Source organism: Enoplosus armatus, chromosome 19, assembly GCF_043641665.1.
Source record: "Enoplosus armatus isolate fEnoArm2 chromosome 19, fEnoArm2.hap1, whole genome shotgun sequence".
NCBI lineage: Eukaryota > Metazoa > Chordata > Actinopteri > Centrarchiformes > Enoplosidae > Enoplosus > Enoplosus armatus.
In genome coordinates this window covers 14099208-14243386 of record NC_092198.1, presented here as the reverse complement: position 1 = coordinate 14243386, position 144179 = coordinate 14099208, and the positions used below count along the sequence as shown (strand labels likewise).

General features: G+C 41.6%; 10 protein-coding genes across 10 annotated transcripts in view; 7 read left to right on the top strand and 3 right to left on the bottom strand.

The window, feature by feature from the left end:
- Window positions 1–336, top strand: part of LOC139302539 (melanocortin-2 receptor accessory protein 2A-like) — a 1872-nt gene extending 1536 nt beyond the window's left edge. Inside the window, exon 3 of the mRNA XM_070926247.1 lies at window positions 1–336. This exon is cut by the window's left edge and continues 142 nt beyond it. Coding sequence (XP_070782348.1) covers window positions 1–336 — 336 coding nt within the window.
- Window positions 337–8227: 7891 nt separating this feature from the next.
- LOC139301965 (beta/gamma crystallin domain-containing protein 1-like) lies at window positions 8228–29969 on the top strand. The gene is made up of 22 exons (XM_070925499.1): window positions 8228–8277; window positions 8562–9973; window positions 10493–13988; window positions 14254–14409; window positions 15634–15672; window positions 16435–16553; window positions 17518–17674; window positions 17927–18066; window positions 19584–19710; window positions 20190–20225; window positions 20978–21129; window positions 21337–21460; window positions 22099–22244; window positions 23520–23646; window positions 24509–24538; window positions 24667–24779; window positions 25322–25454; window positions 26503–26642; window positions 27554–27677; window positions 28125–28283; window positions 28740–28902; window positions 29277–29969. Exons 1-22 carry the CDS (start codon window positions 8230–8232, stop codon window positions 29363–29365), a joined length of 7230 nt encoding a protein of 2409 aa, XP_070781600.1. The 5' UTR covers window positions 8228–8229; the 3' UTR covers window positions 29366–29969.
- On the bottom strand, window positions 29844–37782 carry LOC139301966 (reticulon-4-interacting protein 1 homolog, mitochondrial-like). Its single transcript, XM_070925500.1, has 9 exons — window positions 37251–37782; window positions 37003–37154; window positions 35860–35928; window positions 35292–35416; window positions 34744–34792; window positions 34485–34621; window positions 33700–33883; window positions 31807–31902; window positions 29844–30754 (listed from the first exon to the last, which is right to left on the bottom strand). The coding sequence occupies exons 1-9, from the start codon at window positions 37546–37548 to the stop codon at window positions 30542–30544; spliced, it is 1323 nt and encodes a 440-aa protein (XP_070781601.1). The 5' UTR covers window positions 37549–37782; the 3' UTR covers window positions 29844–30541.
- Window positions 37783–60205: 22423 nt separating this feature from the next.
- LOC139302124 (sine oculis-binding protein homolog) lies at window positions 60206–72890 on the top strand. The gene is made up of 7 exons (XM_070925718.1): window positions 60206–60299; window positions 62920–63049; window positions 63359–63553; window positions 64480–64631; window positions 65940–66035; window positions 66253–68193; window positions 70447–72890. Exons 1-6 carry the CDS (start codon window positions 60207–60209, stop codon window positions 68182–68184), a joined length of 2598 nt encoding a protein of 865 aa, XP_070781819.1. The 5' UTR covers window position 60206; the 3' UTR covers window positions 68185–68193; window positions 70447–72890.
- A 1283-nt stretch (window positions 72891–74173) lies between these two features.
- LOC139301894 (rho-associated protein kinase 2-like) lies at window positions 74174–101511 on the top strand. The gene is made up of 32 exons (XM_070925388.1): window positions 74174–74562; window positions 79085–79166; window positions 79872–79972; window positions 80644–80781; window positions 81620–81880; window positions 82647–82791; window positions 82978–83116; window positions 84852–84943; window positions 87500–87659; window positions 88957–89053; window positions 89152–89231; window positions 89519–89567; window positions 89662–89797; window positions 90027–90118; window positions 90335–90581; window positions 91861–91967; window positions 92101–92260; window positions 92504–92664; window positions 93130–93314; window positions 93537–93606; window positions 93777–93880; window positions 94499–94685; window positions 95229–95322; window positions 95616–95710; window positions 96002–96190; window positions 97070–97238; window positions 98379–98446; window positions 98563–98651; window positions 98846–98924; window positions 99057–99324; window positions 99891–100170; window positions 101402–101511. Exons 1-32 carry the CDS (start codon window positions 74467–74469, stop codon window positions 101478–101480), a joined length of 4299 nt encoding a protein of 1432 aa, XP_070781489.1. The 5' UTR covers window positions 74174–74466; the 3' UTR covers window positions 101481–101511.
- A 5415-nt stretch (window positions 101512–106926) lies between these two features.
- On the top strand, window positions 106927–107985 carry LOC139302563 (leucine-rich alpha-2-glycoprotein-like). Its single transcript, XM_070926268.1, has one exon. It carries the CDS (start codon window positions 106927–106929, stop codon window positions 107923–107925), a length of 999 nt encoding a protein of 332 aa, XP_070782369.1. The 3' UTR covers window positions 107926–107985.
- Window positions 107986–109096: 1111 nt separating this feature from the next.
- LOC139302696 (leucine-rich alpha-2-glycoprotein-like) lies at window positions 109097–110113 on the top strand. Its single transcript, XM_070926401.1, has one exon. It carries the CDS (start codon window positions 109097–109099, stop codon window positions 110111–110113), a length of 1017 nt encoding a protein of 338 aa, XP_070782502.1.
- Window positions 110114–123610: 13497 nt separating this feature from the next.
- Window positions 123611–125110, bottom strand: LOC139302688 (voltage-gated potassium channel regulatory subunit KCNF1-like). The gene has a single exon (XM_070926394.1). The coding sequence runs from the start codon at window positions 125108–125110 to the stop codon at window positions 123611–123613; it is 1500 nt and encodes a 499-aa protein (XP_070782495.1).
- A 2479-nt stretch (window positions 125111–127589) lies between these two features.
- pdia6 (protein disulfide isomerase family A, member 6) lies at window positions 127590–134221 on the top strand. The gene is made up of 13 exons (XM_070925625.1): window positions 127590–127656; window positions 127989–128130; window positions 128982–129039; window positions 129539–129665; window positions 129886–129992; window positions 130106–130242; window positions 130752–130866; window positions 131759–131899; window positions 132319–132403; window positions 132699–132771; window positions 132853–133011; window positions 133105–133201; window positions 133525–134221. Exons 1-13 carry the CDS (start codon window positions 127638–127640, stop codon window positions 133594–133596), a joined length of 1332 nt encoding a protein of 443 aa, XP_070781726.1. The 5' UTR covers window positions 127590–127637; the 3' UTR covers window positions 133597–134221.
- A 571-nt stretch (window positions 134222–134792) lies between these two features.
- Window positions 134793–138086, bottom strand: hpcal1 (hippocalcin-like 1). Its single transcript, XM_070925484.1, has 3 exons — window positions 137709–138086; window positions 136553–136658; window positions 134793–134890 (listed from the first exon to the last, which is right to left on the bottom strand). Exons 1-3 carry the CDS (start codon window positions 138084–138086, stop codon window positions 134793–134795), a joined length of 582 nt encoding a protein of 193 aa, XP_070781585.1.
- Between the last annotated feature and the right edge of the window lie 6093 nt (window positions 138087–144179).

The window sequence follows — 144179 nt, the reverse complement described above, 5'->3', positions numbered from 1 at the left end:
GAGGATCAGGGGAAGCAAAAACCAGAAGACAGGAGAGTTGGAAAGCACACCGGAGCCCGAGCCCAGCAGGGGACCTGCAACCGGCCCAGAGGCATCATCTCCTCGGGGATGGACGAGATGGAAGAGGACGTTGAGGAAGCTGGAGGACACCAACCTCTCAAGGGACTAATAGAGGAGAGTAAGACAGAAAGAGAGTGTGCCTTCTTTTCCCACTTCAACATCCCTAACTTTGTGAACTTGGAGCACAGTTCAACACTTGGAGAGGATGATCTGCTCTATGAGCCGTCCGTCATACTGGAGCGCCAGTCTCACGATGCTCACTGTGACATCCACTAAGTCTGTTTCTACAACAAGATCACAGGCGGGGACATAGTGGCATCGCGATATTATTTGCTTTCCTATCACAGGGCCATTTGTGACCAGACAGGGTTAAACACACTCACCTGCCACACACCTACCTTTTTGTTCTATAAAGGGTCTCTGCTTGTGAGAGTTTTTCAGCCTTTTCAACAAGCATACATTCGGATCAACAAGCAAGAGAGCACAAAAGATGGCCCACAATTCCATATTAAGTGCAACTCACAGTTAGCATTTCTTCAAATGGTACATTTTTACTTGGAGTACTAGGCTCCTCTGAATTGGTTGCGGTTGTACTGTACCTGAACTAGATGGCTTTCCACACAGTAAAATGAGAAAGGCAGTGGAGTCACGAGGGAGAGATGCTTTGTACAATTCATTCTGCTATTATTGCTATCTTGTTGTCTTGTGCAATCCTAGACAATGGCCATTATCTTTCCAACAGGACACAAATGCCAGTTGGTCTACCAACACGATTAAAAGCATGGAATCAAATTTCTTTTCTTCTCAAATGAAATGCCCCTTATTTGAAAAGGTGAAGTGTACTTTAACCGTGTGATTAGTAGCACAAAATCAAACACGTCATTGTTTGTTGTTCTTTTACAGGGTAGGTAACCCGAGATCAATGACAATGTGACAAAATACTTTTTGTAGACAGAGTTCTCTTAGATTAGAAATAATTTTGATTGTCCAAATAAAGCCTAAATGGGTTAGGAATTCAGCTCAACACTGGTGTGGTGTGGCATTTCTTAACATTACACAAGGACTGCAGAACAAGATCACAGTCGGATTTACGATTTCAGCAAGCTTTGTCAAAGGCAATGACAACAAACAAGGACTCCAAGCTGCTCTAATCAATATTTTATTTAACAAAGGATCAAACCACTGTTGCTCGAAGTGACAAATCCACAGAGAATTATAACCCAACTCTTAAGTTCCCGTCAGTTTTATGACGCGTTTTAGCGTCTTTTAGCTTTGGTTTTATGCTCCGTAAATTGACTGGTTTTGTTCACTCTCACCGCTCTCATCAACACCATTTCCAACTGCAACAGGTGGCTGTTTCCAGTGAGAAATCTCTGATAAACTTGCTGCCCATCACCGGCTGGTGAACAGAGTGGAGCATTTAGCAACTAAAGAGCCACATATTCCCCTCAGGAGTTGGCGGAGCTGAAAGGAGAGCGTATGTTGGACTTACATTTGCCATGTGGCCAGACACAACTCCACATAAATACTAATGTTGCTCTGTGTCTGCTGGAGGTGTAAATAAACAGCTCACAACTGCTCAGCGACACTTTCATCATATCAGCTTTAAGGTGATAATACTTCAATGTCAAAAGCCTGTTGCGCTGCCCCCAAGTAGCCAAAAACAATTAGTGTAGGTTTAATGAGTCTTCTCATGTTTTAAGTAAAAGGATCAAATTAGAGTTAAGTTTGGAATTCCCTTAAAATATCTTCAGTGTTTGGGGAGACCACACAGAAGAGCTTAGCCGTAAGACAACACTTGTGCTGAGCAGCGCTGCAGTCCTGCCTGTGTCTTTATTCATGTAGAAATATCCTTTGCAGTCTTTGAGCCACATCAGGTGATGATTATGCAAAGGAACATTGCCAGCTATTATTGTCAGTTATCAGCTAAAGCCAGAGCTACGTATATTTAGCTGATGGAAGGATGTGCTGGAAATGCCAGAGATTCAATCAATATTAACGCGACACTGACTCCCCCAAATCAGTCTTTCAGATTTTGACAAAGAACCCATTAATCCAGATGCGCCGGGGAAAATAAATGTTCAAACACTCAGCTCTCTATCCTCTGCTGACATACCTCATGTTCGTTAAAGGGCAGGCAGTTGGGACCGGGCAGAACAAATGGGATTAGTTCCCTAAAACCATTTGCAGGGAAGACTTTTGCAATTAAGTCTGTGTTGGTTGTTTTCTGCACCAAGCTCACCAGCAGGGAAATTAAATTAATTGTTTTAGTGAATTATCACATTTTTATATGAGCAGCAATTAGTTATTTTCTAACCAATGAAATATTACGGCAGCTGTCACGGGGAGTAGTGTTAGAGATCCGTTATAAGACTCACATGGTATTAATGAAGCCATCCAAACTTTCCTGTACTCATTTTTCTTTCTTTCCTCTTATTAAGTGCAGAACACCATGCAGCACAGAGTGTCGTTGATCATTAAACTGTCACTTTACCAGCTCAATGGAGAAGGTAATGCCTAGAAGTGCTGTTCAGTCTCACTCCTGACACCAGTGAAGGATTAAAAAAACAGCTTCTGAGAGTCTGGGTGCAGTTAGCTCTAAATTAGGGGCAGCAGAGTTCAGACAGTCAGGAGTTGTGTGGGAAGTCAGTAGTGAATCTCTGAGGTTATGTAATGTAAACATTAACTAATGCTAAGTCATCATCAAGTAGACTTTCGGACTAAAACATAGCAAGTGGGATGTTTAAGTGCCTGCTGGATTCCTCTTCTGTTGGGCATGTTACTCTCAAACAAGCCGAAAGACACGTGTGACCTGAGAGGAGACCTGTGGCACTGCTGAAAGGCTACGTTAACAGTTGTTTTCACCACGTGACGTGTCATTCCCTCGTTTCTGGCAAAACTTCAAAATAAAATCCTTTACACATCACTGGAGGTGGTTGCTGTGGTAATGCTGGACTAAGTGGCTTGGCGATGAAGCGGCAATGAGTCACACTCGTGTTTTTCTCCTGAATGAGGGGGTGTTCAGTCAAACTGTGTCCACTGTGCAATCCCAAAGACAACAAAGCTGACAGGCCATTTGTATGGGAAACCAATCGAGAAAACTACATCTCCATCTGTCCAACCTGTTTTGCCTTTCGTATAAAACACGCAGGAATGACTCCACATGCCTCAACAGTAAAGCTCTAAACTATCTTTTCCAGTTCTACTTTTGACTGTGGGTGCTGGCCTTCAAGGGTGTAGACAGCATCAACAACCAGTGGGTGGGGCAATGGAGTTATACCAATTCCATGCAGCAAGTCTGCCATTTGCTCTTTCTCCTAAATGCCCCATGGCGGTCTCTGTAGGCATTGTGGTTGACAGTCGGTGGGTCACAATGACACTTCAGTAAGCGAGCCTCAATAGGGGAGCGACTGAAGAGTGAGAGGCGGAAGAGGCAGGAGGGAAAACATTGGCACTTTGTAGACTCAGAAAATTCTCTGGGACCTGGTGGGTGTTAGTGTTACACTGTCAGTCAAATGGTAATTACATATTCGCTTGCAAGGAAACAAGTCGCACAGCCTATTTTAGGGCATTCAAGAGCATGTTGCCATAACATGAGCAAGAGCAATGATATACAATATCTACAAGACAATACACCCTGTTTTATGGACAAGCAAGAAGCAATGCAGTGAAGATGAATTCCTCCACGGATTATCTTCCTGAAGTGTCACTAAACTCTGATCCTGCATGAGCTGTTAATTATACTCAAATATCAGCTATATGACTAACTTAATACACTTAAAAAAAAATTCAGGCCTACTTTCAGGCAAACTAAGTTATTACCTAAACTACCAAGATGACTGCTGGTTGTGTGTTGTCTGAGATTTAGAGCATACTTCTTCTCTGGTACCTCACCAGTGGTGGTGAAAGGTCCGAGTTAGCAAATGTATAACATAAATACACTCTGTGTGGTGCAGCCAATGACTCACTGCACAAACCCACATATAGAGGTCTCTTTATCTCTCTTTCCCTTTCTGCATTGTAGCCGAATGTTTAGTAGCATGCAGCAGATGGATTTGGGCCATTTATTCCAACAAAAAGATTTAAAAGTCTTGAACATACTCACCAGACTAGTTCTTTGTTTTCTATGGTAAATATCCAGCATCTATGAGGTATCTGTGTCTCGTTACAAGAAGGAGCAATCATAGCGTTAGAGCATTTTCTCATACTATAGCCACCCTATACACAATTCATTCTAAATTGACAAACCCTTACATCACAGTTACAATCCTTTGGTTCTTATAGAAGAAAAATCACCAGATGTTTTGGAGACATGGGTTTAATCTTTAAAAAAGAAAGAGCCTTCCTACGGCACAATGAAGCCTAAAATGTATTCTTATTCTAACTTCTGAGGATTGTTACTAGGCCCAAGCAGCCTGCCGATTCAGCAAGGAAAATCTGTCTGGATGCAGAGAATGAGTAACCTCTTTCTCTCTCTCTCCCTCATCAACACCAAAGCAGCTGTTTACACACACCTCCAGCGGAGCTGCGCAGCATAACAAAAGGAGACCGCTCGCAGTGAGCAGCTGCCAGGTGAGCATGTCTGTAGCTGTATGAATGTGACACAGGGCAGAGCTGAAAAACTGTTCTTGGCCTATGCTCCAAAAACCATGCCTCAAAAATTTCTCATTACGCTGCATATTATAATTGGAGTCAACAGAAGCTGTTCAGTAAAGCCGAATGTGTGACTCATTCCCCACACATTGGCACTGTCAGTGTATTAACAAGCTCTAAAGCTAATCCTCACAACGCAGGTCAATTCTCAGAGTCAACAGAGGAGAAGAGACATTGAATTTAGCTTTTTTTCTCAGTGTTTTTTTTTTCTTTTTTTAATGTCTGTATTTTTTCTTAAGTAGCTTGTTTAATTTGCACCAAACCAGTAAAACTAGACTTCCACTCCTCTGAGTGATAATTGTGATAAGTGGCTTCATTTGAATATGTTGCCTCCAAACATTGGCACAGTGGAGCACACCAACTGCTATATGGGGAAATGCTTAAAATCTAGCAATGTTCTTTCTCTTATGGAAGTCTGGAAAGCTATCGCTGGGGATACAATCCTGTGAATAACAAACTTTTAGTTTTTCCCCCTTCTGTTTTGCTATGAGAAAATAAGGGTAACGTGTAAATGTTTCATAAGGTGGAGAATGAGACAGGTTTCAGCTTCAGTGGCGCATTAATAAGTCATGGGAAGGATACAGAGAAAGAGACGGAGAGAATGCATTTGCATGTGTCTGTGAATGTGATGCATGTCAGTTGGTATGTTCAGAGTACACACTGTTTGTGTGTGTGAATAAAAGGTTTTGGGGTGTTAAGAACAGCCTTTATCATTGGTTTTAAAGGTGGGATCTGGGGGTAGAGAGAGATCATACAGGGGGAAATGAGGATAAAATATCACCTGTTGGAGAATGCATGAGACCCATTAGATACAAAACCGCCTGTGACAAAAACCTCTATGCAGGGCCTTTCATTATAGAGAAAGAGAGTCTGCAGACTATACAACACTGAACTCTATGTGGATCTCCACACACTACAAGCCAAAAGCCACAGTCTGCACCTGTAGTCTCTTTGTTAGAGACCCAAGCAAAGTTGCATAATCAACCGCCATAGCTGCCTGCTGTGTCACGGTGCTCAAAGCCTCGGGGTGTGTTACCTGGCCCGGGCAGATTCCACCTACACCTCATTACCAAGGGGAGAAAAAAAAACACAACTAAAGCAACATTCACAATGACATCTATCTGGCGTACAACAAGAGTTAGCCGAGATATTTTCTCATTTTAGAGCGCACTAAATATTAATAAGGCAGTGCGGGAGCAGACTCTCCTGGTCTGCATGAGGAGGGACAGGTTACCTCACAGAGGCGACGGCGCACTGAAAGGCTTCTTTCTCATGAGTGACTGCTGCCTTTGACCGGTTTCTTCCCGAGAGGCAGCCGAGAAGGCCGGAGAAACGCCGTTATCATGGTAAGATCTCGCTCTCTGTCTCTGGTGACGCGCTTGCAAAGAAATGAACCGGGGCTTGTGGGTTTTTTCGGTCGATACTGTGACCTTCAGGGCCAGTTTGTTTTGGTTGTATGGGGCTACAGTTTGTGCAGAAACCTGTTGGACCTTCATGAGGACGGCGCGGATTGTCAGAACCCTTTTTACTGTTTTATTTCACATGTAAACATGACCTCCAAACCTCAAGAATAAGTAGGCGTGTTAAAAACACGAATATCCCGTAACGATATAGGCTGAACATGACCGTTAAATGTCTAAAATAATACCCAACAAGAACAATATGACTTTTTAAAACCAATAATTAGACCTGCCAGGGCCACTCCCACACCTACAGGCAGATGTGTGTCGACGTCAAAAAGTGGGGGGAAAAAACCCACAGTAATTAAAATGTTGTCATGTCATGATCTTGACTCCTAGTTCCTTTTATTTGATTAAAAAGAAAAAGTCCAAACAATGACTGTGTACTTAGACGAAAGTAGTTAAAGGGTTAAATTCCTCGACTAAGCAGCATGGAAAGACTGACTTCAGCTGCCCGCCAAGTCAAACAAGGGCACGCAGATTTGCAAAACCAGAAAGTGAATTCAACAGGCTTTGAAACCCACACAGTCAGTGCGTCATTTCCCCTGGAAAAGTTTGTTTGGACACGGCGCCTTCGCTGCCTTCACTTGCTAAAAATGAATGTAGGAATTTTGAGCTCGACACACATCATCGACTTGGACGAGGTGGTTCAGCAAATATAGGATAGGATGTAACCCTAAACCAGAGCTGTTGCATTTAAGTTCAAAGTGTAACGTTCAAATGCAGCCTGATTGATAAATATAGGACTATTTTGTCTATTTTGTACCACTTTGGAGAGAATTTCTCTTTAAAACATGACTTCCAAATTTCCAAAGCCTATTTGGTCTGTGCTCTCTGTTGTAATCTCAAATTTGCCCGACGTCTAGCAAGTGTCTTACATATTTGACAGCCAAGTGATACTTTGATACTTGAGGTGCCGAGCTGCGATGTGTCAACATTTGGGTATCCCTACACATCATTGTTTAGCATTTTATGAGAATTCTTGCATAATCCCATTTCCTCTATTTTATTATATTAAATTAATTAAATGTATGAATTAAATGGAGCAGGTAATGTCAAACACATACTTGTTCTTTATTCTCCTGCTGTGGTGGAGCGCTGTTAACAAATACAGTACACTTCAGTAATATGCATATAGAGACAATGGGACACATGAATAGATACAGTATGTACTGACCATGAAGCATTTATTATTCCAAAAACTGTGAAATACAAACCATGATATGATAGTGAATGGGCAACAGACATATTACTCCCTCTCATTCCAATTTTAAATGTTTTACACAGGAATTAAGTAATAACAACAGTAATAACAAAACATACATCAACATACATACCAGCCCAGTTTCAAAATCAGTCACATTTAAATGATGACAAATAGGCTAAAGGTATGGATGTGATTCTGATGTGACTAGCTGGGAGTTGTCGTGCCTTAAGGGTATTGACGTAGATAAAGTTTTTAAATGTTTGTTTTTCAACTGAGAAAGTAAAATATTAACAATCATCACTCATAGCAGCCAGTCATACCGTTAAAAAAAGTTTAGTTGGCTGACCACTTGTTGACTAGCCAGGCTGCATGGTGACAGAAGTTTACGAGAAGCACTTGAAGGCATCATTTTACAACCGGGCTGCGTGCGCTCTGCTGGAGGGGCAGATCTTCATCAGCGTTCATATCTCCGATGCCAGTCTGCCGAACTCGTGCAGTTGTGGATGCTTTACTGGATGCAAGGAGGACTAAACAAACACAACATGTTCCTCGGCTGGACATGCAGCTTACTGCAGATCCTCTGATGGTTACACTGGCAGCGGTTTCTATTTTGGAGTGGGGCGAAAAGTTTTCTTCTATGTCTAATTAAGGGTGAGTTGATCTTGAAATTACTGCCAAAATGAATAACTCGAAGTTAGAGAGTTGAGGATGGATCTATCACTTTGCTAAGGCAGAGAATCTTTTTTTTATGAACATTTTCTGCTCTTTCACACTGCTATTGTTTATCCTGGTGGAATGATTTTGTTTTTGTTTTATGCTCTTTAGGAGTTTTTGTTCTAAACCAAAATCATGTTCACAACCTACATAAAGAATCTGAATGATATGGTATTTTCTACGGTAAGCTTACAGGTTATAAGCACTCATGCATGTCTTTGCTATGCTGAGAGATGCATGGCCATACTAAAAAATGTCTATGAACAAACAACCCCTACTTATAATTTACTTTAGATCCCAAGCCTGCACTCCCGTCCTTTGTTCAATGGCAATTTAGCATATCTGCACTACCACGTGTCAGTTTCTCTAAGGTTTGCGCATATTCATTTGAAATATGCATGTTTATTAACTGCCACTGCACATGTAAACAGACGTTTATGTTATGAGTTATTTCTGCTTTGCTTTAGTCTGAGAGCCCTGAGGAGCAGCCGAGTACCGGGGTCTTGGGTCGTATCGGGAGCTGGTTCTCTCCATGGAGGGGAAAGGGTCCGAAGAGTCCTGCTGAAAATGCCTCCCCTACTAGCGATCAGGCTTTTAAGTCAGAGGGAGAAGAGGGGAGTGAGGAGTCTGTGAGACCCCAGGCAAGGGAACAACAGTGGGAGGAGGAGAGGGAACAGAGCTTCTTCTCCAGAGACATTTTCCCCTGTGAAAAGGAGGACGCCACGCAGTCTGCCCACAGAGACGGCTCCGTTGTGAGCAGCACTGAGACAGCAGAAGGAGGTCCAAGAGAGGAGGAGTTTGTGGAGAGCAGGAAAAAGAGAATAGGGCAGGGCAAGGAGAGGGAGGAGAGCAGCAACGGCACTTCAGCGGGCGGGAATCCTGAGAAGAATGCCAGTCATCTGACACATCTCTCTTCCTCTTCTGAGCAGGGAGTGGTATGGGACTCTGACCAGGCCCACACCCAGCCTCAGGCCCAGAGACAGGCACAGGCCCAGACAAGCAAGAGACTCCATGTGTACCTGGAGGAGACCAGCGTGATTCAATGCGGCCAAGACACCTGTTCTGGACAGGAAGTTGTCCGCACCAAAGTCACGAAAAGCCTACAACTCCTCCCCAAGGCAAAGTCATCACCAAGTTTTGATTCACCAAAGAGCTCAAGTTCAACAAGTGCAGAGAACAAAGAGACAAATGTGACGCCCGCTGTGGGGACGCAGAGTTATTACAGTGCCCTAGTGGGAGTGTCACTGAAATCACTCAAAGACTTACAGTTAGAGCCTGAAACTGATCAAGAACAAACAGAAACAGACAGCATGGGGCGTAAAAACACAGCCAGAAGGAGATTCAGGAAGAATTCTCAGGGAGATGGAGGGAACAGCCCCCAGGAAAAAACACCTCCCAATACCCAACCTGTCCCAGAGGGATTCCCTACACCAGATAACTCAGTGACCTGTCCTCAGGGCAAAAGTCCAAAGACTCACATGGGAGAGTCATCTGTAAACTCCTCCTCCACGCACAACCCCACCTCTCAGGCCTCACCTGAAGGAGGGGACAGTAAGACTTCCTGCCCAGATACAGTCAAGCAGTTAGACAGCTTCCAAGATTCAAACTCAGTCATTGCAGCCACTCTGACATGTGTTGTTGATGGGGACGCAGACATGGAGGGCGATGACAGACTTTACAAAGTAGAAAGAAAGACAGAGACACCAGAGTCCAAACGCAGGAGTATTAAGGTTTCTCGAAGTGAGGTGAAGCTTTTTACAAAAAATGTGCCTTTGAATCCTAAGAATAGTCCAGCAGGAGACAACCAGGATTTTAAGACAGCATCAAAGAATACCAAAGATGAAGCAAAGGATACGCCCAAAACAGAGACTGATGCAAGGTAAGTCTTCCCCTAAATGTGGTTAAATATAGACAGAGAACGGTTTGTGATTTTTTATGAAGATTGAAACAATGGCTCATCACATTTCCATAAACTGTAGTACATATAGCAAAGTCTTCCAATCATCCATTCCACTTAAAATACCCTGTTTGTTAGGAATAAATGTTTAATTTTACAACTAGTGTACCCCCAACACTATCAGACAGTTTAACCTATCTGAAAAGCTTTTGTCTAACATGACATTGCTATCATAGCAGGGAATGTACATTAACTGCTGTGGGTGGATTATCACAGGTGTATCCACAGTGAGACAATGGTGTGAGTCATAACACAGAGTACTGCCCTGTGCTTCAAGATTGGCACTGTAAAGTACAGATTAGATTAAAATGTAGGTCACATTTGTCAACATGGTGAATATTAAGGCAGTCGAGCTTGATACATGAGTCAAAATCAACTTTAAATTTTGCAAAATGTGAAATGTATGTTTGAATTCAAACCTTCATGTGTTACCATACACAGACTACACAACCTGAAGAAAATAGATGAGGAGCCCAAGCCAGTCGTCGGCCGGATTGCAGATAAAATCAACCTCTTTGAACGCCCTGCATGGGGGCCCACCAAGCAGACCATCCAAACCCCGAGGAGTGCTGATGTCTCTCCAGTCAGGAAAGCCACGGAGAGGCTGAAAGAAAATGTTGTGTTTTCAGACCAGAGGTCAAGATCAGCTGGACGTTACGGCTCAGCCAGGTCCAGCTCTGTGTCCCCCGTCAGGGAGAAGCCGATGACAATCAAGGAACGCGCAAGGAACTTCACAGAGGCATCTAAAACAGAGGAGAGGCCAGCGCTGCATCCAAAGCCAGCCATGGCAGGAATGTCTCAAAAAGTCACCATGTCTGTGGCTGTTGCTGCATCAAAGTCACCAGAACTGGACAATCAGGGTAAACTGGATACAAAAGAGAAGACACAGGCAAAAGCAATGTCAGAGATTATGTTAAAACCAGATGGACGGGATACCACTGCTGTAGGGGGAAAGATTTCCATTCCTAAAGAACAACCAACAGACTTCAAAACAAAGGACACAGTGGCAGTGAAAACAGCAGATCAAGGTACGAGACCTAACAGTGTTGAAACAGATGTTCCAGCTAAAGGGCCAGGTGATTCTGCAGAACTGACCAATAACCTTAATCCACAGTCCAAAGGCCCTAGCAGAACAGGCTCCCGCTCAAAAAGAAGAAAAAGTAGGGAACCAGCCAGTCCCATCAGCCCAAACAGTGAAAAAAAACTGGAATGCTCTACAAGTAAACCAGAGGTCACCGCTATAAAACAAGAACAGGTGGATGATACAGAGGAGACTGCCTCTGCTTCCAAACAACTCACACAGAAAATCTCATTACCATCTGATAAAGCCCAAGGACCATCTTTGTTTGATGCCAAAGAGAACACATTTAAAAAGGAATCGAAGGTATTAGACAAACAGAAGAAACAGTTAGATTCTTCATTTAAAAAGGAGAATATTGACAAATCAGTCAAAAGACAGGAGGGATTGTCTGAACCACCTGTCAGCAAAGATGAACCTGATACTGCTGTTTGTAGCAGTGGGACAAAGACGCCCATTGACAAGGACCCCGTTATTTTACCCCAAAAGGAGGAAAAGGCAGGGGGACACAGCCTTGTATTCACACAGGGGAGGGAAAAGGCCTCAAAGGACAGCAGCAAAACTTCAGCCTCCTCCTCCTCACCTGCGGTTGAACAACCTATTAAGAAGACTCCTTCGAAGGAGCAAGAGCCACCTGTTGAGCATCCCAATTTAGATACAGAATTGTCAATGCAATCTACACCAAAAAGTAAAGGAAAAGTAGGGCAAACACAGCAACCCCAAAACAAGGACACAGAAGTAATAAATCAGGCTGAGAAATTAGAAAAGGTGGAGAGTGAAAAAAATAATCGAACTGCAAAGAAAGACAAAGAAAAACCACTGCAGCTCCTGCGTTCAGATAAAAATACCTCAAAGGCCAGGGTTTCAGACAGTGGACAAGGCATCTTAGGGACAGAGCGGAGTGTTGTTAAGGATGATGAACGAAAACACGCTGAAAAAAAAGAAAAGACACAGCTGGATAAAGACATAACAAAACCAGAAACCAACCAAGCAGAACCAGCCTCTGAATCCTCAGGAAAGAAGAGTGCATCATCAGACCTCCCTGCTCAAACACAACATGTCGGACAGAAGACGACTACACATCCACAAAAAGCTGCCATTCGTGCCAGTGTCACCCAGACTAATGAGGCTGTGAGTGGGACCGAGAGTGAAAAAGGGCCTTCGGAGGGAGAGACGACAACAAATGTGCCTCCTGAGCTGCAAACAAAGTCTACAGAAAGCCCTGCAACAGAAACAGAGCCAGTGGTGATTGCTGCAGAACCACAGCCTAATTCTGTATCTGTGGAAAAAATTGACAATTCACCAGATGACTCATGTGCACATGGAGCAAATGATGCAGAGTTCTCCAGCTCAAAGCCTTTTACCAAAGCAACTACAGCAGTTGAGAAAGCGACTGTAAAAGCTGCAAATGACACTCCAGCACTGATAACTGCACAGGCAGAGAGAGAATCATCTGTTAAAGAGCCCACTCCGATTTCTGTCTCTAAATCTGTGAGCAGCGAGGGAGCAGGCAAGGATGAGGGGGAAAAAAGTTCAGCTGTCAAATCAGTGCCCTCAGAAGTCAAAATCTCAGGAGGTACCATGAAACTCACTCCTAGACGCCCAGAGTGTGAGGGATCAAAAAATACAGAGAGCACAAGTGATATCACTTCACTCAAGGTTGCAGGAAAAAAAGCACAGCGGCCGTCTGATAGCGCTGCTTCTAGCTCCACAGTTAATGTGGCAGAGATGACAGCTGAGAAGACATTCCTTTCAATGAATGAACTTTCACCTGTTGCTAATGGTGATATCTCCCCACATCCACAACTCTGCACAGTCAAAAAGGAACCGGTCCAAAACAAGCCAAGTCAAACTCCAAAAGCACCCACGTCCCCAGAGGCTAATAAGATGACCCCAGACTCAATCCAGCCTTCATTCATGAAGAAGCTCCATTTTCCACGGGGACTAAGCAAAGACGATTCTGCAACACGGCAAGATGCCCCCTCGAGCTGGCTGGATGTGGACCTGCCCAAACGGAAACTTAAAGTCCTGGTGCCCAAACTGAGCTCTGCTGGAAGTGAGAGCAATCTTCTGGACACTGATGGTGATCTAGATGATGATGATTTCGTTGAGAAAATCAAGAAACTTTGCGCCCCATTCTCCCTCCCACCACGTAAACACAACCTACTGCGGCCACCTCAGCCGCCGTTTGTCATGCCTGCCATCAAGGAGGACCGCCTTGAGAAGACGTTTGAGGAGTTTAAGTTTGGCTTGAGGAAGAAGAACAAGTTCACCGTAGACACAACCCCGAGCCTCTTAGCCAAGCTCCAGAACAAGGAGGCAAAACCTGGCCTAAAGCCTGCCAGGGCTAGTTTGGCAGACAGGAGCTTGCTGCTCAGTTGCCTGGACACTCACTCTCGCCTCTGGGACAAAGATGTCAAAGATGAGGAGGAAGTCAAGGATGAGAAAGATGAGCAGATCAAGGTGAAGTCTCGCTTGGCGGGGAGCTGTGTCCTCAGCAGCCTCACCTCCTCCAGCTTCAGGGGGAAGAGGAATGGAGTTCAAACACAGGCAGAAGGCACCAACTCTGGGGAAGTGTCACCTAGCGAGGGCCCCCAGCTAAGCCCTCCACCTTTAACCCAGCCACCCCCGCCAAGCCCGACTGCTACAGCTCCACTCAAAGACACTCTGGCCAAGCAGAGCCATGCCCCAAGCAACAGAGAGGAAGCCCAGGCTGCGGAGGCTGTGGTCAGTGACTCAGGTCCTCCACTTCCCTCCTTTAACGACATCAAGCTGCCGGACTATTTAGAGAAGTACCTCCCCCGAGAACCAGCGAAACCAGTGCAGAGCATGCAAGGACAGGAGCAAGTCAGAACAGAGGTTAGTTTTTCTGTATGTTATTTTCACCATCTGAAAATGATGTGAATGTTAAAGATGCTGTCCTCATAACAGAGCTTTCACAGACAAAATACCTCCTGCAAGCGCAGACAAGTTGAAGTTATGGACCAATAACATCAACAGTCAGAGTTTATTGCAATGGAAGGAAATGCTCATAGAGCAACAAACATCACTGCGGTACATTTTAGTAGAGAAGCATAAGAAACCACTTTTATACTTACCTGATGGTTTTCTGTTTATGCATCAGGTTATTGGAAAAATGGCCACTCCAGCCGACCTGCCTGTGAAACCAGGTCCAATGCTTCCTGATGCTGTGCCTCCATGTTTTCCTGCGATTCCTCCAACCACACACCCTGAGCTTAAGCAGCCTCCGGCTCAGCCACAGGGGATACTTAGTAATAGTGTAAGTGTGTGGCATACACACTATTAAAGGATATCTAATAGTTTAGTATCACAAGTTAAAGCTGGGCATCTCTTTGAAGTACACATGTATGAGCTTAGGCTGCTTGCTGCACTGGCGGTTGTGCTTGAATCTATTTATATCTTTCACTTCCTTTAGAGCTGCACTGCATACAGTTTTTATGGAAATATTCACCTTTTTTTACGGCTATTTGCATTCTAGTATCAGGTATCATCATTAGTAGAGAAGCGTAGTGACTATTTTGCTGATGCTTTACTATACATGTCCCTGATTTCCTTATCATTTCCAAATAGTTTCCAAGAAACTTTCTGGGAAGGAATGTTATTTGGTACTAATTATTGGTGTAAAAAAAAAAGAAAAGCTCCATTTAAACCCAAGATTATATTTATTCTGGAGCTATTTTTGTTCTCTCCATATATGTTGAATTGTATGTTTGTCTGTAGACACATTTCTGTTCAGTTCAGTTGCAAACACAAGCTGTTAGAATATTTTAATGGAAGTTTACAGATTGAACACACACCTCGATTTCCTTATTATTAATAGGAAATAATATAGCTCTTTCCAGGAAAAAGTCTTGGAAATTATGAGTAATTACTCTGACATTATGGGCCTGTAAAATAAAGTGTTACCATTTATAGATTTAACAATTAATCTGCCATTTAATTCCAATCAATTTAAGTGTTCAGTCAGTAAAGTGTCAGAAAATTGTGAAAAGTTACAGTTGGCATATTTAAATTGCTTGTTTTGTCTGACCAACAATCCTAAACCCCAAGTTATTTATTTTACTATCAAGGAATACAAGGAAAACAAGCAAATATTCACATTTGTGAAGAAAGAGCAAGTGAACTTTTACTTAAATCATTAATCCAAAATTGTTGAAACTGACTTGATGCTACAAGCTTTCTAGTTGCTGTGGTTGGCTTTTTTCCGTTCTTTTTTCCTGCCATCTGTGGCTGCCAAACTGCAAGCATGCTGTATTAAGGAACACTTGCACACTGCCAGTGTGGTGCTTGAATAGAAATTCAAAACAGTGTTGTCTCCACGGACACACTGTGTCCCTGAAAGTAAACTAAAAGGTCAGGACATTGGAACAGGCACAGAGCTGCTGCACCAACAAATGACGATTAGCTTCTCTTGCAATTTATAGATGTTTGCCAGGCTCCACTGTCTTTGTCGCGATTATAATTCTGTGTTTTTGCATTCCAGATAAGAATTGCCAAGGGATTTCACAAGCGCCCTGGAAAGGTACAGTAGGCACAACTATTCGTAGATAGAAACAAGATGCAGAAAGGAATCTAGACAGACAACTCTCTGTTCTGTGAAAACATCTGCTTTTCATATGGTGTTCTTGGGGGTAAACAAAGTATTTTAAAAAAAACTAATGCAAATGCTCAGCTGGATGTGATTACAATCATGGAGTTCAGGGCTGCCAACGGAGTGCAGAACTTGTGGTTCTTCATTATTGTACAACCTCAATAGTAGTTAGAGAGATATTCCCCTAGTGCAGTTTCTTGCCTCAACATTGTTTGAATTCAGTCTCCCTTCGGCTTTAGCTGTGCTGGGGATCCACTGTGACGACTGGCATTAACACTGCATGAAAAGATTTTGGATTTTAGGGTAGATTTTATGAGAGACTTTAGAATAAAACCAAGACAGTGTTATTGACAAGAGCCTCCAGAGCAGCCAGTTCATGTTGTTCCTTATTCACAAAGTTCAATATTCTGTTGGCCTATAAACTAAAAATGTCACTTTTATGTTAAAGTGGTGCATTACATTAACAGCACGCCCTGGTGGTTCAAGTAATTGTGTGTCTGTGCAAGCTTTTTGGTGTAGATAAACATAAATACATTTTTACTGTAAGCACAAAAGAGAAATGAAAGAGTGACATGCTTTAAGGTCCTTCTCAGCACTCAGTGAATCATGATGTAATGTGATGGAGTAAGCATGTAATGCATTTTGCCATTGATTATTTCTCTTCATGACACTGCCCTTCATGTCTCCACACAGATGGTGTTGTTTGAGAAAGCTCAGTTCTGTGGCCAGCCGTATGAGATTCACAGAGATGTAGCAGATGCTACTGCTCTGCAGTTCTCTCCTCTCATATCTGTGAAGGTCGTTAGAGGATGGTAAGTAGCAATAACTGGAACTTCCAGACGATGGAAGTGAAATGGAAGTGTAGTTCTAATTAGTGTCAAGTGGTTTTGGGGTGCCAGTGTTGCCTGTAAGGCTCCTGGATTAATTTAATGAAATATCAGCATTGAGAGTTCCATCCTTAATAAGTGCAATTATAAACCCATGTTCACAATTTTAAACAAAGTGTCTGTTTATATTCAGTGTGACTCACCAAAACAAATTATGTGCATCCTTGAGGCCTGGCAAACAGGTTGAATGCATTTCTTTCCCCACAAAACATTTGTAAAGCTATTCTTATTTTTATTTTGAAACCTGCGTTGTTCACGCCCTTGTTTACTTGCTAGCAGTCTTCTTCTTCCCTGCATTGCTGAAACAATGCTGCGCTTCTTGACGCGTTACCGCCACCCTTAGATCAGTGGAATAGTCTGAAACCATTGGCAGGACTGTGTATTGTATAATTGAGTGCATGCACGTGTGTCCTTGTGTGCAGCAACAAACTAAACAGGGACTTATTAATTAAAAATTAGTTCCATCGTGCTACGAGTGGTCAAAAACTCCATAGGGCACTCTCAACATCCAAGCTAGATCTCTACGTGGCTCTCCCAAAAAATAGCAAGAGGGATAGTTACAGCATTTCTTGCATGTTGATGTGTGTGAATAACCACTGTGTCCTTATAATTATGTGGCTGTTAGTTTATGACCTACACTGTCTTGCGTGAATAATATTTAAAGGAACTGTTCAACATTTTGGGAAATACGCTCATTTGCTTTCTTGTGAAGAGACTGATACCACTCAAAACTGGTGTCAATCTTCTCTTCCATCTCTTCACAAGAAAGCAAATATGTGTATTGCTTAAAACACACTTTTTATACCACATACATTTATCCGGGCCCTTATTGTTTTGTTTCCAACATCTGTTTCTGCCACGTGATTGCATATTTTTGTTTCCACTACAGCTGGGTACTCTACGAGAAGCCTGACTTTCAGGGACGCACCATCGCCTTGGAGGAGGGGGGCATTGAATTGACAAATGTGTGGGCAGAGCCTGGGCTGGAGACAGAGCCACATGACAACCCACCAATGCGGATTGGCTCTATTCGACTTGCTGTCTGGGTGAGTGCACTAGATAAATACGTCCACCTCATTTGGCCTTCAGTATTTCAGTATTCACATCATCGTCACCTCACATGGCCCTCTGAAATGTAGTTAATATGTGATATTGATGCTCAGTCCAGACTCGTTAAGAACAGAATAAGTGTGAAATCGACTTTGTTCAGATCTTACTTGCTTACATTGCAAAGGAATGATTTAAGGACTAGTATAGGCCCCTGCTGATAATTGCTGTTTGTTTCCCCTTCTCTGTAGGATTACAGCCTCCCCCGTATTGATCTGTTTACTGAACCGGAGGGCCTCGGCAGGGTAACACCTTACCACGATGACACAATAGAGACGGGCTCGTTTGGCGTCCCACTGAGCACCGCTTCCATCCAAGTGCACTCTGGGGTGTAAGTAAGGCTGCCTCAGCAAAACCAATCATTCAGATCTTTGCGATTGACCTCTGGTAAAGCGTGCGTGACAGTAATGAACAGGCTGACAAAATCCAATCATTAGCAAGACACATTGTCTGCTTATTGTGATTGATCAGAGTGGTAGAGAGGTAGTTATCTGCAGATTTGATTTGATTTGTAATACAATACATTTAGGTGCTAAAGAACAAAGATGTAGTGTCATTGCTTTTTAGCAGCAAAGCATAAAGTGCAGGTAATGAGACAATCCCAGTTTTCTGCAATTATGTTTTTACCGCTAATGACTGGCAGACCCACCAGAGGAGTAGACTTTGGAAATCTTCCCTGCTGTGCTCAACGGAGAGCTGTCTATTTTAATGGGATGTTCTCAGTGTTTGGCTTTGACAAATAGCTGAGAGATAATAATCATTACGACTTTCCTCAGTGTTTGTCTTTGGTTTGACTCGCGTCGTTTGACTCGTTTGCCTGTTCAGGAATGTCTGTCCTGCTGTTGCATGTTGGAAAAGAGACAGTGGGTGTGGGGGGGCACTTGGAAAGCCGAGTGGAGAGGTGGAGACAAGACGGAGAGTGAGAAACAGACAAAGGTGCAGAGAGAATTTGGCAAAGGGGAGAATGTGTTTTTTCCACGTTAGAGGTGTGGGCATTCAGGACATTTTGTGCCCAGCCCATGTGGAAGTTAATGAAAGCAGACCTTTTTCCCCACAGCTATTTTTGTAGGTTTGCCTTGGCACCTAGAGACCTAACATTTTAGAGATTGTTTCAACATTTCTCAACATCTTGACAAAACAAGTTGCTGTGTGTGAAGCCAGCTCATCTCTTACAAATACCTGTGCTTCAGCAGCTCCTCCCCACAGTGTTTGCTCTGCAACAAGTGGGGCAACTGTTCAGCAGATGTACTTTTGTGTTTAACAAATTTGCTGTAACATGAACCGAGCTCAGTTGAATTCACTGACCAAACTGACTCATCGGCTCCTGTTATTATATATCTTTCAGCGCCATAAGGTTGGCATCACTTCTGGTATCACTTCCTCAGCACTGATACATAGTGGCTCAAAATGCCAGAGGTAGTGGCATAGTTCCCACAAAGGCTGCCCACGCTGAATGAATTGCAAAGGAAAATGCTTTGAACTGAAGCATGCCATTCCCAACATATTTTATTCTAAAACAAATAGCTTTTGTTCTCAGCTTGACTCATGTCATGTGAAGAAGATATAAAATACCCAATGGAAACATTGACTTGACCTAACAATACTTAATGTACTGAGCAAACTTACCAATCATACCTGTAGCTGCTGATTTCTATGTGGGAAAACAAATATAAGGGAGTTTGTTCTTTTTTATGCCTTACCACTGTTTCATAAAAACAAGAAGCTATGCAAGGTCATGACTCACAATTATTTTAAAACCACCAAGAGGCATAGTTAGGCAGAATGTGGAAGGACCTTTTGGCTTACTGATTTATTAACATGCAATGTGGGTGTCTCTGCTTCCTTCAGGTGGCTGGTGTTCAGTGACCCGGGGTTCCAGGGCATGATAGCTGTACTGGAGACAGGAGTGTACCCTTTTCCAGAGACCTGGGGCTTCCCGTCACCCTTTGTTGGATCTCTCAGACCACTTAAAATGGTACGTATTTCTGCGGACGATAGCTCATGAATGTTGCTATTTTTAGCCACGCTAGCAACGGGATTCTATGGCAATGTCGGTTGGCCCACCTCTTTGTTGTTGTTTGGATGGACTTCCATGAAATTTTGTACAAACATTGAATATGATGCAATTAGCTTTCATGAACACGCTTTTCCTGGTAAGATTTTAAAACTCACTATTGTGACTTTGTAATAACAGTTTCCTTTATGTGAACATATTCTGTCTGGCACATAGTCAGTAAATGTGAGAATTAGCAGTAATTAGTTATCCACAAGGACAGAAATTCTGGTCGGTATGTTCTGTGTATTCTATTAATTTTCTTTGCTCCCCGTCGCAGCAGAATTGTCATAATTTCTGCGAAAATAGAACAATTTGTGAAATTGCTGACTGTCTCGCTTTTTACACAGACATTTAATTAGAGAAGAAAATGGTTATTGATGACGATGTCTCTCTTCCAGGGTGGTTTCAAAGTGGAGAATCCCAATGAAGTCAAGGTAGGATTGACTCAAATGTTGTATGTGCTTAATGTTAATATAAGCATTGCAATTTTAAAGCTGCAAATTATAAAGTAAACAAATAATGAACTGTGATTATTGTATTAAGGGAAAACATGTTTTATAAAAGGACTGCTGGCATTGGCCCATTTCTCTGATTAGTGTTGCGTTTATCTTATTTCAAGCCTAAAATAGATGCAGTGTCAAGGAATTTCCAATGTAACCACAGTGTGTCACAGCAGGCATTTTCAGATCTCAGAATGAAACATAAAGAGCCTTTTTAGACTCAACTTGTAGTGTCATTCAACTGTCATTCAAGGTGAAAATCACTTGCACATATTCATAATATTGTGCTCGCAAATGTTTAACAGACAAAGTATCCAAGGTTGTCTATCCACATGTTTTTCACTTGTGGCTATGCTGAACCACAGTAAGATATTCCTCAAGAAATAAAACTTCACTCAAACGTACTGTATATATTTGATTCCATTTGGAAAGAAGTGTTATCTTTTTATTAAAACACAGACTTACATTTATTATTTATCCTGGATTATATTGGATCAAGTGTCAACAAGTGTCTTTCTATGAATAAAATAACTTTATTAAGTGTATTTGAACAAAAATACAGAATGAACAAAGACAAAAAAAACCTAAGGTAGTGCCAAGTACAGCACTGAATTTAATAGCAATTTATCTACTCAACCAATGTGAATGATGAGTCAAGTTTGATGTAAGCCCTTCCTCTGTTATAGGCTGTGGTGTACGAGAAGCCGGGCTTTGAGGGATCCTGTTTGGAAATCGACAGTGACGTTTTCAGCTTTTGTGAAAGTGATGCTACAGATGGAGCAAACCTTGATTCAAAGAAACTGAAGTCTGTGGGTTCTTTAAAGATCGTTGGAGGATTGTGAGTCTTTATTCGTCTATTACATAGTGCATTGCAATTCACTGTGCTTGCACAGGATCACGTTAGGTGGTAATCTTGGCTGGGAGCACTGTTTATTCAGGACTAACTTTGCTGCCAGATAGTAATTTTGAGGTTATGTAATGCAGTCACAAATGCAGTAAAAATACAGCTCTAACCAGCAACATCACTGCTCTTCTTTCCTTCCAGATGGGTGGGCTACAGCCAGCCTGGGTTTGAGGGCCAGCAGCACATCCTGGAGGAAGGAGAGTACCTGGACTGCAGCGACTGGGGAGGCTCAGAGCAGCTCCTCTCACTGCAACCTATACTGGCTGTGAGTACCATACTGGACCAAAGTTAGCTTATGATACACCAGTATTTTACGAAAAGCAGCTGTGGTGTAATGTTTCAATTATGATTCGACCACCATGGGTTTGTGAAGGTCAGAATTAGTCTTGTGGAAAAAATGGAAAGGATTCTGTGTGTCTCCCAAATAAGTTTATTCATGTCATGTAATAGCATTGAGACCAAGGGAGACCAAAACATGCTACTATTGACAGTGTATAGAGTTTGCAAGCAGGGAGACTCAAGTTTCTCAAAGTTTTTATTGGAGAATTGAAGCACAAAATCGGCGTTGAACAAAAAAATGTGCAAAGACAGCAAAGTTTTGTTTTTATGAAGCTGCAGTAAGGAAGGAACTTAGTAGCAGTGAGCACTGCACTATTTCATAAACCAATCAATATCAGCTTAATATTTTGGGCAAACTGATTCCCTAGTCAAACCACAATACTGTGTTATGGCATCATATTTTCCGGCTTCCAAAGGGGGCATGACAACAAAAGGTTGAGAACCACTGCTTTAGAGCGTGTCGACTTTTTTTTCTAAATGCTCAGATGCTCGTATATTCGTAGGTGATGTAGCTTGGTGTGATTCTCATCAGATGTTCATCACATGGTTTTATTCCTGCTGCAGGATTTCATGTCCCCACACCTCAAAATGTTCAGCAACAGAGATTTCGATGAGCTGGGAGTCAACATTGACCTCACGGTGCCTGTTATTAACATGGATGGCACGGGCTACGGCACGAAGACGCAGTCTATTGATGTCATCGGTGGCGTGTAAGTGACAAGTATTATACTCACCACTGTGAAGCGTCACTGCGGTCTGAGCAGTCATGAGAAGTTAAAGGTCAGATCGTTCACAGGATTAATATTGGTCAATTAGATCAAATCTGTTTCTGTTTATTGGTAAGGTATGTTTCTAATGAAGTGTGCTTGATTCCCAACCTGTCCAACAACTACTTACAGATGCCAACTTACATGCATACTGTCGCTTAAGATGCATCCCCACGCTTCAACCTGATAATTACTTTAGGCCACAGCGCCAGTGAAGTCATGTGCGGTTTATTGTTGTTCAGCTCAGGTGCGTAGCGGTAACACTGCCGCACCCATGCTGACAGGTCGAGACAGATTACCTAGGCCACTGATGTTTCGTCTGCCACACCTCACTTCCTGTCAGTGTAAGTTGAGCTAAGAGCATGAGACCACACCCTTTTTCAGTGGGAATAAATGTGAAATTAGTGCAGGGCGTGGAGGAGGAGTTCCTAGACGCCTGAACACAGTTAACAAGGAATACCATTTATATTTTGATGGTGTTTTCTTCACCATGTTTTCTTCTTGTCTCATCATCACACACTGTACGAAAAGTACAAGGTTCAAGTAGTAGATGTGTGCAAATCAGAAATATGAGAATTATTATTCCAATCAGAGTAATGAAATGCAAAACATGCTGATTTTGCTACCCAAGGGAGAGACTAACAAAATGATGAATAATGTGGAGTGGAACATTTCGTCCTTCTTTAGGAAGCAGGACTCTCACAACATCGAAGGGTTATTCTTGCTGTGCTGCTAGCCTGTTATTAGATTGCACAGCCTCGCCCATGTTGTGCTGCCGTCCCTCTGAGCCTCTGATTGGCTCAGTGGGTTGTGTTAGCATTACTGAGAGAGACTTGTTTGTTGTCTAGCACGTTGGGATGCACACTGGCCCACAAATGCAAACACAGTCTTGAGAGCAGAAACACACTCTTGCACAGCGACCCACGATATGCCACATTAACCAAGAGAGCGCATACAGTACATACCTGCTGAGATACTATCACGGAGGAAACTATTATCCTCTTGGACTTTGACCAAGAATTGCTGACTTACATGATAAATGACAACAAACACTGACTGAGTCGCATGTGGTTTTCTTTGTTAGCAAATGTGGGGACATTAAAGACTGTGTTTCTCTACTAATTAAGATCAAATGAAAACAGAGAAAACACAATTCTGAAATGTCAGTGCACAATTAAAGGGAGATTATGCTCCTCCTCCCTCTGTTTTCTCTCTCAGCTGGGTTGTGTTTGAGGAGCCGGGCTTTTGTGGTGAGTCCTACATCCTGGGGAAAGGCCTGTATGGAAGCCCAGAAGACTGGGGGGCGCTACAGCCCAGAGTTGCCTCAGCAATGCCTGTCGTGCTGGTAAGAGCAGTGACTCAAACAAAGTTATGAAATCTGAAATTTTGCTTTGGTGGAACACATGCCCAGTTATTAGACAGACTGTCCTTAACTGTGATATTTCATGTTCATGTTCGCTTGAGCTGCACAATTAGTTTCAGATAATCACGTTATTTGTAATTTTAGCATTCTAGGATTAATGATTAACTGTGCACTTTTGCAACATTGAAGGGCTTGCTGTATTCTCACTTCCCCTGGTAGTCCCAGTTTGGCTAACCAAGTGCTGTCATTGCATGTGACCAGTCACAACACTCATGCTTGTGACCAAATCCAAATTTAAGATGCAGAGCAGGAATCTCCGGAGGGGCAGACTAACCTTAGAACACAGTAGATTATCTTTGGGAGAATGAGACATAGGCAAAGCAAGACCAAATTGGTCCATGCAGTGTAAGAGAGAAAAATACTTGACATGAGACTGAATGTGAAAACATCTTAGATCACGAAGGTGAGTCATCATGAAGCTAATTGAATTTCAAACCTGATGATGACAAACAGAAATAGATTTCATGCAGAGTCTACTGTAGTGTTGCAGCTACACCCCAAAGCCTTTGGGAAGCCTTTCCCTCTGAAGTTGAGAGGCAAAATTCAGTAAAATAATATCTTCTCTTAAAACCAAGACCAATAATATAGGTAATGATTTGGCTTCAATTATAAAGCAAAGAAATAATGATTATATTTGTTATTGTCTTACCCACCTATGCACATTAACCACTGCTGTGACATTTACATGTAACATGGAAATATGCAAATGAACCCATTTCTAATTGCTTTCTGTTGTGGCTCAGTGCTTGTAAATGAGTCTCATTAATCTGTTGTCTCCTTTCAGGATGATTTTGAGAATGCAGCCAAGTTTAAGGTAGGCAATTGAAATGGATGAAAGAACGCATCTAATCTTGCTGAGATAGTGTCCCTCTTATCTGATGTAGTGTGTGAGGCTCTCAGAGTGGATGACTCAGTCTTATTCTCTCGCTGCGTGTGCCTCAGGTGCAGCTTTTCTCTGATCCAGGTTTTCAAGGCTCTGTCTTGGCTCTGGAGCACAGTGTGGCCTCCCTACAGGACGGCTTCTCTGTGGCCTCCTGCAAGGTTCTGGCCGGCAGGTGAGTAATAGTGCGCACTATGGACAGAATCTCACGCCGTGGTTATTATGATAGAAGTTGCATCACAGGCATTTGAAACACTTTGCACCATCCTGCAAAAGCAGACTGTAGTAACATGCCATTTTGAATTTCCCTAAGGTGATCTGATACAATTGTAGCTGCATACTGCTCATATTACAAAAGTATCTCGGGGAGTTAGGATCTGCTACAGGCTGTCACTGCTCCACTTTCAAAAAATATCTCAAATGGCAGCAGTTTGTGATATACTGTACGTCTTCATTTTTTTATAATGCAGTATCCACATTCATTTAGCCCTGTGCTTAGGTGTGAACACAGTATGCCCGTTCATCACCAAGCATGAATAATCCAGCATTGTTTACATACTGTAACTCACTGTGTGAAGCATGTAGATATAGAATTGGAAACCTACATTATGCAAATAGTTTCATCATCTTTCTTCACCACTTCAGAATTTCTCATTTTGTGCTCCTTCCGAGCGTGTTAAAGTGTTTTTAAAGTGCATTTATGCAAATTACTTTCAGCTGGATGGCATTTGAGGGCCAGGACTTCGCTGGCAGGATGTATGTGTTAGAAGTGGGGAGCTACCCAGACCTGAGAGCAATGGGCTGTTTCCACGCGAGCTCCTCCGTCCTGTCGCTACAGACAGTTGGCTTTGTACGTTCATTTTCTATTTCTTAATTCTTTTAACATTCACCTCAACTAAAACACATCTTTTTGGTCATTAGACTCTTTTTACATTATGTTTTCAAGGATTTATTACATTGTTGGACTGTCAGACTGTTTTAAAGGTAGGGAAATAAGATATATTTAAAGCTGCTACAATCAATACTATTATATTACTCTATATTATTAAGAGTACTCCACTGATTTAGCATTGCACTCCTGTAGCATTGTCGGACTCATGGTCAAAAAAAGGATCAAAATCGTTGCTGCAGAACCAGAGATACTATCTGTTTTATTCCATGCATTCTTCTTCCTTGTCAAAACCTTGCCTACATTACCCACAATTCAACATTAGCGCCATTAGTTGGAGATTTGACTGTGTTGTGCTAATAGCAGCTAATGTAGCCTCGAGTGTTGTATACTTTTTATGCCAGGGCGTTCTTGAAAATGACCACAATGACTGAAATACTATTTTTGGTTGATAAATGTCAGATGTGTCGATGTATGTATTGCATGTTCATATTAATACAACTTGACGTAGTTCTACATAGTGCTAGCGATCCACAACTTTATCTAACCAGGTAGCCTCCCTAATTTCAAGCAAGGCAAATTTAGTCATATGGCACCAATCATACACAAGGCAGTTTCAGAGTGCTTTATATACATTTAAACTTTTGTTATTTAAAACAAACCTTTAAAGAGTAAATAAGTGAGATTTCATGAGTTAATTCCAAAGATATTCAGGCCAAACTTGTATAAGCGTCATGATTACTGACAACATCCAACACAAGAAAATCTACCAAACCTGCATCAGGATACCTGATCTGAAAATCATCTGTCATTGTCCTCTGCATAAAAACTGCTCTGCGGAATGAAATGAGTCACTACTGCTGACCTAACACATGAGTGTCGATTTAGAAAACAACCCAGTTACAGTTGTTACAGTTAGCAGATGATCTGTTGTCAGGGTAACCTCAAAATAACCTTCAACCTGCAGCTCTCTGCCCACTTAATGTACTTTCTCCCTCTCGCTTGGCAGGAGTTCTCACTGCCATCCATCACTCTTTTTGAGCGGTGTGGTCTGCGGGGGAGGAGGGTGGTTCTGACAGATGGGTCAGTCAACCTTCAGCTGGCTGGAGGTTGTAGCAGAGTCCAGTCTGTGCTCGTGGAAGGAGGCATGTGAGTACATTACACAGTACATACAAGTGCTGTGTGGTAACCCGCTCTGTAGGAACGTAAAGCAGCTTCCCATCTCCAAGTTCTCCTCTTGCCGTGAGTTTGACAGGTTCAAGGTTCATGCATAACAGCCTGTGTGTGTGTGTGTGTGTGTTTCTACTGCGGAGTGAATCCACTCTGCTGTCAGAGCCATTTTTCTGCCAGTAACGCGTGAAACTGAATAATATCCTTTATTTCTTACACAAGCGTCCTTCAGTGGCGCCTGCTGGTTCTCAGCAGCTCCAGCTCTAAATCCCTGTTGTTTTTTAATCTCTTCTGAATCTCTTTTCAATTTCAAAACTGGCTTCCTGAAGTTATATTTGTTAAAGGCTGTGTAGGTAGCAGTTTTGGCCTGTGTGCTCAGACATGATGTTTCATAGATTCAAATTACTTGAAAGCAGAGTGCAGGGTCGGCACATCTTATAAGGCAGTATGACAGTACTGGCAGATGGAGCGATGATGGAAACCTGCTGCTGATGTGCGAAATTCAGACTGTAGGTGTGAGCCAATGCTGAGGAAATAAAGGGCTCACAGTGAGCCAGAGCTGTCTCTGGAGTGGCACATTCCTACTGCGGGAGAGAAGGGCAATCAGCCAAAGAACAGAGCCATTGAGACCCGAGTTAAAAGCAACATTTACTGTAGTGTCACAGAGAAATTGGACAGTCGTGAAGCTGGGCACATTTTAGATGATTATCTCTGGCGCAGTACTGCAGAGAGGACTCAAGAATACACGTACAAGTCAAAAGAAAACTTTGTTCCTAGCAGCATCATAAGTTAGACAGCCAGGGCTCAGGAGGGAAGCTGAGAAGGAAGTGTTGGTTTCATGGTAGCTGTTGAAAAACGTGACTGTGTTTTTGTCTTTTCTTTGTTACCAGGTGGGTATTATATGAGGGAATCAACTATCGGGGTGCTCAGATTTTGCTGAAACCTGGTGAGGTGCCTGACTGGCACAAGTTTAGCAGCTGGCAGAAAATCGGATCCCTCCGCCCTCTTATACAGGTACATACTGACGCTCCACAATGGGCACAGAGCTTTCAGTTTTATGCATTAGAAAATCTGTACACTGCAATGGCGGAAGTATTTATTTTGTGTACATGTACACCAGACCTACATTGATGCATTGAAGTAAAAAAACAAATGCCATTATTTCACTTTCAAACGGTATTCATTAAAAAAGCAAATCAAAGTGTAATTGTGTGGTGGAGAAATGTGTTCTTAAAGCTTTGATGTGAAAATCTAACCCCGACATTACTTACTTTTACATCACTCACCTTGAAGTATATTGAACTCAGATTGTTGTTTTGGAGGTGAATATAGCTGCCTTCAAAGCATTTTGTAAAGCTCAAAGTTGGCATAGACATATTTTGTGTGATAAGATATTATTTAGAAATTAGAAATAATAGAAGCACTGATCCAATTTTTTTTGGTCGTGTGTTTTCTGAGTAGAAGCAAGTGCACTTCCGTTTAAGGAACAGACAGACGGGACTCATGATGTCAGTGACGGGCGATTTGGATGATGTCAAACTGCTGCGGATACAAGAAACCGAGGAGGCTGATGGATTCGAGCAGATCTGGTTCTACCAGAGTGGACATCTCCACTGCAAGGTACCAGTACCATCATTATGCTGCTACAAAGTTTGACCTGTGAACACTGCTATGAATGAGTAATGAGCGAGCTAATGTGTAAGGAGATCAACAGGTACGAGCAGTGCTGCAGTCCAGACTATTTTAATCATGTCAAAATACATCTACTCAGAATCAAGACCAGGTCCAAAGCAAGGAAAGGACAAGACTAAGACTAGACAACATAACCTCTGTCAATCTTCTATTGCTGAAGTCCAAACTAAAGGATACTAAACACTATTTTTTAAACACAAACCTCGCATATCATATTAAACCCTGGTCTATTGATCCGGTTTGGAGTCTATACCCATGTGAGGTATCACAAGTAAATAGATAATGTGTTTAAATGTTAAAACACTGGCTGATCCAACTCTAAAAAAAAAAAAAAGATCTAAATGTCACTGAGAAAATGATCAGCTCCTCTCCCTGCGTTTCCAGCTGCTGGAGGAGTGCTGCCTGAGTCCCAGTGGTAGTGTGACGATGGCAGGAAGCCGTGTGGGCCTCACCCCAGAGCCAAACAACCACGGCCACCTCTGGAGCATCACCCCCCAGGGCTTCATCAGCTACACCCCCACCTCTGATCTGGTCCTGGATGTCAAAGGTGAGCATCCATGTGTGGCATGACATGTATCTTTTAAGAAAACTATCTTAAGTGTTACAAGACACATTGTGTTTGTGATTTGTATACAAACCTCCCTATCAGATATTCCTTTGTTTGTTTGTTTGTTTTAAATGCAAGATGCCTTGACTTTCCTCAGTGACATTATACGGTCACTTAGGATGCAACTTCTGACTTACTAACTTCTGTTCAAACCAAGCCAGTTGAGTTTCACTCACTGTCAATTACTGACACCTTGTGGACTAAATAATGTCAAATTAATGTCAATGTTAATCAATTAATGTCAAACTCACTGCACTTCCCAGAATAATAGTAATAAGAAAATGAATTAATGGGCATATATCTCTCTGTTTCAGGGGGCCATCACTACGACAAAAACCAACTGATACTAAACACAATTGACCCAAATAAACTACAACAAAGGTGGAATGTGGAGATTATATGATAACATGAGCTGCTAGACTGGATTCCTAGTATTATCAGAGGCATGGCTCTTCCAGAGGCTGTTACGCAGCTTCTCGAGGACAAGGTACGTCATTGGAGATGCTCAAACTTTGCTGCAGGAGAGCTCTAAAAATGTCCAATGAGGAGGTCAACATGGAGAGCTTTGCATAAATCCATAAGAATGTATTACTACCCACTGAACATACAAATAGTGGCGTCTGAACTAAATACTTTATATTTTACACTTCCCGTAATATATCCTAAGGCTTACTTTTTTGTCTTTTCATTGAATAGATCTGTTTGCCTGATGTTAATTAACTTAAACAGTGTTAACACTTTGTCATATATTTTTATGCAATGTCATGTGTATGTATATATATATATATATATATATATATATATATATATATATATATATATCCTTGCTTACAAGCTGCATGCAACAAAAAAAATACTGTTTCTCTAAATGTGTCTTTTTTTTCTTTGTTTAATCAAAACTATACAGCACACAACTCGTTTCCAGAATAAAAGTATTTTTGTCAATAAATTTCTTAAATATCTTGTACAGGAGATTGAGCTGCACTTGGTTTACAACAATGTACAGAATAAATGCAAAATGATTTAGATTTAAAGTTAACTTTTGTTCAGCTCACTTACTGTATGCTGCATTCATGAGATGCGACATGACGGCAGGAAAGATTCCCATGGTTACGACATGGTAGTTCTCAAACAACTCAACATGGTGAAAAAACATGCAAATAGTTTCCCATCTCCTCGTGTTGCTTCACCTGGTACTGGAGGGCTGACTGTGTTCATAACATACATTTTTTCATCATGTAACTCCTTGTTGGATAGATTGTAGCAATCAGAAAGCTACCAAAAGCCTGTTTGTAATTTCCAGCTGGATGCTGACCTGAATGGTATTTATTAGTCTGCAGTTGGTAATTATAGTAACTTCACCATGACACAGCATAACTCAAGAAACTTGTGAAAACTTTGAGACAGTACAGGAGGGTGTAAGATTTAACAAGAAGTCTTTGGCACGCTCCCATTACAAGCTCAGGTCATGCTTGTCTGCTGCACCTCTGATCTCTTTGAATAACACAGTCTGCTGCAGTGAGAGTAGCCTTGTGAAGGTGAGAAGAATCACAAAAGCTTAATTCTCTTGGCACCCTGCTTACTGTCTCTCGTTTTGCTTGGCCGTTTCTTGCACTTCTTGCTCTGACTCTGCAGTCCCTGTGTGACTGTTCTGCACCAAGTCTTCGGCCTGTCTGACGTCCTCGTCAGAGACCCTGACTACTGTCTTCCCTCTGGCGTGGCCCTCCTCCAACTTCTGAAAAGCCTGGGGCACCTGGGTAAATGGAAACTGGGCCTCCACCACTGGCAGGATCTGTGATGAACCAGCAGAAAAATATCATGAACATGAGCTTTAAAATCAGGAAGTAAGTCAGGAAACAATTAAGAGATCAGATTTGAACCTTCAGCATATTCGACAGGGGATAAGAAGTACTCAGCTCTGGCTTTTCTTTTATTGGGGTGGGGAAATGGATGGGTGGATGGCTTTATAATTATAAACAGCAGAATTAGTGTTGACAGTTTGACAATGACATTTTTCTGTAACAACGTGTGCTTTCTAAAGTGTGCTGATAAGGTAAACTCCATGCATTAAGTACTCTAAACCAGACTAAATGGATAACTACACTATTTCCAATGATACTGGACCCACAGACATGGCACTGGGAAATTATAGTATTCATATTAAATCAATTTAGACAAGCAAATATCCACAAGCTGCTAATGCTACATCATCTCTGCTTTCATAGCTGCAAATGTGAAAAAGTGAGGGAGTGGTTCAGAATGTGATGAGGCTGAACAATCCTGTGCTAGTCCCACAACACGAGCAGCCAGGCTTGTTATTCTGGTCAGCATCTCTTGTCCTTAACAATGAATGGGGAGCGCAGTGGCGTCACACTGGAAACCATCCACACTTCTGACTGAGAATAGGACATGCAGAGAGAGTGTGCGTGTGTGTGTTTTGTGCGGGGGGCTGTGTGTGCCCGTAGCTTCCCGCCACTGGTCTGAGTGTGCCGCTCGCTGTAAGCCCCGGGACAAAAGGACAGAGGTACCGCACGCTTTTGCGAATGGCTGCTCAGCACTGTTTAAAAATCCATTCACCGTCTCCTGGCGCCTGACTCAATCGCCCAGCAGCCAACCGAGCACACCGCCAACCAACCAACCAGCACAGCGGGAATGCGATGCTCACTCCTTAACAAAGCCACAGGGGAGCTTCGAATACAGGCATGTATGGAATCCCTGGTATGTTCATATTTAATGATGGAGGGATGGAGATCATACGTGCTGCAAGAATCTCAGGCTGTGACAGGATTTTTTCCGAAGTGGTTCCGAAGTATGTATGATATCAGTAATAAGGGAGTACAGTACCTTCCCTGCATCCACCAGCTTGCTGACCTCATCCAGGGCGGGCCCATCTGGAGCATAAAATCCCCATCGGTAGAAGACTCCACTTGATATTATGTTCTAAGAGGAGGCAACAATTAAAAGTCAGGCAGGTCCGCACCTCACTGGGTATAAAAGAACACACAGAGTGGTTATCTAAGATTAGAAAGTTAGCCCATAAAATTCTCCCAGAGTCCTAATTTGATCTTTATGTTTTCACGAATATCAAGAGTTTTAATATATTGCTAAAAAATACCATGAGCCCACTACTGAAAGTGGGGACATTTGTAGAGAGTCAAAATTAGAGTCTGAATATTTGGAGTTACAAAAACCAACCAAGAAACAACAAAAGTCAGAACACACACAGTGTGTGTAGGAGTCACTCCATCATCACAGTGACCTGTGTAACACCATATTACAACATGGATGAAAAACTGATCGTTACAAATGTGCTGATAGACCAGTTACCTACAGTGGCTACTATAAAGTTTTCCCACCTGAGATTTTATTTGGAATATCACCCATACTATAGGATGACACAGTGCTTCTGCTGTTATTGGACAGAAACATTTGTTAAAACCGACTGACAAACTTAAAAAAGAGAAGGATGCTGATGATGAGCTTAAATGGCAGAACAGACTTTGTTCTGAGTTGTTATTATAATTCACACATAATTATTCCTCCTCAATTATCTTTTATGGTAACTGTTTTGGTTGTTCCTAGAAATGTAATCCACACCTCTTTAAGCCTTTGGTAAATCTATCCCTGCTTGCTTGAAAAAACAACAGATTCTTCCTGATCAGTCAGTGCTGCCAAGAAGTTGAACACTAGAGGGCCCAGTTGTGCTGTGATCCCCGTGAGATGAAAAGGACGAGATGTCCAGGGCCGGGCACCGAGGGTGTGACTGCTGCAGCTGAGCCCCGCCAAACTGACCAGCTGGCTGCTCCCGTGGACAAAGGGCCCGGAGGCTTGGCAAGAAACACACAAACACTGGTATTTGCCGGGGGGAGATAGTCGGCTACAATCTGCACAAACACCAAATACTGCTGGTTCAGCAGCAAACACGTGCAAACACACACACACACACACACACACACACACACACACACACACACACACACACACACACACACACACACACACACACACACACACACACACACACACACACACACACACACACACACACACACAGCATCGAGACTAACGCCCACACTGACACACACAGTCTCGTCCACACATACTCAACTCCAGCACTGCCAGCCGTGCTGTCACCGATGCCTGCAATGCCCGGGACAACTTGACTCAGTCCCTAGAGCAGCTCCACCCTGTCCTTGCCTATTCACCCACTACCCTCATTATACATGTTCTCCACTAACAGAGCAACTGGAGGGACAGGACGTACATGCAATACATGAGGCTCACACATATGCAGGGACTGCTCAAATTCCCTAAATGTATTACACCCTGCAGGGTATATTTCTACAGCTCAAGCATAAACCTGCAAAGAGACAATATGCTATGACGCTAAGTCAAGTTATTACATGATTTTTCCTTCCACATTTCAACTGAACTTAATATGATCAACTGAACGGAAATAAAGCACAAACCTCTACTGGCTGAAACAGGTGTTTACTGATTACACAACGGTGTCTTTCCATGCCACTGAGGATCAAGTATTCATTTCAGTTTGGGAGCACCTGTGGTCCACACCCATACTAATTCAATAGTAGGGTCAAAGCATTTTATGAAAACAAACAACAGGATAGTAAGGGCTCTGTTTGCGAGGCAAGTGTCAAACCATAAACTACAGTGTAATCTTCATCAGCTAAGTTTGATTAAGTGTTGAAATGAGAGGTCTGTTTTGCCTTTGTTTACCTGTATGGCCTTGCTGTGCAAGGTGAATCCAGCGTGAAACGTCCCGTCCAGCAGGCCCATGGAATCCGTGTTGAGGAGTAAAGGTGTTACCAGTGTGACGTACTTGGCCCCAGACCAGGGCTTCAGCATGCCCATCGCCCACTGCTCTGTTTCCCCACCCACACTGTCCAAAATCACATCAAACCTGCACGTGCAAACACAGACTGTCAAAATTGGGTTTAAAATACTGAAAAACATGCACACACTTCATGGCAGGTTGGTAGTTATAAGAGCATTGCATGTTTTATCATCTCAGGTCAGTATCCTACATTTTGCTACAGCCCTGATTTAAAGAGTATGCTCAGAAAAGATAGCTGTTTTGTCTTTAAGCTAAAGCCAGGATTTACCAATTTTGTTTTGGGGGCGGGGAGAGGGATGAACCAGCGTCCACTCAGGCCTTGAGCCCTGGTTTCCAAGGAAACTAGAAAGCGAGTCAGTGAGCATTTGTGCCATGCTGACAGCAAGATGTTTACCACATTTGTGGGTGTTTAAAGGGGAGAAGCACACACAATTCTCACAGTCCTGGATGATTCCTTTTCATTAGCACCTTTATTGGACTGGCACTGATTTTAATGAAGTATCATTAGAGTCAGCGGCTGGGGCTAGTAAAGAACATTCTGCTCTGATATGGGTTTTTTTAAATAAAAACAATAAAATGTCATCATTTCACACATAATGTAGTGTATGATTTTATCATTTTGGTTACTTGTACAAAACACACACTTTTCACGGGCAACAACACATACTTATCCATCATTTGTAGTTGCTCAGCCGCATCTCCTGCTGTGTAGTCCACCACCTCGTCGGCCCCCAGCCCTCTAACAAGGCCTTCGGCATTCTGAGAGCAGGTAACGGTTACGTGGGCACCCCATGCCTTCAATAACTGGCAGCACACAGAGGAAGGAAACAGAAATATAGACACAGAACGTGGCCTTACATTCATGCTGAGTTTAAAGAAGTCAAACATACACGCTGGTACAGCTTGGGGAGTAAACCTTGCCTTACCTGAATAGAGAATGTTCCAACACCCCCCGATCCTCCAGTGATCAAAACTCTAGGAGGAGAAACCCCAGCAACCAGAGGGTCATTCAATTACTGTGACTCATTTAAGCAAAGCTACTAAAAGAAGCCGGAGCCTCAGGGGGTAAAAAGGGATTTGCAGGATTGGAAGCTATTACATTTGAGGAGGAGTGAAAGTTCCATTAGATTACACATCAGGTTAAATTTTTACAGTCTATGGGTTAAAGGCACGATTTGATAAAACTCCTTTTATGCCAATTAGAATGGAATAGAAGACCAGTTTCACCACTGAAATGAAGGTGATGAAAAAGGTGTCTTATCAAAGTATAGGTCTGCATGACTGATCTGATTTAAAAGCACATTAAGAAACTCCAAGACCTTAAAGAATTAATTCAAGGTTTGATGACACACACACACACACACACACACACACACACACACACACACACACACACACACACACACACACACACACACTTCTAATGTGTAGAGGGGTTTAATACAAGGTTATCCAAAATCAGGTTGGTGCTTGCCTTTTATTTGAAGAGCTGTCTCTGCAAAGACCACCTGCATTGATGAGTGCAGACAGAGCAGTGTTGGCGACGTAGGGGATGGATGCTGCCTCTGTGTGACTCAGTAATTTTGGTTTATGGGAAACCTGCAAAAACAGCCACACAGACAATGTCAAAAGTTAGAAACATGTCTTCTTTATCTATATCTTTTTAATTATCAATTTAAAAGCTTGGTCTATTCACCATAGCTGCTCTGACGGCAGCTAGCAAGGAGCTGCTGAATAAATAAAGTACAATACAGCAAGAAAACAGAGGGCAATTTGTGGGTCTCTGTAATTGCTGCCACAGTGGCTCCTGCAACCAAACAAACTTAATCCTAATTACTTTTTACACTGCAGGATTACATAACAGGATGCACTTCTTCCAAACTTTTGTTCAACATTTTCTTTTACAAATCATACAAGAGCTCTAAATCAACTCTTTGCATTTGTTTGAAAACATACTGACAGGAAAGTAAAATTTTCTTCAAAGACAGTGACAATTAAATAATAAACTCTCTCACAGTTTATCCCTCAGCTCTGTAGCTCACCTCATACTCTGTTAGAGTCACAAATTCTGCCAGACTGCCTTGTTTCCATGGGGGAACAGCAGCCCACACCTGGAACACAAATGTGACATTTAACATGCTGAACACGACTCAATTTAACCACCTACTCCTACGCTCTGAATCTGGTTCATCGGCCATTAAGTTCTTAGTCAGTTGTTCTTGTTCTCATCATCAGTCATTTTAAAAAGATATTTTTACAGCAGTGGAACAAGATTACTGTAACACTGTGTGTGGAGATTATTACTGGTCTATGGTTCTATTATTCAATCACATTCACTTTAAGTTGAATTAGCATAATTGCATTTTTGTCTGCTGGAAGACAGAAATGTTGATAAATAAAAGAGTAGATGTCTCAAATTAGTCACACTTGTGTGATGATCAAGCAGAAAGAGCTTAGTCTTTCTTCCAAGAAAATGTCTGTGAATGACTTGACTATGGAGTTGCGTGCAGTAGGGTTGAGCGATATGATGATATATAGCATGAAACAATATCAATTTGTTTACTTGTCAACAGTTTTGCCATAACATTTATATTATAGTTGCTATTTAGTCAACATCTTTGTGTTAGACAAGAGGTTCCCAACCTTTTTGGTATTTCATCTGTTTTATGCCCATGATTTTAGAGTCCAGAAGAGTTAAAATTATGCACTTATTCACAAGAAAGATTAGAGAAAAATTTAAAAATGATAATAATTTTGTACAGAATAAATGCTTGTTTTCCTATCTTCTCATAATCGCAGTACCCCTTTAGATTTACCCCTCAAGAGGTCAGGACCCCAGACAGGGAACCCCTGTGTCAGACCATTGTGGGCAGTGTTGCAAATCAATGAGCAGGACAGTCTCATGGCAATATTGTATTTTTATATGACTTTTTCATCAATATGATGAAGAACTTTTATTTCTTGGGTATTCAATTTACTGAATTAACTGCAAAAAAGGACATTCCTGTCTGGTTATCTTATCAACAGTTAAAAAGTTTCTCAATTGATTTTCTAGATTATGTACTATATTACAACATTGCAAAATAAAATTACGAGCACAGTTATACAGGATTGTATCCATATTGCCCACTCCTAGCATAAAGTTACATTTCTACAATCTGACAGGTGTGCAGTGCAGCTCATACCTCATCTCCTGGAAAAAAATGGGTAACCTCAGATCCACAGTCCACCACTACACCAGACACATCGCGACCCAGTATCAGGGGAAACTCACAATCATTGTCCATCACAGACATTGGATCCCTTCTCAATTTAAGCAATTTAGCTCCATAACCACCTGACAATGGAGAAAGCGAGCAAGCATTTCAATCAACTACAAATCACTGATTATGTTGTTCATAATGCCTTTGATGAATACTGGTCCAACACTTACCCCTCATAGATATATCAAGAGGGTTGAGACTAGCCGCGTGGACTTTAATCATCACCTCACTGGGAGAACTGACAGTGGGGACGGTTTCTTCTTCTGAGTACTTCAAAACCCCATTACTACCATACTGATGAACGACCCAGGCTGACATGCAGCTCTGTAGTCTTGAAGGTGAACTGCAGACATTTCTCCTGAAGCACACACTCCTACCTGCCCTGGCTAATGTTGTGGCCGAGCCTGCTGCTTTCGCGTTGAACAAACACAGTAACCTGGTTGACGCCATAGCTCTGATAGAACCCATTTAAATCACCTGGCTGTGCCTACAAGGTCAGCTTTTGATACAACATGTCATTTGAAGGAACGCTTCTCACTAAGTTAGCTAGCTGGCTGGCTAGGTAGCTACTCAGCTAACATTAGCAGGTACAGGTCGTCAGCGCTCAAAGCATACGACAACGTGTACATAACAGGTCAAATAAATAAGCGACAAAGCCTTTGTGTACGTTAAGTGTATCAGCGAGTGTCACATTAGGCTTAAATAAGAACAATTGTTACAAAAATCATTAGATAACACACCCCTCTCTGGCTAGATAGCTACACAGCAAGCTATCCTTTCAACTCACGACGATAGCCAATCAGAATTCTGTAGCTAAATATTCTGGCCAATAGAGTAAGAGAATGACTCTGACGTGTAATAATGATGGTAATAATAATAATATACTGTTAAAACTTTTTTGGGATAATTGAGACACTTATTTTTTACATAAATTGATGGTGACTTAATTTTCAATTTATGATAAAATGTTACCATATAAAAATACTAACAAATTCATTGAATTATTGGAATTTATGTTCTCAAATTAAATTAAATTCAAGTTCAAGTAAAATTCCTTAATGCTGTATAGCTGCTAGATGTATTTTTGACAGACCTCAATATAATCTCAAATGCAATCTATGAAATCTCTTAAAACTAATAAGACACTTTTTTAATGTTTTGATGATTTTACTTGTATGTAAACCATATGCTTTATGTCTGTAAAGCCTACATAATTTAATTCATTTCATTTTATTTTATTATTAATGGAATAGACCTCCAGTGTAATGGTGTATTGAATTTAATGTTATATTCTATTGCCTGTATTGTTGTATTGTTTCATGTTATATATTCAAAAGATAGCAAAAATAAAATATAGTATTATAGTAATATAATAATAATAATAATAATAAATGTTTTATAATGAAATTCTATATAATAACAAACCGAAAACGTCAACAAACCTAAACCCTTGTAGAGGAGAAAGAATTGAATTGCACTGGCTCCATTACGGCTGAAACACAAAAATCCATTATGTAGCAATAATAAGTCTGTTATCATAAAAATGCAAGTGTACATGAAAAAATTATAAACCAATATGCTTGAGAGGTCCACTCAACAGTAAAGTGACTGCTGAGTGCTCCATCAGCTGGAGACGAATGGGCGGAATACATGCCAGTGTAGCAAAAGCTAATGGACAGAGCACAGATCAGAAGAAAACCAAAGGCAAATGGGCAGAAATACATTATCTGTTTATGCCTGAGCAATACACAGGGGGTTGCATTGGGGGTTGTTTTAATGTTTACATGATGTTTCACAGTTATAACATGGCATTAGTGTATCATATCTTAAAGATTCATTTGGGGAATGTGGTCACAAACAAGAAGCCCTCTTGATGCATGAACCATAACTTATCATTGTTGGCCTTTTCATTCTTAAACTGAAAGTAACTTCTCTTTCAGCTGGTTACCATGCAAACTGCAAGTGAGCTTAGCTGCTGCTGCTGCCCTTGCTGTTGACCATTATTGATCACTGCTGGCAGGATTGCTGCTTCAAGAGCTACACGGCTTCCCATCAGGACATCTCATGAGGCATAAAAAGTAAGACAAAGAATGAGCTCATGGTGTCCTAATTATATAGTGAAATAATCAAATAAAACAAATCACACTTGTCTCATGCAAATGACATAATCTGCAAGCAGAAATTATGTTGTCTTTTTCCAGAGACCGAAGGGAGAGAGGTGAGAAAAAAAAAGAGCAGGGGGGCTGTGGCTGTGTGATCATGATTCAGCATGAAACCAGGCAACAAACAGTGCTGTCATTATGATCACAGCTCCCAGGGACAAGAGGACACACTGGAAATTGGATGCTTTGTCTATGCTGGCTCATTACAGTGGGTCTGTCTAATGAATTGTACCCCTAGCTGCTGCTCAAAAAACCCTGACAAAAATAACCACTACTGAAATGTTCTTGTTGACCAGCTACCCTAGACTAGATTGGGTCAGACTATGAGAACAGCATCTGTCTAAAACTGTTTTTTTTTTTCAAGAGGGTCATTCTTTCCCAGAAACACCATGTGTAGCTTTTCTAGGCCTTCCTTCCATCTTGGGACCTGTGGCCCAAATCACATAGTTGCTCTAAAAAAATACAGTTTTGATCTAATTTCATTTAGTGGTCTTGTGGAAAGGGCTGTCAATACCTGACTAAGGAGACTTGAACCCACCCTCAGGTCACCCATCTCTTCTATCTATATAAAATATCTCATAACTTTGAGAGTATTTGCATCCTTCTCACCTGTTGTTCCATGCATTCATTTTCTGATTTTTTTCTTTCACCAATCATCTTTCTCCTTTTAAGGTCTTCCCAGAGTCAAACAAACCAATTAGCAGACAAATCTCCAGATACTTGGCACACCACAGCCAAACAGCGAGCCTGCGGTGAGACTGGGCATGAAAGGCCACTCACTGCTTGGATAATGATCACACAAGCCTTGTTTGTTATGTACAGCTTCTACTGAGCCACGGCAGAATGAAGGAAAGGAGGACTGTGCACCACAACCTCTCACCAGCTGGGCTCTGAGATTATATTTTTAGAATGAACGATTGGTTTCTCTCCTTGGTAACTGCCCCATTTCTTTTTGAATAGGTCAGACACAAGTACAGTGGAGACCGACTTGTATACATCTTTATATATATCATCCCTGTTGGTTCTTACATGGATCTAAATGGTGTCAAATTAACTGGCTTTTCATTTTCTGCCTGTGAGATAAACTCAACTTTGGTGTGTGTTAGCAGGAGAATATGTATTTAATGAGCTAGACCTGCTAGTCACCAGACAGGACCAACACACCTGGAGCATATAGGCCCATTATCACGCTTTAGGATATGGCTGTACAGTATATACTACTGTATGTTTATAAGAGTTTTTAAGCTCATAGGATTTATTTTATAATATAACTTTATGACCTTGTATTTTAAAATGTACTCTCAGACAAAACTGGTTGTTAACTTCTATGTAAAATGCTTTTATCTGCCAATACATGGAGCTAAAGTGGCTGCTCACCTGACAGGCTTTTAAGGTACTGGAAGGGAAAGTCTCATGCAAATACTAGAAGCACGAAACAACACTACTTCATTACATTTTAATACATGCAAATCAAACACGCTATGCTTATATACATGATTTGTTTTAAACATATTAAAAAAACATAAAACAAGACAAGGTTAATCCATGGATGTTGATGTTCAACAATATGGAACCCTAAAGAGAATAAAAAAGATATAAATACATTGTAAAAATAAATATGTTATAAGAATAATAAATTGAGAAATAAATTAAGAAATCGCTAAATCTCGACCTCATTAAAGTGAAATGTTGGTTCCATTCTGAGCTTAGATTATTACACAGCATTAAAGTAAAGATATAAGATACTGTAAATCAAAGGAGAGGTTAGTTACTGTGTTTACTCACAGCAGCAGCCTCCAGTTGGTTGACTCAGCATTACTTTGACATAGTTGTTGCTGTAGCTAACAGGAGCTAACTGGTTATATTTGGTAACGGTTGATGAGCTTACTTCCTTCATTTTCTATGAAAAATGAACTCCAATAAAACTTTGATATGATGAAAATAAGAATGATTAAATTTCAAGATTATTATTATTATTAATTTATATATTTTATACCTTTTGTTCATGTGATTATATATTTCATGATTACTTATTCATTTAATTTTGAACACTTTGGGGCTCAATATATTATACGGTCATAGACTTCCCAGTGAAAAAAATCATGATGCAACGCATGACTATGTCCTACTGTTAGTTGTTACATGCACACACACACACACACACACACACACACACACACACACACACACACACACACACACGCTATAGCCAGTCCACAGCAGTGACACAGGAAACACAAAGGTCTCTGCTGTTCATCTCACAGATAGCATCTTATCTACAGGCTTCCTCCACACTGCAAGGACAGCAGTGGAAATATAATGCACTGTTCAGTCTCTGTTTATTCCGGGGATTAGGAAGCACTATACTGTGTATGCTGACGTCAGAGTTATTGCTATCAGTTTAAAACTTTTGCTTACACACTGTTCCCCAACACACATCCACGCACACAATAGACATTTAGTCTAAAAGAAGATATAAACAACTTGAAAACCTTGCAGGACAGGATTGACAGAAAAACACAGAAATGAGTATGTGCATATGTTCTCAAATGTTTCTTCATGTCCTTATATATTAGGGCACTATGAACTACTCTTCACTAGTTTGTGGTCCCTTTATTTATTTTATTTTACAAGTGTCAAATTTAGTTGCCAACAGACACATACCCTTACAAAGATGATGTTTGAATAGTAGGACAGAAACATGATCCAAATTGGATATTTAGAGGAAAGATGTATTTACTTAGAAACAAGTTCTTGTGACGACATCCTCAACATCCTCAATCCAAATTGGATATTTACAGGAAAGATGTATTTACTTAGAAACAAGTTCTTGTGAAGTTCTCCTCAATGTTGATCTAGTCCTCCAAATGGCTGCAAATGCACTTAAGCGTGACTTTGATTTTTATCTTGTTAAGAAAGTGCATTTTGGATATGTAAAATAAAAAAACCTTCCATAAATGTCATAAAACAGTAGTTTATGTAAATGTATGAAAATTTTGAGTTATTGTATTTATGTAAGTGTATGTAAAGATATTCTCACAACTAAGTGAAGTACAGAAAACACATTAACATGTTTGTAATAGTTTTCTTATGTGCACCCACAATGACACTGACAGCCTCTAAGCCTAAACCTTACCCATGAACTGTACATGCAACCTCAACCCTGATTCTTACCTTAACTTTAAATCCAAGTCTTAACCCTTATTAACCCCTTTGATCAAGCGAGGGCCAGCCAAATGTCCTCATTCTCAAAGTATAAAACTTAAATTGGTCTTAACAAAGATGTAGAAGAGCACACACACTAAGTATAGTACTAACTATTAACTAACCACCAGACCATAAGCAATGACTGACACAAAACTCCACTGTAAACTGTGTGATTCATTGTGTTTCTACTATTGTTGCAATGAAGGATACAAACTGCAGTGTGTACCGCAAATGCCAATAGACATAACAGCTCCTCAGCAGAGTCCCTCTCGTTGGCATCCCTGCCATCTGCAAACCCCCGACCCCTGATTTAAGGACATTACCCAGACTGCCAAAGATAAACACAAGAAGTCTGCGTTCATTCACAAGCAGCAAGAAATCATTTCTTTACAAGAGGTTGATGCTTTATAACATTAGCAAGGAATGCTTCCTCTGGGCTGTCAGCCCACTTCTTTGTTGTAATTACCAAAAACAACAATAGCTGCAAGTTAGAGTAATAGTTTGACATTTTAGGAACTACGCTTATTTGCTTTCTGGCCAAGAGTTAGATGAGAAGATTGATACCTCTTATCTATACAGCCAGCAGCCATTTAGCTTAGCTTAGCATAAAGACTGGACCTGTACATTTATTCAGTATGGTTCACAAATGAATGAATTATTTTTCGAGTGTACTTTACAACTGCGGAGATTAAATGTAATCCACACAGCTCTTTTGCTAGAGAACATTGCACTTAAACAAATACAACTTAACTTTCTCCCCCGTCCACAGTGTCTCACACCTAATTGGGCAGCCGTCTGATAAATGAACCACATTCATTATACAAATGTCAGTGCCTGGTGGTGGAGTGTAGGAAGAAGAGAGGGCTGGGAGGAGGTGTGGAGGGGCTGTGAGCCGAGCTGACAGGCTACTAATGAGACATCATCAAGGAAAATGTCTCCTCAGTCCATATAAGAGGCACAATTTCTAACATAGTTGTTGGGTGTATGATATAATGAGGCACACTGGAATTATGTTGTGTTACTTTGTAGTTTTTTGTAATCGTGACCATTTCCATCTCCATCATTTCATGCCTTCATCCGGTTTTCATACTGAACAGCCTCTAGCCTTTTTTTCCCCCCACAAAAACACTCCAACAGTGTTGAACTATTTTGTCTGACATCCCTTTTGCTATTCAAATTCTCTCATCACATCTGCTGTTTGCAAGGCAGCAGTGGGTATGATATGTAGTTGTGAACAAAAAGTAAGGCCCTATCTGATATCCATTTCAAACTGAAAAGGTTGGTTATTTTACGAAAAGAATACATCACCTGGACAAAATGGTTTTTTTGCATAACAGTATTTAGCTTTGGCTAAAAAGCATGGCAGAGAATATCTTGTCTTATCTGTGTAAAAATGATGTGTGACTCAATAGTGACATGTAAGCTGAGTGGAAAAACATTGGGTAAGTGGTGAAGGCCAGGAGTAAATGGTAAACACCAAGCTCATGTGTTGTAATCCTTGCCTATTAGACAGCATTGACAGTGCTGGCTCAGACTTTACTCTTCTGAAACATTTAAAGGAATAGTTTGATATTTTGGGAATATACTTATTTGCTTTCTTGCAGAGAGTTAGATGAGAAGATCAATACCATTCTCATACTGTATCTGTCCACTAAATATAAGGCTACAACCTGCTGTCAGTTAGCTTAGTTTAGCACAAAGACTGGAAACTGGGCTAAACAGCTAGCTTCGCTCTGTCCAAAGGTAACAAAATCTGCCAACGAGTACCTAAAGCTCACTAATTAACACGTTATATCGTTTGTTTAATCTGAACAAAAAACAAAAAGTGTAAAAATGACGATTGGTGGTGTGCCAGACTATTTCCTGACCAGTGACTTCCTGGTTTCCTGGCAACCCCTCTAACAACAACACGACTAGCTACAGACTCAGGCTAGCTGTTTCCCCCTGTTTCCATTCTTTATGCAAAGCTAAGCTAACTAGAAGTGTTCAGTGCAACAACTCCTTAAAATGAACTGGTGAAACTGAATCTCCATAGTCACTGAACGAATGAATAGGTTTAATCAGTGGCGATCCCCTTACCGGCGACTGTGCTGTTACTATTGAACTGAAGGTGATGGTGATGCGTTCACTTACTGTTGGACATACTGCAGTGCCTTTGAGCAGTGATGTGACTGCTCAGTGAATGAACTACGTACATCAGTGACTAAGAATCTTTGATCGGAACCAAACAAAATGATTCGAATCAGCAAAGTGATTTCCACCTCTAAAGCTCCATCTTCATCTTCTCTCAAAGAAAGTGTATTTCCCAAAAGTTTTCATGCCTCCTGTTCAAACAAAGATGGCGCCGCGGATGGCTGCCTCGGTCTGTTGGAGCGCATTGTTTTCCCCCGGAAAGCTGCTGCTCCGGTGTTCACAGACATCTTCAACACCTCACTGGAGACATGCCACGTGCCAGCCTGCTTCAAGGCCTCCACCATCATCTCCGTCCCCAAAAAAACAGGGCCCACAGGATTAAATGACTACAGACCCGTCGCCCTGACGTCTGTGGTCATGAAATAATTTTTTGTTTTGTCGCACCTCAAATCCATCACTGACCCTCTGCTGGACCCCCTGCAGTTCGCCTACAGAGCCAACAGGTCTATAGATGACGCCGTCAACTTGGCCCTAAACTTCATCCTCCAGCATCTGGACTCCGCGGGATCCTACGCCAGGATCCTTTTTGTGGACTTCAGCTCTGCCTTCAACACGTTCGTCCCGGCTCTTCTTCAGGACAAGCTCTCCCAGCTTAACGTGCCTGACCCCACCTGCAGATGGAGTCTGCCTACAGGTGGGAGGTTGACCATCTGGTGACCTGGTGCAACAGCAACAACCTGGAGCTTAACGCTTCAAAGACAGTGGAGATGGTTGTAGACTTTAGGAAGAGTGCAGCCCCACCTGCCCCCATCACCCTGTGTGACTCTCCAGTGGACACTGTGGAGTCTTTCCGTTTCCTGGGCTCCATCATCAGCCAGGACCTCCGGTGGGAGCTGAACATCAGCTCCCTCATCAAGAAAGCCCAACAGAGGATGTACTTCCTGAGGCAGCTGAGGAAGTTTAACCTGCCACAAACAATGCTGGTTCACTTCTACACTGCCATCATAGAATCCATCCTCACCTCCTCCATCACCATCTGGTACGCTGCTGCCTCCACCAAGGACAGACGCAGACTGCAGTGTATCATCTGCTCTGCAGAGAGGGTGACTGGCTGCAACCTCCCATCTCTTCAGGACCTGTACTCCTCCAGGACCCTGAGGAGAGCAGGGAAGACGCTGCCGACCCCTCCCACCCCGGGCACTATCTGTTCGACCCCCTCCCCTCTGGCAGGAGGCTGCAGTCCATCAGGACCAAAACCTCCTGCCACAAAAACAGTTTCTTCCCCTCTGCAGTCAACCTGACGAACACAGCCAAAGTCTTGCACTGACCCCCCCCCCCCCCCCCCCAGCACAAACACAAGTTATACGTTATATTAACGTACACCGCCCCTGTCCCCCCTGCGTTACATTAATGCACACACCCCCTACTGGACACTTTATTTTTGTTTGTTAATTATCTATATTTTTACATGCCTGTTGTCGGTCAGATTATATGTTATATGTTAAAAAAATGTAGCACCATCAGACCACGGCAAATTCCTTGTAATGTATGCTGCTTGGCAATAAACACTTTCTGATTCTGACTCTGATTTTAAAGCTGGGCTGTTACATCAAATGTAAAAATTAACAGGACAAAAGAGCTTTCACAGCAAAGTCTTGGTCAGTTCTTGGCTCAACTAGTCCATTGAAGGTTACATTCCCAGGGGATGAATCCTGGTTTGGGACCTTGAGATTTAAAGTGAATTGAAGTAAACTTACTGACTAACTGTTTAAAGTTTTCATTGTAGATCTGTGGCTGAAATTGAAGGAAAGACTTCAAAGATGTTCAGTATCAAATAAACAAGGTTTGTGGGGAGAGAAAATCATCACTTCTTCCAACAGCAGCAGAGTCAGCAACTCTTTTGCCAACATTTCCAGTTGGCCTCTGCTTTGGACATTGTGGTTGATTCCTTTTGCTTCCTGTTCAAGGGCTGCAACTCACAGTTCACTTCAGATATCACACAGTGGTGCAGCACAGGGTGAAGGTGATAATAAATAATGAAGTTAAAGAAAACATTAACAGTATCTGTTTCTGTCTGCTGAGCTGGAAGGCAGTTTAACATTTAGAATATATCAGAAATAATAGAATATCAGCGAAAATCTTTACAGCACTTTGCCACAAATAAATCATCCGCTCGTCATATTTTGTTTCTGAGATTTTGCCAACAACAAGCTCTAAACTCTGAGCTTTGGACAATTGGTCAAATTTAATAATACAAAATTGTTGGCATTGGTCTTGTTGGTTAACAATACTTTAGATGCAACATCCATGTTTTTCTCAGCTGCACACAGCTGAAATTCAATGTTTTTTTTCCTAAAGTTGACAAATAATGAACAATAAAACATCTGATTTTCAGTTACTTTCAATGAGATCCCCTCAGAGATCCTTGGCGTGTGTGTAATTTCTGTGTGCAGCTTTCAATTTGTCAGGTGTTTCCGACAGGCGAGTAAACCAGATGGCACTGAGACACTCAGACTCTCTCACGCATCAGTGTATTCAACAGTCATTGTGTACAGGATTAGTTCATGTACATTGCAGGTTTCTGGCTGGGGCTTCTCGTATGGCCTTCTTTCGACACACAGTGGGTGGAAGCTATTCCCAGCAAACAGGTGCCATCATGTGGCATCAGGTGTCCTTCCAAAAGGTGAGACAGAGAGGGGAGGATGGTTTGTCCTAGATATGCAGTTAGTTAGATCAGAGCCGCTCTCGGAGGACACTCTGAGTTTGGTGGCCACCGACAGCGGGGACAGTGGTGCTGTACATCTGGGATACAACCTGATTTGCTTATGAAATCAGGTTAGCTCTGTTGGCTCCTTACTCCTGTCATGTTAAACAGGTCACTCAATGTTCACAAAGGGATGAGGCTTTGCATGACAGCAGAGTGAATATTAATTCATGTTAACAGATTGCTTGTTAAGTGTACTCAATTAAAGCCCCACCTGTCTGATCACACAGAGGCCACTGAGTGTGTCCAGCATTGATGAAGCAAAGAGAAATCGGCCACAAATACTCGTCATCTGGGTTTGACTTAGCAAGGGCACATTCGCCCAACAGGACAGCTTTCCAGGATTGGTGTCAAACATCTTTCTATTGTTTGGTCTCCATGGCAACGGCAGCCTCTGGTCATGAATCACTGAAACTGCAGACAGGAACAAAGGATCCATTTATGGACCTAATTGACAAGCTACACGTGATTAATAAAAATGAGAGAAACCAAACAGCTTAATAGAGGTCTGCCTCCATCAATGCTAATTGATCCACTTTAGCTGTCTGATGATACAGCAAAGGGGAGCCTCATTGTGTCTAAAAAGCAACAAGCTTCCTAACAGGGGCAGGGCAGAATAAAATGTAAAGCTGACCATCTGGCAGGGAGGACCTTTCAGCTGATTTACAGCCTTTTGTCAGCCTTTTGTCCCTTTTATTTCCTCTGTTTCAAGTCATTATGGACATAATGTTACTGAAATGTTCCTGTAGCCCTTTTTAAGATTCATTTACAATTGATTTCATTTTAGATATCACAGGAACAAAAATGTGCCCTGCAATACTTTCTGCAGTTTAGTTTTTGACATTTCTATGTTGTGAACACAGCGTGGTTTCCAGGCACATCTTAATCAGCACTAATCAAATAAATAACCACCAGCCATCACTCAACACAGCGACGTGTAGCAACATAGACTGTATTCAAAACATTTCAACAAAAGGCAAGAAAATAATCATCACAGACGATATTTCTTTGAAAAATAAATTCTTCCATTGTGGAAAAGAGATGAGCTTGTTTCATCAGAGTTTTATGCTGTTTTGTCCCTCTGTTCGCGAGTGCTCTCTGGCAACTCAATCAATAGAAATAAAATTGAAGAGCTTAGTGATATTAGCTTTCTCTTTGGAGTGAGGAACAGCAGAAATCTTCGACACAGGAGGTGAAGAAGGAAGCAGCAGTTTATGTCATGCTGGTCAGGGATGAGTCTGACCAACGCCCTCTTAGTGCTGCAATGACGGCAGTTAAAATCCAGCGTAAAAGATCCAGGGACTCATTTGTGCCTCAGCACCAGCTGTGTATTCTGCAGTGATGAGATAACTTCTATTACTCTCTCACGAGCTATTAAATGCTTGTCTGGTCCATCAACTAATGTTGGTCCATTAAGATATATGTTGTGACAATGTGTTGTGTTGTACTGGATTTATTGTTGTGGTTTATTGTGTAACTTATTAAGAAGGTTTGTTGCAAGTCATTGCTTGATCAATCTCAGTTTAACTATCTGTCTATCAATGTGTTTTTAGCAAATGTCAAAATTGAGGAAAATCCTCCTGTTCAGGCATGTGGACCATACAGGGAGAAAAAACCCTAATATTCACAACCAATATTTAAGTTGAATTATGTCCATCTTTTGTAGAACACTGTTAATAACTGTGTGCGGGTGCTGCATAATTTAACAATTCATTTTAAATATGCAGCTTTATTTGTCCATTATCATAATCTCTAGTAAGCATTGACTTTTGATATGTGCTTCACATAAAAGTACATACTTTCTGATGAAGACAACACTATTAAATGTACCATCTACATTTTAATAAATCGTTTATTTGACAGTAGAATACTAACTTTAATGATGTTCATGAACTTTAACATATTATGGTTCAAATTGATGAAATGGAAACTTTGCAAATCTGAGCAAGTGGGTTTGCAAAGATGTAAATTTGTGTAAATTGTCTTGGCCTAGAGTAAACATCTAAACTCATGTGGTCCTTTGCTTGTGACTGCTCTGTTGGTTGCTACAAACATTTGGTTCTTCAGCAGCAGGACATACTGTGATTTGAATGACTTTGGGTTTCTTGAAAACACACCTGTTGAAGCTTTGAGAGCACTTGAGTTCTTCTTGCTGTGTTTAGATTTTGAGCTTGGACAAATTCATTTTTCCGTACTCCCAAATCATCCACATACTCAGAAACAGCTTATAGCAAATACCCCTGAAATTCAATTAGCTCGACAACGCCTCAAGGTTAGATGTTAAAATCTACCAAATGGAAAGGATAAACACCTTCCAGAGGAACTCTTCACAACCTGGCAACCTGAAAAAATGTTCTTATTAATGGCTTATGAATTATCTATAAAGTCAATTATTTATCAACTTTTAATAAAACCATTAATTACAACTTATAAACTCTCTGTAAAAGGTGACAAATGAGACAGTGGTACCATTATATGATTCCCTTATTTAGTCTGAAGTACAGTATGACTTCTGTGCAGACACTGTGTATACAGCTCACTGCAGGACTATTTTTCACTTAATACGTTCCCAAGAATAGATTGTTTTGAAGCGGCCTACTGTAGCTGCTACCTGTTTTCTCTCTCTACGAAGCAAATTAAAGGCTAGTTGTTGGTCTCTGGAAAACCAAGAGCCGTACAGAACGCACTCTGAGAACAGTGTGTGAGCTGCAGCTTATGATTGACCAATTGAAAAGTCAGAGACCTGAGCCATTTTTACTTCAGTCATCTCCCATCTATGAATCAGCCAGTGTAGAGGGGGGTTTTGGGCACCAGGCAACAAACACACAGTTGGACAGGTGTGACACCGAGCCTCACATTTGTCGGAGGTGTGAACTGGATTATTCATGAAACCAAAACAAACCCGTGGATATCGTGGAAGCTAAACTCTCCCATACAGCTGAAGTCTAATTACAAAAAGCTACATCTGACATTTTTAAGTGGAATAAAATGTGTTTTAGACGACATAGCTGTGAACTATACTGATTAATCATCCAAAAGCTATTTTATTGTTCCTAAGCAACCCTGTACTGACTTACTTGGGTCTTACTACAGTCCTGAAACTTGACACACAAGTCAGGGCCTAGCCCTTAATGACAGAAACGTGACTACTGTATCTAATATCAGTTACGTTATCACCACACAAACACACAAAAATGTACACTGTAACTTGTGTTCACAGAGCGATGGTGAATATGCACACACAAACACCTCTCTCACATTTCACAACGTCATTGATGAATAATGACCATGTGATCGCACCACTTGCTTTTACACAAAGAAATGTATGAAAGGCCCTCAAGAGAAGGGTGTCCATGTGGGTTGGGAGAAGACCTTATATGTTTCTGTGTGTGTGTGTGTGTGTGTGTGTGTGTGTGTGTGTGTGTGTGTGTGTGACGTTGTCCCTGCAGCACTGGCGACCATCTGAATAATTCATAAAGCCAATCAATGATTAAAGGTCTGCTGGGTGTCACACCTCACACCAGAAGAAAGGTGACTGTATGTCATTCAGGGTTATAGAGATAGCATGGATGTTGAGGTAAACTGTCAGTTAAAATACAGTAGCTCCTAGTCAGGTACATAATCCTCTTTCCCTTTCTTTTCTTTATTTTTTCTTTTACTAAAAGTTAACTAAAGGACTAAAAGGTTTAACTTCAATTGTTGATCACAGAATGTGGCATTAAAATATCTAAATATCTAAATATCTAAATGTTTGGAAGACCTTTTCCATTTTATGACTTTTTATTTTCCTGTTGATGTAACATGATAGCGACTTAATCAATACATACATCATGACAGATTGAGAGTGTCTAATTAAATCAAATACTGTCCAGGAAAAAAAAAGCTGGCACTCAGGAAGTGATGCTTCTAATGTTACTGGAAGCAGCAACTCTGGCTCATTCAGAATATTCAGAAGGGACTAGACTCAAGGGATGAACAGACAAAGACAAGCCCCATACAGAACTTCCCCAACAGGAAAAGTACGCCAAGTCTTTGACTGGTGGGAAGTGCTTTATGTGAATGTTTCAGTAATCTGTGGTCCAAACTAATAAAGTCAAGAATCTTGTGGAGAAAAGTCTTATAAGAGATGTTTCTCATTTTGGCTCTGAGAATCAATTACAGAGATGAAAAGAGCAGCGGTGGAAGAAAACTTAAGACACTTGAGACCCATCTCCATAGAAATCACTCAGCCAAGTACTGCAAGACAAGACGGAAAACAGGATGGTGCAAACAGAATTATTGAGTCACAAGTTTATGAATCAATACTGCATAATACCGTACATTATGCTACTTATTCTCTCATGAGCCAAAATGCTACCCTGGCATAGTTTTGGAGGACAGTGGTATTAATACAGAAAACTTTTTTGTCTGCTTTTGTAAACTGTGTTCATTCATTGCTCTGCCTGTAGGCATTTTATTGCTACAGGCAACCTCTTCAGCAAATGTTACTGATAATCATAGGCCTTCTCATTTAAACTGCTCTCTTGCTAATAGTTGAAAAAAGGAAAGTTGCTTAACAAACATTGTCCAATCACCTGTTTAGATTTAGGGATTTTAGACAGTGCTTTCTTTGCTAGATCACTGATTGTAATAATTTCATGGTGTTACAGTTTTAAACAAGCTTTAAATCAATGTAATGTTTATTGTTTTTTGGGAGGACGATTTCAGCTCAAACTATACAAAGGATGGACAGAATTTCATGAACTCGTGTACAATGTAATCCAATACATTATAACAATACAATACAATACAAACCCTGCACAAATACTACCTTTGTGTTCCAGTTTTTGTTGACACAGAGGTGTTGCAGCTGTATTCTGTGATGTTGCATTGGATTGTATTACATATGGTAAGGTGTTGGTTATATTTTGACCTCCCCTCATTTACAGGGACCACAGCTGACAATTCTCTGATACAGTCACAACATGTAATATAGTGAACATTAAGGATCAAAAACTGTATATCATTAGTTAAAATTATTAAAAGTTAAATTGACCTGGATTATTGTACAGGGTTTCATGGAATATATGCTTTGTAGAGGTGCTTGTAAAATGTTTTCAGTTATGTATTATTTGTGTTTCTCCTCTTTGTGTTTTAAATTGAATTACGGTTAAATTAAACTATTCAATGAGCCGTTATCTCATGGAAAGGAAATACTCCCATTGGAGCACCACTCTGAGATCATGTTTTCAACAGAGTGTAGGAAAAGAAAACCCTTAGTCATTTTTTTTAAAAACCCATGTCTATACTGTCACTTAAGACCAGACTGGTGGAGGACAGTAAATGGATGGATCCGGAAAAAGGGATGTAAAAAGGGAGGGGAGATGGTGGGGAGATGGCGTTGTGTGGGGAGAGGTTAATAGTGCAGAGAGGATTGAGAGACAAAAGACTGGGCTAATGAGTCATGAGGCTGGCTTTACTGGTGCTGAGGCATTTCCGAGCTGCACGCTACTCACTCTGCCATCACAGTGATTCACCCAAAACACACCTACAGTAGTGTTTTTGGTAGTTTTAATTCTGTTGATAGGTTTTTAATACTTTTATTTGACTGCTTGCCAGATCAAGGCTAAAGAAAACCACAAAGTAATGTTTAAAATAACCACACAAAAAAGCAGATGAATGCACTATGAAGGTTTAAATTGGAAGAGATTTGTTCCAAAATGCTACAAATTCAGTTGAATTAACATTACGTATAAAACATCCATATTATTCTTCTTGTGACTATAAAATCTTAGAATAGATACTAACTTCATATAATGCTCTCATACTGGCAACATTACTACATTCAACTTCTTTCCCAAAGGTGCATACTCCATTTTAAGATAAACTCTAATCTGTATATCTAAAAGACATAATTTCATCGGAAATCCGTATTAAATTGAATTGATGTACAGATAGTTTTCCATTCTCTGCAGCTGTTGGAGAATTAAGCACTGGGACATAGACGGGACTAGACAGTGTTGAGTAACAGCCAAAAGCCAAACTTGTTTGAAGACCTAATCAAATATGACATTGCGTTCCCTTAGGGGCTCTTTAAACTCATCTTTATTCTTCCAGTAATTGAAAGATATAAATAATGGTATTCAAACTCCTGCCTGAAATAGCAGGTTTCTGCATGCTAACAGCTTCTACTAGCTTCTCTCCTCCTTGTAGAGTCAAAATGAAGAATCATAGCGACCTAAATATTGTACGCAGGCTTGTTTAGACTTTGTATATCACTAGAATACCATAGAAGCTGATATCGGTTCATATCCAGTCAGCGCTGCTCTGGCACTAATCCAGAGGAGATCAGTGGGAGCGTCAGGGAATGCTGAGTCCATCTCTGGCCTGTAGCTCAGCAGTTGCCTGTCTAGACTGCCTGGCAGCTCAGTAACGATGAATACCATCACCACACCCTTTAAATCAACTATTTGAGGATGATTTTATGGATTGAGAGCCACACACATTTGGAAAAATATTGGTTTAAGTATTGCTTTCACAGGAAAGATTAACATTTTTAGCAGAAATTAGACAAAACGGGAATCAAAGAAACAATTACAGTTGTCATTTTTCATAATTTATTGTACATTGTCATTTCTTCCATTATCTTATACCCAAACTAATAAACAGTACATTTCCATTTATACAAAATATAAACTATAAGGGGGATATATAAATCTAACATCAACCCTTCCCATATGGTTATACATACAGTCATTTCCTGGGTCTAACCCATGGATGAAGGGGGGAAAGGTGTCAATCAAACCCTCATTGTAAAAGACCACAACTCTTTAAAAATCACAAGGCAAAAGTGACACAAGTCCTGCGGCAACTTATTTGCTACATACATCTCTTTGACATTTCTAATAAAAAGACAGGAGAGCCAAATTATGAAAAAAAACCCAACTAAAAATGTCATCTGGCTTTTTATTTTAATCTCCTACTGTGTGTGCCAAACTTCACTTAACAGACAAGAACCATTCTGATGTTGATTGCCAGGTGGATTTGAAGCCACAGAAAGAACCTCTGTACACTCAAGTGGTCCGCATTTCAATCAAGACATGTGACATGACAACCGCAGCCCTGAGCATCTCCAAAATGTGATGGCGTGACTATGGAAACGCAAGCCAAAAGGGAAGCTGGGTGCACCGCCATTCCTTTTGATTCCATGCAAGGGGCTGGGGGGGCCTTGGTGATGATCTCCAGCTGAAGGTTAAACCCCCTCTTTACTGAAAGAAATGTCTTGAATTACATAATTTTATCATTACTTAAGGAGGACAACGAAGGTTGTGGAGTCCATCCATGTTAGTCTTGTGGTCTCTGTGCAGTGAAGGGGGAGAGGAGTGAGGCTGGACTGGGTGGGATGATTGGATAGGAGGCGAGGAGTGTTGAGGCAGAGAATAGGGATGGGGGCTGTGGGATCCGGGCTTCAACAGTAGCGCTGCAGGAGAGAAGCTGCCATGATGACGGGGATCAGGAGGGAGAAGGTGCCTGCGTGCAGCGAGACGCCTGCTCCGGTAGGGGTGGTGGAGTTGGCCGAACTGCTGTAGGTGTCTGTGGCCATGGTGGTGGTGTTGGGGTTGGAGGTGGAGTTTCCCCCTGCTGTGGGGTCTGTGCTGTTCTGGGAGACCACCTGTTAGAGGATGAAGAAGAGGGGGAGGATGGAGGGATGAGGAGGGTTCAAAACTTGTCAAACTACTCTTTAACAGCCTGAACAAAGCTTGTTTTTTTACCAGTGGTGAATTTGGACGTCATATGAGGAAATCCACTGATGATAAATACCAGATCATTTTCCTGAATTTCCTTGAGATTAACTGGTCAAATTTCACAGTAAAGGATCAGCTGGACTGAAACTTAACAAATCCTGAGATCACGAACAATGTCAAAAATTATTCAAAAACACTGAAAAATCTATTAAAATTTAAATCAGTGTTTACAAACTTTAAATTATCCCCACTCTGTTAATTCTGACTACTCATCCTATCAATGATATATACTTTCTAACAACACAGGATGGCTGGTTGGTCAGCAAAAAAAGATGAGAGACCTAAGTTTCTGCGCGTGCGTGTCAGGTTTCGTTTGGCACACAGCACCGAAAAGAAACTTTAGATTCTCTCCCCACCTTTGCGCAGGTAGACAATACACCTGAATCATTAATTCGTCGGAGTGTAAGCTAATCGAAAGGTACAGATAAATGTGGAAAAAAATATATATTGTGACCGGGAATGAAGTTTAATTAAAGACACACACCAATTTCGAAATGGACTGTCTAAAATTCAGGATCATGTTAATTTCCCAAGAGAGCATCAAGTCTAGCCTGCTGTAATCCAGACCAACACACGACCCCATTATTAGCGGGTGAAATCTGCCTAGAAACACGATTAAAGTCAAATAACCCATGTCCACGCAGTTAATTTCCATCTGTAATGAGCAAAGACAATTCCCCCGACCACTACCCAATGAATAAAATCAATTCTACAGCTAAAAACAATAATTCAACATAATATAAATCAATATGTCAACCTACCTGTGTTGATAAACATATGGCGAACACAAGCACTCCAAGTTGAACGATAGTCATTTTGGACATTTTTGTATTTTTTGTTTTGCAGTAATTTGGCCAGATGGAGGAGGCTGCCCACAGACGCTGCTTCTCTCTAATGTGGACGCTGCATCTGACGGAGCTTTTTATACCAGCTGCAGGTCTGTGACGTAGCCTATAGGATCCCGACAGAGTCCCGGACATGGTGGGAATAAGAGTTACTCAGAAATGTAATATAATAATGAAAGGTGGTTTGCCCACAGGAACTTCAATTACGGAAACAATGGCACACTTTAGACTAATTGTATACAAATTAAACTATTAAAACGTTTGAGAAGCCAGCTGAGCGCGCATGCTCCTTCCCAGTCCTGAGTTTTCCCTCTCTTTTGTGTGTGTATAAATGCCTTGCTCAACGGCATGGCTCCTTGTTGAGAAGAAGCCACTTTCACCACCATAGTGACCGAGGAAGTGGACCTGGTTACCATCTACAGTCAATACAGCTGCACACAGCTATCGCCGTTATGTTGCCATGGTGATAATGATTCGCAGGCTGCTTGGTTCAGGCTATAATTGGGATTATGATTGTTGATTTGTCAATACCTATTTCAACTAATAACACCCTTGAATGTGTTACTTCACTTCTGTCTGTACTGTCATGAAAGTGACATGAATCGAATGAAAGATAGAAAAATGGAGAACTGAAAAGTGAATCCAACCTGTTGAACAGTCTCTCGTGTCAGGCCATAGCTATAATCGTGGCAACAGCGACACCTAGTGTTCAGGATCGGGTTGCACCAGCTATTCATAAATCCATTACTAGGTTTGAACGTTAAGTCCTTCCTAAGTTCTTAGTAACCACTAGATAGTTTCAAAAGAGTGATTTACTAAAAGTGATTTACACCTGCTGCACCATTAGAATTGAATAAATGTCATAAAGACTGTAGGAATATGTAAATCGGTTGCTAAGAAACTCCTAGCACTGTCCAATCAAGAGCAATCAACTATCTAAACAGGAAGTCACTGTAGCATCTCAAGCTAGCATAACTTTCAAAAATTACACTTTCAGTTTCTTTCTAAATAGGTGTTACTTCGTTTTATTTATGTTTGCACGCATGGAGAAATATGTGTGTTTCAGAATATGTAACTAACGTTAGTAGCCTATTCACGCAGTTTAGAGAAATTAGTCTGCTATATCTATAGAGAGCTATATATTTCTGATCAAAACTTCGAGATTTGAGGGATGTTGTATTATTTTGGTGAAATGTAATTCAATTGTAATCTTCAGGATTTAGTTTCAGGTCAGATACTGCATGTCGACCGTAGTCCATCTTTTACTCTTCACACAAAACAGGTTATATATCAGCAAACTAATATTAACATTAGTTTTATCAGTTGGTTCAGTTAGCTACACAATATTTAACTACCGTTAACGTTAGTGGGTGTACATTTTTAGGAACAACTAATCTCTACGTAAGAAGTAGTTTGTGTGCTGCAGCTGCCTAAAACTCCACTTAGTAAACACTTGAAAATCAAAAAGGTTTCTATAAACTAGTTATGTATTCGTTGTTTGTCGTAATATCATGACAGAACGTTCAGAACTACCTAGTTACACTTCTAGGCTACATTCCATTTGTCACAACAGGTAACCCATTGGGTTTTTTTTATCGTTTCTATTTACAGTGTAATATCTATACAGGATCATCCATTAAAGAAAATAGAATTAGGGAGGGGTTTGCAACAGAAACAAATGAGTAAACATAATTTGATTGTATTTTGATTGTATTACATGATTTTGTTTCTGTATTGTACGTTAGAGTAGGGTGGAGTAGTGTGTCAAAATGTAAAATTTGACTGTCAAATGCAAATGGGGATTAAATTGTTTTGTATCCTACAAGTCAACTTATTTGGTCACTGTGCCAGAAATATAGACCCCCCCCCCCCCATCGTGACTCAACTATTCAAAACCAATGGGTAGACACCGCCCCCTAACGGTGAAAACACATTACTGTAAACCACATGAGATCACACTGTAAAGTAAATCCCTCTTTTAATGCTGAAGACCAGACTACAACATTTTCAATCATCGTCTTAATTGACAGGGTGTTTTTATTGTAATCATGTATCCATGGACAATAATGCAAGTAACAAAGTGGCCAATTTTATGATTCGGTCCAGATGTTGGGGATTGTAACTTTAGACGTATAAATACTGTCTATCATTTGTGTAAGTGGATTTCTGAGGGAATAGTGAGACGCTCTTATCCTCGCCTTCACCCCCCAGAGGAACCTAAAGGGACAGCGCTCCCTGCAGAGGCACCAGATGTGGGCTGTTATGGAGAGCCGGAGAGAGGGGCCTTTTGTGAGGCATCAGATAAGCCCTGTTCCCAAAGCCGGGCCGGATCGGGTATCATCAGCGGGTGTACGAGGGGGCGAAACACAAGCCCTGCGCACTGGATCGGGTTTCTGTTTACACAAGCGTGGTCCCTGGATTCCTCCAACCAGAGCAGACCGAGGACGGCTGGAGACAAGGAGGAGAGAGGCTCTGAAACAGCCCTCCCGTCCAGCCTGTCTGTCTACCTGTCTGTCTCTCTGCATGGCGCGTAGTGACCAAGTGAAAGTTCTGCAAGAGAGACATTTAAGGATGCAGAGCCGTCTAAGCCCTTTTGGCAACATATTTGGTTGACTTTATGCCCTAAATCCATTTCATTCATCAAATTAACCTGGTGCTAGTTAAAAGTACAAAAATAAAATGAAGCAGTAAAAAGTAAAATAGTGGTAAAATAAAGTTGTCCAACTTGTCTGAAATAACACTGATTGAACATTTGTTTACGTTGCTGAATGCAACTTGTTCATCTCCATCTTCTCGGCACTAGCCTGGAAACATGATACTGTAATAAATCCTCTGCCCTTTACCATCAAGAATAACCATGGGACAAATGTTTATGTTCAAAGCTGTTGTTTGCGCACAGCACACACACCTCCCTCACATGCGAATGCAAATCCTGCCCTCAAGCATGTGATACTTTTCCGAAGGCAAGGGTAGCTCAGGGGCCAAATGTAGACAATTCAGGTGTTTTTGTGCAGTGCGCACACATATACACACAATGTCACACACACACACACACACACACACACACACAGAGGCACCGATCAAACAGATGCCGTTTGAGAAAGCCCCATACATTCTGCCATGGTATCATTTAACTCACCGCGCTCTTTTCATCTCTGTATTTTAAGACAAGAGCATTTGTACAGTGTTTGTACTGTGTCCCCTCAGATAAAACACAGTCTTCGCATTCCTTATGAAATGTATCTGTTGAGATTTGGGAGGGGTGGGCGCCAGGTGTTGGGTTACATCAACTCAGAGGGCCCTCCCTTCCCTAGCTGGAGAAGGCAACGTCAAGTTACACTTAAAGAGTACGAATTAGACCGGAAGCAGGGCGACTCTGCTTTCATAATACGAGCAGCATTATTTATACACAAATAATGGAGCAAATGTCCCCCGTTTAATTTCGAAGATGAACAGTATTTCCGTGTGGAGCTCACAGCATTAACTTAGTTTTAGTTTTTTTAGTTTCACTCAAAATCAGAAGAGATGGTGCATCTTATATTCTTCAGTAAGTTTCTGAGCTCATGAGTCTTGAAATGCGTAGTGCTAATATAACAAATATGTTGTGTTTAATTATTTTGTGGGATTACAGTTGCTGCAATCTTCAAACAAAATGAGTCAATTCAATTCAGTTTCGATCAAAGACCTTTTAGTGACAGACAGACAATGCTGTTAATATTCAGTTGGGATTATTATTTGACATGAAAAGAAAAAAGCTCACATCAACAAAGTTTTTGTTTCTGAAGTTTTGAAACCTAAATTGTGAGGCATGTTGACCGTAAGTCCTTCAAACCCTTAAAGCATTCATTTTGTTTTAATTTATACCAACATCAGAGTTCCATGATTAAGTTGTCCTTAATTTGCGTTCTAAAAATACGGTACTTTACGTTGTCATTAAGAATTTACTTTGAAAGTCCAAACCGGAGGTCGTATCTTTGTCACCGGCACTGGCTTAACAGTGCTGGAGAAGAGAGAGTGGGGATTGTTCGGCGGCGGAGCCTCCAGCCCGGACGCACGCATGTTCAGTGGACTCGAATGGTGTGAAGCCCCAGAAGAGGGACTCAGACGCCCGGGAATGACAGCCGCTGTCACCGGGAGTGACAGCTTTCACTCAAAGCTTCTCCGCTAAAAAAAAGAATCCCCCAGCTGACACACAACACTGATCCGGTTCGGATCCAGTCAGACCAGGACTATGCCAGAGATGGAGAAAGGAAGACCACCGGAAAATAAACGCAGCAGGAAACCTGCGCACCCCGTAAAGAGGGAGATCAACCAGGAGATGAAGGTGAGAGTGAGGTTGTGTGCCTCTGCTAGATTATTTCTTCTCCAGTGAGACGAGTTATTGACCGAGCGGTAACTTCTGTACGCAGGCAGCGCGAGACTCAACTGCGCACAAATGAATGCTGGGAATAACCAGACACACACACTGTGTTTGTTTTCGATTAATGCTCTCCTCGTGTCTGTTATGTAAGCAATCACACTTCATGAGCACACTTTTGTTTCAGATTTATAAAAAACCGCTGGGACCTTCAGTGTTTGAACCCCTGAGAAGACGATAGACTTATCATAATAAAAAAATTTTTTTATAAATAGAAACTCAAAATGTCACACACAGAGAGACACAGGACGTTTTAATTATAGATGAAGAAGAGTAGATTGGCCTTTGCCTTCTTGTGACGCCATGTCAGGCCAGCTGTGGCCGGACGCTAATGTCCAGCGGAGATCCAGATGTGCGTCACGTCTTCCCCGCTCATGCGGCGCGCACACTTGCTGTACCACAGAGGCTTGCCCTCATACCTTCCAAAAGAGAGAGTGTATTTATATCCTTTAAAATCGTGCGATAGTGCTTAAGTGTTTTTTTCCCCAGAGTAAGTCTGAGATATTTAAAGGATTCAAATATCCACCCAAACTAAAGTTACTGTTCAAAGATACTGACATGTCCTATAAGAATCTCTCCTCTGTCGCTAGGTTTAAAGGACAGTCACGGCACAGACAATAATAAGTCAAATCACAGTATCAGACTTGATTCCCTCCAACCATTATGAGCCTATTACTGCATGGAAACTAATCCATGGATTGTCTGCTTTGTTTGGGTTTGGACACTGGCTATTTGAGAGTGTTGACGGTGGTGGTAAGGGATATCTGAAGCTCCTTCAAGCAGGAGCTCAGAAATCTATAAAGACAAGCAGGGGTTTTTTTTTGGTGGGGGATTCTGGCCTTTCGTGACAGAGGAAATGTGGTCTTTTTGTGTAAGTGGTTTGGATTGTAGCGCTTGATATCCAGGGGAGGTGTAGTGTTACAACTTAACTAATTTTAATCAAAACATGTGAAATGCTATCCCCGCTTGATGTGAGCCTGCCTGGGCTGAATCTCAGGGTCGGCCCTGGTTTGTTGCCTTTGGCTGCAGCTCTCTCTGTGGTTTGGGATATGGCTTGTCACTCTCACAAAGCAGATGTTTGTCTGAACTGCCAAAAAGAAACAAAAACAACATTGTGGGAAGTGGAGGGGTGGGTGAAAAAAAAAATTGCCCGTCTTTCGTTAACAAGAAAACAGAGAGACTAAATGACACTGAGCTGTATGCATATAGGAGAGTTGCCACCAATGTAGTCCTCCTGCAAAACACCACAATACCTAAATTAGACCTGATGTGAAACATACGAGACTTAAATTGTAAAGTAAAATCCTAGAGATGTTCACCTTTAAAATTTGTTAAATGAAAGGGAAAAGGAAAGACAGTTAGAAGAAAAAAAGACAGACAGGAAAGCAGGAAGGCAAACTGATTTCTAGCTCAGCTGAGGTCCAGCCTAGTGTTGTCTCTGTAATACATCTGTTTCAACACCACATTCAGACCTACTCCCTCCACGTCAGCCCCGAGCGCAGCACCAGACACCGGATACTTAACTTTAATCATCGTTAGGCATATTTAGCTGGACATGATACCACTGCTTGCACTCACCCACACACTCTCCCAGACACACACAGCAGAAAGTGAGCAAGCAAGGGAGAGATCCATTTCTTTGAGGCCCTAGTACAGAGCAGAGGTCGGAGTGAGGAAAGCAGGGGAAAGAATGTGCAGTCAGTACTACAGCACTACAACACCACCACAGCAGGCTGGCTGTGCTGGAAAAGGGTGAAACCTGAGAGGCAGCGCTGTGTCGGGTGTCAGGGCTGGAAGGTGCTGGGGTGGAGGGGAGGATGGTGAAGATGGGAGGTGGGGGGGGGTTGCAGAGGAGAGACAAGGGGAGGGACAGGGAAAGCTGGGGATAGAGAGAGAGAGTGGTGGACATTGGAGAGAGAAGAAGGGAGAGGAGAGGGGCATTTCCGAGAACCGTGGGACCTCGCTGTGGTGTAGGGTGTCCCGCTCTGATTTCTGCCCGTTCCGGATCAGGTTTCTCCTCCAATCCGGTTCTCCCAAAGCCACAGAGAGAGGTGGGTGGATAAAGAGAGAGACCTTTGTGTTTTCTTTTTTTTTTCATCTGGTCGTAATAAAAAAAAAAACACATCCCATCTGCGGAGAACAGTTTTCTTTTCTCCCTCTTTTTTCCAATTAAAAGAGATAAACAAAGGATGATTCATAGATTTCACACTGGTGTTAGGTTTTAAACCTTTCCGTCTCAGATTTAGCAAGAGTAAACAACTTGAATACATCATGGAAAAAGCGTCATACTGTACTCCACTGTGCCCGTATTCATTTCTCCAACTGGGCTGAGGCTGAGAAAGAATCCCTTGCATTGATTCAGAGTAGGAAGGTCTGATTATGTTTAACATAGGATAAAAAGTTCCACTAACAACCCTATGATGTACGGTCACAAATTCCCATTTTGCAAGCAGGCTTTGGCTCAGTTACCCTATCCCTTTACATAGAACGTTAATCAGTGATTTCTTTTCCTCTTTTTCTCATGCAGACGTTTGCAGAAAGCACCATGAATGAGCTGCTGGGATGGTACGGCTACGACAAGGTAGATCTCAGAGACTCGGAGGCCAACGAGATCAGAAACTACAGAGAAAGACGTCAGCATGTGTCCGTGCTAAAAGGTGAGGGCAGGTGTCGACAGTTCACCGTTAGGACGGTCTTCTTGAATTTACACTAACAGGTTCTGCAGGTTTTAGCACAGACATTGAGTCACTATTCAAATGTGCTAGACATCCTCTCCTGCAGTCGCAAGTTCTCAAGTTTCATTCATTCAGATACATCTATTGTCTCTCAACACGTTTGTACTAAAAATCAGTGTAGGGCATTGTTATGGGAAGAAGTCATTACAGTATCATGTAAGCATACTGTAGAGTTATGCTATTGAATTACATGAAAAGTCATTAGCATTATATTATGTTTATGTCTTTCAGAAAACTCATTGCCAAAACCCAAGAGTCTGGACACGAAAGTCGGTCACTCGGTCCTCGCCATGAAGAGTGGAGAAAGAGAGTCCTCCAGTGTCCCCTCCTCTTCACCCTCCTCTTCCTCAACAAGTTCATCCCTGGCCACCTCCAAGGAGCACAAGAGTGCCCCTGTCATTGTCCCCCTTATAAAGCCATCAGCAGGTAGTGGGCTACTGGATTACACATCAAGAGATATGATTTTAGCCCATAGCAATGCTGCCCCCAGATTCACACATGCACACATAATCCATGACTTGTATTGTGTCTATATATGAAAAGTCGGAGTGCAGAATCAGCATTGTGGATGGGGCAAATATGGGGTTCAGAAATTTCCTCATGGTTCCTGAACATCCATATAGGCCCTACAAACAGTTAAGAGGACTTTGCAATTACATGTCATGTCCCCTACTCCTAGCATCCAATTATTTGGTACCATTATTTTTGTTTTGTTTATTGCCCTTCCTGAGATTCATCCTGTTAACTATAGTATTATTATATTCAATGATAGCAAAATACTGTATATAAAAAGGCTAGAAAAAAAGTGATACCTGAAGTTACCAGTCGATTTTTTAAGACAGCTCAAGAAACGTCAGCTCAGTTAATCTGAACAAGTTGATGTTGATGCTCTGTAGCCTTACACAGATAGAGTGTGCAGCCCATGAGTATTTTACAGTAACATATTCTCTGTTGTTTGAAATGGTAAATAGCTTACATTTATATAGCACCTTTGTCCAAAGCGTTTTACAAGGTTTTTGCCCTGGCTGATCGATTTGGGGCTCAGTGTCCTGCCCAAGGACACTTCGACATGTGGATCAGTGTACAACCCCTTCTTCCTCCTGAGCCACAGCAGCCCCTTTTTGTTTTGACTGTGTACTCCAGCATACCGTCTCTAAAATGAAAAAGGAATTGTAATTCATTGTCCTACTCCCCTCTATGTGCAGTATAAAAAGAGCTACAGTTCTTACACTCTACATGCAATATTGATGTAAAACACACACATCTCTTTGGAACTGAGCTGTGGTAGTAATACCTTTGCAAATTGCACTCATTAATTGCCCTCAAACTTTTTTTCTGCTTTTCCCCTGCAGTGGAAGATGTACAGAATGTGCAGATAGTGTGCGTTTGGTGCCAGAAGGAAGGGGTAAAACGCTACTCTCTATGTATGGGTTCAGAGCTCAAGAGCTTCTGCAGTGAGAAGTGTTTTGCTGCCTGCAGACGAGCCTACTTTAAACGCAATAAGGTTAGTGGTAAAGGAAAAATGTGTACAATACACATCAGTGACACTGTGGGCGGTCATAAGCATTTACTTGTGGCTTGTCCCTTGTTGGTAAGGTGTTGGAAATCCAGATATCTATATGGTGATGAATGATCTGTTGCTTTGTTTTTATATTTTTGAATGTGTTGAGTTCAGTAGATTGCACACACACATATAGCTACTGTATATGGACAGAGTTTTTGCCAGCTGCATCAATCTCCATACAGAGGAGACCCAGGCATCAGGTGGTTTCTGCCAGGTAAACAGAGCTTCAGAAACAGATACTCCTGATCTTGTGAGGTCACAACTGATGGATTAATTTGGAATTTAAAAAGGGGGAATCTCTGAGAACACACCTTAAAGTTATCATGGAGGAGCCAGTATAGGAATGGTGGGAGGGAGGTCAAAGTTTTTAGAGGACACTTAGTATCAGTTTCGCGTTAATGGAGGAGGGGCCGGCCATTAAGTGGCTTTGGTCCGAAGGACAGGAAAGCTGCAACTATGGAGAACCGCTCTGATGCACATTGGCATGATTTTTCACCTTCCATTACGACATGGATATACCCTCTTTAGAGGTACGGTGTGACAAGCAGCTATATCGCCTTTCACCCTTACTGTTGTTTATACTATGGTAGGTTTATTCACACGACAACGGACAAAAAGGAGGGTTGAACAGACTTGCAACAAGCCCTCTAGTTTTTCGGAGGCGGGGAGGAAAGCATTGCCATTGGCTTGTCGCTGCTTGTCTGAGAGGAAAGCCAGGAGGCCTGGGGCGAGGTGTCCACTTTCAGTGCATACCTTACCTTCAGCTGCCTCATGTTTCGTAACTCAACACGACTCAATGGGTCACAGAGATGGGGGAGCACTCAGATCCACAGCAGTTCAGCTTACATGAATCAAGAGGAATTTCCTATATTAATACTGGCAAGGCCATTAATAATATGACAAAACATCACCTGCATTATTTCCCTACTCGGTTGTAGAATCGTATTTGTTTCACAACACAGTGATTCCCTTTGTTGTACTGACCTTTAGGGTTTGGAGCCATGCATGAGGTTCAAACTGCTTCTAACCTTCATGACAAGGCAATTCATTTGAAGCTATTTTTTGCACTTGTTATGTAAGAAGCTCAAATTTGGTTTAATGGCCACAGAATAATTCCAGTTCCAAAGCAACTGCAGCAACATCATCATGAATAGGATAATGAATCCATTAAAAGTAGGGTGAACTCAGGTGTAACTGCTTCACAGTGGTTCATGTCATGTGTGTCACACTGTGGTTTTCCCCTGTCAGGCCAGAGATGAAGACCTCCATGGTGAGAGATCCCCTCAGCACTCCCATACAGAGGACTCGCCCAGACTGGTGTTGAAGATAAACAGCAACGTCAGAGTAAGAAGACACTATCAATGTATCTTTTGCTTTCCAAATGTAAAGTATTATTATGAATTTACTATAAAATGACAAGATTAAAACAGCTTTATACATGTAGCTTGCGTTCGTCTAACCTTAAGAGGTTGGGATAAAGTCAGCCTATCTCCCACATTTGTACACATTGTTTGTCTTAAAGGTTTCTGCTAAGATCTATCACTTCAATGACCCCCCACAGTCTCTCTCCCCTGTGCCACAGGTGTGTGATTGGTGCAAGCATGTTCGTCACACTAAAGAATACCTGGACTTCGGATCTGGCGAGGAACGACTCCAGTTCTGCAGCACCAAGTGTCTGAATCAGTACAAGATGGATGTTTTCTACAGAGAAGCCCGGGCAGCTCTCATCAGCTCCAGCCCAAGCAGAACCAGCCAGGAGGGGAGGGCAGATTGCATTGTGGGCGGGCAAAAGCTACTCACTCCTGAGTCTTGGAACAGCAGCAGCAGTGCAGGAGAAGCTCGTCATAGAAACATTTCCCCTAAAGGGCCGACACCAATCCATGGATCAGCAGAATCCACCTCCATCTCTTCCTCAGAGGCATCCTCTTCTAATTCCAAGGTTCCTGTCTCTGGGCTGAGGACACTGGAGAGACCCATCCAGCCTCCTCCACATCCCCCTGCTGTGGAGGTATCACCACACCCTTCTCCCCTTCATCCTCCACCTCTTCCTCGTCCCCCTCTGGAACATCACACGGTACCTCAAATCCACATGCCCTTCATCAGACCTCCTCTACATGCTCAGGGCCTGAAAAGCCCCCTTGCCAACCATCCCAGACACCCAGGCCCCCCTTCCAGCCCTATCCACAGACCTCCTCATTCTCCTCACCTGCAGCCCCCAACCTCCTCTTCCATGAATCCCCCTGGACTGATGCATCCTTTCCCAGGAGCCTACTTCCCTGGCCTGCACTCCCCTCCTCTGAACATGATGCCAAGAGGTCCTGTCCCAATGCATCCCATGATGAATTATGGTATTCCTTCCTTTAGCCCTCTTCTGCCCCAACCTACTGTCCTGGTGCCTTATCCCATAATTGTTCCCTTACCTGTTCCCATACCCATTCCTATCCCCATTCCAGTCCCTTCTAAGGCAACCCTAGAAACTCAAAGTCACAGTGGTGTTATCCAGCCTGTGCCAGAGGGGGCAGACAGGGGTAGATCCAGGGCTACCAGGTTGCCATCTCCAGGGAACCCTGAAGGGGACAGCAGATTGGTAGCCAACAAATTGGGTGGAAGCTTGACTCAATATCTCCCCTCACCAAGTGACGCCAACACAAGGGACACAGATTGGGTTAAATCAGAAAGGTCATTTCCATCCCCAACATCCACACTCCACAGTGGAGCATCCTCCCCCAGAGCACTGTACAGTGAATCCCCCTGCTCAGCCCCAGAGTCAGAGGGGCTGACAGACTATAAGCAGTCAGAGCGACAAGTCATCCAAAGGGTTCTTCAAAGGACCCAAGTGAATCTGGGTCCCAGTGCCAATGGAGTGGTGGACCTATCAGGGCTGGGGGAATCAGGAACAGGGCAGGGTACCAGATCAGGGCTCCACGAGATCATCAGACCCACCCCTCCTCTACCACAGTCCCCTTCAGATGACACTGTCTACCACCACCAGGACTCCCACACTCCACCTTCACACACCCCACCCAGCCCCACAGGGAGCAGCCATCCATATGATGCCACGTTCTCTGCCCTGACATCTCAGGACCACGGTCCAAATGGGATGTCCTCCTCATCCACACCCACCAGTCCGGATTCCTCCCTACCCCAGAGAGTACCAGCACCACCCACTGACCCTGCACTCAGTGAGCTGGAGGCTATCAAAGAGAACAAGTGCTCTGTTGTTGGCTCAGTACGGGTTGAGGGCCCAGTCAATCAGTCAGAAGAGCCCTTAGCAGTAGTCGGGGAGGTAGGCGAGGACCCCCATGTTCCTGATGAGGACCATGCCTATGCCCTGCCCACAGCGCCAAAGACAGGTGGGACCACCACCCCGCTGCTCTTGCCCAAACTCAGGGACAAGGGTAGCCTGCGGAGCCCTGCTAATATGCCCAGTGCTGGAGACATGGAGCCAGCTCTGAAGAGGCGATGCCTACGAATCCGCGATCAGAATAAGTAGAGGATGGAGGTGAGAGATTAGCATTGCTTTCACTAGCTGTTCCATCTGATATTACTGAGCTGCACATTGGAAGAAGGGAGAGAACTACTGCACCTTTTATCTTACTCATACATCCACAAAAGACATGCCACAAGCAGTCCATGGATGGGATTGACTACATCAGAGCATTTCCGAGATTGTTAAATTGAATTTAAGAGTATACCAAATTGACTCTAACTGTATTTGCATAAGCTTTCTAAATGCCATTGCATTGTTCTGTGTGGCAAACCCACCCATGTGGTATTCTGTGTTGGTTGAATTCAATTATTTTTAAATGCCATTTGAGTAGGGATTGGAAAATGTGTGCATATACACATTCACACATAAACAGGGCAAGCTTAATCACAGGTCTCACAGTATGTGCGTGGTCACTAAACAGCATGGCGCCAAAGAGAGAGAATCCCAGTAACCTGGCACTCCTCTGGGCTCTAAGGTTACCACAGGGGAAGAGGTGGAGGGCACAGGCAGTTAGAGTGAGGGGAAAGGCAATCACTTCACCACAACCTGACAGTCGCAGTGCTTTGTTTGCATGGCAGCCTGTTTTGTAGGCTCAGTTTTGCCTAGATATGTGTCTGTGTGTCTGTTTACAAGGGAGGAGAGATTTCAACATTTTAACCAGTTAGCTGATGCTTTTATCCAGAGCAGTTTGCAATGTATGAGAGGGTAGTAGGTTCATTGTCTGGACAAGGACAGATGGCTGCTGCTAAATCAAAACCGTGACCTTGAGGTTATGGGATGGTCTGTCCAACCCGACACCCAGACAGAGAGACAGATCAAGTGAGGTTGAATGAGTGTGACCCCAAAGTCAAACTCTTGCTTCTTGCAGTATGAAGGATGAGGCAGTGCAGACATGTTTCTGAGGTCACTGTAGAGACAGAGGTGATTGTCAGGCAGACTACAAGGCGCGGTGAATTTGAGAGCCAGCCCTCAGCTGTGATAGAGCTCTGGGGCTTCACTAAAACACAGGGGCAGAACCAGAGCGCTCCGATTTCGCATGTCATAATGACACCCTGTTCTGGCTTCGGCTCGTCTCTCTCCCATGTATGAGTTTAGCCCTCTCCCCTTTCAGTCCTTTTCCTTCTCCTCACTCACCACCGCTGTCCCTTGCCAACCAGATGTTGTTGTTAGAGTGCAGCAGAAAATCCCTCCTTACTTTGGACCAATCAAAGGGCCTATTGATTTCACTTGCCTGATTGGTAGTCAAATGGCTGTAACACCACCCGCTGGTATCTCGCCATAACGAGATCATGTTACCATTTTACTGTATGTCCTGAGATTAATCAGGTGATATTACAGAGATGGTTTGAATTTCAACTGGCCTGGCCTGCTTTCCTCTCCATTTTCCTCTCCAAAGGCCATGGTTCAGCTTAATAATTATGTTTAAAAATGACGGCTGTTGATAGAGAAAGCACAACATAAATCTTATACCCCAGATGTTTTGTGCCTAAGTTAAATGATTCCCTTTCACTAAATGAGTTCCCACTTTACTCTTTGTCTTTTGTTGTGGTTTCATGCGTCCCCTTAGTAACCAATACATATGAAATCACAGCATGCTGCTTGTGTCGTGCAGACGGATTTATGGCCCTGAGTTGTGTGTAATGGGAGCTGGCTGCCGTACGCGAATGACTTTAGCTTGCCACCTCTGTGCTCTGAGTCGAACATTGCTGTCCTGTTCTATTGTCTCCACTGCTAAAAGTCTTTTAAAAAATCTGACAGAATCGGCAGCCAACTGGAGGATTTCACCTCAGGAAACAGTCTTTTTTTTTGTCTCAGTTTTCCTTGCCTTTTTTTGGGATATTTTATAGCCCCGTGTAATCCGATCCCACCACATGGGTATTCGCTGAGCGTTTGAAACTAAAACGCAATGGCACAGAGGGAGTACAGAACCCTGGTTTGGCCCTTACATGTGAGTGTATGTGTGTGTGCGTCTGTTTACGTTTAATATGAGTGTTTGAATGAAAGTCTGTGTAAGTGTGCGAGAGAAAAAGAGGCCAGATGTTCTTGGTTTGATTGTGCCCTGTGCGACAGTTATCTGAGTGTTGACATGACTAAAAGCCTCATTCTCAGTGTTTATGTAGAATGGGCGGATTAAGGAATGAGTGTCCAGAGCAGGAGGGGTTGATATAAGATATGTTAGAAATGGAAATTATACAGAATCTATAATGTCTCACCACTCTTTCTCCTCCTTTTTTTGCTCTCCCTGTCTCTCCACCTAATGAACAGACTCCCTGTTTAACACTGTGTGGCGGTGCCAGATTCAGTGCCACGCCCTCTTGTGGACAACGCCAGTGCTAACACCCTCCAGCCAGTTCCTCAGCCTGTCAGCCCACCAGAGTGTTGCTCTGCCTGTAGACCAGCAGGGTGCCAACCCAGGAAGCAGTCCAGATGGCCATATTATCACAAGTCAACGAGGGGGGAGAACACAACACAATCACACATTTTGTCTTGGACCAAAAAGTATTGCTGGCTAGTGTGTTATGTTGTGTTCAGAGAGTGCTTGATATGGACCATCTCAGATTTTCTCCCTGTCTGACATTGCCCTAAAGTGTGTCTGTGTGTGTGTGTCTGTGTATGTGTGCATACGAGTTAGTGTGGCTGCCCAGATGCGCTACTCCTCCTCCTCTGCTTGCTGTACACAGCAGACAGGGCTCTGATCAGCCTTGTGTGGTCTTCTCAGATGGAGCCTGAACATGATCTCTTTCCAGGGGAAACGGTTTGTTTTCTCTGCCCGGCTTGCACAAAGAGCCACATTGTTCCTCTCCCCATATCCCACGCTGACTCCCCACTCCAGGTTTTGGGTTACCTGGCCGACGGGGGCTCAGACTTCAGGAGCTTTTTTATTTTTTTGACCGACAGCCAGGAATATAGTATACCCTTCTCCCCTCCACTTCGCCGCCCAATCTAAATACGGTACACAGTAACATACTAGTCCTGAGGTTTGATTCCTCACAACTGATTGCCTGTGATTCCCTACTCTGCTAACTTCCTTCAAGGGAGGAGAGAAATTCTGCTGAGATTAAGACTCTATCCCGGGGAGGTTTATACACTGTGTGGAGAAAGCCTGGCTGGGCTGTTAAGACAGACAACTGAGCAGTATAACACAATCTCCCAGGAGAAAGGATGCTCACTCTGCCTCCTTTAAAACAAAGTAATACGACATAGAATATATGAGGGTACGCCTACTGACTTACAGTAGCTAAGATGGTCTGTGAACACTTAAGTCGTCCTGATGACGCTGGTCCATAAATGTGTGATTTACTGACCCTCCCTCAACTTTCACCTGATCTGCCAACGCAAATCATCATTTGAATCACTTTTAGCACCACGTGCCGCAGCATGTTTGCTTTAAAATCCAGAACATTCATGGCAGATGACAGTTTAACTGATCCTGATTTTAAAATCACACTGGCTCTGATCAGACAATTCTAAAAATCAGGCTAGTAATATTACCAAATGTGGTATTATACTCAACCATCAAATGCTGTAGTATGCAGCGATCAGTATTACAGTTCCCTCTACTGGGAATATCTGATGAGATTTGACCCAGCTAGATCACTTAGAGGCTTTGTCAACACTTGTCCCATTGTAAGATTTCAGTTTTTCTAGTTGAACTCTACACAGATACTATTTGATGTTATATTAACTTTTAACTTATGGATGATGCATCTGTAGATTTTCACAAAAAAAGTGCTTTATTTCTTCATTTGTTTTTTCTTTGATAATTGTATTTTGTGAGTGCCGAAGCTCTTAAATCCGCCCCATGTTTATATACTTTATCCCCACTAGAGAGCAGTGTTTGCCTTTGTAACTTTGCACCTGCCCTTTTCTGACAAGAAAGCACCAAAAGGCCCATAGGCTGCCGAAACCCATGAGATTACACAGGACACTGCACTTGGTGCCAGCTGACTGACATCCAATGCCAAGTAGATAGCTTTTCCCCCACATCTTGCTGCCATGATTTTCTCATTTCATCATAATTATGCCTACCATTACAGCAGTGTCATACCAAGAAGACCCAGGGTGCCCTTCAAAGCCTCCTCTTAATGAAGATTTGAACAGCTCCCCTGGGATAAGCAGTCATCATGACCTACTCCTAGAATAACTCCAAATGTGACCCACCCCTGCCATCATTCCAAAACGACATGCCTATCAGTTTGTGTGTTTGTGCGTGTGCCTACAGCAGCGACACATTTCTCTCCACTCATTCCAGCCTACACCTTCACCACAGGTCATGCCATTATGTTCGTGTCATCCTCGGCTGGCCAGGGGACTCTGTCGACTGCTTGTATGAGTCAGTGATGACGTCACTCCATGCATATAGCTGCGGTGTCAACAAGTGGCCCTCTTCTCTGACGGCAGAGGCCAAAAAAAGATGTTCAGACTGCCATTGTTGGTTTTATTGCACATTTGAATCATTGCCATTTCTGACCTGATACAGGATGTGTGTTAATCCAATGTTTAGACAAAAAAAAGACATTTTGTGTCAGACATTTTGTTGCTGTTGTTGCCTGAAAGTTCATTGGTTCCCCTGTCAAACATTTAGCCCACTGTCTGAATAGATTATTCACAGATTGTTTGTATTTGAATATAGATTCAGTAACCGAGAGCTTTGGTGGAGACCTCTTTGTAAAGTAAAATAAATAAAAGTTATTCTAAGAGCAAGGAAACACGTGGTGTGTGTGTCACACTTCTTCAATTCTTCGTATAGTACTTTTTTTTACCACTTTTTTCTTCAAATCTTGAATCTCTTCAAACTGATATTTTGTTGTGCTGTAACCTTCTAAATTTGAATGTAGGAATATTAGCCAAACTAATTTACACACATAAAACAATTAGAAAGATTGTAAGCTGTATATAAGGGCTGCTAACGCACTGCCCTGTAAATGTCTATTTTTAGTGCCAGCGTGTCTGCAAGGCAGCGCATCAGCATTCCTGACATACTGAAAGTTGGTCGAGGCCCTGAACGGTGACGGTAAAACAGATGAATGAGATAAGAGAGCAGGAATTCCGGCTTGATGAGGACTAGCTGGGAACAGTGATTGGAGGTTGGCCCACTTAAGGGGGCAGTGGGATCCCGGCCTTTGGCAACTTACCAGGGGTAAGACCAACCAAAACTGCTGGACAGGAGTCATCAAAACACTTATTAGTACACAGGAAAAGAGGGAACAGATTTGGGATTCCTATTTGTCAAGTCACCTACTATTATGCAACACAACACCGGATACAGGACATTTCCTTCAAAATAAAAGCATCAATCAAATTTACTAATGAGATTACACTGTATTATGGTAACATTGTGTTTTGTAATTATCAGAGTCGAATTTCAAAAATAAAATTGTATTTATATAAAACATTTCATAAAAAATGGTACAAAATGAAATGGCATTCCTTTTAAACTACATAATTACTTGAAATCTAATTCTCAACTCAGGGTCCAAAGAGGCTTGATTGTGCCCTGTGCACAATTTATTTTACATAATGATATATTTCTTATTTACATAATAATACCTCTACATGTAATACATTTATATGTAGGCTAAATGTATTATATCTTTATATATCTAAATATATATTTTATATTTTTACTATTTACTTTTTTTTACTACTTTTCTTTTGAAATTGGAGTTTTTTATTTATTCACAAATTGTTTGATTTTTAAATATATATTTAGAAAATGTCTTTCCTTACTTAAATTCTCTTACTCGAATTCATTTATTTACTTATTTGTTTATTTAACTATCTTCCGTATTAGTTAACATTATAGCATTTCTTTTGGTGTGTTTTATAGGTGTTTTCTAAAACAAAGTTCTATGAGAGATTTAGTTTGATAGTTGTAACCGGAAGTCGTGCTGTTGTATTTTGTCTTACTTGACAGTGGCCCGTCCTACAGGTCGGACACGTTGTGGTCGGATCAGATTTGCTTGTAGCTACCTGGGAGCAGACGGGGCGTACCTGGAAGTGAAGCTCGGCTTCATTCGGCTCTCGAAGGTCCGCTCGGGTTTCACTTCCCCGTGAGATATTAATGAAAAAGGAGTGAGACGGTGAACTCTGGCAGCGGGTAAATAATTCACCTGACAACACAAGCCGCAGTTTCCAAACGAGCTGACATGAGGAGCTGAGCCAAGCAGTAGCGGAGTGCGCCTACACGCCTGTGTCCAGAGACAAAACCAAAAAAAAAAAAACAGGTGTTTCTGTATTTCTGCTCTTTCATGTCCTGTGAGCTGGACACGCTGAGCTGTAGTCATGCTTGGAGCGGAGAGCAGGCTGGAAAGCCGGTTGAAGAAGCTGGAGACCCTGATGAGGAACCCGCAGTCGGCACTAAACTTGGAAACTCTGCTGGTGAGTTTGCATTTACCTTCAGGGTCTGAGACAGGTAGGTGTCAGTAAGACTTAGAGAGTGACACTCAAAGCTGTGCTCTAAGTAATTATTCTGCCATGATCACCTGAAGAGACATGCCAGGTGTCTCAGAGAACAGCTGGAGTGAACACATAAAAAAGAAAAAAGCTAATGATTTGACAATAGTCCTTATAACGCTTGAGATAACTAAGAGTACTGCCTGTGAAAAGCTCAGTTGTCATTTAGCTTTGTTTACCATTAATCTCAGGCTTTAAATCAGGGAGACCCCACCTAAACTCACCGTGTAGCCACCTTTTTCCTGTGCTGAATATTCCTCATTCTGTACAGCTGTGGTGGGAATATATGATAGGAATTTAGGTAAATAATAATCAAACATGATTCATTTGTAAAGGGGGCGTCAGACTGACCCAAACCTAAAGCCACTCATGGATACAGACAAAAGAACCAATCCGTGGCCTCCCTCGAATCTGAGGAATCTCCCTCGAAGTGATAGCTGATTCATCCGTCTTTTTTTTTTGTTGCCACTCCATCACTGTTGAGTCTCTTAATGACATGCCCTCCCTCTGACCTGTCCTAAGAATGTACTTGATAAAACTTCTGCCACTGCTGAGCTCCTCTGCCCCAACAACAGACACACATGTTTGATCTGATATGGAGCAGGCTTTTGTCCTGGATCTCTCACAGGGCCTCAGCCTAAAACTCCACTTGCTTTGTGGGTTTGCCACTGCACAACCATTTTTCAGTGATACATTTTAAAGTGCCTTTCAGACAGTCCAGAGATACCTGAGGGAAGACTGGATGAACATGCTTTTCTACATGCTTTCACTCAGCAAATGAAATAAATCAGTGATCTGAAAATGTTAGTTATTCAGTTGCTTCACGCGGGTTTGATATTAACAGAACCAGCCGTGGTTGTCAGTCAGGTTATCCTGTGGCATTCGGGGCGAAGGAGAACCCAGACAGTCATGCTTAGGGATCATTATTGGGGTTCCTGCTGGAGGGGAACCATGTTTATTCTCAGTGCTGATGAGTCACAAGGGAAGCCACTGCTCTTAGCTTTACAAGAGCAAACCCAACTTGTGTCATACGGTGACATAATCGGACAACGAAGTGAAATGAATCCACCTTAATCCCACGTCTCCCGTCAGTGACTCTCAGTTTTATCAGTGCAGTCAGCTGCGTCCAGTTCCAAGCAGCTCTGCAGTGGACACAACAATGGCCACCGTGCTGCCTAATGCAGGAAGCTGAGGTCACTTCCTGGAATTGAGATGGGGTTAACCTGCAGCGACCTCACATTCCTATTTCCTGTTTGTCCACAATCAGTTTGGTTGTGTACGTTGTGTAAAAAAGGATGTGGGTCTGAGTCCAGGCAGTTTTTTAGAAGATGAGCTAATGTTTTATTTCTGTTCTGACTTCATGTCTTTTACAGTGGGTATAATCGTAATAAGTGTTATAGCCACTGAACACATTAAAGCATGTGTTTGCTAAGTGAGCAATAATTATCTGCATGGGTGATGCTTTTCAGTCAGCGCTTTAATACTCGATTTATTTGTTATGTGGTTGTGTGTTGTGCTGTAATGATAAATCCATTAGAAAAGTCATCACATGATACATTTTGATAGCTGATTTGTTGTTTGTCAAACATTTTCTGGTTCTAGCTTGTAACACATGGTATTCTGCTGGTCAGAAGGCATCAGTTTAGGCTCTTGTGATGGGATTTTGTCATTATTTTTGTTCTAAATCTATTAATGAATCCACTGATAACTAGAGCAATCAATTTTTAAATTATAAATTGAATCAATGAGCTCCATAATAGTCAACAAGCACTGATAATATGAAGCGTATGCAGAATTATCTTATATGTGGGGGGAAAACACTGTTTGCAGTATATAACAAGAGAATTGTTTAATTTATAGCATAATCACAGGAGGTGCAAGTACTGTCAGAGACCGTGTCGGCACAAGCTCAATGTTTATTACCCCTACCAGCATAGACGGAGGCATTGTGTGTACATGAAAGTGAAATACTTTCTCTTTCTGTCTCTCTGTATCACTCTTAGTATCCACACATGTAATGATTCATAGAGGTACCTCACATGCACATATGTGTCAGAGGTGTGTGACAACTCTTTGTGAAGAATGTAAAAACATGTACGGATCAGATACTGTATAAGGAAATTGATATTAATTCAGGAATGTTCACACTTGAGTGCAGGTCTAGTTTGGACGGGACACAGTTTATATGTTGATGCATGCTCCGTTGTTGCTGAATGTGCTCACTCGGTGTCGGCCCACAGTGGAGTAGGTGGGAGGTGTTGTTTAAGGCGGTGAAGACAACCGAGCCTAAACTACAGGATCATGTTCAGATTTGTCCAGATTCCAGAAGTGAAAATCAAACTAGAGTTGATCTTCGGCTCTGAGGCTCAATCAGGGGGCAAGAGTTTTAAATCTTGAACCCTTCACAGCGATGCTGACTGTAGATTGTAAATGGTGGTGGGAATCAAAGGATAACTCATGGTAACGCACAACCAATCATCATAGTCGCCCAGAGTAGTGATGATGTCATGATAAAGAATAAAGACCCTGTTATTCTTCTGCAGATCATTCTTGTACCAACAAACTCTCCGTAAAGACTCCTAAACTCCTCCAAGAGAAGCTCCAGCAGTCGTCCGCTAACTCCACATTGAAATGAATGTAATTACAGCTACTACTATTAAAACACAATACGGTGAATGGAGAAGATACGTGTGTATCCTCGTGGCCTAACAGACCTGTTGACCAGCAGTCCTCTTCCTCACTGCCTTTGTGGGCGCATCGCTGCATATCTGCATATGTGTATCGTGTGTGTGCATGTACGTCCTTGTTCACATGCATGATACAAACAGGGAACCACTTATAAAACATTGCTCAATAGTTCTACTAGTGGTATTAAAAAAAAAAACTCCTCAGGGTACCTTTTAACTATCTGGCAAAACTTGAGTTGAACTGTATTGTATTCGTAACTTTTCGTACTTGAAATTGATGAAACCTAGACAGATTTGACAAGAGAGTTGAAAAGTGTTTAATTCAATAAGCAGATTTGATAGTGAACCCACCCTAGTAACAGATTATCCAGTCAGTCATTTCTTACTCTTTGTACATTTACTGAATGTACCACACTTTTCTGTTCCGGGTGATTTCATTCAAAATGGGCGGATTTAAACTTTTTATATTTAAAAACTGGTTTCAGATACCAGAATGTAAGACAGGACGCTGCAGCCCAAAAAGTTAATGATTTTAATCCCACATTTCCACAGGCTACACACACAAATTCAAATGTTCCGTTGGTTCAACACTCTACTGCAGTAACCATGGCCGTTACAACACACACACACACACACACTGTAAAATGATCACAGATCCTCGAGCGCTCAGCCTCAGTCCAGACCCATAAGCTGTTTGTCCCACAATAGCTTCTGAGCCTTTAGCTCTATTTCCACCCGTCTGCGGTGGGGGAGATCTCTCCGCACCGATGCTATTTAAAGGTGCAGAATTGTTCCACATGCCCCTGCCCACCCACTCACATGTCCCCGAACAAACAGTCCGACAGACACTAAAGACTCAACTCCCACACGCACACACACACACACACACACACACACACACACACGCACACTGGTTGACTCCACTTGACCCTTGTTTTTGGGGAACAGAGGGTCATGCTACACCCTCACTCCACCCCACCCCTCACCCACCTGCCCAGCTGCCCTGCCAGCCTCCTGCGTTTGGATCACAGAGACATTTTGGTTCTACATGAAACTCAACACCGCTGATTTAAGCACTGATGAGGCCTCGGCTTTTAGTCTGATGCTGCCTCTGGCCCTCTGTGTTAAGCCATAGGGGAGGGGTTGGTGTTTATTTGGCTGGAGCGGGTGTTGGTGGACCTAGGTGACAGTCAGTGTGAGTAGTTATTGTTGTTGTACCTGTTATGTCTTTTACATCCAACCTCCATTGTCCTCCTGTCGCTGTTTTGTTACGCTGCACATTAGCAGTCTCATTTTCTCTAACTTAATGTTGCACAGAGCTCACAAAAATGTAATTCTTTCCTTCCTTCCTTCCTTGCTTCCTCCATTCATTCAGTTTTGTTATCTTTTATCAGCCAGCAGACGGTCAGGGTTCCCCAATTTACAAGACTTGTCCTGACAGATTAATGAGAGAGTCAAAATAAAATATTCCTTCCTTTCCAACTTAAACAGCGCTTCAGATCAGCATTGAAACATGACTATATTTTCATGTGTCTCAATTTAATAATGAAAAACTCAGCCAAACCCAAGCAATAATAATTCCAATGTTGGCTGATATTTGTTTCTCCAATGTAGCGGATAGTTTGAGAGGCACACTTGTTATTGAATAAGGTTTTTAATACACCAGGGGTAAACCTAGACGTCAAATATTTTTTGATTGATACTTTGTTTGTCTTTTGTTTTCAAAGGTTGATTGAATTTTTTCTTTTCTGTCTTTTCAGGATTCCATGAACGCACTGGCTCATGATTTGAACTATCCTGCCCTGAGGAAAAACAAAAACATAGAGGCCTTTCTGAACCGATGTAAGAGCTACACTGTGTTTGGTGAAGGTCAAGAGTCTCGTGCTCTAGTTTGTAAAATACCTAAGAAGTTGTTAAATACAAACCGGAGCTCTCAGGTCATGGGGAAATGAGTATGTTATTTTTTTTGTCAATGCACAAAAATATATGGACAGTAGAACGTTTGTGTCTAGATGATGACAAGCACTGATGTATTTTGTGAGAAAATCTTAATCCTTCTTCTACAGGCCTCTATTCTAGAGGGAGGTCACTTAAGAGATAAGAAATATATAAATAAACGCTTCTGTTATCTGACATTTTGGCATTCAAGTCATCTGCTGTTTGGCCCTGACAGATTTTACAGCCAAAATATCACTAAAAGTTAGATATGTGTCACTTTTGTACAGACGTCCTGCTTTTTCTAATCCATTTTTTGTGAGATCTTTTGCACTTTATCTTTGCTTAGACTTGAGGCCATATAAAAAGATTGGAAATAACATCATGGGCCAACTTGTAGCTAATGTTTGTGTCTTATGTTGCATTTTGCGTGTCTTCCAAAATTCAAAATGTCTGTCTTTCTCGTCTAAAAGACATTAGACTGGGGTAATAAACTCTCGCTGGTGTCTCTCTGATCCAGCAGTTAACAACTGACCTTGATTCTTTGAACCAAAAATTGTTGGAGCTTGACCTGTGTGTTGCCATGGTAACGTGTGTGTGTGTGTCCTGCAGATGAAAAGGCCGTGAGCCAGCTGCGAGAGATGCAAGTGAAGCTTGACGACTTTGATAAAGTGAAGTTGATCGGGAGAGGAGCCTACGGAGAAGTGCAGCTGGTGAGATGTTTCTGTCTGCAGAGTTGATAATAAGTGTGTTGTTGTTCCCTGGCGCTTTTTTGGGAAGGAAGATGGAGCAAGGAGAGTTTCTCCAGATGTTCCTGAATTTAGCAGTTTGCAACAAAACACCAGAAATGTGAACCACTAGAGGGAGCCACAATCTGTGAATCTACCATAATATACAATATGCAGCATCTGCAACTTGTTTTTGATATTTCAAACATAATTGGCATCTTTCCCCTCATCACGACAAAAAAAGCAATATTAGGGCGAGCAGTAATCCCTTCGTGACTCCCAGTTTTTCCAGATGTTTGTCTCCTGTGCTGGTGGGAGCTTGAATCTGGTCTCTGCTGAGTGTGTTGTGGTAGAAACAAGTCTGGACAGGCTCAGCGTGTGGGAGAGGAGTGTGAAGTCTGGTGTGGGGGTGTGGAAGAGAGGGGGGGGTTGTGTGTTTGTGCTTGAAATCTTGTGTAAGCATGTCTCTCTATGGGTGTGTGCCTATAATTATGGGTTCCCCCCCTCTGTTTGTCTCTCTCTCTCTCTCTGTGTCTCTCATGTTATCTTGGTCATTGTGGCATTCTTACTATCTTGTTCTTATTGTCCTGACACAGTTATCAATGTTTACGCTCCAACGTCTCCTCTCTCTGCCTCGCCCCTCCTCTCTGCTGCAGGTCCGTCACAAAGCCTCTCAGAAGGTTTACGCCATGAAGCAGCTCAACAAATTTGAGATGATCAAGCGGTCAGACTCTGCCTTCTTCTGGGAGGAGAGGCACATCATGGCCTTCTCCAACAGTCCCTGGGTGGTTCAGGTGTGCACGTATACAGGTTTTATTCACACAGTGTCTAACATAGTGGAAGGATTGAACACTTAAACATAAAACAAAGAAGCATATTCTCTGTCAGACTCGGCCTCCTTCCACTGCAGAGACTGAATAGGACTGAAAATAAGACTTTTATCATGCTAAGTGTATCAAATATTATTATAACCTTTCAAATACTAAGTGTCGCCCAATCTGCTTCAATTATGTTATAAATAAAAAAATAACTCTCACTGTCCTTTGGCATAGTCCACTTTAATGGAAAAAGAAAATGTTACAAATACAACCAAAATGGCTAAATATTAATTCCAGCCATCAATTTCCCTTATTCTTTTTTCTCACCAAAGAAACAAAAAACAATGTACAAAATGCACAGTACAAATGGATGCTATGATATGTACAGTATGGACATACTGTACATATACAGTAGAGTGAGTGTGGCTTTGTTATATATGATATGTAATGATTTAAAGTAATTTAGGAAACACGTGAGTATAATGACCAAATGACACTCAAAATTCACATAATTTAACTGTAAGGCTTCTTTAAAGAGCTGGAAAGACGACATTTAACAAATATTATGATAACCAAAGTATGTAGGACAACCCAGATGATAATTGAATCTTATATCACAATGAATATATTATCTTCTTTTTTGCTCTACTTGGTGTGCATTGGGGTAATAACCTGACGTCATGATGACTTGAGGCTTGAGGTTTACTGTGATGATGCTCACACCTTGTAGTCAGATCTGTATCAAAGTAACGGCTTAATAATCCCGTGCAGGTGCTTTCAATGACATTAAGTGACTACGTTTGCTGCCTCCTAGCTGTGCTGCGCTTTCCAAGACGACCGGCACCTCTACATGGTGATGGAGTTCATGCCCGGAGGCGACCTGGTTACGCTCACCATGAACTACGACATACCCGAGAAGTGGGCTCGCTTCTACACGGCCGAGGTCGTGCTGGCACTGAACGCCATCCACTCCATGGGCTTCATCCATCGTGACGTTAAACCTGACAACATGCTGCTGGACCAACACGGACACCTCAAACTGGCAGATTTTGGCACATGCATGAAGATGGACTCGGTAGGCTTAAGTTTATAGTTGTGTCGTTTTCAAATGTGTTTGATTTGGATAGGGGATCAAGTTAAGAAGAAGTTAAGTCCTTTAAGTTTGAAGAGAATACACCACCATCAGTTAAGTAAAGAGTGAATAGACTTTTCTCAGTGCCCTAGTGCACCACCAAGTGTTGAGGTTGTGAAGTGGAGCTCAATGCAGCACTCTTGCATCAGGTTGTTTTTGAAAGGCCCCACATGTTATTGTGCTAAACAACCACTCTGGAGTACAGCAGAGGTCCCGCCTCTGGTGCGGGACAGGAAGTGTTTTTCCACCTTTTTGTTTGTAACACAGCAATTTCTAAATAGCTGCTTCACAAGTGGTTCCACACATGTGAGCTCTCTGAAAAATCTACTAGCAGACAGAACGTGTTGTGTAAACATGGTCAAAGCAGTCTGGCAGAGATTAAACTCTGCCCTATATTGACTATCTGTGTCTGAATCAATGAAATGACTTGTTCTTCTATCAGTCGTCTCAGAATATCTGGAGTATTGTGAAAGTCTCAGAGGTATTTTATACAAGACAATTACAAATACAGTAGGTCACAGTGAAAGGGCATACCAGCATGTGTTTTTAAGTGTGTTTCATACATTCACTGCTGTTGCTGTTGCTGTTGCTGTTTTACTTTTTTTTTTGGTCATGGAAAATAGAAATGTACGTTCAGACCCTTCACTACATATTTCTGCTTATTTATTCTGCTTTCTTCTCTTTCTCTTGTGTGTTTTTCTGTTTGCAGACAGGGATGGTGCACTGTGACACAGCTGTAGGCACACCAGACTACATCTCCCCTGAGGTGCTTCAGTCTCAGGGTGGTGATGGTTACTACGGCCGGGAGTGCGACTGGTGGTCTGTAGGAGTCTTTATCTACGAGTTGCTGGTCGGTAAGTGACCTGCCATATGTACAGCCATGTTTTTTATTAACTGACATGTCAACAGGATATGATTTGGCACCTATAGCATGTAAAATCCTGTCTTGGATGAAGCTGTAATCGTTGAGTCATTGGTATAATCATCAACAACTTAGCCTCAGCGGATACATGATATTCATTTTTTAATTTTTTTCGCAGGTGAAACTCCCTTCTATGCCGAGTCCCTGGTTGGAACTTATGGGAAGATCATGAACCACAAGAGCACGCTCATCTTCCCAGATGATGTAGAGATGTCTCAGGATGCCAAAGACCTCATCTGTGCCTTTCTAACTGACAGGTCTGCACATGGAAATCATAAAAACTGACACTTAACACAACGCAAAACTGGTTGTTGGACTATGGAGCAATGAGACAAGTATTTTTGCTGGTACCACCACCAAATGTTCGGTGAATAAAGCACGGTGTTGTAGGGGTAAATTGACCTCCATTTCAGCTGATTAAGTAAGTGGCCTTTGTTTAAATTCAAGAAACATTGTCAAAAGACGAGGCTGACTTTATTCTATATTTTTATAGTCTTGTCAACAAATTCCATGAAAAGACCAAATCCAACAATCTTATTGGTTCCTACTGAAGATGTAAATATTTAAAAATGGGTCACATATACAGTATATAGTTCATTGTTTAAAAAAAGGCTAAACAGTTTCCTAAAACAGCTGGGCAGTGTAGTTTTTAGCAAACATTTTTCAAACAGGAGCAAAACGTGCATTTATTGGGGACTATTTTCTTCCGCACCACTGCAGTGCTATGACTCACTGATAACAATGAAGCACTATGGCACAGAGGAATAACTTATATCAGACTTTGGCTACATACACAACACTTGTTAGCAGGATCAATTCATTGTTAGTTTTCATGGGATTTGTTGACAAAAACAAAAATACAGAATTTCACCAGACTTACAATATCAGTGACTCCAAACCTGAGTATACAGTGGAGCTCATTCCAGCTCCCACTCAAATACAAATGAAGTGTTATAACATATTATTAGTATTAAAGGTAGAAGTTACATCAATGTGTGGGTGTGGGTCATGTACTTGGTTAGTGACCCATCCCCCTGGAAGAAACCACTTCCTGTTTACTTTAGTAACCCCGCCCCCCCCACAAGAGGGCTCAAACACAGGCCCTTTCTGCTTCAGTACAGAGCAGCCTTTCATTTTCCCTCACTCAGTTTATTTACCTTCTCACTCACTATTCTCCCACCACAGACAGAATGTCACATATGTACGGTTGCTCAGCCACACACACACACACACACAGGTCTTGAACACTGACCAATACATTCATTTTTTTTTACCTCTTTCCTTCTTTTCCGTGTGTTTTTCATCACTCTCCATTTGTAATTTTCTTCTTCTACCTTTTCTTGGTTCCACTTTCCATTTCTCCATCCTCTCCTCATTTCTGCCGTAACTCTCTCCTTTGCACTCCTGCAGTTTTCCGGGCATTGAGACATGGCCTGTTTATAAGCCTGGCTTGGTTGCATGTCCGACTTTCTTTTTTTGTTTTTTTTTTGCGGGGGTTTTAAAACTCTCCCTTCTCTCTTTCTTCCTCCCCGCCCCTGCCCTCTCTTCCTCTTGGCTGGGTCTGGAATGTCCCACACGTGGCAAGCCCAAACTGCCGCACCCCTGCAGCCCTGTACCCAGCGGTGGAGGAGGGAGGAAAGGGGGACGAGAAAGAGAGAGAAAGAGCGTGTGTGGAGTTTTAGAGTGGGAAGCTCTAGCAGTCCAGTTTGAGTCAGTCAGAGTTGTTGATGTTGCCTCCTGCAGTCTGAACCTGCTGTCTTCACTCCCGCTCTCCTCCTGGATCTATATTATCTGTCTGGTTAGAGGAGGTTCCAGTCTCCACCAGTGGTCATGCGGCTGTCCATGCTGGTCAGTGTGGTCAGTGCCTAGTGGTCACTCCACTAGGCTGTGCGTTTGGGATGACATGTTGATGACGATGGTGGGTGGAGGGTGTGTTTTGTGTTCAGGCTGAGGAGGCTCTGCTCACAGTCTTGGTCCTGTTGCTGTGTGCAGGAAGGTTCGTCTGGGCCGCACTGGAGTGGATGAGATCAAATGCCACCCTTTCTTCAAGAACAACCAGTGGACCTTTGACAACATCCGAGAGAGTAAGTGTGTGCATGTTGTTGTTCTTTTTTTAAACCCCACAATACAGGTGCACATTTCCCCTTTTCCATCTCTGGCAATCTGTGACTTGTTGGAGCTCTCATTCCTCTTTTTTTTTTTTTAGCTTATGCTCTTTATCATCTCCAGCCCAATCCTCTGCAGGTCTGTTTCTTTTCTGTCTTAGTTCATAGTTTATTTGCATCTCCTGAGTCATTAGGCCTGCATGTATGCCACACATGCTCTCCACATGCTCATATCTTACATTGTGCAGAGCAGCAGAGCAGCAGAGCGCATGATGCACGAAATCTGCAGGATAACCAGCTGCATATGGGTGCCACTCCAAAAGAATACATTAGAGTGAATTGAGGAAAATATAAAACACTGCCAGTTTTACTACATTTTTTATACCAAATAAAATGACACAGTAACACTAGCAGGTAGCTGAGGAGTTTATATTTTAATACCTCTTAAATGTGTTAATCTGAGAAATGTCACATTATTCAGTGGGTTAAACATGGCATGCTAGCTCTGCACCACCCGTACCAGCAATATACATAATGATGACACTGAAAGGTTGTTTTAATGAAGGGCTCCACCAATAGGAGCTTGTTGTGTTAAATGGTCTGTAGCAGCAAACCTGACAGTCCAAATAACATCAGATTTCTATTTATCTGATGTGATATTAAGTGACATAAAGTCTTGAGTAATATATTTAGATTATTACATTAACTAGCCTTTGTGATGTATAGTTATGTATATTATTATTGGCTAAATACACAACTTAAAGAATCACATGTAATAGGTGGAGTTGTTACATTACATTGGTAAATCAGCAAACGTTTATATGTTTAAATATTTTATTTTCTTTATGGTTTCTTTTACATGTGCAGTTTGAAGAGTGAATATATATCTGGAATGAATGGCTCATAGGCGTATTAAAAAAGAAAAACAAAGGAAGATAGAAGGAGCTAAAAGAATATAAAGACCATAACGACAGGGAAGATATACACGTTAACTGATCTGGGTCAAATACGATGGAAAACAAACGAATGGAGAAATTACTGCAACTGTTATGATCAGTTGTTTCAGTATTAAGTTCATACTTAGTAGCATTTGATCATTGCACATGGAGAGTCGCGGTTTAATCTCTCTTTATACAGTTGTATCACATTAAGCATCCTTCAGCAAGGAAGGAAGGAAATAAGGAAAGAGATATATTAAGAATATGAACAGGACCTCTGTGTCTGTATAGAATTACATGCTGGCTCTCTCTCCTTGCCTGCTCCGTCTCTCTGCTTCACCTGGCTCTGATTAAGACAACAGACAGAACTTCGGACTAAACTTCAGACAGCCTGGCGGTCTGGAACACAAAACCACTACTGTGCCACTGCTGTGCTGCTCCGCTCTCTTCATGTTTGCACATGCATGCCCTGCCACACACACACACACACACACACACACACACACACACTCAAAACATGACCCTTCTTCCATTGTGGCATCCCGCAGAGCTGCATGTAGCTCACAGCTAACAGATTACTCCGTCCTGTTTGTGTCCATGACTCAGGAGGGTTTTCCACGTTTGGGCTCTATTGAAGATTCTCCCAGTTGTCTTCATGTTTATCAAGCTTATTAAGCACTGCGGTGGCGCAGGGAGAAGAAGCCAGCGCCATGGTTGGACAGATGAATGGATGGATGGGACGGGAGGCAGCACCCCCCGTAGCGGCGGGCGGGGCAGGCTGTGCGGCCTGTGTGGACTGGCCTAATGAGAGGGGCGCCCCAGTTCGGAGGGTTGCTCCCGCTCTCTCACTCTCACTGTGGCCACGGCTGCCTGTCATTAGTTGCCCGCTATCAGAGAGCATTCTGGGAAGTTGTGCCACAAGGGCCTCCATGGAGCGGCTTGTGTCTCTTTCTGTCTCACCACATTTTGGCTTTTTTTCCCCGTCATTTGTTTCATTCCTCTGCTTGATGTCTCCCTGTATTTTCTCCACCATCTTTGAGTCACATTTGTCACGCTGAGGGTTGTGTCTTGACCCAACAGTAATGAGCTCTTTGCTCTGAGCCAGAATTGCACTGGTCTGAGGAACTCCATAATGGCTGCTTTTTTTTCCTCAATTAGGAACTATTTATAGGTTAAAGGGCTAGCTTAGTTTTATCTGATTGGCCCTTTGACACATTTTTGTCTGCCTGTTGTGCAGACTTTTAAAGCACGCCTGCTCCTGGGAGAAGAGAGCAGGCTTCGTTGGTGAAAGGCACTGTGTGTGCGGCACAAAGCGAGCACTGTACGGGAAAAGGAGTGGTGTCAGCCTCACGCCAACCGGCAGAGAGTTTACTCCTACTGCAAGCAGTGCCAAAGTTGGCACAGATTTTACTAAGAAACAGACCTGAAAAATTGTTGAAGATGCACTTTAAATGTACATACCTGTAGCACCACGTTTTAATCTTTGATAGTCTCAGATTATGTAAAACATCATCACTCTCTTTTCTCAACCCCTCTTGGTTTGCACCTCCTCTTCTTCCCCTTTCGCTCCATGACTCTCTGTGTTTCTGTCTTCCAGCTGTGGCTCCAGTTGTGCCAGAGCTGAGCGGTGACATAGACACCAGTAACTTTGACGACATAGAGGATGATAAAAGAGATGCTGAGACCTTCCCTCCACCCAAAGCCTTTGTGGGCAACCAGCTACCATTTGTCGGCTTCACTTACTTCAAGGAGGACCAGTGAGTTTATACTTCGCCTCTGCTGTTGTGCATAGAAGTTTTGTCTAGATTAGTGTTTGTTACACTTGTATTTTTGTTGATGTACTTTTGTTAACGGTGCTGGGATTTTATGTAGGTTTTCACCAGAACAAAATGTTGCTCTCATGTGTAGGGACTCTTACGAAGGCCTCTAGACTCAGGAAACAGGTTTAAGGACAGCGCTGTGCCTAAAATGCAAGAGGTAGAAAAAGACAGCTTCACACCCATACCTTCAATACAGTCTTACACCAGTCAGACACTGCAAGCCTGTTCGAGCTCCACACTGCTGCCTTGTTCTGACAGCCCCTTTTAAATGCCCTCTTTGCTTATGCTGAAGTCTAGTTTCTGAAGCCCTGGTCTCGATTGGCAGGAGAAGTAGTAAAGAACATGTTGGATTCATGCTTTAATCAGCATTGTTTTAACCTCAAGGTGTTTTTACTTTTTAGGCTCACATTCATGAAGCCAAAGGCTCCACTAGTCAAGGTCAAAACAAAGTAATTTAAGTCAGTAAATAGCTATCACGTGTATACAGGCGGTGGTAAAAATAGCCAAAAGTGCTTAACAGGTAATAAAAAGTATGGCGGCGGACAGCATGTCTTGGATTTCTTACACACTGCATCCTTAATTGTGCATTTTAGAATATACCTTTTCTCAAATCATCATTTTTTTTTAGCAGTATGCATGGGTGCATTTCCATTTTTATAAATTATGACCACCATGTTTTACGCTAAAGGGCACAACTGGTCTTAAAATTATCGTAAAATGAATTCAGATTCCTTGGTCATTATGCAGCGGTGTGGGAGAGTCATGTAATGATTCCCAGAGATAGTTGCCCACCATTACAAGTCCACCACCATGGTTAACAGTTGGCAACAGACAGCGTGGGTTGGAGGCATCCTTTGGGTTTAGCCGAAGGTAAACCCATCCAGATGTAAGAAGAAGCCTGAAAGATCTTCAGACCTTTATTTCTTTTTCCACAGCGCATCGTTCCATGTTTTGTGCTCCATGCATGCATGAGGTCATGGGTCTCAGTATAAATGATTTCTGAATGGTAATAATAATCCAGTAAATGTGACGTGTTTCTTGATGAACATTCAGCACCCCCTTGATGACCTAATTGGGATTATGGATGTGGTTGGTGTAAAATGTGTCACTTGGTTATAGATATTTGGACATGTGGATAGTGTTGGTTGTTGTCAGGGCTGGAAAATCACCCCAGGTGCTCTAAAGTCAGTAACAGACACTCATGGCTCTCATCTGTCCCTCCTTCCTCTCTCAGGCTGCTGAAGGGAAACAACAACTGCTCTGTGGAGGATTCAGAGGACAGTAAGGAAAACTCTGAGGACAAGGAGAATCGCTCGGACAGTAATAAAGAGGTAGGTGTTTTTGTGTGTGTTGTCTTAATGTTATGCTAACAGCATGAAATAAGCATTAGATAATGGTATTTTTCTTTTCTGGGCATCTGTCTGAGCAGCTGCAGAAAAAGCTTCATCAGCTGGAGGAGCAGCTCGACCATGAGATGCAGGCCAAAGATGAGCTGGAGAACAAGTGCAAGTACGACTGAGCTGAGCACCATTAGTGATTTCTTTTTCACTGCAAATACTGGTTCTGATATTACAAATATGTTACTATTTATTATACAAACTTCTGTTAACTTCAGGCTATAAATCACAAAAAACTTTGGGTTTAAGAATGTCATGTTTGAAAACATAACTATCCAATTTTTATCCAGCATTTTAAAGGTCGTGCATGTAAACAGAACAACAGAAAAACAGGCAGGTGCCTCTTAATTCAGTGATTTGTGTGAAGACGTCCGCAATAAAACTGTTCTTTCTCTCCAGAAATGCCACCAACCGTTTAGACAAGCTGGTCAAAGAATTGGACAAGGAGGTAAGGACGAACGGATGCCGCCATGTACCTGATATGACAAAGTAGATTAGAAATCATTCCACTCACATTTGCTCGTGATTTCCTCTCTGACTAGATGAGTAGCAGGCAGAAAGTCGAGGCCTCGCTAAGGCAGCTGGAGAGAGAGAGAGCTCTGCTGCAGCACGAGAGCGCAGAGAACCTGCGCAAAGGGGAGATTGAAACTGACAGAAAGCGCAGCCTGGAGAACGAATGTGAGCACCTGGGAAATATCCTGTCTAAACATTAGGCTTGAAACTCTCAAATAAGCTCAAAATGCAGTTCCAGCTCTTCAAATGTTATGTGATTTCAGTATAGCAGTTACCTGGGAGCTCTGCATCGCAATGTTTATATTACAGGATACACTGTATATATGTATAGTTGTATATGCTGGCTATCACTGAGTGTGTTCTACTCTTTTATTTGTCTGTATTTACTCATTAGTGAACAACCTGAGGGACCAGCTAGAGGATCTTAGGAAGAGGAACCAGAATTCCCAGATCTCCAATGAGAAGAACATCCAGCTGCAGAGACAAGTGAGGGGGGGGGGGTTTGAACTTCACATAAGTTTTCATATTGCTTCACTGTTTCATAAGTGTTTGAATCATCCATATTCAAAGAAGTAACTTTGTGTCTGCTGTTTTCATTATTCTTCTGCTTCTCCCTCATTAAATCCCTTTAATTCTGCTGCTGCACTGACCCAGTTTAGCCCGCAGGGAAAAGGTTTCATCCTGACTGTTTCTCGTCTGTAGCTCGAGGAGGCCAACGCCGTGCTTCAGGCTGAGCAGGAGGCCGCAGCGCGGCTGAAGAAGAGTCAGGCGGAGGCGCATAAACAGGCTCAGAGCCTGGAGGTGAGCCTCAGGGAGATGCAGGAAAAGTGCAGCCAGCTAGAAAACGGCAAGATGGAGCTGGAGAAGCAGCTGATGGGGCTACAGGCCGAGCTGGAGGAGGAGAGGAGAGATCGTAACCTCGGGACAGAAACTATTACTGACCTGCAGGGTGAGGTGGCTTCTGTTTGTTACACTTTGACATTAATAAACATTTAACATTAAAATGCACTGAATAAGTAGTTCCAAGTAGTTCAAAAGCAAGACGATGTAACTTTTGAGAGAAGAAATATCTCATCCTTCATTTTACAAATGAAAAGTTGCATTGATAAGCAATAAAACGCTGTCGTTGTTCAATCCATTACAGTCAAAGGTTTTGTTGCTGCAGCTCTACTTGGCTGACCAGTAGTTCATGGTGGCTAATGTTGGCAAACTTTGGAGAAACATTACTGTAAAACAGACAATAAAGGAGTCAGTTTGCTGACTTTATAACTCATCTTCCCTTGCACTACTGTTACAATAGCTTAGCATTTTAGCTAACCGCTAAACATTATACCATAACTGTCACCATCCTGCCACAGTGGTCACTGTTCAACAAAAGTTACAATGTGTTTACACACATTTCCTGCACACAGTGGTTGGAATTAAACAATAAGCAGAATAAAAATGTTATCAAGACGTGGTTGTTAGATTTTACGACAATAATCACCACCATAGCAACCAGCCAACCATTATTTACAAGCCTTGTATATTCCAAACTTTAGTGTGTCTCTTAAAATGTTATACGGTTAGCAAAGTTAGCATTTACCAGTCAAAAGGGTTAATTCTCTGCCACAACTGCAAGTAATCAAACTGTGATGTTCATGGGTTCCTTCAGAGCTACTGCAGTAAACATCTCTTCAGTAGCAGGAAAAAGCCATGACATAACTCGGAGCTGGAGGCTGGACAGGGATATTAGATGTGAATCGTTGTTTTGGACCAGGCCTTGGGAAATATCTGGTCATAGGTGGAAACATCTGTTCAAAGGGCTGAGAGTGAAGCAAGAGGCTATGAAAGCCAAAGCCCGACCAGAGCCAGCACCTCTTGTGAGACGCTGTTTGGAAACTTAAACGTGCGCGGTCTGCGCACAGAGGTCAGAGGAGACGCATCGAAACAACAGTGTTGCCTTTCTGCTGCGATGCCTCATGCTTTTTTTTTTCCTAGTAAAACTCTCCACGTGAGTGGAGTCAGTTTAAGGGAAAATAAACATTAGGTGTGTTGTTTTTTTCGTATATTGGAGGCTGAACGTGTGCAGGAGCATTATGTAATGTCTCACCTAGGATCATGTCTGTTTCAAACTGAGTAGTTCAGGTGCATTTTCTTGTAGTTTTTGCACTAAAAGTCCTCCCATATTCTTTCCATAATTTCTTTGGTATTATTTCCATTTCACTTTTTCCATTACTCCACCTCAGGGCGTATCTCTGGCCTGGAAGAAGAGGTGAAAGAGGTGAAGTCTTCTCTCTCCAAGGTCCAGACTGAAAAGAAGCAGCTGCAGGAAAAGCTCAACGACCTCGAGAAGGTTGGTTGTCATTTCTAAATGCTAATTTCCAAAGTCAGTTGAGAATTAGAGCTAGATCACGTCGACATTGCTGTCCAGCATTCTTATAAAATAATAGCCACTAGAAACCTAATGTCTCCTTTTGATTCTATAGGAGAAGAGCAACCAAGAGATCGATTTGACGTTCAAGCTGAAGTCGCTCCAGCAGAGTCTGGAGCAGGAGGAGGCAGAACACAAGGCCACCAAAGCCAAGCTCGCAGATAAAAACAAGATCTACCAGTCCATCGAGGGGGCCAAGTCTGAGGCCTTAAAAGGTAAACAAGTAGGGGGACAAGAGTGTGAAAGATGCAGGATGGATGAAAGCGTCAGCATATGGTCAGTAGTTTAAACTGTATTCAACTCTGCTCACTTACACAGATATTGAGATACTTTCTTCTGATTGGCCATTTATCTGGCAGTTCAACCTGAGGAAAAGATACTGTTGTCAATACTGTGGTATTGAGTGCAGCTTGGATTAACCCTCCTGATGGTTTCCCTGGCTGTTTTGTTTGGTCCAGAGATGGAGCGCACCCTGCAGGAGGAGCACAGCTTGAAGCTGCAGGTGGAGGGAAACCTGCTGCAGCTAGAGAAGGACCACTCCATGCTGGACTGTGACTACAAGCAGGCGCAGCACAAACTGGACGAGCTGCAGGCACAGAAGGAGAAGCTCTCTGAAGAGGTTTGTCTTACTCTTTAGAAAAGCAAAGGTCACTTGCCAGTAGGCAGCACCTCACACTCAGTACTTGCCTTTACCTGGATTGAACTGCAAACGTCCGCATTCACCAGTACCTGCTAAAAAACTCTTTATATTAATAACATTATAAAGTTATTTTAAGCTATTTTGGTGGTGCTGTAACAATCAGTTGATTCGTCAGTTAATAGATTAATTTTAGCTCATATTTATCATGTCCTTATAGTCCATTCAAGTTTTTTAACTGATGTTCATACAAAATAAGCATTGGGGAGATGAGACCTTAGGCTTTGGGACGTTGTGATGCGCATTCGTCCTTGTTTTTAGAATTTTTATAGACTAACAATTTGGTAGAGTAATCCATAATGAAAATAATCATTAGTTGAAGCTCTAACTCCTTCAATTGTTCACCATAACTGTCAGTGCCACCACTGAAAATGCTTGTTTGTGCAGGTAAAGAACCTGAGCTTGCGTCTGGAGCAGGAGATCCACAAGCGGAGTCTGAGCCAGAGCGATCTGAAGGTGCAGAACCAGCAGGTGTCGGTGCTCCGCTCCTCAGAGAAACAGCTCAAACAGGAGCTCAACCACCTGCTGGACATGAAGCAGGTCCTGGAGAAACAGAACCAGGAGCTCCGCAGGTCAAATCCATTCGCACACACCCACACCCACACACACACGATGACATAATGAGCATGATGAATATTGTACATAAACACACAGTGCAGCTGAGTTTGTTGTAATGCTGTTGGCAAATTGTTGTGGAGAATCTCATTCGTCATGTGTGATTTGAGGACAGTGCTTTGGCTCTGGTGGGTAGTTGGCCAGGAGCAATGATTTACAGATTGTTGGTCCTGTTCCAGGGAGAAGCAGGAGGCTGGTGGCCAGCTGAAGGAACTGAAGGACCAACTGGAGGCAGAGCAGTATTTCACCGTAATTCTAACGATTTTCTGTCTTCTGTGCACCTTGTCTACAAACAGTAGTGACTGATATGGTTATGGGGCTTCAATGGGAAGACAGGGAAGAGAAGGGGTTTATTTTCCTGGCTACATCCCATATCTGTGATATGAAATTAAATTAATCTCTAACTGTCCTCCTCCAAGACCCTTTACAAGACGCAGATCCGTGAGCTGAAGGACGAGTGTGATGAGAAGAACAAGTTGTTCCACGAGGCACAGCAGCGACTGGCAGAATATCAGGAGGAGAGGTAACTGTGGGTTACTGGTTTCTCCTTTTCCAGGTTAAACACTATAACCAGAGACACTACAGCACGACAGTGACCTGGCATTTCTGATTTGAATTGATTCTAACATAAAACACTCGTCCAAATATGAACAAAACCAGAAGAAACCGAAACAAAAAGGTACTGATTTAATCCAACAGAAGACATGAAAGACAATGCAAAGACAGAGGACAAAAAAAAAGTTTTACATAAAATGGTATGCATCCACAGCATGACACTACACAGTTAACATGTATCTGTTTATTCTAAGACTGTAACAGACTTTCCAGATTAGTGCTATTTTCCCTCTGTGAATTCCTCTCGCAGCCAAAAAGGAGGACTTGACCTTTAACTGAATGAGTGCAGTTTAACAGATGCACTGCAGCCAAAGATACTGCGGACAAGTAGTTGAACTATGATGCAGTGTAACTCTCTTGCTTTAAAATCCTGCATTGACAAAAAGGTCATTCAAATGTTAATGTATGTCCACACTATATGCAGTCCATTTCTGACCGGCAGGGATTTTTGTAGTTCAAACATTTATCCAGTTCCATGAATTTAATAATACGGTAATAACTGTCCCTTCCCCTCTTCCCTCCACAGGGATTCCCTGACAAACCAACTGGAAGTCAGTCTGACCAAGGCTGACTCCGAGCAGCTGGCTCGCTCCATCGCTGAGGAGCAGTACTCCGACCTGGAGAAGGAGAAGATCATGAAGGAGCTGGAGATCAAAGACATGATGGCGAGACACAAACAGGAGCTCAGCGACAAGGAGGCCACCATCAGCTCGGTGCGGCCATTTTTAATTAAATCCAGGCAATATATATATATATATATATATATATATATATATATATGGATGGATTTGAAAAGCTATTTTTTTGTATTTTGAATCCTGTATTCTTTTACATCCATGTTTTCTAGCTTGTGGTCTTCTTTCCTGCCTTTTTGTTGCCATGTTTCTGCCTCTCTGAGCATGTTACTGCCACCAATTGTCAATCAGTGAAACAGCCTGAAACTGGCGGTGGGAAAAGAAAAAAACCCCACTCACAAAAACATTGCTCCATAGCTCTACTAGTGGTTAAAAACTCCAGAGTGTACATTTTAATTAGATGATTAACAGTTAGTTAATTTTCTTCAGCTGTGGCCCAGATATAAAATTGACCCTGATTAAACAGTTTGATTGACAACCGCTGCAGTAAATCACAGTAGCTTGGGTCATAAAAACAGTAAAAAAGCATTGATTTACTTCTGTTTTCAAATGTGCTATAGAAATTAAGTTGGCTACTGTATGCATGGATGGGACTCACCTCTTCCCTGACAACCCCAACAGCTGGAGGAGTCCAATCGCACTCTGACGGTGGATGTGGCCAACCTGGCCAGTGAGAAAGAGGAGCTCAACAACCAGCTGAAAGACATGCAGCAACGTGAGTGTCGTTTTGAATTAATGAGCACCAGATTTCTACAGGAATGACATTTCCCTCAGTCCTGGAAAATGTGTTAAAACGCTGCCTGATGATTTATGGGGAGGAGGCTGTAAAAATGTCATGAAAAGTAGCCATTAATCTCTCCATCAGGGAACCGAGTATCTAAGTGCAGAACGGCAGAATATTGGTCTTCAGAGTTGCACTATAAGTTATGGATTACTTCTGTAAAACTTCTGTTGAGGAAAAAATGTATATGAGCCCTGAATTAATATTCTTCTCTGCTATTTATACAGAGTTCCAGAAAGCCAAGGAGGAGGAGAAGCACATGAACTCGCTTAAAGTGTCCTTTGAAAGGCATCTGCAGAATGAAAGGACACTAAAAATTCAGGTGTGTGTGTCTGGGCGCCTACACAGGTCTGGAAAGCCTGCTATATTTTCTATACTTTCATACTTTTTTTTTTTCAGACTCTTATGTCACATCATTTGTTGTTAAGAGTCATTTTCAGCTGCAGGCTTGTGTTGAACTCGGGGCAAAATCATTCAGATCTGAAACAAGTTTTTTTCAGATCTATCTTGCAGCAACATGGATATTCCTGCAGACTTCCCCGTGTATTTACCGAATTCAGATTTATCACAAATAGATCTCTGCAAAGCCACGTTCGCTGTGTTTTGCTCCCAGGCTGTCAACAAGCTGGCCGAGGTGATGAACAGGAGGGAGACGGTGCGAGGAGGCCACAGAGGCAACGGGACCGAGGTGCACAGGAAGGAGAAGGAGAACAGGAAGCTGCAGCTGGAGCTGAGAGCGGAGAAGGAGAAACTCAACAGCACCATCATCAAATACCAGAGAGAGATGACGGAGATGCAGGCGGTCAGTACGCCGACACTGCAGCAACAAATGGCACAACATGAATATATACTGGGTTATACTGGGTGATACAGATGACTTTATGAAAGTCCTGATTATAAAAGCGAGATCTAGCTGGAGATTCTGTAGGTTACAAATAGACTTTAAATGACTGTGTCTGCGTGGAATTAATAAGCTTGTTAATCAATAGTGCTTCACAGCGAGTCATCAGTCACCTTTCCGGGGCCTGAGATCACGTTTAAAGCTGCTCCAGACGTTTAGGAGGAGAATTCCTTGAAAACATGCTCCCTTTATTCTTGGAACAACATATGTATAGCATAAAGATTGTGGCTCTAATCATTTAAATAGTTTGTGCATGATGCTTCTAATTTAAAAACCTCTTCCACTTAATAAAGCAGCCCAAGAAACTGAATTGTAACATAATTTCCTTTGAGATTGCATCATTGCAAATTAAAAAAATGTCTGCTGTTATGAGAGGCGGGAAGTTAGCTTTGCAAACTTCAAAAATCTCATTAGGTGGGAGAATTAATACTGTTAAAATTAATGTTTTACCCTATATTATATTCAGGGTTTACCTATATTTCTTATGAACTCTTTATTTTATAACATAAACAAACATTTTGCTTTATTTGTTCGGAAGCGTAAACAACAAAAACAGGGCAGTTTAGGGTTACCCAATGGACGTTATCGTTACTGGGCTGTTAATATTAGTGGTATTTTATTTTGGATAACAATAACAATTTTGATGCACTGCTCCTATTACCCATGAGCCCATATCCAAATTTGCTACTGGGTTGGACTGGGGGTTCAAAACATAATTACAGATCATTTGTTAAATTAACAATAGAAAAGACCTTGAACTGCTTTTTTATTGTTATTCAGCTGATTGCAGAAGAGAACCAGGTGCGTCTGGAGCTTCAGATGGCGTTGGACAGTAAAGACAGCGACATCGAGCAGCTTCGTTGCCAGATCACCTCCCTCAGCGTTCACTCTCTGGACTCCACCAGCATCAGCAGCGGCAACGACCTGGACCTGGCTGACGGATACCCAGGTAGACAAAGGAGACTTCCTCTCACACTCATCGTCCGATGATTTGGCACAAACACGTACATTCAAATGCTCAAAGCCAGTTCAGAAAGCAAATACACTTCCTGCGTTCTTCTTTCTGCCGTCTCTCTCTTCCTGAGTTCTTGCTGTTTCCTGTGTTTTCTTTTTGAGTCTCTTTGTCTCAGTTGTTTTGACCTTTTTTCCTCTTTATGCTTCTTCCTTTTTCCCCTCACTTCACCTCAACTTCTCTCTTGGCCCAGTGCGCATTACTCACTCCCGCACTTCAGAATCAATGTCCTTCACCTACCAGCGCACGCACAAATCTGTCTGCATCGACACCAGACCCAACCTTCACTCAGCTCACACTCTCTTTGACTCCGACTCTGAGGATGAAGAAGAATATGACGGGCAGGTGGAGCAGGGCCACCGTCCCCTGGCCCTTACCTACGAACAGCCCCCTGAGGCTGAACCTGCAGGTGACCCTGCATGGCGCTTCAAACCTGGGATGAAAATTAAAACCGCAACCTAACAATGGTTTATAACCTTTATCCATCAAAATATTTCCTTTTTGTTTTTTAATTTGTGATAAATCCTTTTTCCTAAATTAATGGAATTGAGAAAGAAAAACCCTCAATTCTGGTTCAACCCTGCAGAGTTTCAGCTAATCCCTCTCTTCTGTTGACTCTGTCTCTGCTGTGCTTTAATCCCTTTTAATGTTCACTGGACACGTGAATACTCACAGCTTGATGCTGGCCTGCTTTGCTCAAATTTATTCTACTGCAAAAGATGTGAGGAAACATTTTTCCAAGAGTAAAGTTGTGTGTGGAGCTTTTTTACTAAGCTAAAAAATAAAAAACTTCCCATTTTAGTTTCCACACCAGACACCTTCCATATTTTGTGCTTGAGATTCCTTATCGTTCCCAATGAATAGTCTGTCGTTGAAACCAAGTAGCAAAGCTTCCTGCCACTTGCCCTTTGGCTTTTAGCGAGGAATCATTTCCTCTTCAAGTGACAAGTGTCCGTTTAATGAAAATGCCACAGAAGTTTCAAAATGTCAAGGTGTTTCTTTTAAGTGGTTTGCATGATTAAAGGCTGCTCTCTGCTTTGTGTTGACATCTTCCTGTTTTTTTTCTTTGCAAACTAGACTCCAGGCTGGAGGGCTGGATTTCACTTCCTACCAAGAACACAAAGCGGTTTGGCTGGGACAAAAAAGTAATGTATCCACCATTATGTCTCTTATCTACAGATTTGTTTACATAGTAATCAGCATTACCATTGAGTCATTTCCCCCTCTAACCTTTTGGCCCTTGTTTCCTGTTCCTTTACAGTATATAGTTGTGAGCAGTAAGAAGATCCTGTTCTACAACAGCGAGCTAGACCGAGAGCAGGCCAACCCTTTCATGACCCTGGACATCGAGTGAGTCATTAAAATCAAAATGAACATTATGGGGTTTTTTTGCCTGAAGCTGTCAATTCCTGATACTTTGAGCCAATGTCTTTTAAGGCATTGTAGTTAAGATACAAAAGGTTAAATCTCTCTATACCTGAGTAATAATTACACTTATTATCCTGGGTCAACACTTAGCTCTTCCATCTCTCTCCCTCCTACAGTAAGCTGTTTCATGTCCGACCCGTCACTCAAACTGATGTGTACCGTGCAGATGCCAAAGAAATTCCAAGGATATTCCAGGTAATGAGCAAGGCTTCTCTTTCTGTCCCCTCTCCCTCCTTTCACGGGCTGTCAGTATAATTCAGGTGTGGGTTTTGTCAATTCAGCTGCCTCAATAAATCTTGAATGAAACTCCTCCTTTTCTTTTCCCAGATCCTGTACGCCAATGAAGGCGAGATCAAACGTGACCAGGAGGTTGTAGTGGAGCCCACGCTGTACGGTGATCGTCCCTCCTACATCAACCACAAGGGCCACGAGTTCATCCTCACTCTCTACCACTTCCCCTCCAGCTGTGAGGCCTGCACTCGGCCCCTGTGGCATGTTTTCAAGCCTCCGCCGGCCCTCGAGTGCCGCCGCTGCCACACCAAGTGCCACAAAGACCACCTAGACAGAAAGGAGGAAGTTATTGTGCCCTGCAAGGGTCAGTATGTTCAGTCAAGAGTTAATATAGAGCTTTGCTTGCACCACAGAACCAGACGTTTCTCCAGCATTAAGATGGACTACACACGTCTGGTTAGCACACATCCCAACTGCACGGAGCTGAGCAAAGTTGTCAGAACACAGAACACAATAATCTAATCATGAATTAGTAGTTTCAGCTATATATATATATATATATATATATATATATATATATATATATATATATATATACCTTCATACACTAGTCCATTAATATATCTCATCTTTGTGGAACTTTTCCTTTTTTGTATTTTTTAAAGTGTCTTTTTTTTTTTTAATTGTGCTTTGCTTTTGACACTGTGTCAGAGGTGTTGAGTTAACTTAAGATATAGTGGGCAAAATATTAAGAGCATTTTTCATTATACTGCTGTCCCATACAACACTACCACAATGTACAGCCTGAAATCGGCCACACACAAAGAAATAAAAAAGTCTCTTTAAGTAAAAATACTCAGCTCTATATATAAGTATCCTTCCTTATCTTTACCCTGTTTCTAATCTATTTAAAATTTCTTTCTTCAACAGTGAACTATGACATGTCCACTGCCAAAGAGCTGCTTCTGCTGACCAACTCTCAGGAGGAGCAGCAGCGCTGGGTCAGTCACCTCCTCAAACGCATCCCGAGGAAACACCCGACAATGAGTCCTCCCTCTGCAGCACAAAACATCCCTCCTGAAGCCACGTCACGTTCCTCTCCACGAGTCTCACCGCGACCTTCGCCCAGGGGTTCGCCTCACCTGTCGACCCATCGCGGAGCCATCAAGATCCAGCCCAGCAGACAGCAGCAGCCATCAGGGAAGCCCAGGTGAGGTTGGAGACACTTATACCGGATACAGAAAATATTTACATTTTTCACCCATATTAAAGCTCAGTTTGTTTCTGTAGTATTTTGACTGCAATGACGCTTTATACACGATATCTTCCGTCCATCTTGTTCTCAAGGTCAAACTCACTATGGCTGATATGTAGCGCTTATTTTCAGTTTTTATTAAAACCACAAAATCATGTATTTACATCCCAATATTAAGGTATGTTAACACTGAGAAAAAGATTGAATGAGTGTTCAGGCACCCTTTTTCTTTACAGTTTTTATTTAATATATTAAAACTCCAGAATCCAAAATCGGCAATTCTGTATCTGGGTTAAAAAGTTATGTTAAAAATATCATTCACACTGCCAATGGTCATTTTAAAACTGTTTACTTAGCGACTCTGGTGCCAATCAGCAGCTCTTTTGTGTCTTCAGTTCCGGCGGCCTTTTCTGAGCAGTCAGTGTCGCAAGAGAACTTGATTTACTGTAAACTGTTGTGATCAGTGTCCTTTTGCAGCAGGAATGGGGACAAACATGTTGAAAACCTTCTTACTTAAACTCCATGTATTTTTCAGTAAAATTTGGTTCTAAAAAAACTCAATCACAATTAAAACAACAAGCCTTACTAATTTGTTGTTTCTGTTGACGATTCTCATTCATGTGCAGTTGAAAAGGGCCTAAAGCTGTGGCTGACACAGGATATCGTGCTTTAAACAGGAGTCCTGAATCATTTGCATGTGCATAGCGCTGTATGCTGCATTAATGCAGCATCAGTAGCCTCCTAATTGAGTAGGAAATGGCACCAAACCATAATGGGAGCCACTAACTGTATTGGCCTTGTTTTGTTTGTTGTAATTGATTGAAGACGCTCAGTTGTCAAAGTTTGCTCTCTGCCACAACCTGACTGGCTCTCATCCTTCAGCACTGGCCCCATGCTCCGTATCATCCTCCACTGACCTTTGACCTCTTCACCTCTGACCCCACCATTCTAACGTCTCTCATACTGGGAGACTGTAAGTAGCAGAGCTTGTTGTGCCTGCCCGCCCTCCATAATGCTGTGATGCAGTGTCCATTAACCTTCCTCACATTAAGCACCATTCAGTCACTCAATTAACTACTCACAGCTTTATACTGCCCCCTGGTGAACTTAGCATGTATTGCCGTCGCGGTTTATGAGGCACTAAAGGCTTCTGACCCCTCAGTGAACCTCAAACTTACTGTTTCAGATTGCTTGAGTTTGGCCTGAGAGACTGGAGATGGTCGTTGGATGATGTCGATAATGATGATGATGATATGTTCTTCTGAAGGAAGTGAAAGAGGGGGGACAGAGGGTAACTGGACCTCTGCATGTGTGTTTGCAGTTCGTAGGAGGCCTTAATGTGGCCAGAAGCATGTTTTTTTTGTGTGTGATTTCTAAATTTAAAAATGTGTGGAAAACATGAACTCAGTGCTTGAACTTCATTGCCATTACAAGAACAGTTTGGCATTTTGAGAAATACATCATTCATTGCACAAAAAGCAGACAGATTTGGGAGGAATGTTGGACTGCATGTTTGCAAGTAAATAGTTTGTCATTTTTGGAAATACGCTTATTCGCTTTCTTGACGAGAGTTGAGGGGATACCGACAACCATATCTGTCCATTAAATATGAAGCGATAGCCAACAGCCAGTTAGCTTAGCTTAGCATAAACCGCTGGGACCTGGCTCCATCTGAAGCTAACAAAATCCAACAATAACCCCCCGTAAAACTGTGACTTTGTTCACTTTAGAGGTGCTAGCAGGCAGATGTTGTTAACTTTGAACAGAGCCAGGTTAGCTATTTCCCCCTTTTTCCAGTATTTATGCTAAGCTCAACTAACTGTCAGCTGTCTGTAGCTTCATATTTACCGTACAGACGTGAGAGTGGTATGAATCTTAAAATGTGCTTTAATATTTGACTTCTTGCAAATATGCAGACTGAGCTTATTCCCATATCTGTCTGCTGTTTATGCATTTGACTCGTGCATTGTGTGGCTACAGGATAGCTTCCTTGTGTAATATGTGTGGATTTTGTGTGGGCGTGCCTTTGAAGTCCAGCCAGTCTGTTGGTAGCATCCCAGATTTTCACATCATTTTCTCTCTCTCTCACTCTCTCCACAGTTAACCCTGGCTGATCAAAGATGTGTATTTTCATCTTTGTGGATTAAATGACGACAGTCTGGACGCAGCGTCTACATGTGTTTATTTCTTCAGGGAAGTAAACTGAAAAAAAAAATGCTAATCATGTACAGAAACATTCACAGAAACTGGCTGTCGTCATGAGAACTGGGACTGTCTTTGTCATTTTAACAAGAGGAAAATGAGCAGTATTCATGTTAGTGAGATTTCATCAAAAAAAAACGAAACCTCAGCTCAACACTCTGTGATTAAAACTGCCTTATTTTATAATCATCATGACAAAAACGTGGACATTTTATTCTGTCAGATGCTGTGACTCACATACTGATTTTGTGTTTGTGAGGTGTTAGGCATGTGTGTGTGAACATTTGTATATAGGATTAAGAGGTCTGTCTGTGTATTGTAACACAGAAAGTGTAGCTCATAGCATATGATTGTTTTATTTTTATGGATAGAAGTCAGCAGCACATTATACAGTATATGCTTGTCCTGAAAATGAATACAATTTTACGGATTCGAAGATTTTACATCATTATGAGTCTTGATTTTTTGGGGGGCATATTTCATTACACAAAGTAGATCCATTACAACGTAAGACAGAATAGTGTGAATTGAACAGAAACGATGTGCCATTCATGACAAATTCAAATAAATTCTGTTACCCTGAAAATTAATACATTTTTCATTCATTGTTAAAAGTCCCACGCGTAGGATTTGTCTCTATATAATATACATTGCAGGCAAAAGAAGGCATGACTTACAGCCTTCCAAAACAGTTATTTATTTTGTGCCTTGATGTTTCATTTGAAAGCCTTCAGTTGGGATTTCACACAATAATTCCCCCTCGAGTAAAACGTAGATACTGCATCAAAAGCAGCAGACAGGCGATGAATGAAATAGTTCAATGAGATTTTCTTGGTTTTTGACATTCCTATAACATATACAGCACATAAATACAGTAGGATGCTATTTAAATGTATATTCACCGCATGTCTGCTCGTCGCTTAGCTTAGCATAAAGACTGGAATCGGGGGAGAAACAGCTAGTCTGACCCAACCATCACCTCTAAAGTTCACTTTGTTCTTTTATACCACATTTGTTGCACTGAACCTGAATTATTGGTGTGGATCTTATCAGTTATATCTTTATTATCTTATATAAAATCATAGCAAATTATGAGGTGTACATTGTATAGTGATGAAAAAGATAAAAAAGATAAAAAAACACCAAAAAAGACAGTGAGACTAATATAGAGTCTTGATTGCATATCACTGACATTATAAATACAGATACGTTATAGGAATACTGTAGCGATCCTTCAGAGGTGTTCGGTCTTGACTACAGTGTATTTTAGGAGACTCTTTGAACTATACCAGAATAGGTCTGTCTCTATCTTGCAAGTACACGTGGAGTGAGTGGGCTTGACTGAAATAAATCTTTCAGAACAGCCTAAAGCCAACTGGCACTCATCATACATAATGTAGTGGTTCATCATGTTGCCCATCTGCTTAAATCACATTTCATACCGCAGGTCTAATCCATTCTCTCTATCAGCTGTGTGACTGTGTGTTCTGGTTAAATTAACATGAAACCCACTGTACCTGCCTGCTGAGTCGCCTGCTGTGACCTCAGGTGGCCCGCAGCCCTCGCCCGCTGTTTCCCCTCCTCATCATGAATCAACATTTTATTCTGTAATCTCTAATCATTTCATTTGCATTTTTAAAAAAGGATGTCTCTCGTAGTGGTGGTAAGTACACTTTCTCAAGTACTGTACTTAAGTACACGTATTTCCATTTCATGCTACTTTATACTGGTAATATATAATATAGGGGTGTGCAACTGTGTTAATGAAAATAAGCCATTTCTATAAAAGTAGCATTGCTTAACTTCAAATAGATGCTGTATATTTCATAAAAGACCAGGGAGTCCCAAGTATTTTTGTTGCTCAAACAGACTGACAATAAATTCTGTAACAAGCAACGTTCAAAATGAGTGTTTGTTGCCTACGTGACACGTTTCTTTAAACAAGACTCATCAAATAGATATGTTTAGATGACAAACTAAACAAAGGCATGTACGAGGACAGCTGCGTATTATCTTGCTGTTTTCAACAGCCGTTGTAACCACGACAACAACAGACGCATTCGGCTGATAGTCACCAGTTAACAGGGTCCCTCATTAATCCGAAACACCTGCACAGGTTTCACCGTGCCGTCTCACCAGGTGAGATATGTCGTGCTATCGCGGTACTTAATCACTGTTCTACGAATGGCCAAACTTTTGTCCAATTTTCCTTATTTCTTATGAAATCCAAATGTCTTCCAAACTTTAGATTTTATGGTTCACATTAAACCGTGTCGGTTATATTTTGTTTTTACTTTGCAAACAACACTACGATAACTTCCCTCTCGTAACGCGAGAGTCTCGCGTTTACCTTTCACCTTTTACAAGAGTGGAGTCGCTGTGCAGAATTACCATCAAAGCGTCAATCAGCCGATTTGTAACTTTAGATTGGGGCCGTCCTCTGGTCCATGGTACATTTAGATCGATCCCTAATATAATAACACTCACACTACTGCTTTATCAGTGCTTTTACTTTTGATATACTCGATGATATACTTAATACTTTTACTTAAGTAACACTTTTCAACCTAGGACTTTTACTTGTAATGTAATGGAGTATTGCTGCTTACTGAAGTACAGGAACTGAATACTTCCTCCACCACTGCTTTCTTGTCATATTCCCTCAAGTTAATATGGGCAAATATTGAAACAGATGTATGTGTAACCACATATTGTAGTGTACTTGATGTTCTAATAGATTTTTTACCAAGAACATGTTGCACTCATGACTGTTTGCTTGTTTAACCCTTACTCTGTTTCCACTGTTTTCCCACTATCTCTGTACATCCTTTGTGAGGCTCTAACTTGCCAGTAAGTGGATTGAGGTTTTTTTTGTTTTAGTTCATGTCTTTTCTTGAGCTGACGAATAAAATAATCACTGCAGCCTTACTCAACATGGCCAAAATTTCATAAGTCTTTCCCAAGGTCATGTTGGAAAAAAAAAAGATTAGACCATTATTGATACAATCCCCTCACATTTTGACTTTTGCTTGATTTTTGTTTTGCTCCGTTAGACACTTATTGCCAGTGGTGGAATGTAAATAAATATATTTGTCTAAGTACTGTACTGAAATACAGTTTTGACATTTGAATTAGATTACATTCAACTGTATTGTCATTGCACCGAGTACAGGCACTGAGACAACAAAATGCAGTTTAGCATCTAACCGGACGTGCAAAAAGCAGTCAAATGCAGAGTAATGTACAAATGTATAGAGGTAAGATATAAATAAACAGTAAGGGGAAGATACGAATGGGCTAAGATACATACAGTATGAACATGTGCAGCAGTAAATATCATAATTTTACTCTGCTTTATTTATTTGACAGCTGAAGTTACTTTACTGGTTAAGATTTTACATATAAACAATATGATCAGCTTATGAACTATAATGCGTCATTATTGAGATAGCAGTATAATATAGTTAAAATTAGCTACCACAGTAAAGTCCTACTTAAATGTGAATGCATTAATAATAATCCAATGTAACACTCATAGGGCTCTTTTTCTTCCCTTTTTTTTAATACTTTGAGTACCTGGTAATACTTATTTTGAATGCAGGACTACTTGTAATGGAGTATTTTTACATAAGTAAAGGATATGAATATTTCTTCCGCCACTGCTTGTGACATCAATGTATTTCTGCTTTGCTTACATACAATCCACACAACAAGCTAACAAATGGAGACACATTTTCCTCTTCAAATATGTTGGTAGAGTAAATTAACTGTTTAAAATTCAAGGTGTAAGATAGGGCCTTTATTGACTTTTTATCTGGCCTTACAGGGCTTACTGCTATATAACTTAAAACAAACGTTTTGCCTCTATTTTCCTTTCTGATTAGGAATTTAATTAATTCAAATAAATCAAATCAGTTCATTTTAGATTGATGATCATGCATTTTCACCTCCCTCTCTCCTCCCCCATATTTAAAAGATTCAAAGTACAAAACTTAGTTTATTGATACAGTGGAAAACAATCAGACAATCGTAAACTTCATATGCTCACTTTAACATAGACATCAATCAGCAATTTCTAGCAGAACTACAGTTTTTTTATTCAATAAACCAACATGAACTAAGTTTCCAGGTTTTTGTACTTTCCCTGCAGGTTAGAGTCACACACTCTGTTGCAACTGCCTGTCCTTGACGAAAGACTGTGTAGGAACAGGTCCTTGTTTACTCAATAAGTAATGATTAGATTGGGGTATTGGGCTCCCCAAATGACTCAGTAATTTGCAAGTGAACGCTGCTGAATCTGATTTAAGGAGCGGTCCGGCTTAAACTCATCCAACTAGAAAACAACAGTAAGTTTTACTTTGTTACGCATGCTACTGAACATCTTGTGCAGAAACTGGAACATGATTTGTGGTTTTATTTGCAGTGGTGCAATACTTCAGCAGGATATTTAAGTCCTGTTTTCCTCCTCAGTTTTAATTCTCTGTGTCCTTCCCTTCTTGTGTCGTAGTAATGAAGTCCTGGTGTGCCCTTGCTTTCCTCTGGTTGGCCTTTTTGTGCCATGGCACTCTGTCCTGCCCGGCACTTTGCAAATGCTACCTCAGAAGAGCTGAGGTGGTCTGCAACGAGATTCCCCTGACAGAGTACCCCTCCGAGGATCTCCCGAAGAACACCACCATGCTGACCATCCAGTTCACAAACATCTCTTCCATCTCTGAGCAGCATCTAAAGGCCACACCCCTGCTGGAAGGGCTCCACCTGTACAGCAACCACCTGCAGAACCTTTCCTCTGATCTTCTCCGAGGCGTTCCTCATGTCAACACTTTGGATCTCACAGGAAACAAACTGTCTGACCTACCAGTGGACGTCTTCAGCCACGCCCCGCTGCGCAGCTTGGTGCTGAAGAATAATCTGATTGAAAAGGCTGATGCTGAGTGGCTTCCTGATAACAGCAGCCTCACCTGGTTGGACTTATCTGGGAACCGTTTAACGAAGATCCCGAGTGCTCTGCTCCAGAAGCTGCCCCACCTGGAAAATCTGGATCTTTCCAACAACCGTCTGGAGAAGATCGCTGCAAATTCTCTGGACCAGCTGACCAAACTTGAGAGACTAAACCTGCAAAACAACAAGCTAGACACCCTGGATGCATCTATTCTTCAGAGTGCCCGTGACCTCACCTATTTGTTCCTCTCTCGGAATCAGCTCAACAAACTCCCCCAAAAGCTTTTTCAGGAGCTCTCTCAGCTCAAACACCTGAGTCTGGATGACAACCAGCTGACGCACATCCCTCCAGGTTTGCTGGACCCTCTGGACTCCCTGGACGAGGAGGGGCTGGACCTGACCAGCAACCCCTGGCTGTGTGATGGAAAAGTGGAGTACCTCTGGAGGTGGCTTCAGAAGAACAAGAAGAAGGTCTTCCTCCCAGAGACCATCGTATGTGCCAGACCTCAGTCTCTGGTGGGGCGCTCAATAATGTCACTGACAGAAAGTGAACTAAACCTTCAGTCTTAACATTTTCCATCCTCATACTGGTTATTGTCTGATATGGTAATGTCCCAGTTCAGCCTGTCATAGCTGTCTTACTGTTAAATCACTGAAACAGTCTGTAATGTTAATGTATCATTAAATATGATATAAGTAAAGAGATCTGTTAAGAATTTCTGTCTTTCTTTGACTTTAATTGCAGATAAAAATGAGTTTTGAAAGGAGTTTGACATTTTAGGAAATGCACTTTGTCGCTTTCTTGTTGAGATTTAGATGCAAAGATCAATACCATTGTCATGTCTCTATGCCAAATATGAAGCTACAGCCCAGAGACGGTTGTCTAAGCTTAGCACAAGGACTGGAAACAGGGAAACAGCTAGCCTGGCTCTGTCCAAAGGTCATAAAAACAGGTAAAAGGTAAAAAAAAAAGAAACCCTCTGAAGACCCTGTAAACCAAAACCTTTTACTCTTCGATTTTTGTGCAATATAATGTGATAATTAATAATTGATATAATGTGTTAATGAGCTTTAGAGGTGCTGTTAGGCAGATTTTTGAACAGAGCCTGGCTAGCTGTTTCCCCGTTTCCACTCTTTATGTTAAGCTAAGCTAAGCTAATCAGCTGCTGGCTATAGCTTCATGTTGAATCAACAGACATGAGAGTGGTATCAATCAAACTATTCCTTTAACAGATTGCATGTTCTTTAAATGGAGAAACAGAAATAATATGTGATTATAAAAATGAATTAAAGGATTAAATCAAACAAAAAAATAACACATGCGATTTACAAATCACACTTCAAATTAACATATTAAACCATTGCATAAAAATCTTCTTGCAGGAATGAAAAGAGAAAATATTGATTTGTGTGTGGCAACATCTTTACTTTTAGAAAGTACAGAGACAAAGTAACCACTCACCAGATGACGAGCTGGTTTTGTTTGCTTGGTTTTGTTTGCCTCTTGCAACATTTTGTACTGACTCACTGCTGGGAACGAATACACTCAGCATTGTATAAAACCCAGTCCGTAATCAAAAACAGGGAATTCTGCTGTGCCTTTCAGGTAGGGTTACACATTTATGATCACATTTTCACAATGCAGTAAATATAACTTGTAAATACCTGATAATTTGTACTTAGATTATCACATTTTCTTAATATCCTGTTTGAATCTGTCTCTTTCTGCAGCGCTTTAAAGATGAACTTGTGGATACTCCTGACTTTCACTGCACTGGCTGAATGCCGTTACCAAAAAAGGGGCGCCCACTCGTGCCCAGATCTATGCTCCTGTTCCTTTCCACCCTCAGGTGCTGAGGTGGTGTGCAGCCAAAGCTCCCTTACACATTTCCCTGTAAATGGTTTACCCTCCAACACCACCGGACTATCCATCCAATCCACCAACCTCAACAGGATTACAACCAGTCATTTGAATGTTGTTCCCCTTTTAAACAACCTCCAGCTGTATCACAACAACCTGACAAGCCTTCCTTCAGATCTACTGAAAGAAGTTCCTCACTTGAACACGTTGGATCTGACGGGTAATCAGCTGGTTCATCTCCCTCCAAATGTCTTCAGCCATGCATCACTTCGAAGTCTTGTGCTGAAGAATAATCTGTTCGAAAGAGCGGATTCTGAGTGGTTTCCCGACAACAGTAGCCTGACCTGGCTGGACTTGTCTGGAAACCGTTTAACAGGTGTACCTGCTGCTCTGCTTCACAAGCTGTCCAATCTGGAGAATCTAGACTTGAGTGACAACAATCTTCAAGACCTACAACCTGACGCCCTGAAGCACCTGCACCACCTGAAGTCACTGAATGTCGCCGGAAACAAATTAAGCTCCCTGAAACCTACAATCTTCACCCACAACCTCAAACTGTCCCAACTGTTTCTTCAGGAGAATCGGCTCCGAGAGCTACCAGCGACACTCCTCCAGGGTCTCCAACATCTTGAACTTCTGCTGCTCAATCAGAATCAGCTGCAGCATTTCCCCTCAGGGCTGCTGGATGAGAGAAAATCCTCTTTCCAGACGATCTTAACAGGAAACCCCTGGGTGTGCGATGAGAAGATGGAGTATCTGCGGAAGTGGCTCGCTGCCCATCCTCAAAATGTCATCTTTTTGGAGGAGGTGACGTGTGCAGGTCCTGAAGCTCTTAAACACAGACAAGTGGTCTCTTTAACTGACAGCGAGATTGGACTTCACAAGATTCAAAAGTGATGAGGAGCGGCCGTTACCCTCCATATTCCACTAAAATACCCTAACCCTAACCCTATGTCAAATTATAAATTATGCACATATATTCCACTGTATCAAAGGCTGAAATAAAACTTTTTGATTCATTCTTTCATCCAGCACTGCTTCCTTATGATCTCTGCTTGATCTCTCCATTGTTTGGATGTTGTCCAGCCCACTGGGTGGCGTAAGACACTCAATAAATTAAAGCAATGAACTGAACAGAGTGCAGCTCATTTAAGAGCCAATTTACTCAGTAGACCCCAGCCAAAAATGTGTTCAAGCAAATCTTGATGTTGATGTATTGTGATATATATTGATTTTTGTTTTACTATCTGTGAGGCACATAATCTCAAGATAAATGAGCCTCATTCAAAGTATGGACAAACTAGATTAATTAATCATGTAGTATTTAATTATATCACACAGAATCGCAACAAATGAAAGCACTCTTCTCTACGTCCTTGATGTGTGTTTTTTAAGATTCTTGCGGTGAACGTTTACTCCAACAGATCTGTCTCACTTGTTGGTTGCATCACAGATTGCAGCATTGTTTCCTTCGTGCCTTTTTGTTTTTAATGATGTTGAGCATGTGGGAGTGCGTGGGCAGTGCAATGGCTGAGTCTTCCAGCTGACCCCTTCTGGATGTGTTTAAATATCTCTCTTTAAGTCTCTCTCTCTCTCATAGTGTGTATATATATATATATATGTGTGTGTGTGTGTGTGTGTGTGTGTGTGTGTATCTTCTGTATGCCCACACACGTCTGTCCTCAAGCCTTGATCACTGTGAGTGCACCCCAAATGTAATTTATAACTCTTATAAAATATAAAACATTGCCCCCTCTAGAGGCTGTTACTTATGAAAATTAAACCTTGTTTGTGAACGCTCCCTAAAGAACTTTGATGCATGTCTTTCATTCTTCCTCTCTGAATTGTATCCTGGAGGTTAAAGGTTGAGGAAGTGGGTTTGCTGCTCCTCATTTCTAATCCCGTCTGGATTTAAACATCTGTTTTGGTTAAAGTGAACAAAGGCACTCTCCTCTACTTTAACAACTACTGCTGCTCTTTGGGCAGGACATTTAATCTCCATCTGCTTCTGCAAACCCCCCCCCCCCCTCCCCCAAAGCTCTGATGTTAGTGAGTGTGTAATGGTGGGCAGGGCATTCCTTAGATGAAGGAGGATGAGGCTTCCCTTCCCTGATCGGTGTGGAGGAATGAAGCCTGCTCTCTGGCTCGCTGCCGTACTGCCGGCTGATGATGACTGACTGACACTGAAATCTGAACGGTCACAGGGAAAGTTTTCATGCACTTGAAAATGACTGTGGCCTTTCTCACTTGGTGTTGTAATAATGGAGATGCGACCGTTTTTGATAGCTGCTGATTAGCACATAATGGTTCACTAATTACTTAACATTTTTGCCATAATCAGCTGTCACAGAGTGTCTCTGTATATTTTCAGGTAATAAACTCTTTAAAGTCTTTGTATTTTATGTATGTATTTATTTTATTTTTTTATTAAGTGTTGTTTTTTATAGGAATTGAATTCCCTTAATTTTGTTTCCTTTCTTTCTTACTTTAGTTCTGCACCAGTAATAATTTTGAAAATCATTTCTCATACACTCATCATTTTTACTCCACTATGTTTATTTAACAGCTTTAGTTACTAATTACTATGCGTAAGATTGTACATATTAAATGCCTTATAAAATATTATGCATTGTTAATGAACTAGCCGACAGTAAACAAAATATTTACCTCCTCCAACATTAAAATTCTGCTTGCTTATACCTGTAATAACGATCCTATAACATAATAGCACTCACAAAAGTGCCATTGTGCATTATAGTAAAGAGTATTTTGCTGATAATACTTACTATGCTTAACTAAGCTAACCAGCTGGTAAATGGGAGAGGTATCAATCTTCTCGTCTAACTCTCGAATAAACGTATTTCCCCAAATATCTTTTAACTTTTTAAACCATTAAATCAAAGACATATAATAATGTTTTTATATTGTAGTATTGCTACTTTGGCTTAAGGATCTGAATATTTCTTCCACCACTGAAAATTTGTTTTTACTCAGCAATTTAATCATGTTTCACAATACATTCAGCCATGTCAGCCACCCTGAGAACAAGTGTCACTACAGGACGGTCAAACCAAAGATTGTGGGTGAAAGTACAATTAATCACAAAGAAAGAAAATCCCCAGACAAAAGTTTCCCCTCTAATGAAACACATCTGCTCACTGCAGCAGCGCCCCTTTGTTCTTCAACCTTAATATTTTGCAGGTCAAACTCACCTTCTTACGTTATGTGTGTTTGAGCTCATGCTGAAATAAGAAAAAAGGTGGTTAGACTCATTAAAAGCTTACCTGAAGGCGGGTGAGAGGAGTCACACTGTGGGTGCCTTCAGGAGCTTGAGGCCATTACCATGCAAGCACTTAACAACAGTAAAACACTCCTACTGAGCCCTTTATCAACCTTCCCACGCTTTTTACTCTGGATTGACAGTAGTTTGTTTATGCCTCAAACCTGTGCATGTTCAGGACCAGCATGCATTGCAGTTTACAGCCCTCATCTAGCACATTTAATCAATTCTACCATAAGCAGTTGAAGGTGGCAAGTGTGGAAAAAATAGCATGATCCCATGCATTAACCTGCATCTTCATTTATCATAATCCTACAGGCATTTTATTCATCTCGTTTGCCTGCTCATAAATCATTGTCCTACTTGACAACATTAACATGGGGAAAGGAATGTGCTGTTGCCTTTGTGCATTATCTCATTATTGGCGAAGAGAACCCATGGCGCTTCCCCGACTATGTGATTGGTTGTTGTAAATGGCCTCCTGTGCTCTCCAGGGAAATGGGCTATTAGGAGGCTCTTCCTCGATGGACGCCGTGTTTAACACCCTGCCACAAATCTAGGCGAAATTTTATTGCGGGAATAAAGGTTTTGCTGGAGGCACCCTCAATATCCCCACACATACAGACAGAAACCACATGGAGAACACATTCAAAGAAATATAACAACTATTTATCCATCAAAATCTCCATTCACAGATGAAAATGCAGACAGAAATGGGATAAATTGTAGTTTCAACTATATCAAGATGACGACAACACAAACTTAATGGAAACAAATGAATGGAGGACACAAAGCAGCAGCGATGACGCATGTTAAGAGAATAGCGTCAGCTTATTGATGTTGCTCTTTTTTTCTCAGCCAGAAGTTGTTTTTTGGCTTTTAGAGTAGAAAAAAACCTGATAAGACTGTTGATGAGATGGGAGGTCAACCTGAGTCACCACTAGCAAAGAGGACAGACAAGTCTCAAGTTTCTGATTAAGGGGTTGCTTCACCCAAATTACAAAATACATATTTTGTGGCATCCAGCCATCCTGATAGTCTTTGTTTATTTACTAACATAAATACTGTCACACCAGTACAATGGAGGTGAATGGGATTTTGTTTGTGGTGCAAACTGAAAAGTTACATTCATCAGCACTGGCTGGGGCAGCGGTGGAAAGTAACTAAGTACATTTACTCAAGTCCTGTAATCAAGTACAGTTTTGAGGTACTTGTTTTTTACTTGAGTATTTCCACTAGTTTCACTATACTTCTACTCCGCTACATGTCAGAGGGAAATATTGTACTTTTCACTCCACTACATTTATTCGATAACTTTACTAGTTTAATAAAAATATAATCAACTAGATATCCAGCAGTATATGTGATAATTAAATTTATGGGCCATTTTGCATAAGGAGTACTTTTACTTTTGGTATTTTAAGTATATTTTGATGGCATACTTTTTACTTCGATTCACATGCTGTTGAACCAACCATGCACTTTGTTTGAAGCATTTTGACCCTTTTAGTGTCCCTGTTACTCTGGATAAACCACAGAACACACTGGAACATAGCTGGAACTACTTTCTACTGAAGACATAGTGCCTATAATAAATGGTTGACACTGTGTTCTGTGTATTATCCAGGGTAATGTTTTGAGGTGGAGGAAATCTCAGAAATTGATATTCCAAAACCTGGGCTAAAACTGTCTGTATGGATAGATACCCCTAGCCTGAAAATATATATTTTTGTGGCCACAAGTACCAATTGTGGGATTTCTAAAAACACTTAAATGTAGTGTAATGGTACAAGTATAAAAGAGTCATAAAAGTCAATGAACTGAGCCAACATTAGCTACTCTAAGCTACTTGTAATACCAGACCAAACTAGGTTGTAGGAGCATAACCCCTGAGTGTATTGTCTTGAACAAGACTGTTTTATCGCTTATGAATTGAACTTTTCATTTGTAAGAGGACTGTGTTATTTCTTTTTTTTAAAAGTCGCATATTCTCATTATAACACCACCATTGTGAGATCCACATACAAGTAGACAGGTAGACCCACATCTGTGTTTTTTCATTAGCCTGCCCTCAGGAAACACAGCAACTTTGATCTCCCATTGACATGCTCATAGCCTCCTTAAAAAAAATTACTGACAGATCTTAAACTCCTCCCTCAACTTCCTCCGTTCTCATCTGACTGAACACATCGACTCTCTGTAATTATTATGTATATATTCCACTGCAGCGATGCACTGTGTACGATCCCTGCAGCTTTGATCTCAGCCTGCTGTAAGAGGAAAAATCTGTCTAGTAGATACTCACCACCATTCCTTCTGTGTCTTACTCTGTAATTCTTCTGTCCAGGGATGGCAGATTGATCTGTAATCACCCACAATGACCCACACGGGGGACAAACGGGGCTGAGGGGGTTTAATTACCTCCAAGCACAAAAGACAAGGACACAGCATTCGATCACTGTTTGACGTCTAAATCTCCTCAATGACTCCTCACATCCTTTGCCATAAGTTTTTTATGTCGGCTCACTGACATCCTTTCACACTGAGCTCATATGGATTATCATCAGGCTCCATCTGTCCAGAGGGGCTTTATGCAGTGCCTGTAACAGACCATTCACCTGTTGTTGGGGCGGTCGACGTGGAGCCACGCTGAGCCGCCTGTAGCCATCGAAACTGTTCACAGCATGTAGAAACAAGGGCAAGTCTACTGAGGGGGAGATCATGTGTCACTGATGAGAGTGGAGAGGGGGTCAGGCCAGCTGTTTGTGGGGGCAGACTGAGATGAAGTAGCAACAAGAACAACTGTCATGGGCTGTGGTGTTCATTTAACAACTTATTGATTCATGCATTTAATAGATCTCTGCCTTAGTAATCAGTTATTCAGGAATGTCTGCGTTAATTATGGAACTGGAGCCAGGAGCCTATTAGCCTAGCTTAGCATTAAAGACGGGAAGCAGCAAGCCTGTCTCTTTCCAGTGCTCAAACATATGAATACCAGCGCCTCTAGAGCTCACTAAATAGCATGTTGTATCTCATTTGTTTAATCCGTCCAAAAACTGAAACAACTATTAGCTGTTTAGCGGATTCTTGGCTCTGAGCAGTAACTTTTTGTAGTCTCCACTGGTTACCTGGCACCTTTAGAGTTGCTGGAAGGCTGATTTGTTTACCTTCAGACAGACCCGGTTTCCAGTCTTTGTGCTAAGCTAAGCTAATCAGCTACTGGCCGGAGCAATTCATCTACTAATTAACTACCTTTAATGCAGAGACATGAGAGTGGCCCCCTCATCTACCTCTTAGCTGGAAAGCAAATAATTGTATTTACCAAAACACATGCATTTTGACAAGTTTCTCCAAACATCTCCGTTTCAGTAAATAACTATACAGGAATTCTGCATTTGTCAGTATTTAACTACTATATCTCCAGCATTTCCAAATGAATACTTTCATGCACTTAATTTCCTGCGCACATAATATCTTATGTTGCTGTTTTGAAAGCAAACGCCTCAATATAGAGTTCATATCATCACATCACAATAATGCAAAGCTGTCACAATTTGACATATGGAAGATGCATGTTTGAGTAATTCTGTGACAGAGATAAATGTTACATCCCAGAGGAGTTATAATTCTGATGACACCCTCACTAAATATTGTTTTTATGACCTGTAGCACTAAATTAATTGTAATCATTGTAGCAAGAAACTGCAGGACAAGGATGTTCCACTCCATAAAACATCATTGTCTCTGAATGAGATAATCAGCAGTGGCAAGTGCATCGGCAAGCAGGTCAGATCCATCACTGCGGCTTTGGTCTCTGAAGGCCAATTTCCTTAATTAGATGTCCAAACATTTATCAGCAGAAGTGACACAGGGCCACTAGTACATGGCTGATACAGTGAAATTTGCCCTTTTGTAAGCCATTTTTGAAGTGGGGACCATCAGTGAAGGGCATGAACTAAAGTGAGTGAGAGGAAAGAAAGTTGTACCAGACAGTAAACATAACTAGTCATAGCTCTTTATTATGCAGGCAGTGGCACACAGGAGAGCGGTTTATTTGTTTTATGTCTTGCTGTTTATAACCTTCTGATTAAATTAATTTGCTAAAAAAGCCATGCATCGGATGGATTGATTTTTAAATAAAATGAGGCGGCTTTAACAAGCTTGGGCTTTTGAACAAATTATTTGAAGCCGTCAGTGGACACAGTTTTCAAAAGCCCAAGTTCATCTGGAGACTGTGCTTGGCAGAAATGTGAAGGTTATTATTTCAGACTGCCGAGGCCTGATCAAAGGAGTCAGCACAGCAGTGCAACTCAAAGCAGTGCAGAGCCACTAAATGACCATTCAGACAGCACAACACATTATAGTGTAACAACATGGATAAATACACCGGATGCTGACTTTTATTGAACAGAATTACACTGGAGGACCATCTGCCCAACAGTGGAATGTAAAGATGGGATTTCACATATTTTCCTGCCCTCAGTGAAGTTGGTTCAAACACAGCCTGAGGGAAATAGTGCTGCCTCACTCTTGTGACCTTCACAACTAGTTGAATCTGTATTTCTTTTCTTATTAATATTTTGAGTTTAACTTGCATGAATATTTAAAAAATTTGCTGACATGGGAGGACCAAAAAAACATTCTGGTCGTTATACTACAGAGCAGGAACAAGAAGGTGGTTAGCCTAGCTTAGCATAAAGACTTGCAGCAGGGGGAAACAGCTAGCTTGGCTCTATCCAAAGTGCCCCTCAAAAGCTGAATAATTAACATGTTGTGTCTCGTTTGTTTAACCTGAACCCATACAAAAATGTAAAAATTACAATTTGTAATTTTAGAGGCATGTAGTGTAACTGTTCCTCGACAAACAACCACCAAGCTCTTCTGTGCAGCATTTTTGTGAAGAAGTCACTGCACATGGATGTTCACCCAGTTCACAAATTGTTATTTTTACATTTCTGTGTAGGATGAACAGTGTGTTAATTAGTCAGCTTCAGAGGTGCTTGTAGGCAAATTTTTAAACTTTGGACGGAGCCAGACGGGCTGTTTCCCCCACTGCCAGTATGCTGAGCTAAGCCAATTGCCTGATAGCTCTAGTTTCATATTTACTGTACAAACATGGGAGTGATATCGATCTTCTCATCTAACTCTCGACAAGAAATAATCATATTTTTCAAAATGACAAACGATTACTTTAACACTACAGTGGCAAATGGAAAAATGGATCCATCTTCAAAAGCTCTTGAGATATAACGACTATGAGCATCTATAAAAAAAAATATTGATTTAGTAGCCACAAAACTTTTCTGGCCCTGAGAGGTCTGCACAGGTCATGCTTAAACCTCAACTGTACTTTAAAGTTTTAATTTTCAATTATTGAGTTTCAGTTTTAGTCAGTTCGTGTCGAAGAAGTATTGGCGTATCTGACACAACTATATATATATGTATTATATATATAACTTAATACTTTTAGAAGCACTGTATTATATAACTAAGGTCCAAAGTGATAGGAAACAGAACAAACATATTCACAAGCAATGAGCTATAATATAGCGTTTGAATTTCTTGTTGCACTCGGGCCCATTATGCAGGTTAATCAATAACTAATGCTTCCACATTAGGCTGGAACAATAATTAACAAAACCAATATAGTATAATGAGAGAATATAACAGATTAAACTAATATAATGAGTTCATAAACATTGTGTTGCTCCCCTTGGTTTACTGTATAACCGATAGATATAATCAGACAGGTATTTTCCAGAAGAGAGGATGTAATGTCGGCTAACTCTCCCCTGAGCCTTTATGCACAGATACTCGGCTTGTTCTTAGAGGAGCTGGTTGAGGGCAAGTATGTCAGTCAGCGTATTGAGTGTGAGCCACCACAGATGTTTTTACTGTGTTATGGTCACATCACCTCCTTGAGGCTCAGTATAAACGACAATGGTCCAGAATCACCCGGTCTCTATACATAAAACACACCGCAACCCCCCACCCCCATAACAACCTGTCTATAACTTGCCTGTCAAATCTCAACATACTGAGCTCACACTCTCTTTCTTCTATATTCTTCTGAGGTGAATGCTTTTCTGGACGCTGACTTAAAGGTTTATTATGTCTACTGAGACCATATTTTGCAAACATCTATCACAGTTATTTTGCACTCAGGAGTCTCCCCAAGCATACATCTTTCTTTTCATTAAAAGAAAAGGTAAAAGGTAATAAACTACTACTGTAATCCACTGGGATACTTAACGCTGATTTATATCAAATGGTGGGTTCACACACACACACACAGAGTATCAGTACACCCATAACTATCACTCAGTATTCTCCTGCTGCTGTCCTCAAAGAGATACTTAGTATTTGCAAACCCTCATTCAACCCTCTGCAGGAGTGAAAACTTTGCATCAGACCCTCTGACGGGAAAAGAAACTGACATTTCCACGCAAATCACTTTTCTCATATTGCATTTGCAGTTACAGTTTCCTTTCCATTTTCATGAGTCCAGGGTAATGTAGCAGTAAACAGCAGAATCAATCTTCACTGGTCAGTATTTAGTTTGCAGAGGCACAACTGTATTGATTTCAATGTTTAACACTTTCCATTGACATCTTGAAAGGTTTTCGCATAGTCAGCTGCGAGGCCATTTAATAATGCATTTGAAACAATACATTGATTGGGCACAAGCTATGTGATTTTTCAAATAAAAGTGTATTATATTCAGCTATTTCTGAACCGTGTTCTTATGATCCCACAAGGGCAGACGTGATGGTTTTGCAAGAGAGCATTCTGCGGAAGTGTGGAAGAAGTGTTAAGGTTTGGGGGGGGTACGGAAACCATTTTTGCAGGCGGGTTGAGTGGGTTAAGTGCAGCATCCTATTCTGCTATTTTGTAGAAGGTCATATTTAATCTATGTAATTATTATCATGCAATTTTATGCAGCTCTCTGCCTGAATCAAAGTGCCCTAGGGTGCACCTACGCAGCGTTTTAAACATTTCTGTTGAAAAAATGAAACTCATTCAGCACACTGTAACGCTCCTGGTGCATGTTTTTCCTCTTCTTCTGAATCTGACATCAGGGAGATTACCTTTTTCCTTCTCCTGCAGCTGAAAATCTCTCTCAAGCTGAGATAGTGCCCAGAGGGGTGGGCTGTTAAGCCACAGCATTATGCACACACATTCTTATTCAAATTAATGTGTTTGACCATCTTCTGCAGGATATGAATCCATTAAAATATCCCGTTTGATCCGTTTGAGGTTTGACATTATCTGCTTTTAGTGAGAGCAATATTTCATCCATGATGTGTTGTTTTGGTTTCTTCCCTCTTTCTTTACTTTTCTTTTTTTTTCTCTTATTTGTAACATACTTGTAGTCTGATGTCTTTGCCTTTGGCCTTCCCACATATCAGATGTCAGTCTACAACTTTGCTTACTCTGCTTAGACTCAAACTGAAATTTGAATTGGAAAGGTGAATCAACAGCTCTCTTTTCCTATTACAACCACTTTTTAACAGTTGTAAAATGTCATAAAACAACAATAAAGAAACAGCTCTTTAGGGACATACAAGAACAACATGATTAGCTTGAGAAACTTCCATTTGTCCGTACCATTTGTATACAGGCTACCTACAGGGTTTTCCCTATTTTTAGACTGAAGACGTGTGTAGAAGAAGATCCCCGTCCTTAAGGTCAAGGGAGAGAAGAGCAGGGAGAGGCAAAGCGGGGTCTCCGTGTGTTCGTGCTGTCAACAAAATGGTTGGGTGTAACTCAATACCAATATTCCAGTACGTCACCAGAAAACAATCAGAGCTGGGAGTCAGCTGGATAGGACACGTGAGTTTCAGGAATCCCTTTGACTACTTGAAACAAACACAGTAGTTGTACAGTAGTGTGCAAAGTATCTGAGGGTTCAGGCAGAATGTCATACTGTGTTTATTTAAGCATCCAACAAGCAGGATCCATGATTTAACACTAGATTTAATGCACACACAACAGTATGATAGTGAAACACTTTGCCTTGTTAATCATTCTTCTCCACTCTCACCGCATGCTGTGCAAGTTGTGGAATGAAATGTCAGAAAATGTAAACGCCATCGGAAATAAAACAGAAATGCAATTTAATTATCAGCTGAAGACATTTCCTCAAACAAAACACCTACACAGATTTAGAGGATTTAGAAAAACCTGTGTTGCACACACACATGCATCAGACTACTTTCTCTTTATGTCGGCCTGTCCACCGTATCTTCAGAATTGTTGAAAAAAATGGATCCATCTTCAAAAGCTCTTGAGATATAACGACTATGAGCGTCTTTAAAAAAAAATATTGATTTAGTAGCCACAACCATTAGCTAGCTGGAAATTCTCACAATAATTGTGACTACTTTTGTGAAGGGATAATGAGCACCGTTTTTGAATAAATGCTCAGGAACACCTCCCAATTTAAACACCCACTAAATGCCACAGGTGACCAACATGTGGGTGTAAAAATTGATGATTAGCCAGCAGATCACAGCAGGTCACAGTAGAGAGGATCACACATGGCTGTGGGTACATGGGTAAAGGAGTGTGTGTGTGTGTGCAATTATTTGTGTGCACTTGTAGGTAGGCGGCGGAGAGGAGGGGGGATGTTTGTATATGGCAGTGTGTGTGTGTGTTCCTGTAAATCTAAATTTGAACGTGAAGGTGCATGTGTATTTGCATGTGCATCTGCTGGAGGAACATTGTTCCGTTGCACAATGCGCGCCTTTGACATTCCAGCTCCACCTGTCAGCATGTACAAAGGCCTTTCTCCCAGGCTTTGACATGTGTGAATCTGCTGCTGGCCAGGAGAGATAGCAGAGTCCTCTATAGGACTTGTGTGGGTGGACAGTCTGCAGAGTCCTGCCTGACCTCCTTCATGATCTTTCTTTCAGGCTGCATAACTTAGACTGGAGCTCCGTGGAAAACATTACCGGAAAGGTTGCTAATACTGAATCAGTGCCCTTTTACTGATCAAACAAACGGACATCTTGTCCCAGTGATTGATGCAGACACCCTGTCAGTAAGGCAGCAGTAAGATGCATCACTTCAGCCATTTGTCCAGGATTACTTTTAGCTAATACTTTTGGCTAAAATAATTACTTTTTGCTCGCTATTTAAACCATTGAGCTAAAAGTAGGCTAATGGATGAACAGTTGAAATAAATGGTGGAAATATCCAGCTTCTGACACTCCAAGTGGTGTTAGTATGAATGTATAGTGTAAATAACATCCAGTTTAAAATCAATTCAAATGACCACATTTATATGAAGAGTGGTGTTGCTGAAGTTGAGTTGATTTGGGCTGTGGAGGACTATCAGATTTTAAAAAAGGTTGGGAAAGGATGAATAGATTTAGTTGAAAGTTATTCAACTTTTTTCCACTGCACCATTTCATTTTCAGGCTACCTTCTGCTATTAATGCCCTCGTCTTTTTCTTCATATGCCCCATTTTTGGTGGGAAAACCATCACTGTTTTTGGGAACGAGACAAGTAGTCAAGACATTTCTGACATTGCTCATTTCATTGAATTTCACAAACTAAGACTGGGCACAGGAACACAATCTTGACATAAATCATCCCTCCAGGTTGCAACAAAATCAAACTGCTGACATCTCTGAGATGTACTGTTTCAATTGAATATGTCAGATTTTAATTATAGCTGCCCTACTGTGCCAACTAATGTAGCTATTTGTGCAGCAAGTTTCATGTCACTCAGACTAACGGTGTGGGAGTTGAGACCTTTCAAACTGTGAAAATGTAACCTTTAAGTACAGCGCCCATTAAGCCAATTTAGAGCCCATTTTCAAAACATGGGACAGCGTGAAAATGCATCGTCCTTTCATTCCTTTCATCAAAATAAGAGCAGTAATGCATGAAGACACACTTACCAGGCAGACACTGCCCTATTAATACTCTTACACCTTCTATTTATGTTGATAACCTGCTGGCCTGATAATGCATGCCATTTTGATGAATTAATGAAGAGAAGAAGTCCTCATCTCATTATTTATATATTCTATTTATATATTCATCACAGTTCTTTCTTTTCTACTCAGATTTTCAGGTTAACTAGCCTGCACTCCGTAAAAAAACAAAATTTGAACTGCGGCCATGCCCTTTTTCTTTTTTCTTTTAACCTCCATCCATTTTTTTTTCTTTTTGCTCCTTCCTCCTCTCCCCATGACTTGGTGGTCAAGTTATTCCCCTGAACCTCTGGGGAGGAGCAGAGTGGTGATGGCTGCTGCAAGATTTAAACCCATTATAGGAACGTGACCTGCAGCCAAGGAAGCTTCTGAGGTCCCGGTGTCGGTTACATGATCCTATCTGCAGCCCACTGACTTTTAACATTCCTGCACAGTAGAGGGGTTTTATATCTCATATATTACCTCCCAATCATACAGTGTCAGTTATAAAATTACACTGATGCCAAGAAGATCACATAAACAGCCCTGATAATATGTTGCTTTTATATTCCCTACCATACCCATCACCTTTCTCCAGACCTCACTGAAATGTATGTCATTATGAGTCTCTATCACTATTAAATATTAACAGTTTTCATTCAGTGATGCCTGTACATCCTTCATTAACCTATCACGGGATGACTACATTTCTCTTTTCTCCTGGAGGAGCTGCCAGTCTTTATTATTAAAAACATTCATTGTGATATATATTTCTGTACAGAGGAATATGCTACAATGCAGTCTACAGTATGAGTGTGAGGACTGGGGATGGGGGGTGTTATATAAGAAGCCTACATGGGGGAATCAGTGTACTGGCTGTTCAAACAGAACCCCATCAGCCTACAGGGAGTCACTGCGCAGAGGCACAGCTCATCAAGTCAATATCTCACACACATATGTCGCTTTAATAGGAACAATTCCTCAAATGCATTAAAGGTCCTTGGAGAGCATTACTGAGGTCCTATTATTTCTACGAGGCTATTTACAAGCATGTCTCCATCGTGGTATCATTAACCCTAAATTGTGCAGGCTGAGTTTGAACAAGTCAACAATGAATAATTGGTTTGAAGTTTTGTTGTTGTTTATCTTTTTTTGCAGAGTCTTTCCAGCTGATGCAGGGTCTTCAGTGTTCATGAGATGAAATATTCAGTGGCCTCGGCTGTACTTTCAAAACTTGTTTCCATGCTGGGGGTCTGGATGCCTGCCCCTCCCCTGGGATCCTTCAGTAAGGGAATGTATGTGTCGCTGTGACAGGAGCGCATGGGGTTGTCCCACACCCCTGCACCGCAAACATGTTTATGGGCGCCGGGTGCGGCCTCCAGCTCGGCATTGCCGGAGCGCAGTGCCATCAATTCAATCTCGTGCTTGGCCGCAGTCTCCAGCACCTGTTGCTTGTTGTAGAACAGGACAAAATTGTTGATGATGGGGTGGATGGGCAGCGCTATGGCGATCACCCCGCACAGAAAGCTGATGGCCGCGTTACACCGACCTAAAGTGGTCTTGGGGTAGACGTCTCCATAGCCCACCGTGGTCATGGTGATCACAGCCCACCAGAACGACTGTGGGATGCTGGTGAACAAGGTGTCCGGATGGTTCTGCTCCATGGTGTAGCCCAATGCGGAGAAAAGGAAGACCCCCACGCCCATATACATGAGGAGCAGTCCGAGCTCTTTGAAGCTGCTCTTCAGAGCAGATGTGAGGGTCTGGAGCCCAGAGGAATGTCGTGCCAGCTTGAAAATGCGCGCAATGCGCATTATGCGTAAAGCCTGCACTGCTTGCTGCACGTTAGCCAGCTCCATCACTCCTGCGCCGAGGGAGGTCAGAATCAGCACCACGAAGAAGGGCATGATCGCCATGAAGTCGATGATGTTCATGAAAGATAGGACGAATTTTATTTTATTTGGGGAGGAGATCAGACGCAGGAGGTATTCAATAGTGAACCAGCCGATACACACCGTCTCGATGACCTCCAGCGTTGGGTGCTCCAAGAGGTTACCCTCCGTGTCCTCCACCTGCAGGTCGGGGATGGTCCCGACACACATCACCACGGAGGAGATAAGGATGAAGATGAAAGAAACTATGGCGATTATGTGCGCAGGCAGCGAGGACTCCGGCTTCTCCATCAGCCTCCAGAGGTACATCTGGAAACGCTGCCAGCCTCCTGCAGACGGATCACCCTCTCGGTCCACCAGGATAGTTTTCACTTTCTCTGCGATCTCTGCAAGTTCATCCTCTACCTCCTTCAGGTGACATTTACAACAGTCATCCAGAAAATCAGAGTCGATTTTCCAGAACTCCATCTCCTTCATGAAACAAATTGGACAGATGCCTCGTTTCATGTGAATCTCTCCATAATAATACAGCTCAATTATACACTTAAATGCTTCGGGGTCTCTGTCAAAGTAAAACTCTCCTGTGTCAGGGTCGTAGTCGTCACATAGTGAAGATATTTCTTCAGAAGACTTTAGTGAACAGTCCACCAGTTCTGCCAGCCGGGTGTCCGGGTAGCGATTCAACACGTCCCCATACAACACCTGTTTCACCCCGCCGATGTTAACAACAATCTCTGTCTCGTCACTGGCTTCAGAGCCGTTGCAGTCTGCATACCGCGTCCTCTGGATCCCCCACATTATGTTGACAACAAGTCCGCCACAAAAGAGCCCAACTGATCGAGGTTTTCACACAACTGTGCTGTCAAAGTAAACGCAAGTCACCAGAAGCTCTGGCGCTGTGCGTAAAAACCTCCTAAATCTTCTCGTTTCTGCGTTTTAGTTGAAAAAAGAAATGTTTCCTCAGAGGTGACCGCAGCTTGGAGTCCTCTCCCTTCAATACAGCCGTGCTTGGTAGTGAACAGTGCGCCTGTGCGCTCCGAGAAAGTTGGCAGTGAAGTGCGCGTAATGTCAAGTACGCCACAATCAAATGACACGACTTCCGGGCATAACTTTCAAAACAAAACGCTTAGTGGGTAACTTTTTGTTGTTGTCACTCCCTTCACGCAATTTGGGCTGCTGAGTAAAAAAAAAAAGTGTTTCTTTAGCTCCAGATTATCAAGCAGTTAGTAAATGTCTGAGGTGTCTTGTCAGTGGTGGAAGAAGTGACTAAAGATCCTTTGCTTAAGTCCAGCATTCAAAATGCAATTTAAGTTAAAGTAGTTACAGAAGTATAATCTGCTATATGTATCCCACTGAAAGTGCCAGTAATAAAGCACACATATGAGTGGAAATGCATGTAAAATCTTAATCTCTAAAGTAACCATAGCTTTCAGATAAATGTTGTCAAAATTGCAATAGTCCCTTTTGAAATGTAGTGGAGTAGAACTAAAAAGTAGCATTAATACTCAAGTGAAGTACAAGTATCTCAAGATTGTTCTAAAATTAACTTCTTAAATTACATTCCACCGCTGCATTACATCTAATTAAAATCAACAACTGCTTTATTCCAGCTGTTGCTATAAACACTCTACTGTCAAAAACACACCTGTCTCATCAACCAATTGAGTTTTTGTTGTTGTATTGTAACTACAGTTCTCTATAATATTAAATCAAATGTAATCTTACGCGCAAGCGACCATAAACTTGTCAGCCTGTGCTTTTATTTCTAAGGCTTTCTCCGTGTCTTCCGGCCGTGCTCTGTCTGCCTGCAGTTGTCTTGACGCAGCGCAGTGCAGCCAGGCGCAGCGGATCATAAATCTCAGCCGCATGTAATGAATTGAGAAGTAGCAAACAGGGAAATCAGGGACACGCACTCCGCTGGGTTTTGGTGGCAGCTCGAAGCGCAACAATTAGTTAAAGGTAATCGATCAACAGGCAAAACTACTAGCAACCTAAATCATCCCTTTTTTTTTTTTTTACAACAATAGCCTATAAAATCTTTCCCCACACCTAGACGCATTATCCATCATCCATTTTGAATGTATTATAGGATATCACCCAATAAGCCAGACGGAAAAGACTCAGGCTAAGTAACAATCACTTCATCTGAGAGAGAATATGGGCTCTTTGAATATCAGCCTATTGTAAAACCGTGTTATAGGGCTCTTTAGTGATGTCAAGGGATCGTGATGGTTGGGGCTTACATTACAGGATTTCTCAGGCTTTCAAATATAAATTAGCAGAATAAGATTTCTTCCAACTTGTAGGATACTGTGAGTTCAACGGAACTGTTCTGCAGTAGCCCAAGCTGAATTATTGATTAGCAGACAGACCATACAGCGTCTCAACAGCACTTTGCCTTGTTGTATGTCTCCACCTAGTGACAACAACCTTCACAACACAGTAGCCTAAAGGCTTTTATTTTTCTGCTTTAAAACAATGGCGCAAACCACTGAGGATTGGAGTCCATTAATAAGTGATTTAAAAAAACACACGAACAGAACAATACAGTCCAGTGCTTGTGTTATAGACCACTGTAAATACTGAAAGCAAAAAACTTCTGAAGTAAAACCCTCAATGCAAGTCAAACTTTCAGAATTTGGGTGCTGTTGTTGATGCTTTATACTTCACTACTCTTCAGAGGGAAATGTTGCACATTAATATGAGGCATTGTTAAAGATTAAAATGCCCAATAGCATATAAAGCAGTTAATTAGCTCCTCTGCAACTGGCTACAAAATTAAAATAATGGTTACACACTATTGCATCAGTAACAATAATCCAGTATTATCATTATTATATATTATATATATCATTATATAGTACGAACAAGGGCCATTCTCTTGTATAATAACTACTTTTACTTTTGAGACTTTACATACATTTGACTGACAATACTTCCTGCTCTTAGTCTGTATTCTCAGGTTTCATTATGACCCTATCGTAGTTATTGTATATTGTTCTCATTATAAATATGTATATGTACATGCTACACTTCTGCATTATTATTAGACTTGTTAGACTGAGTCAGCCTCGTCAAATTTGTTTGCATCTCCTCTTGGTGGAGTTACATGTTGCCTCCTTTCTCTCCACGCAGCGCCTCGTCTTCAGTGTACCGTCTATAAACTACACGGCGCACGCTGATTGGCCGAGGCGCAGCGTCGCCACCGGCGGACCAATCAGCGTGGGCCACGGTGAGATTTTTCGATCTACTTTTGAGGGAGACGCAGCGGCAGCAGTCTGCGTGTGTTGCTAACAGTGGAGACGAGCCGAGAGCAGCTAAAACCATGAGACCGCTTTTACTTGGTGAGTGACAACAGCAACAGCTTTTCTACTTCTATAAAAAGTAATTTTTGTGAGTGTGTTAATGTTAGGTGTATTTAACTGCCTTTTCGCTACTCTGGTTAGCTTAAATAGCTAAGTTAAGGTGTACAGAACAGTGCCAGGCCTCCGTTATCGTTGAAACAATGAATTAATAAACGTCAATTTCACTTGCTGTTACATAAGTTTGCATCACTTCTGCTTTTAAACTGTATTTAAGCAGGTTTACGATGTCCTATCGGCTGGCTGGACTATTTAATTGAACACATTTGAGCATGCATTGTTGAGAGTAAACCTTTTTGTATCTTCTCCTTCAGGAGTGTTGGGCTGCTCCCTGGTGCTGTCTGTCCAAGCCTTTTACTCATCCAGTGATGATGTTGTTGAGCTCACCCCCTCCAACTTCAACAGGGAGGTGATCCAGAGTGACAGTCTGTGGCTGATTGAGTTTTACGCTCCCTGGTGAGTCCGTGTAACTTTAATGGCCATTTTTCATTATAACAAGTGTCTTCAGATCAACCTAGTTGTGACACAGGGACCTTAGTTTCAATACAAGCATCTTATATTGACTCAGTGACGCTTGAGTCGTCTGTTTGTAACTGCCCCTCCTCGCAGAAACAATAACCGTATGATCTGAAGAGACTGTGGAGAACTCCTCCTTGGGTTAGAGTGCAGTTTCACAGATCAAGTTCATTTTTTTTAAGCACAGTCTCATACAAAATCAAGTGCTTTACAGTGAGTTCAAAAAAGGAAAAAAACAAGTTTCAGCATAGTTACAGTCAGACATCATGCATACACAACACAACAAACTAAAAGCTAAACTAAACAGGAAATTATTTGTGCCAGATTTAGATTGAAATCTGGTAATTTGGAGAAATCAGCTGTCCTGTGACCCGAGGAGTCTGTCAGGTCTAACTTTAAAGCATGTCAAATATATATTCAGGGGCCAGGCCATTAAGTGCTTTATGTACCAGGAGGAAAGTCAATTCTGTAATGAAAAGTAGCCAGTGGATTTGTCCACACCTATGTAAATTCTATGTAAATGAAAGGTGTTCAATATTCACTGGATGTGTTAACATTGGATCCTTTGGTTCTGTGGTTAATAGGAGTGAAAGGTGCTTGTGATGTATTTTGAACACATTCAGCAGCCCTGTACAGAAGGATATACAGGGATATCTCCAGATAAAATGAAATGTTTTTGCACTTGAATACTGTTGATTTCTAACTCATGAAGTGTGTCTGTACTGTAAAACTACATTATTACTAATTTCATCTTTTGTTCCTCCCTCCTCCCTCACTGTTTATCGTCACAGGTGTGGCCACTGTCAAAACCTGACTCCAGATTGGAAGAAGGCAGCCACCGCCCTCAAGGTAACTCAGTCACTCAAAAAACAAACAAACAAATAAATAATTGATGAAATGTTTTTTGTTTTTTTTTTTCATTTTACTGCTTTGCATCATTAAAAACCAGAACCAAATAGACAACATTGAAGCTATATCACGATAATTAAACTCTAGCTCACAGCTTTGTTCCACCTAAAAATAGTTTCTAACTGTGAGAATAACAGCAAACAGAGACGTGAGACATGGGCAGATATGGGACTGTAGTCAAATATTAATGAATAATATTAACTTTGTCCTAGATAAAAAACAACTTGCTGTTAATTTCATGGAATGTGCACATAGTTATCACTTCTAATATTATTTATCTACAACAACATTCTGTGTGTGTGGACAAATCCTGCATATACATAAGTAACTGTTGCAGTTGGTCATTGACATGCTGACTTCCAGAGTCAGCATACAAAATGTTATGTAGTAAAACTCGAGACTGCACACTCCTCAACCTGTTTGTTCTGAAATCCTTCAGGGTATCGTCAAGATTGGTGCCGTAGATGCAGACCAGCACAAGTCACTGGGTGGTCAGTATGGCGTCAGAGGTTTCCCTACCATCAAGGTCTTTGGAGCCAATAAGAACAAGCCAGAGGAGTACCAAGGTACAGACAAAACCACTGCACCAAACTGAATGTGAAGCTTTGGGATTTTTGAATTCTTTGTCCACCCTGTTTAAAAAGCTTTTTTTTAAAAAGATAAATATAACAATTTTCTTTTTTGGAAACTTTCCGACTGCTGAAGTCATTGCGAGGCAGACTTTGAGGTTTTGTAATCAAGTGTTGTTTTTGGCTGCAATGACTGACCTCTGTCTACACCCCTCAGGCGGACGCAGCAGCCAGGCCATCGTGGACGGAGCCATGAACGCTTTGCGCACTCTGGTGAAAGAGAGGCTGAGCGGCAAGTCTGGCGGCCCTGGCTACAACAAACAGGTAGATGGTGGTAGTGAACCCGTGCTGAAGCTTTTTGATGCAGTTATTTTAAATTGGAAATATCAAAGGCTTCAGTGAACATGGTTAAGTAACTCTCAATTGCGTTCCCGCAGAGCGGTGGTGGCAGCAGCGGTGGCAGTAAGAAGGATGTGGTCGAGCTCACTGATGACAACTTTGACAAGATGGTGCTGGAGAGTGATGACATTTGGATGGTGGAGTTCTTCGCCCCCTGGTGTGGACACTGCAAAAGGTGAGTTTGGTACCTGACAGTCTATAGGAAACTGTGAACAAGGACTCATTAGGACAAGAGAAATGAGATATCCGTCTCTGAGATTTCTGCCACCCCAATACTGCAGAGGTACATGGAATTTTGTTTGTGCTGCTCAAAGCACTGAAAAGTTGCAAAAACAAAACAACAGTGTTTCTTTTGGGAAACAATGTCCCAGTAAATCTGGATAATCCCCAGAGCTCACCGAAAACACTTAAACTATTCCTTCAGTAGAAACTAATCGCTATCAAAACTGTTCAGTGAGATCTGAGATATTTAACCATGTGAATCCAGTTAGCAACACCTTTTACCTTTTTTAGCAACAGTCAGTATTTCAGAAGCACATTAGTTGGGGTTTGTGCAGGAATCACATTAAAAGAAACAATGCACACTTATTTTGAACTGTGAATTCTCTACTGTGGATTTAATTCTTGATATCAGTATATCATCGTCAGTTTTTCTTAACCATCGCTCTCTTCTGTTGTCAATAGCCTGGAGCCTGAGTGGGCAGCTGCAGCTACAGCTGTTAAGGAGCAGACCAAGGGCAAAGTTCGCCTCGGAGCTGTTGATGCTACTGTGCACCAGGCAGTGTCCAGCCGCTACGGGGTGAGTAAGAATCAATAAAGTTAATGTGGTACGTCGGTGCACAATTCTGGTACAAACTAGTGTACTAGTAGACGCAAAACAAAAGTGTGAACCAGAACTGCTCAGTTCAAACACCACTGCACAATAGGATACAAGGTGGGAAACTTTGGCCACAGCTGCTAAGCTTATCCGGTTTTAGCCATTGTATAAGTTTAACTCAAATTAAATAGCCACATTAGTCGGTGAACATGATAATCCACCAGACACTAAGCCTTGGGACAAAAGGGTTTATCTGCTTTGCACATGCCTGCTTGTGAAGTTTGAAATGTTAAGTGTCAAACATGAAATGATTTGTATAAGTCTCTGCTTATACTTACATGCTCTTCTCACTGGCATTGGACATTGAATTATAGTCTCTGTAGCCTTTTAGTAGAATAAAAGTCAGACCACACTAATTAAATCTATGCCTCAGGAATTCTAACTTCAAAGTCAAAACTTCAAAATGGCAAATCGTGAGTTCTCCTATTAGTGTTTCTTTTGATCTTTATTTCTTGCTCCGTGTAGCTGTAGCTTCTTCATGCTGCAGTCACATAAAGAAGAGCACGGTGTAATGATCCAAAGTAAAGTCTTAAAGAGGTCACCTCTTTGAAGGATTTCTTTGTTTGACTGTCTCCGAAGACTAAGTACAGTCATGAACAAACACGAACAACTAATAACATTTCAGTTTAAGCAGGAAGTGCAACGTCGACTAGCAATTGTCTTGCCACTGGATGTCACTCAGACGTATCATATCATATAGAATAATTACAAGATATCTTTTCTGTACTGCATCCAGAGTTAAATATCAATATGCAACTGAATCCAAGGCAACTATTCAAAGAACTGAGGCAATTTATGCGTTTTGTGTGTATAGGTCCGTGGATTTCCCACCATCAAGATTTTCCGCAAAGGCGAGGAGCCCGAAGACTACCAAGGAGGCCGCTCCCGTGGTGACATCATTGAGAGGGGTTTGGATCTGTTCTCTGACCACGCCCCTGCTCCTGAACTGCTGGAGGTCAGTACACTTGTGTATTTGCATTATACATTCATGTATGGAAGTTTATTGCCGGTATTAGATTAAATCCAGACCAGAAGGGAGATGATGCTTTTTGTATTCTTAAGTCATAAACCACAAGAATATCACCTTTTTTTTTGTATATTTTGTTTCTCTGTTGCTGAACAAAATAGTGATTCAACCTATAATCAGTTCACTAACACTGTAACTTTGATTGTTTGAGCATGAGCAGTGACAGCTACCATGTCTGACCAGACAAATCAGAGAAATTCAACACAAAATCCAAAACGCTGTCACACTCTGTTGCACAATAACACTCTTGTTACCAAAATTAGACCCAAACAGGAAAAAATAACATCTCATGGATCTCAGAATTCACATTAAACATTGAATCTGTGTGTATTGTAAATGTTTCTCAGATCCTTAATGAAGACATCTTGAAGAAGACCTGTGAGGACAGTCAGTTGTGTATAATTGCGGTCCTGCCACACATCCTGGACACAGGTGAGACCAGACACACACACACACACACACACACACACACACACACACACACACACACACACACACACACACACACACAGACATCTGACTCTGAACATGTTAAATAGAAATGTAACCTTAAAGAACACTAAATTAAAAATGGCTAAAACTGATGTAGGGTTGCACTGCGTTTATATCCTTTATTATTCAATAGCTAATCAAAAGCTGCAGTACTGCTAGTGTTGTGTGTAGATTCATCATAAGACCCTTTTAATTCTTGAATCACTCACTGTCCACTGTCCTCGTGTCTCAACAGGCGCAGCAGGTAGAAGCGGCTACCTGGAGGTGATGATGAAGATGTCTGAGAAGTACAAAAAGAAGATGTGGGGGTAAGGATGAGAGACCAATGTGGGTTAGTATTTGTATAACTAATTACAACTGTGACTAACAACCCGCTTTCTCTTTGTCAGCTGGCTGTGGACTGAGGCTGGAGCTCAGATGGAGCTGGAGGCCTCTCTGGGTATTGGTGGATTTGGCTACCCTGCCATGGCTGCCATCAACACACGCAAGATGAAATTTGCTCTGCTCAAGGGCTCCTTCAGCGAGACTGGCATTCATGAGTTCCTCAGGTCTGTTTTTTTTGTCACCATTACAAGAATCAAAATTAACATGCTGCAGAGTAAGCTGAATGATGGCACTAACTCGGTTCATCTTCCCTTCAGGGAGCTTTCTGTGGGCCGTGGCTCGACTGCCACATTTGGAGGTGGCGCCATGCCCAAGATTCACGCTGTTGAGCCCTGGGACGGCAAAGATGGACAGGTGAGTGGGAGCATCACAGTAGCCTCAGTCAGAGAAATATCTTGCTATTCGTACAGAAGAAGGCAGGTTTGAGTCCTTCAATCTAACAGTGATAAGCTGGGCCGACGTTTTTATTAATTTTATACGTTGCGTTAACTCATACTGCACGTTTTACTTGGCCTCTGTTGTACAAATCTAAGTCAAGACCTTTGGCCACTATTTAAAAATTTGGGGCTTAATATGTAGTGTCTGCTCGGCCTAAAACATGAGTTGAACGTTTTCATGTGTCTCTCCATCTTTGCTTACAGTTTGCCTTTTTATTTTTTACTCCTTGTCAACCGCAGCTTCCTGTGGAGGAGGACTACGACCTCAGTGATGTAGACCTGGACGATGACTTTGAGAAGGACGAGTTATGAGCCCAAAGGGGTGGGATCTGATCCAGATTGGCTTGGTTGGATCTGGTCTGGTCTGGTCCTGCGCGACCCGCCTCCCCTCTCCTGTGGACGAATGGGAGGCCCGGTCGCCCAGTTACTGAAATACTCCAGAAAAGACGCACGAGAGACACCTGCAGTTTCTCACACCATCTTTGTCAGTCACACAGGGGACAGGAGGGAGGGGGGCGTGTGTCGTGTCCCTGGAGTGAACTCTGCCTCACATACCTGCTGAACGTTAGAAGCTGCATATTTATACAGCCACCGCCAGCTGAGGAGAGGAGGGAGGAGGTTCTGAATGTGGCATTTCTGTTGTTCGTTCAAGGCTTTTTCAAACATTCCCCTCTCCCCTCCTCAGCCACCCTCAAGCACCTATTTTAAGATGTGGACTTGTCAAAGTAACACTTCAATGTCCAACCTGATGTGACTTTTTTTTTTTTTTCTCTTTTTAAACCAGTAAGTGTGAAACTTGGTGGGTTTGCATCATATCTGTCCAGGACAAGGGGATACTGTGGGACTTCTTGTGTAGATTTTTCTTACACGACTTTATTTCAATTGTGTGAAAACAAAACAACATTTTTGTTACAAAAATAAAAAGGAATAAAAACAATCACGGCCTCCTTATTAACGTAAACTGCTGCAATATCAGAAAACGCATATCACCGAGCGCATGCAATACCAAAGGCATGTAGAACTTGTTCAGTACAGCCACTTGTTAAGCTGCAGTTGACATCCTGAACAACAACAAGCCTTTTTTTCAACACCATTAAGTTGAATCAAATTATACAAAGTGATGTAATTAGTTTCCTCTTAGTGTAACATAATGGGAGTCATAATACTTGCCAGCACATAATCCAGTCAGTATAAATATATGATATGGCACTTCACTTATGGACAACAGGTAAAAACCATTTCAAGGCAAGAGAGCTTTGGAAAAGCATAAACACAGAATACCTGAACTGAAAGCACGTCATAGTCCACAGTAAAAGAGCCACATTGACGAAAGAGAAGTATCCATTAATGTAAACATTAAAACATGGAGTGTTATTAAATTGAAAGGATTCTCTGTCGAGGGGGGTGTGATGACGGCCGAGCCTCTACCAGGTTAACAGCAGGAAGCTGGATGGATGTGGGTTTGTGATTGTGTTTTAGAGAGCGTGCATCTGTCATTGTCTCTGTCCTTAGAACTGACGAGAGGCTCCCTGATCCGACTGCAGCAGTCTGACAATGGACGGGTCGCTCTTGGCACCTTTGATGAACTCCTCCAAAGACAATCTACCTGTGAAGCAGAGACCAAAAAAAGATTCACAGCCAGCAGCAGTCAAACGTGATGGAGGAGTGAATCATGCCGCAGCAACCACCCACCAAAATCAACAGGAAAGCTTCTGATGTTCCTTGTGAGCTGACAGTATGTGGCAGTGAATCTAATCACGGCTCCTGGCCCACATAACATATATTTTAGGTAAATTACAATGAATCGCCATTGACATTTTTATGACTGAAAGATCGAGTCATTCAGAGCTGTCAAGTCACATCAACCAGCAGGTGATGCTGTTGTGCTTTTTTCATGTAATTCAGGAATTCGTTGGGGGTATTGATTCGCACTTTGACAAAAAGTAGGGAAACACTACAATTGTTTTATTTGCATTTATGTAAAGTAACAGTAACTAATTTTAGTAAGTAATTTCTAAGAATTAATTTAGAAATTCCTTTAAAATTAATTGGTACACATAAAGGCTGGCCATAATAACATATCTGCAAAAAACATGCAAAAGTATTAAAAGTGATTAAATGTTTTAATATGTACTACAAATGAGCTGCAATGGTATATTAATTATTTTGTTATCATTCAGCCATCCCTAACAATGCATCCTTGCACTATTTTGATATTTTACATCTCACTTAAGATTTTCACCCTGTCTTTTACACTGCAAGTAAAAATAAATGTTGGAAATAAAATGATGCGCTAGCATTAATAAAAAGACTCTGCAACAGTACATCATAATTAGTTTAAAAATAACTACAACTTTCTGGCACACAGCATCTAAATTACATGCAAAAGGAGGGTTAACTGAGTTTTGGTGGATTTACCCTCCACTGCAGCTGTAGCCGTAGGCCTGGTCTGTGGTACCTCGCCATGTTATAAAACTTAAGCCTGAGACACACAGTTTGACCTTCTAGTTGAAAACACACTGAGCTGCCCACTGCCATATGAATATTAGCTCTAAATATCTTACAGAGACGTGACGTGTCAAAGACCTTCAGAACAGTAAGTGTAATTACGTACGTATCACATGGGTATAGCATCACCTTTTCACACTAAATGTCAAACCACTGGCATCGAGGTGGCTCAGCAGGCTCAGGCGCAAAAGGCTGTTAATGATCTTGTGAGTCGTGTTCGTCATGTTGTTATGTGAAATCCTATTTCTCTCTCTGTCTCTCTCTGTTGCCCATCTTCCATATTTCCTCTAACTCTCCAAACTGCTTGGTGGTGTATAAAGACTATTACATAACTAATCTTTCATAATACGTCCTAAGTAGCTAAGCCATGTTAGTTCCCCTTTGTTTTTTTAAAAGTTTCATTCTGAGTCACGGAGGACCAGAATACTCATTAAGCATCTATAAAAAGTACTTGGTAACACAGTCCCGATGTTTAGCCTTTATAAGCAGTACACAAATAAATGGTTTATAATACACTACAATGTAGTTGTAAGCAGATAAGGACATTTTATTAGTGTTTATTAAAGTATGGTATTTGTCAGCAATTATAACTAACTCCTATTATTACACCTGTGTTTTACTATACTGTCATTCATGATCTGTTTATACACCAGCCTCCACCTATGGGCGCTCACAGAAGGAGTTATAGTTGTTGACAAATACATTAATAAACACTTACATCTGCTTACAACTGCACCAATTATTAAAACACTAGTCTTACCATCATTATCAATGTCCATCTGTCTGAAGATCTTATCTGTTCTTTTCTCTGGTGTCGATTCATCCTCAGGCATCTTCATCACCGATGACACCATCTTGTAAATTGCCTATAAAAGGGGGGTAAGGACTTTTGCTGTTATGTGCGTATTGATTTGGTTGGTTGTCTGTGTGAAGCTTTTAGGCAGTGAAGATGAAAAATAACATATTCGTTGTGTGTTTTGTCTGAATGCTTTGACCTGTTTTCTGTTGCTACCTGGTGATGATGGTGTTGTGGCAACTAAAGCTCATCCTGCTGTTACACTCACTGCAGTGTTATGTGTCTATTTGTGTCTTCTAAAACTGTACACGTTTCAGATCATGTAAAGGTCTGTGGCTTTGAAGAGAAGAAGAGGTTTTGCTGAAAAACAGAGGGCATTCTACAGCAACAAAAGCACTGATGCTTTTTTTTTTTTACATTCATTTGTATCCACAAACACAGCGGACTGAGCCAATATTGATACGTCCCTGCAGGCTGCTCTGCTCACCATATTGGAAGAGTAAATATAGCCACAGTGATAAGAAAAAACAGAAAGGGCTGCCTGCATCCATGATGTGAGGTGAAAATACCTGATGAATTCAGACCTGCAAACAACTACTAAAGCTAAAATGCATACAACACAGGGAATTAGTGCTGCAACAATTAGTGGATTAATCAATATTTGGCAACTGTTTTGATAATTAATTGTTTCAGCAATTAATCGAGCAAAAATATTTGCTACTTTCTTTGTCTTTATGTGATAGTAAACTGAATATCTTTATCTCTTCTTGTACTGTTGGTCGGACAAAACAAGTCACTTGAAGACGTGACCCTGGGATTAAGGAAATTGTGATTTTTCACTATTTTCTGACATAAAATGTGCGAAATCCCAAAGGAATCTTATTAGATATCTTCCTTTTCCCTCTCCTTTTCTGGTTCCAGATTTTTACTCCTACATTCCTCCTACTTGAATAATGATTGTATAACATCAGCTACATTTTAAGGTCTGTATGCACTACTAGAACCACATCAGGTCACATTTATATCTCAGATGATGCAGGCTGCAGAAACTAGTATATACAGCATATTCATCCATGAAGAAACCCTATTCTGTAGTATGAGTCATACAGTGTGTCCTCACCTGAACTATCTCCAGCATCTCTGCCCGGCTGATGTACCCATTCCCGTCCAGGTCGTACATACTGAAGGCCCAACGCAGCTTCTGCTCCAACCCGCCACGAGACGTCACGCTCAGGGCAATGATGAACTCCCTGAAGTCAATGGTGGCATCACCGTTGGTGTCAAACGTGCGGAAGACGTGCTCAGCAAACTTTGAGGCGTCTCCGTAGGGGAAGAAGTTGGCATAGATCTTCTTGAACTCCTCCACAGTCAGGTGGCCGGTGGGACAGTCCTTGAGGAAGCCACGGTACCACTCCTGCAGCTCATGGTCGGTGAACTCTGTGTTTTCTCTCAGGTCGTTCAGGACCTCGGGCCGCAGCTTGCTGTTCTGTTTCCCCATGACACAGCACTGTCAGGCAGGCAGATAGCTGGGCTGGTGTCTCGACCTTCTCTTTTCACTTCTTCTCCACTCTCCCTGTGCCTTTACTCTCCACGTCGCTGGCTGCTCGGCTTTCTCTGCTCCTGCAGGAGACCAACAACCCTCATTAATACCCTCGTGTGAATATCATAAATGATTAATTGGTTCAATGATTCCTCTCTGCTTGCAGCACTGTTTTCTCATAAAACATATTGAGGGGATAAATCTGGACAGTTGAGAGTCCATACACAGGAGAAAAAAGAGATAAGATTACAACTCAGATGTCATGAGGTTACAATATGTGTGTCTATGTGTGTGTATGGTGGGGGTGGCTTGGTCTCCGTGGATACAGTATGAATCCTCTGGCACGGTGATAATTTATCGACCCTTCACTGCATGGTGGAGGCACAAGTGTCCTGGGGCATTGTAATTCTCAATAAAGCCACTTTCTAAAAGGTCAGGCTGATACTGACTGTTGTTACTGAGAAGGCCAGACGTTCACCTCAACAATAATCTCCCCCTTTATGTGAAAATGAATATTCCAATTGATTTTAAGCAGGTGGAGTTCATACACGGGTTAAAGAGAAACACAAATGATGGCTAAAAAATGCCAATGCAAACAAGGACACTGAAGCATTTGACCACCTGGGCCTATTCACCTTTAGTTTCTGTGGTTGGTCTAAATTCTGTTTCCATGGTTATATTCTGCTAAATCTGTTTATTCATGTATGCAGGGGTATTCATGATTGGGGATATGAGGATGCATGAAAACAACACATCCAGAATAAAACCATAACAGCATAAAAGGCATTAGATGGGACACCTTGTGCATGCAACCCACTGATGAATCAAAGGCAAACATGGGCGTGTTAGTAAGCAAAAGGTTTGTGACATTTGACATCATACTGATTTTTTTTACGTTAAAAGGGGGTAGTGGGGTCAGACTTTTTTTCCCAAATGAGAAGAAAATGTCTGTTTCATATATTTTGTCAGCAAGACGAAAGTGGTATATGAACACACATTTATTGGCAATTTACATTAGGACAGAATAAAGTTATGTATTCTCCTACATAACTTCAAACATTTTCAGTATTTAACCATCTAATATTTGTATTTCATAAGAGATTCGAGAGCATGGTCACGTTTAGTAAAGATCAATATGGTCAGAATGTAAAAAAATTGTTTAAAATGTAAAAACACATGATGGCTTTTACAACATGTATCTGGTAAAGTGTGTGTGGGAGGGACACAAAGAGATGTGCGGGGGCAGGGAAGAAGAAAGAATGGAAAAAGTATGACACACAGAAAGAAAAACTATTTCCGGCTATATTATATGAGCTGCTTTGCTAATACCTGCGGTTCAATTACATAATAATCCCTCTGAATAACACCTCCACTGCTCTGAGTGACCTATAGTGAATTTATCTGAGAGAGAGAGAGATGTATTATCCCTATGTTCTCTCTCTTCAACTTATTGAAATCCCATCGCTCCTGTTATTGGCATGAGGATGATTGTATCTGGCGTAGAACAAATGAGAGCAGTGTGAGTTTGGATGAGGTCTTTTCTACACACGGACGCCCTCGTTTCTCATAATTGTCACGCGGGTGTAATTTCCTGCAGCGTTATGAATCGAAGTCACAGAGGAACATGAGAGGCAGGCAGATTTTACCAAACAGCCAGTGACACAAACTCTTAACAATGTCACTCAGGCTTATGGATGGAAAAGAAATGAATGAAACCAGATGCACAGCACATTTACAGTTTATTTCATACCCCAATTTTCTTATTTGTGCACATACAATTGTGAAATCAGAAAAAAAAATCCTCTGCAAATGAGGCTAAAAATGTTTCCAACCAGTGTGGTGGGTAAAATTTAAAAAAATTATGATGCTATAATATTTAATTCCAGATAGTTTCATTTTTTGTTGGAAGTGTTGAAAGAAATATAGCAAGACTTCAAGAGTCTACAGGCTCTGTGAGGCTGTACTTGCTTTGAGCTAAATGCTAAAATCAGCTGCTAACATGTTGTAAAGATATTTCACTTGATGAACGTTCTCACCAAAGTCATTAGGATTAATATCTTGCTGAGATATTTCAGTCTGGAGCAAAGTGGTGGGCTGAGAGACCAACAGACCAACATTGCTATCCCTGGATGCTGCTAGCTAAAAAATAATCTCATATAAATGATATTGGTTTAAAACAGAGCAAAGAGGACAGAGCTTCGATTGCATTTTAAAATGATAACACATTATGATATAAGATTTTGTGGTGCCTTATCCAACTTCGTAGCAAGGTTATGAAGGTTTCCACTGCCGGGTGACCCACTAGAATAAAAGTGATGCAACATTTGAGAATATAACATCATTGTCATGTTTGAACTGGGCTACGGTATAAATCACACACTGCCCTGCAGGCCTGACCGTTGTCCTTCCGCTCTAACATACAACAGGATGAGGAAGCGGCAGCACCTCCTCAGCTCTGGGTCACATGGACTTTTCCAGGACAGCTCAGTGTGCAGGCTGAGTGGGAGCAGACATAAATATGGGCGTTGCTATTTATTCCCTCAAACACACAAAGCCACATGAAACCCAGAAGATTCCAGGCTGGACGACTGAAGTGCTGCCGTGATGTTTCAAGAAGCTCTGAGGCTAAAGAGTTTACTCCCAAGGGGAAATGGACATAATTTGGGGGAGAAAACAGCAAAACACTGACACACACTCTGGTAAAGAGGTTATCAGTTAAAATAATACAAACACACTCAAAGATTGTGGGTCACGAAACAGATTCCACTGACCTCTGAAATATGCTCATTAAAGCCTAAAACTAAACTAGAATCCCTGAGATGAAGTAGGGATTGCAGTTAAGGTTTATTCCATGTTATCTTTGTGACTTTCTTTTCAGGATAACAGAAACAAAGTCGGATGATTTTCGAGCATTGGATTTTGAGTCTTAAACGTAAACAGTTGCCTCATAATTGTTGTTTTAAACGCATATGAAGCAAGAAAACAGTTTAATTGATTCCAGTAAGTTGTGGTTCATTTTATTACCTGCTGCAGAGACTGCTGCTTGCCTCAGTACACTGGACAATTAGCCGTATGTTATTCCATTTGTGCTTATTAAATGTAAGTGATTCCTACGTATGCACACAGGCCTGTATTTAAACGTCAGAGGATGTTTTATATGCATTAACAGCTGGGAACTGGGCAATTCTGGTGTCTTTTTTTTAAAGTTGCTACTTGGTGCAGTGGAAAATGTTTTGAAATGTGGTCAGAAATAACTGCAGAGAGAATCACGCTCTCACTGCCTTGACTGCTGGAGATGCAGAATAAGTTTGTAAACTGAACACAGTCTGCGAGTGCTGTTTGATACACAACAGCCCCTCGAGATTGCCATTCCACATTCAGTGTTTGCAATTCCCCTCGATTACACAGCAACAGTCTCTCTCCTTGTCCCCAACCCCCATAGCCATCCCTGTTCTGTATGGTCTACTTTTTCCAGTGGGTTCCCTGCCTAATGAGACCGTTTCACACAGGCTTCAGTGCAGCAAGTATCCCCCTCCCCAAGGCTACACTGGAGATCCTATAAACCTCTTACCGGGCCAGTTTGCCGTACTTAGGTGCACTTCATTTCCTGGGTACAGGCTTGTCACAACAAAGAAAGCCTTTATTCTTTTCCCAGATGCTCATTACTTCTTGTATTGCAAAGAAGACAGTCAGAAAAGAAGAGATGAATGTTTAGATTTGCACACGGATGGAGTTGGGCAGCCCTCCCAGTAGTGCACCCATAAAGCATGACACACAGCTGATGGAGCTCATTATATTATCATTATTATCAGTTAGTGAGTGTAGGAAACAAAAGACAACAGGTGTCAAAGTTTACATGTAAATGTAAAAAAATAATTTCTTTGGAAAGTAAATACTATATATATTATATATACTATTATATTGATCATCATTTTGTAAGACAATAATCCCTGGCTCCAGCTTCTAAATCATGAATATTCACTGGCTTTCTTAGTCTTCTATGATAGTAAATTTCACATCTGGGTTTTGGACTGTTGGTGGAACAGGCATTTAAAGACTTGTAGTCTGAGAAATTGTGATGGGGATTTTTCAGTATTCTCTTACATTTTACAGACTAAACAACTAATCAATTAATCCAAAAAAGAATCATCAGATTAATAGATACTGAAAGCGGCCCTAAAACAGAGTTTGTTAATCAACTGGATAATTACCCTTTTTTTCACCTCCATAATAAAACTGACTCTACTACATTTTACAGAACATTTCCCAACCCCAACTGTGCATAAACACAACTTAAAATTTTTCGTGCTGTCTGTATCGTGCCTCTTATGAGTGGAAAGTAAATCAAACAAACTGATGTGTTTTGGTGCGCAGAAAGAAAACAGATCCCATTTTCATGGTGTGCGTAGCCTGGCGTGCATCGGATAAGCAGAACGGCACTGGAGCCTGAAGTGCTACTGGTAACTAAGACCGCATCAGGTGGGTGAGGAGTTGGTCCAGTGTAAGAGGAAGAAAAAGAGAAAATGAGCTCTCCAGTTGTTCTCGCTTTCAGCGCTGCTTCGTGGCAGTCTCTCTGAACTAGTGTCAGAGAAAATCATGCAGTGGATCAGGATGAATTCCCCTGACACACCAGTAGTCAAGGCAACAGGATAGTAGTGCTAAGGCTTATGAGAGGGAGGCGGTGTAACTATCAATCTGGGGCACACGCAGGGCAAGAGATGTATCGAGACTCAAGAGAAACAAGACATTTATTTCTGTTTCCATATATTTCAACTGTTTGTAGTTGGTTTCAAAAAACAGTTTAATCTCATACAGCTTATTCTGTTTAGAGTCATCCATAATGATTTCTTCATCAAACTCATTACTTGATATTGTCCAGTTTACAAACTGTTTTATTGCATATTCTAAATGTAACTAAATGTGAGCATAAGTTCACATCTGCAAAATCCTTATGTTTATTTTTATTTATCTATTTAGCAGTGAGTTTGTAAAAATGTAAGTTTTTCAACTGGTGAGTGGGCTTATTTAAATTTGGATAACACTTATCACAGGTTGGCTTTGGTCTTGCTTGTAAAAAGTGTGAGATAAAAACTAAAAACACTACCCACTACTAAATAATAGGGAGGAAAAGTACTTGAAATTAGTGGGCTGGCATGCATAATTATGGAAAGGCACAAAGTCAAATTTTCCCCTGAGGATCAAAAAAGTATTTCTGATTCTGATTTCTAGAAGTTTTAAGGGATGGATAGTCCCAGAGCAGGCAAAGGGGCATGACACACATCTATCTGTCTATCAATACTGTCTTCACACAAAATATTTTTCTTAGGGCTTGACAATAACTCAATATTATCATATATAGACATTCAGCAGGATCATATAGTGATTCAATTAACTTAGCATGTTATCATGCTACACAATTCTGTAGTCCAAAGTAATGTTTTCAAGCAACCTGTAAGTAAAAATGATTTAGTTAGATGGTTAGTTGGTTAAGCTTTATTACATTATTACATTACATTATTTATGTATTTGTTTTACACATATAAAGGTTTGCTCCAGATCATTGTTCTTAACATTTTTATTTACGTATTTGATGTGGTTGTGCATACATTTGTATCTTTATTATATATATTGTGATAATGATTTTTACCACATTGCCCAGCCCTACTTTGTCTTCAACTAAATATTCAGGATTTGTTTACAGTATGTTTCAAGCTACTTGCCACACTTGCATTGATTAAAATGTATTTTTGAGTCTGCCAACGACTGGGTAATACAACAGTTTTAACATATCCTGAAGTGTAAATTAGGTGAGATGTTGCTAGGCTAGTCTTGTATGGGTGTAGTCCTTGCTACACCCTCTTCTGTCTTGGGGAAACTACCACAGCAGTCCAGGGTAGACTAACCCCAGGAGCAGACTGGACATTACAGTTACCCCCCCCCGAGTATTTTGTTTTCATGAAGTGATGTAAACTTACCTCTTTTAGGAGTTTATGAGTGTTCCGGTTGAAAAGTCCACTTTCCCACTTTATGGCGTCACCAACAGCCCAACTT

Bases quoted from the DNA above. Each gene is read 5' to 3' on its own strand.
- LOC139301965 (XM_070925499.1), top strand. From the start codon at position 8,230: ATGTTCACAACCTACATAAAGAATCTGAATGATATGGTATTTTCTACG. The intron at 18,067-19,583 runs GTAAGTAAGGCT...TGCTTCCTTCAG, and splicing joins ATCCAAGTGCACTCTGGGGT to GTGGCTGGTGTTCAGTGACC. The intron at 24,780-25,321 runs GTGAGTAATAGT...AATTACTTTCAG, and splicing joins TGCAAGGTTCTGGCCGGCAG to CTGGATGGCATTTGAGGGCC.
- LOC139301966 (XM_070925500.1), bottom strand. From the start codon at position 37,548: ATGGGTTCTATCAGAGCTATGGCGTCAACCAGGTTACTGTGTTTGTTC. The intron at 37,155-37,250 runs GTAAGTGTTGGA...CTCCATTGTCAG, and splicing joins TCTTGATATATCTATGAGGG to GTGGTTATGGAGCTAAATTG. The intron at 33,884-34,484 runs GTATGTGTTGTT...TTGCACGTGCAG, and splicing joins CAACTACAAATGATGGATAA to GTTTGATGTGATTTTGGACA.
- LOC139302124 (XM_070925718.1), top strand. From the start codon at position 60,207: ATGCCAGAGATGGAGAAAGGAAGACCACCGGAAAATAAACGCAGCAGG. The intron at 60,300-62,919 runs GTGAGAGTGAGG...TTTCTCATGCAG, and splicing joins AGATCAACCAGGAGATGAAG to ACGTTTGCAGAAAGCACCAT. The intron at 64,632-65,939 runs GTTAGTGGTAAA...TTCCCCTGTCAG, and splicing joins CCTACTTTAAACGCAATAAG to GCCAGAGATGAAGACCTCCA.
- LOC139301894 (XM_070925388.1), top strand. From the start codon at position 74,467: ATGCTTGGAGCGGAGAGCAGGCTGGAAAGCCGGTTGAAGAAGCTGGAG. The intron at 97,239-98,378 runs GTAGACAAAGGA...TTTGCAAACTAG, and splicing joins CCTGGCTGACGGATACCCAG to ACTCCAGGCTGGAGGGCTGG. The intron at 98,925-99,056 runs GTAATGAGCAAG...TTCTTTTCCCAG, and splicing joins AAATTCCAAGGATATTCCAG to ATCCTGTACGCCAATGAAGG.
- LOC139302563 (XM_070926268.1), top strand. From the start codon at position 106,927: ATGAAGTCCTGGTGTGCCCTTGCTTTCCTCTGGTTGGCCTTTTTGTGC.
- LOC139302696 (XM_070926401.1), top strand. From the start codon at position 109,097: ATGAACTTGTGGATACTCCTGACTTTCACTGCACTGGCTGAATGCCGT.
- LOC139302688 (XM_070926394.1), bottom strand. From the start codon at position 125,110: ATGTGGGGGATCCAGAGGACGCGGTATGCAGACTGCAACGGCTCTGAA.
- pdia6 (XM_070925625.1), top strand. The intron at 128,131-128,981 runs GTGAGTCCGTGT...TTATCGTCACAG, and splicing joins ATTGAGTTTTACGCTCCCTG to GTGTGGCCACTGTCAAAACC. The intron at 132,404-132,698 runs GTGAGACCAGAC...GTGTCTCAACAG, and splicing joins GCCACACATCCTGGACACAG to GCGCAGCAGGTAGAAGCGGC.
- hpcal1 (XM_070925484.1), bottom strand. From the start codon at position 138,086: ATGGGGAAACAGAACAGCAAGCTGCGGCCCGAGGTCCTGAACGACCTG. The intron at 136,659-137,708 runs GTGAGGACACAC...CCCCTTTTATAG, and splicing joins AGATGCTGGAGATAGTTCAG to GCAATTTACAAGATGGTGTC. The intron at 134,891-136,552 runs GTAAGACTAGTG...TCTGCTTCACAG, and splicing joins GATGGACATTGATAATGATG to GTAGATTGTCTTTGGAGGAG.